Consider the following 139,918-nt stretch of genomic DNA (forward strand, 5'->3'; position numbering starts at 1 on the left):
TAAGACACTGTTCATCATATCAGTGATGTGTTTTTGTCCTGAAAGAAGCTGCTGCAGTATTTCTTTATCTGAAGGGCCTGGGTTTGCTTCAATATCCCCGCAAACTAACAAATCCACGCCAAAAGCACAAATGCATGAAAAAAAGCTACCAAGTGGGCGTGGCAGCAACACTAAAAAGCGGTTTTCACTGCGGTAACATGGCGTAGGCAAGTAGGAACTAACCTGCACCACAAAGACGAATGGTTTGGTGAGCATTTCGCCCTGAGTGCCGCTGCCTGGCCCACTGAAGTTCGACGGAGGTACGTGGCTTCTTATAGCCGTTGGAAGGTCCGAGGTTGCTGACGTCACCGATGTTGGCGCATGCGTCGGAGTCGGGACTAAGGAAAGGGCGGCTTCTTCGATAAGACAACGGTGACCACGCAGCGGAATCTCGATGCCGTGAAGCTCCTTCCAGCCATGTGATGGGTCTGTCAAAACGGATTTATATTCAGCAGCTTCCGTTCCGAAGATGGTCGCCACAACCTGCACCACAAAGACGAATGGTTTGGTGAGCATTTCGCCCTGAGTGCCGCTGCCTGGCCCACTGAAGTTCGACGGAGGTACGTGGCTTCTTATAGCCGTTGGAAGGTCCGAGGTTGCTGACGTCACCGATGTTGGCGCATGCGTCGGAGTCGGGACTAAGGAAAGGGCGGCTTCTTCGATAAGACAACGGTGACCACGCAGCGGAATCTCGATGCCGTGAAGCTCCTTCCAGCCATGTGATGGGTCTGTCAAAACGGATTTATATTCAGCAGCTTCCGTTCCGAAGATGGTCGCCACAACCTGCACCACAAAGACGAATGGTTTGGTGAGCATTTCGCCCTGAGTGCCGCTGCCTGGCCCACTAATATAATAGTCTATATAGGGGAACAGGAAGAACCGTTTCTACTAGATTTTTGTACAACCTTTCACGCGAAAATGTATACTGAGATATTCCATTAAAAACGTGTTTTTAGAAAGAGACAAGACTAAAGAACGTTTTTAGGTAACCTTTAATGCTTGATTTCCTGTGACAAGATGCAACTACAAATTCTAGCAACCGTCTTCCAAGCCTAAGCTGTATAACAGTACGTATGAATGGGTCTCGATTATTTTGGAAAAACATGAACCGTATAACTAACTGACGAAGGTACAAATGACACAGACCAAGTCCACCAGAGCGAACCTATCTGAATAAGTTGGTTCTACTTGTTCGCTCCCAAGAAGAACCCCACAAGAAAACAGCAAGTATTCGATGGAGCTGCTGTACATTCGCACGTGAACAATGAAATACTTGAACAATGCATACCAGAGTTTACTGACTAAAAATATGTTACAAAAGGTCGCTCTAGCGAAAATTGATTGCTGGAAACCTTTAAGCTGTTCAGCATTTTCTCGTATATAGCTCTATGGCCCGACGCCGCCAGTATGGTTCCCTGCCACAATGATATTTTAACGGCACACCTAGGCATCATACCGAAGTGCTAGTCTGTAAAATACTAGCCACAAATTCTGGACTCACAGGCCATTCGCCGTGCCAGTAATCCACGCACTTGCTCCAGTTTACCAAACAAACGATCATAACCCGATGATCAAGATAGATTTAGAAAAGAACATTTGACCGAGTACCTCACGATATTCTTTTTCTTTTGTTAGACTATGTCAGTGTTGGTAACGTAATTTGGGATACAGTTCAAATGGCATATACTGGCTGTAAAAGCATCTAATCATCAACAAAGTTCTTGGGAAACGAATTAATGTCAAACGTTCGGCACGACAAGGCTGTCCTTTGTCTTACCTCCTATTTTCAATTTATATAGTGTCGTTTTGACAAAAAGTCATGAAAAGTAGTAACATAGAAGGGTACAAACTACAAGAAGCTGAAGTACGGGTACTGGTTTGCGCAAATGATATAGCTGTGTTTTGTAAAGAATATGAAAGTATCACTGAAACCATAAAAAATTGTAAGCTGAGCTACGCCTGTGTTTGTGACTCGTTGGGAGAATAGCCTTAGGCACGCTTGATGTCAGGAAAGCACTCGCGTTAATACGACTTATAAATCGTTTCAAAACAGCGAAAGAACAACCAGTCATCGCACAATGCAAATAGTGTAACGAGTGGGCCGTCGAATGCTCCAACGCATTACAAAAGCTTGTCTTTTGTTCAGCTTTTAACTGTGGCACATACCCACTTCAGCCATAATTCCTCATCATCGTCAGCCACTGCATCGACAATCGGCACAAAATTTCTCGCAATAGCTTAGCGGATACCACGCTTCTCAGAAGAATGACGAGAAATAGCACAGCGAATGCCGACCTAATACCCTAAAATATTTATTATTTGTGCCGTAGTGGGCATAAAGCAAGTGTGCTTGCAGTAGTTACCCAATGAGTGCTTAGAAAAGGCTCTGAAAGGCCGCTCTTCTAGCTTTCGCTGTGACTGTGCTGCGCCTACCGCGCAGGTCTGGCGTTTTTCAAAGACTATAGTCTTTCTTGGGGACCTTAGACGCAAAAATTTTGGTCTGTCTGTCTGTCTGTACATTTGTCTATTCGTCCACTCTTATTAACGGCATCGGGTACTTGAAACAGCCCACCCCATCCGCAGCACCCACCTATGTTGCTCAAAGTTGAGCGTTCATGCTTGTGCAATTGTCAATCAAAAAGCAATTATTGCGCATGTCTGGGGCGCCATAACAATACGTATATATTCTGCATGTGTCTTTCTTACCGGAAAAGGCATACATAAGTAATTCTAAGGACCGTAGCGCTTATCACGCTGCGCTGACCATGCAACGCTTGCACGGAAAGGCGAGTGTTTCCAACGCTTTGCTAAAACGAAACGGTGGTGGCACCTACCCGTCGCCTTGCGTTCTACACCTCATCACCTCTGAGATGGGCACGCACACCCGTCTCAGAGCCACGCGCGATGTTTTCTAAGACAACTGCCAGATGGCGCTTGTGTCTCACGTGTGACGTAAATTGATGCGCTCGTCTGCCTCCACTGCACGCTCGAGGCACTCTAACGCAGCGCCTCCAGAATACCATTCACCAATTTTCTTGCGCAGAACATCAAATAAATGTCTTGTTCCCTCTCTCCACACGCAAGACTATCGTCTTTCGACGACATTTGCAGATTACATGCAGATACGGGGCCAATTTTTTTATAACGTCGTATAAGAAACGATTTAACCACTGGAAACAAAGAGTAACTGTAGTCGTACACGTTCACAATTACTTTACGATGTCAACAAAAAAATAACACACGTGCATGCCCGTATGTGTTTGTGCTCATTTCTATGTGATCCGTGTGTGCATTATACTTTTTACTCAACACCTGGAGTGCAATGCAAGACCATCAAGCATGCTGGCAAGCGTTTACAGTTTCTCATTATTAAAAGCATCACGCTCTGTGTGCACACGTGTTTCCTCCCGGAAATTAGCCCGCACAGAAAAGCGGTGCTTGGAGGCACAAACAACCGCATCAAGTTTTATCTTGGCAGCTTTATTTTGTCATTTCGTGGCCACCTCTTTGTTGTCTCTTTCTTTTTGTAGCGCAAAGCAACGAATTAAAACGAAAACTGCGTTGTTTTGCTTTTCTGCCTGAAGCACTGCTGTCGAGGTGAACAGCAATTATCGGGAAACAATTAAAAGAATGCGTACACACATCAGTTGCCTGTCTCCGCTTTCCTCAATTTGACGTTGTTTTATTTTATTATCTCCCCCCCCACCCCCTTCTCCCCATAGGGTACACATCTTTTACACACGTCGCTCGCCATTATTGGAGCCTTGGTGGAGCAGCGAACAATTTCGGACGCTCGCACAGTGGCGCGCTTACAAATGACGCCGCAGTGCATTAGCACAATACGAGCAGATCATCAGAGAGAACTCTGAAACAATTAATCACTCGCCCTATTAGACGCATATTTCGTTTATTTTTCCGCCACCGGAGGTGCCCGATCTATCGTGGCGCGAAGAAGAGCTCTCGTTTAGAAGCGAGAGACTAAAAAATAAAAAAAGCTCTCACACAATCCGGGATCTTTTTTTTTGAAGCGGCGGATCGTTTCGTTGTTCGAATAATGATGAAAATTAGAAGTTTCCCCGTAATAACCTCGCGCGCGAGAATATAATGCAAGCGCCACCGCTCACTCTGTTTCTAGCAGTTATTGGACCTTTATGCAGAAGTGGCGGCGCGCAGAAAACGCAAGTACCATCACACTTACTGGAGAGCATATGGATCTATTAGTGTTTCGCTTCAAAGGAAATTGCAAATATCTTACCCGAAAGTGCGCGTTTCTTGGAGCTCCCGCTTTCGAAATTGTTTCTTTTTCCCCGAATGCAAATGAAATTCTCGACAGCCTTCTCATCCAGTTCATTTTCTGATTTATACTTACGCCAGGCAGCGCAAAGAAACTGAGACAAAGCGGAAGAGACGCCAAACGATATATATTGTCCCCCGTGTCCACCTCAAGTCTTTGTTTATTTGCGCTGCACGAGCTAAGTATGTATCAAGCCAAGTATCAACCGCCAGCGGATTCTTCTACAATTTTTTTTGCACGTTGGGTCTGCGTCAAACTCCAAAATCCCGCCTAACGTTTTGTTCTAGTTCTTGTTCTTATGGCTGACTTGTGCATCGTCTGTTGCGAACCCGTCTCTCTTTTAGAAAAAAAATATCTGCGTATTTAGCACGTATTGGTTATAGAGTAGAGTTACATTTAGGTTGGATGACATCTCTTGATCGTCTCCATCAGCTCTTTTCTCGCCTCCCGCACTGCAGCTGCGTTCATATATTGAGTCGGCATTTCGGGTCGATTCGCTGCGCTAGGTATGACGTTAATCCTATCATACACCGCTAACGGCCACTCGACCCCATTGCTAAGCCGTTCGGATCACAGCTCTAACCGATGACCAAGCGCGAAAAGCACGAAAGGGCATTAGCATCACAAAAGCCATCGGTACAGAATACCAGCCTTGGTCAGCAAGACCGCAGTCAGAATGTGTCGCTCCATTTCGACACATAGAAAATTGCTATCTAGTGCAAAACACATACACACTCACGCACAAACACACACGCACACAAGCACACGTAAATGCAAACACACACACACACTGTAAACGAAAGTTAGCCGAGATGGGAGTTTCTCCAGCACATGAGCCCACAAAACTCCCCTGCCCCAATTATTTACTCCCCGGTAGGGAGTGAACTCGGCACATGTCATCGTAAAACGCCCCCTCCTTAATCACAGAGTTTATGAACGACATGACCTTGTTAAACTCCCCAGGGAGTTTCAGGTCACGTGGTTGCAAACTCCCTATAGGAGCTTTAAAAACCCTCTTTGGGCGTGACGTGTGCGTGTGTGTGTGTGTGTGTGTGTGTGTGTGTGTGTGCGTGTGTGTGTGTGTGTGTATGTGTCTGTACGGGCATATATTTGCACGTCGGTGTGAAACACATGTGATTTGTGTGGCTAACCGTGTAAGCATCTGTAAACAGGCAACGAAATTATAAGCGCAGCGAAGAATAGCAATGACCGGTTGGTATTTACTGGGAACATTTCAATATATTTCGAACCTTAAACCACGCTGCACATCGGTCCGATTCCTCAACGAAACGTCCTGAATGCCACGCTTCAAAGGGCCGAGTAACAAAAAACTTCGAAGAATAAATTAATGGTAGCAAAAGTAAGCTGTTACGATCGTCAGCGGCTGCTCCTGGAGTTTCACCATCAGAAACTTCGAAGTGGTCTGAAGTAGGCTTCGCTCGACTACGGCAGGCTGGCCGGCAACCGGTCTGAGAGTTGCACCGGCGACGCGCTCGCCCCGTCTCCGCCGATAGTGGCTTCTCGGAGTGTCACCGGTATTTCACCGGCTGCAACATCTAAGTGGTAAGAAGGCCTCGCTATGCCGTCGGTATCAAGCCGGCATCGTATCGAACTCGCACGCTGCGCTGGCCACCGCGGCAAGCGCTACGAGCTAGCACCGACCACCGGCGATGCAAAGAATGTGTTTCACAAAAAATGAAGGCTGCTGGGATGTATAACAGTCTTCTGCGCCTTGCGACCGCAGCTGTCAATGACTAACTACAAGGCGAGCGCCGAACGAGGCGGAGCACGATCGTCAGTGATTGCACCGTAAAACTTCGAAGCGGTTCGAAGTAGGCTTCGCTCGACTACGGCAGGCTGGCCGGCAACCGGTCTGAGAGTTGCGCCGGCGACGCGCTCGCCCCGTCTCCGCCGATAGTGGCTTCTCGGAGTGGTGGTGGTGGTAGAAACATTTATTGCCACTGTATAGCGTGGGGGCCGAGCCCCCTCATGGCACGTGGGTGCTCCCTCGCGGTGAGGAGGCACCCTTACAAAGCAAAGGAAAGCCCTTGAAGTGCGATCCTCTTCATGGCGCACGAGATGATCCGGCGCTGATCGAACGCAGAAGTGCTGGTCATGATGGTCTCCCAGTATGACACTGCCACAGCCGGAGGTGGGGGATGTGGGAAGGTGGGACATGTGAGGAGGATGTGGAGGAAGTCTCCTGGTTTGTCGCAAAGTTTGCATGAAGAGGGGAAATGGTCTGGGTAACGGGCGTTTAGTAATACGGGGTATGGAGCAGTTCGAGTTTGTAGGCGTCGCCAATGTGTGGCCTGCGCTATGTTTAGGGATGGGGCTGGGGGTGCGTATATTCTTCGTTGTTCCCGGTAATACGATAGAATATCACGAAAAGAGAGCAAGCGCTCCTCGACCTGTGGAGGGGGCTCCATTTCTCCTGCCCGGAATGTGAGACCTCGGGCTAGAGAATGAGCCTCCTCGTTGCCAAGGAGGCCGGCATGTGCTGGCGTCCAGATCAGGGTTGTGGAGCACTGAGGCTGCCAGAAGCGTAGCAAGCGAGCAGCGCTACATGATATCAAGCCATTGGCGTAGTTAAGAATAGCTGATTTCGAGTCGCTAATGATAGTGGTGGCAGGTGTGGAGATGAGAGCAAGCGCGATGGCTGCCTCTTCTGCCTCTGTGGAGGAATTTGTGACAATTGAGCAAGAAGTTAGGAGATTTGCCTGATTGTCAGCCACCGCAAGGGCCATGCGGGATCTTGACGCATATTCCGCTGCGTCAACGTAGACTACATTCTGGTCCTCGCCATATTGTCTCTGGAGGGCCCGGGCCCTTGCCTTTCTGCGTTTCTCGTCTCGCACAGGATGCATGTTCTTGGGAATGGGCGGTACGTTTAGGTGAGAACGGAGGTTAGAAGAAAGAAGGACCCTTCCAGGCGATTCTGTTATTGGGGATAAGTCTAATTGGGTCAAAAGAGCGCGGCCACTCACCGAATTAGACAGACGACATATTTGTGCCGTAAAGGTGGCTTCAGCGAGTTCCTCAAATGTATTATGTACACCAAGTTTGAAGAGTCTGTCATTGGATGTGCTTGGGGGAAGGCGTAGAGCTGTTTTTGTGCAACTTCGTAGAAGCGCGTTAATGCGGTCTCTCTCTTTTTGTCGGAGAGGTAGGTATGGGAGGGCATACGTGGTGCGGCTTACGATGTAAGCCTGGGTGAGGCGAAGCGTGTTTCGCTCGCGTAGGCCAGCCCGACGGTTCGCTATGCGACGAATCAGCCGAATGGTCTGCTGAGCATGTGTTTGGAGAGTCCTGATGACTTCTCCATGTGCGCCATGTGAGTAGAGTACTAGCCCTAGCACCCGAATTTTTGAGACAAGTGGGATGGGGTGGGCACCTAGCGTGAGAGAGATAGGGGGAATGGCTGAAGCATGCTGCTTCGGTCGGTAAAGAAAGAGCTCTGATTTGGAAGGGGAGCAGGTAAGGCCACGTTCTCGAACATATGTGTCGATGGTGGTTAGTGCCAACTGTAAGTGTTCTTCTATTTCGGCGTCACTACCACGGTTTGCCCAGACGGTGATGTCGTCGGCATAGAAGCTGAAGTGGATGTCGGGGATCTGACCCAGTTTTTGGGGCAGATGTAGAAGTGCTATGTTAAAAAGAATAGGTGAGAGGACTGCTCCCTGGGGCGTACCACGGGCTCCAAGCGTGATGTCTGGCAGGCTGTGATCGCCAAAGGTAAGTGTTGCTGTGCGGTGGCTGAGGAAGTCGCGGACGTAGTTGTACATCTTTACGCCGACTCCCAGGGTTATAAGGTTCTCTAGAATAGCTGAGTGCGCAACGTTGTCAAATGCCTTTGTTAGATCTACTCCTAAGATAGCTCTGGTATCGCAGGTTTTAGAGTCAAGAATGTGATGTTTTAGTTGTAGGAAAACGTCCTGTGTGGAAAGTCCAGGGCGAAATCCAAACATGCAAGCAGGCAAGAGATTCTTGCCTTCTAGGTACTGGCAGAGCCTGGTTTGGAGTACGTGCTCCATGAGTTTGCCGACACAAGAAGTGAGGGATATGGGCCTGAGGTTAGACGTAAGGAGAGGTTTCCCAGGTTTGGGTATAAAGACAACCTTGGCCTCTTTCCATTGTGGTGGGAGGATGCCCCTTAGCCAGCACTCATTAAAGTATTCAGTAAGCTCGGCAATTGATTGGTCGTCGAGATTACGGAGTGCTTTGTTGTGAATATTGTCCGGACCGGGGGCTGAGGAAGTGTTTAGTTTCTGTAGTTCGGCTTGAACTTCGGCTACTGTAATGGGTTGGTCGAGGAGCTCATTAGGAGGACCTGTATAGTCGGGATACAATACGGCAGGGTATGTTGGGAAGTACTGATTTCGAAGTTCCTGTAGTAGTTCTGGTGGAGGTTTATCGCAAGTATGTAGGAGTTTGGTGAGGTTGTGTCTTTGGGTAGTCTTTGACTGAGTTGGGTCAATTAAGTGTCGGAACAAATTCCAAGTCTGAGGCAAACTCATATTGCCATCTAATTTGTTGCAAAGCGATTCCCAGTTCTGTCGCGAAAGAGTGGCTGCATGGGTCTCTATCTCTTTGCTCAGGCGGGCCAGGCGACGTCTAAGAGTTCGGTTCCAACGCTGGCTTTGCCAGCGTCGTTCTAGGCTTGTTGTAGCATCCCATAAATGTAGGAGACGAGAGTCAACTGTGTCGCTTGGGCAGTCCTCTCGTACTAGACGAGTTGCGGATCGGACATCACTCTGGAGTTGTTCTGACCATTCAGTGATGTCCGTGATAGAGGCGTGGGTGCGTGTTGCCCTATAAGTGCGGAAAAAATCCCAGTTGGTAAAAGTGGAACCTCTAAGAACCCTGCGGGGTAGTTGCATATTTAAGAGAATTTCGATAATGTAATGGTCACTACCCAAATTCTCTTGTGTGTTGCACCATGTGGCATGAGGGAGGCGATGTGCGAACGAGAGATCTGGTGTAGTGTCTTTGCAGACACTATTCCCTATGCGTGTCGGAAAGGCAGAATCGGTGAGCAGTGAGAGGCCGGCTTGCTGCGCTGCTAACCACACCCGACGTCCTTTTGGTGTGTCGCGCGGATAACCCCAGGCTGTATGTGGGGCATTGAAATCTCCCACGACGAGTAGGGGGCACTTATTGGCTATGCGTTTCGCGAGCGTAAAGAGGCGCTGGAAGTTACCCTGTAAGCACTTAGGGCTGCTGTATACATTCAGGATGAAGAGGCTTTTAGCTCTGGCATGTTGCGGCACAAGCTCAATTAAGAGGTGATCAATGTCTTGGACTGCTAAACAGTGGGAGATGGTGGTGATTGAGCGATTAATTAGAAACGCCACCCGAGAGGGTGTAGGGGATGTGGGTGTAATAGAAGTATAGCCGGGTAAGGTTAGGGGGTTGGAGGGTTCTTGTAGGGCAAGGATATCGGGTCCCGCAGCGCAAGATAGCAGTTGGTGGACAACATGACGCTTCTGGCCAAAACCTCGGCAGTTCCACTGCCAGAGTGTCAGATTACGGTTTAGAGCTGCCATCATGAGAATTGAGAAGGGGCGTAGCCGCCGCGCAAGGTTGGGAGTCGTTAGTGACGTCAGGGAGTGGATTGTCTTGCCCTTCAGTTGCTTTGGGCTTCTTGCGTTTACTTGGGGTGAGATCCCGTTGTGCAAGGCGTGTTGCGAACAAATTGAGCTGTGATTCAAGATTGTTGTAGCGGTCAGTTAATGCTTGAGCTAAAGCATCAAGACGATGATTAAGTGCTGCATTGTCTGTTGTTACACGGATTACCGCATCTTTGAGCGTTGTGCATTCCTGATTGATGCTGGTGATACCTTCCTGCAATTTTGCCTCAAAACGAGCAGTAAAAGACTCAAGCATGGTTGGAATATCGGCTAGTGAGCTGTGTGTTGAGGGACGCGCGGTAATGTCCTGATTTGTGTGCCGAGGAAATGCCGTGTCGATATCTAACTCAAGCGAATCAGAGCAGGATGTCGCGTTGACATGGCTGGGTGGGAAAGACATGCTAGAGGTGTTGGGTGGGTTGTGCGCAGGAGTTTGGGATGTAGTAGGAGTTGGGGTAGGTGGAATGGCATGGCTTGTGGCGAGAGTACTTATCTGGGTCTCCAGCTTCGCGATGTGTTCTCGAAGGGCAGCGGCTTCAGCTCGGGCTGCTTGAGCTTCTGCTTTGGCTGCCGCTGCCTCCTCCCGAGACTTGGCCAGAGCGTCTTGCAGACTGGAAGTCACTGTTGATGATAGTGCGTTCTTGCAGGGCGAACGGGGAGGGCCCCAATCTTGTTTAAGCGGCTCGGTCCAGGCTTGCTTGGGTTGGCTGGGTTGGCTGGGCTGAGTGGGTCCCGCTGACAACTGGGGGAAGTTGTCCCCGTGTGGAACCGGTTCTTGTCGCTGCGTTTGAGGTTGCTTTGTCGTTTTGCGTGGCTGGTGAAGGTTGCGTCCTTTGCATGAACCAGTGCCGGTAAGATGAGGGCCCTCGCACAGAATGCACTTAGGCGTGCAAGGAGGTTCCTGGGGTGGGTGTTGGCTGCCACAGCGTGGGCAAAGATTAGTCTTGGGGCTTGGGCATACGTCGTGACGATGGCCCGGTAGTCTGCAGTTCGTACAAGCATCCGGACTTCCGCGGTATGGAGTACAGCGGTGAATGGCTCCCATGTATTTAATGGAAAGTGGCACCTCATTGGCGTCGAAGGTGATGAGAATGGAGTGCGTCTTCCCCATTCGTCGGGCTGCGAGTATAGAGTATTCAGGATTCCGTTTGACCAGGTCTTCGTACAGCTGGGTTGGCGTCTCGTCGTCAAAGGCGTTTGAGATGACCCCTCTTGTAGCTCCTGGTGGGGGTGCCACGTAAGCCATGCAGGGGTAAGCATGGCCACCGATGGTGAGTGAAGTCAGCGTCTTTAGGAGCTCGGCTGCGGCGGAGTGTGTTGTAGCTGCCGTGAATGTATTATTAGTGGGGTGTATGCGCAGGCAGAAATCATCGGGCAGAGTGGTTTGAAGTGCGGCCTGCACTGCCTTCATGAGTCGAGGCGTTGGGACATCTAGGAGTCGCAGTTGACCTCGCGGACGAACAACGACGCGAATAGCGTTCGGTGGGAGTGGCGGCAGTTGCTTGCCGCGTTTTACAATGATGCGCGTCTCCTTGGTAGCAGGTGGTAGGTGGGTTGGCGTCTTGCCTCTTCCAGTTGCAGCTGCTTCGACGCGCATGGCGTTCGGGTTGGTCTCCTTGTCGGTAGCGTTGGGTTGCGAAAGTGGTTTCTGTGAACAGGCTGGTCGAGACGCATAGGCTTTGTAGAGAACTGGTGTCCAATTGCCTGCCTGGAGCTCTTCAGCGGAGATGGTGTGGCCCTCAACCGTTACTTCCATAATAACGGGAGGCGTTGCTGCCAGTGTCGACGAAGGAGCGGAGTCTCAGAGAGGCTTAGCTCGGATGCTCAGCGTCTCGGTTCACTAATTGTTGCACACAGAACGTCGGAGCTTGCCCGGAATGGGCGTCGTCTCTGTCTTCCTCAGACCCTTACGTCGCTGTTCGAACAGGCTAGTGACCGCAGGAAAGGTTGGTAAAGAGTAGCACGTACCGTTTGCCGGAGCCGACGTTGCAGGCATCCGCTCACGTTGGCCCCCTAGCGGCGAATCTCTTCTCGGAGTGTCACCGGTATTTCACCGGCTGCAACATCTAAGCGGTAGGAAGGCCTCGCTATGGCGTCGGTATCAAGCCGGCATCGTATCGAGCTCGCACTGCGCACCGGCCGCCGTGGCGAGCTCTGCGAGCTATACATGCAATGCATGCGAGCCATAGGAACAGCGACTGCGAACCGTCTCATTCGTTTAAGTCTATCGCTCCGTAGCTTAAACTGCATGGATAGCGGACACCTATTTCTGTGCATGGGAAAAACGAGACGTAAACTGCACATCAGCAAGCATTTTGTGATCGCCAGCTGTCATTCATCGAATCACCGTGCCGTACTCGTGAGTGAGGCCTAGTCGTCGAACGCGGTAGCGGCGGTCTACCTCGGTTCGTCGCTGGAGCTGCTGAATGTGCCTCGTTAATGTGTTCATTCAAGGCCGCGCGCACTTTGTGTATGATTCAGTGCATTTTACGGGTCCACAAACAGCACTACTGATGCGAATTCAGTCTGTATGACAGAGCGTCAACTAATAAAACGTTTTCGTTATAGTAAAAAAATATTAAATATTAGGCAGGATTAGGATAAAAGGCATGTGTGTTAAAGTGCTTACATCAGACCACCGCAAGTTCATACTTACGCCGTGCGTATTTATTGCTTAATTATTAGAAAAAAAAGGCTTTCACCTGGGCTACAGGAGGTCAGAATGTGGTGCCTATATATACTCGGTGACTATATGGTTGGTGTGTACTGCGTGTGGCAAGCTGTGGTGAGTGCGAGTGTTGTGATATTACGTGAACGTTGTGATAATGTTTGTGTACTGTAATCATTGTTGTGCGTATTAAATGTAATGTAATTAAAGTTACGCGGTACGGCTGCTGACGTAATTTTTTTTCTCGGTCGATGCAAAAAATTTACTCCCATACTGACCTGAAAAAGTTCCCCTATGGATGTAAATAAAAACCCCCCTGACACCATGCGAAAACCCCCTTCTGATGGGGAGTAAATTTTTTACTCCCAGACACGGGTTTTTTAAAACTCCCATCTGGGTGTGCGCTAGAGGACAAGGTCATTTACTCCCATTTCGGCTTATTTCTGTTTACAGTGCACGCAAGCACACACCACACAGACAGACACGCACACACGCACGCACATGCGCACACTGGATCTATTATAAGTTGCCCTAAAATGGCTGGAAGGCGAAAGCCACTTTTTTCCTTCTCAGTCGATGGATTAATCCTCTGTCATGGTATTCGATCCAGGCCGCCGCGATGGAATTTTTACAGCGAAAGCTATTCTGATATCAGACTCGGGTCACGCGCGGCGCCGTGGTTGTCTGCCACCCCCGCCGCCGCCGCCGTTGTCCGTAATCATATTGCATGAAAAAAAAAAAAACCTGGCACCAATGACACAGTCGGGCTTGAACTCGCGCCCGCTAGGTGTCAGCCCAGTTTTCTACAACTGAGCCCCGCCGTTTTTCTTTCTTTATTGTCTAACATATCAAGACTTGTCACCTTCCACACATTTACATATTGGTCAAAATACAAGTGCATCACAAAATACACCCACAAAACAATTGAAGTACAGTAAGCTCTTAGTTGACTATTGATCATTACTTTGGCATTCGTAACACTGGCTCAATGCGCACAATACAGTCTGTTACACCCTCTTGGCCATTCAGCACTTTAAAAAAACATGGCACACAGATTCGCAAAAATATTGGTGCACAGATGGCACTTCTGCATCCGTGTTTTCAAAGGCATATCAGGTTTTACATATACCGTGCAGGCCTATAAGCATGATTAGATCATAAGGTACGCCTGCCTCGTTTTTAACCGAGAGAAAATAGACGCTGTGGGCGCGGTAGTTCTTTGTTTAAGGTTCTTTTCAATATGTCCCAGAAAAAGACTCCGCTCCAGTAATCTATAAACACGTGTTCAATTGTGTCCAGTTTACTACATAAGTGGTAATGTCTGCTCCATGGGACGAATAATCCCCTATCCTGCAACCACGTTATTAACTGTGGGGCATACCCACTTTAGGCATACTTCTTCATCGTTGTCAGCCACTGTGTGAACAACTGGCACATAATTCCTTGCAAGTGTTTAGCGGATACTACGCTTCTCAGATGAATGACGAAAAAGAGCATAGCGAATGCCGGCCCACTACCCAAAAACTTTGTTATTATTGCCGTAGTGGGTATCAAGCAAGTGTGCTTGCAGTAGTTACCCAATGAGTGTTGAGAAAATGCTCTGAAAGGCCACTCTTCTAGCTTTCGCTGTGACTGTGCTGCGCCTTCCGCACAGGCCTGGCGTTTTTTTTTTTTGTGGAGATGAATATGCATGAGGCTCGTGTACTTAGATTCAGGTGATGGTGATGAAAACTTTATTTGGATCCAAATGGGAAGATAGCGCGGACCGTCGAGCCGAGCTCGGTGGCCTGTACGCGGACGGCCAGGCTTTGGCGGTTGAGTTCGGGGTTGCAATCAGCTCTGCCTTCAGCAAGAACACCAGGTGGTCCAAATTTCCGGAGGACTCCACTGTGGCGTTTCTCATAACCATATCAGAATTTGAGGACGCTAAACCTCAACAATTATTACAAGATATTGATCCTCCCTTGCCTTTAATCGAAAGTTTTCTGCACATACTGAGGTTTTCCCCCAAAGGCAGGATCGCGGGCATCACAACCTCTCTGCACTTGACCTGCTTGTACACTGCATTGTGATCAGCCCAACTTCAGACCAAGTGAGATGTCACGTGACGCCGCGTTAGGTGACGCTATGACGTGCCAATATCAAGAACGGGAGTGACGCACGTGTGAGCACTCGCCGCGGTAAGTTTGTGGATGGTCGCTTGCGTGAGCAGTTCAGTCATGTCAAGTCTCCCTGCTAAGGACCTACGTTCCACGCTAGTCTCCCGTACTGAAACCTGTACTGCATGATCATATCTTGTTCTATCATACATGATACGGTATATTATATAGTATATTACTATACTATAATTAAAATTATATATAAAGCTCACTCACTCTCTCTCTCTCTCTCTCTCTCTCTCTCTATATATATATATATATATATATATATATATATATATATATTTATATATATAAAAGAAAGAAATATCATTTAATATTAGCTCAAGTTTTATTTCTTGCGTGGTTCTCAAGCCGCAGGTAAGTTGAAAATACATGAATAAATTATAAGCTTTTTAGAGCGCTTTATTGTGGTTTATATAGAATATACAGAGTTCTGGGCCAGATATGAAGTGATTTAGAACATTCCAGCCAACAATTACGCAGGAGCATTACACGTTCAAGCAGTTTTCATTGAAGCCAGAGACAGAATTTGATTAGTAGAGATTTTATAACACCAGTAAAGCTTCAGATAGTGAAATCTGGTGGTATCTTAAGCTTCATTTCGAAACAGATCAAATGGCACTTGTGGCTTCATTTATTGGTGTGTTTAGGTTTTGTTTCGAAGGAGAGAATGAACCCTCTTGAACTTCCTGACCGGATTTGAAATGGCACGCCTAAAAGAATGAGATGGTGAAGCGCAACCGCTGAACATTTGCTGATTTTCGTTTCGTGAGCAAACAGCTCTGAGTCACACGAACACACATGGAGCCAGAAATACGAAGATTAGACAAAATACATGTACTACCCATCATTCCCATGCTCGCTGAAGCACCGTGCGTTGCAGCTGCCATAGACTGTAACGCCAGAGTTCCCTATAGTATATATTTAGGAAACTCTATGACCACCCCTTCCAAATGGGGTGGAGCACATTCGGCAAGCACTCTCAAATTATGACAGGTAGATTGCCACTATCTCTCAAAAGGAAGGTATATAACAGCTGTATCTTGCCGGTACTTAGCTACGGAGCAGAAACCTGGAGACTTACAAAGAGGGTTCAGCTTAAATTGAGGACGACGCAGCGAGAAATGGAAAGAAAAATGGTAGGTGTAACCTTAAGAGACAAGAAGAGAGCAGAGTGGATTAGGGGACAAACGGGGTTAAGGATATCATAGTTGAAGTAAAGAAGAGGAAATGGACATGGGCCGGGCATGTAGCGCGTAGACAGGATAACCGCTGGTCATTAAGGGTAACTAACTGGATTCCCAGAGAAGGGAAGCGGGTTAGGGGGAGACAGAAGGTTAGGTGGGCAGACGAGATTAAGAAGTTTGCGGGTATAAATTGGCAGCAGCAAGCACAGGACCGGGTTAACTGGCGGAACATGGGAGAGGCCTTTGTCCTGCAGTGGACGTAGTCAGGCTGATGATGATGATGATGATGATGACCACCCCTTCCACCGTCTCCCCCATCATAGCCCTCACCACCCCAGTCTTATTATCATCATCAGCACCACCCCCCTTGACCCCTGCTTAGCCGGTGGTCACCACTTCCCACAAAATCGGCACCATCACTATAGTCAGCAACAACATCAAATGCACCATCTCGAGCTCAACGTCACAGCCGGCGCACCATCAACATTCTCTGCGACAGACACAAAGTGACGCAACATTTTGCTACGACCCTTGCGTTTTTTCAACGGTCCACAGAGCGTTTTCTTCGCCACCCCTTTTACCTAGCCCGTATCTCACTAACCCTCCGAGATCCTTTCGTTCCTCGAGCAAACAAAACTCCCCAACTGAAATTCGAGACGAAAGGCTTGCGCAAGACGCTGCCGGCTACCATTAATGCATCTCGCGGAGGAAGCGTGTGCTTCGCCTGCGGCCGAAGGACATCGGCCTTCGATGTTTCGCAATGCAGGTGAGCGAGCGGCGCCTGCGCCCAAGGGTCTCGCCTTTCGCAACGCTTCCTTTTCCACGCCCGTATGCAGCGAGAAAAAGCTCGCGTGCACGCAGGTAATGCCCATAAAAGGAGCGAACGAATACCGTTCGGAAGAGTGCGTCGAGAGAGCGTACAAAGTGCAGCTCGTATATACTTTACAAATGCGTCTTGTTCGTGTGGGGGCCTTTAAAATGCATTGTGAGACTTTCGAGAAAAGCTCTGACATATGTCCCCGTTGAGCTTGCTTCGAAGGCTTGTTCGCGAGATCGATACAACAGAGCGCGTGCATCACGACACGGATGCAGGCTAATTGAAGTGCAGTCAACCACGTCTCCGACATTGTGATTGCAGACTGCCCAGGCGTGACCGTTGGTGTCCATAAAATAGCGTCACCATGAGATATCTGGATATAGAAGAGAGCGCTTTTTCAAATTTATTGTTTAACTCGTGAACGTTCCAACTATAAGGCCATGAATGTTGGGGAACTTCGACGTAGGATGTTTTCCTTTGTCACTCAGGAAGAAGAGTGCGAAGTTTCGAGTTAATTGGTGAACTAGCGATACGTAAAATGAAGGAAACGTTCTGTCGACTATAGTCCAACAGTCCGAAGACTGTAGGGGGATTTATGATGGATACTACATGTATTAAAAAGCACAGACAGATGACAAGGAAACTTCACATATATTAAGCAGTGTTATTACATAAACTGCCCCCAAAACTTAACTATGAAATATAGCAGTAATAAAAGCAACAAAAATAAGAGAATATCTGTAACAACATTGATGGAGTCGCAAATTATTTCAGAGGATTGCCAATTTTAGGTTTTAATATATATATACACATATAACAAATGACAGTATGTATTCCTTCCCATACGTGTTGCATACACGCGCGTTGCAACAAAGCACTGTTGTGGCAACGCGCCACGTTCGTTGGAAAGACTTGCGTTTATACAGAAAAAACACAGCGTGAAAAAAATGAATTGGGCCTTATAGGAGGTATATCAACGCAATCCTCAATGTAATGAAGTAATGCCTTACGGAATTATAAACATAAGTAAATGGCCCAAAAAATGTGCGTTTTCCACAAAGCATCACAATCTTTAAAAGAAGCGAAAGAATCAACGCCTTTCGAGATTCATTGAAGCATACAATTAAATGAAATACCTTATCGCGTGTGATGTCAATGAACTCTAGGTTTAGCAAGTTTGTGACGTGAGCCACGCTCTGCAGCCTTCTCACATCGGCTCACGACGCCCTTTTCAAGCCGTCGACGCATTAAATACAACGCCCGTCGACCGGTGCATTTGGGAAAAAAAGAGGCACCATGATCATCGTTCAATTCTGCGCATTCAATGCCGCGATGTCTCGATTTGTGGACGCGACGCACTGTCCTTAACAAACTTCTCTACGAGACGCCGTTCGTTCGGCAAGTGCGACGACTTGTCGTTGTCGAAGCATTGTTCCCTCTCCGTCCTTTCCCTCTCTCCCTCTTCTTTCTCCACTAACTCTGCGCGCACTTCTTCGAAAGGCGACGCCAACGCGACAAACACGACGACAACGGCCTCTGTACTGACTGCGTCTAGTGTAGCGTCGAGTAGCTCCACGGCAAGCACGTTTCCGGAGCGAGCTTCTTTGGCCGGGGTCCATATACCACTGTCGAAAAGGGGAGGACACCGCCGCGTCTTCTGCGTGGTCGTGATAAAGGCAACGCGGACTCGAGCGCGTGTCTTTAACGAGGCCCTGAGCCGGCGCATTAGCGTTAATTGAACGAGCCCGCCCGCTGCCGCTGCCGCTGCCGCCAGCGCTCGCCCTCTCACGCTTTATACTCCGACACCCCTTTTAAACCACCTCGCATCCCCTCTCGCAAGCCTACGAACGGTGCTTCTTTACTCTCCGCCCTACTGCACGGTTTGAAAGAGAGGAGGAACAAGTCGAAGAGGAAAGACTGCTTCTCCTCGCCCATCCACCTACCATCCTCGCCCCTGGTAAAGTCTGACACAACGAAGCCACAGGGAGGAGTCCCCTTCCCCGCGATTACCAGTTGTGCCGACCGTGCACGTCGTGCGTTTTGATCCACCGACGCAGATACTAATGGCCGAGTGTGGAGATTACAAAAAAAAGAGCAGACGACGAGTCAGCAGTAGCGCAAGCGGCGCATCTCCTCTAGGAAGTGCTGACGCGAGGGCGCGGTTGTTTCGGCCCTCGCTATACCTTACTGCACGCGGTGCCTGTCTCGGCCCTCCTCCGAGCATGCATGCATGCATGAACTTGAAGGATGAGTCGATACTTAACGCCAAGGAGCCGCGGAGTTTCGGAACCGGATGAGCGGAGATGCCGCATTCGCTGTGTCCAGCTTTCAAGCGTTCATTATTCGTATATCGCCATAGATTAGCGCTTAGTTTACGCGTATGTATGTATGTATGTATGTATGTATGTATGTATGTATGTATGTATGTATGTATGTATGTATGTATGTATGTATGTATGTATGTATGTATGTATGTATGTATGTATGTATGTATGTATGTATGTATGTATGTATGTATGTATGTATGTATGTATGTATGTATGTATGTATGTATGTCAATTGTTTATAGATAGAGGCAAATTATATTTGCAATGTTGTGGAACAGCCTGAGGAAGTTGATGCTAACAGACTTGACTAGCTAAACCCTTTCCGCACTTCCACAAATAATTAGTAAGTGTTTAGGAAGCAATAAAACTTTTCTTTAGCTTACTTTCAGAAGACAGTAATAAATTTAACGTTTTAAAGCAGGCAAATCAGCTATTAAAATTGTTCTGCCTAGAAAAATGTTAAAAATGCTAAAGTTGGCTGTGTTGCATAAACACTTACACCGCAGAAGAGCACGCTTTACAGGCATGTTATAAAGGTCTGTCTGTCTGTCTGTATGTATGTATGTATGTATGTATGTATGTATGTATGTATGTATGTATGTATGTATGTATGTATGTATGTATGTATGTATGTATGTATGTATGTATGTATGTATGTATGTATGTATGTATGTATGTTTTAATTGTTTATATATAGAGGCAATTGCATTTGCAATGTTTTGACACAGCCTGAGGAAGTCGATGCTAACCGACTTGACTAGCTAAACCCTTTCCACACTTTCACAAATAATTAGTAAGTGTTTAGGAAGCAATAAAACTTTTATTTAGCTTACTTTGAGAAGACAGTAATAAATTTAACGTTTTAAAGCAGACAAATCAGCTATTAAAATTGTTCTGCCTAGAAAAATGTTAAATATGCTAAAGTTGGCTGTGTTGCATAAACACTTACACCGCAGAGGAGCACGCTTTACAGGCATGTTATAAAGGTCAGTATGTATGTATGTATGTATGCATGTATGTATGTATGTATGTATGTATGTATGTATGTATGTATGTATGTATGTATGTATGTATGTATGTATGTATGTATGTATGTATGTATGTATGTATGTATGTATGTAGCATGTATGTGCAGACACGCATGCGTGCATGATACGCACACGTGCGTTTGCAATGTGTGCACGCAGCCATGAACCATTACCGTAAATTGAAACACTATCCGACACTGCCTTGTAGCCAGTTTTCAAACATGAAATACGCAAAGATGTATGTTTTGAAGGCCAGGGTAGTTTCGGCGCATGAAATGAAGGTGAATTAGGCAGGTAAGTTTATGAAAGTGTCTCTGTACTCTGATCAAGTCGAGGCGCAGGAAACGCAGGCGAAACGACAAAGCATTAGGTACACTCGGCGATCGGTTACAATTAGCCCCTGTTGCAGCTAAACTAAACTTGTTATGCCTGCACTCAACAGGAACTGAATCAATCATATTCGCGCGTAGAATTAAATGTTTCTTCACCTTGATTCACCTCGAGTTTCGACACGTTAAACGGAAACTAAATCATTCGTCTTCCGGCGTACATTTAAACATCTACTCGCCTTAATTCACCTCGAGTTTTGTTGACACGCCTTTCTTTTCGCGAACGTCACGGATGCCATTTTTTCCCTTCCGTAGCTTGTTGCCTGGTCGACCCCTCCCTCCTACTTTTCATTGTCAAGAGTTCTAGCATGTCTCATGCATTATTCCTGTCATCTGATCATATTTTCCAAGCCCTCTTCCAGCCTTCTTTTGAAAAGACGTTAGTCAATGTGGGGTACACTACGTCAGTTCGTCAGTAGGGAAGAATAAGATTGCGCCTACATTGTACACGAAGAGGCGAAACATCGCACAAACAGATCGCACTTTCCAGCCGCGTGGAACGAAAACACATGCTTGGCCAAACTTCCGGCTCCTTCTTTCTATAAGCGAAGCGCGAGGCTCCGCGAAAAAACTTGAACGGCGACGAGAAACTAGAACGCATGTGACAACAGGAGGCGCTCGACACTAGAGGACCGCGCGAGAACTCAGCGAGGCGGAATTAAGTAAAGGGAAGGCAGCACGCGTCTTAATTACGCTCAACGCGCCCGACATTTGCAGAATGCGCCGGCGACAGGCGTCGCTCTACGAACTGGGCCAAGCAACAAACTGAGAGGGACACAAAGGGCCTCGGTGCCTGCCGCATTTTGAGCGTTGTACCTGCGCGTTTTTTTGTGCCGCGCGGAATCGCTAATTGAGAAACCCTGCCCGCCCAGACACCCCTTCGCACAGAGGTGCCACCTCCGGTTCAAGGATGTCGTGGGGGTTTAGCACTCGCAATGGGTGAGGGAAGTAGGAAAAACAAACAAACAAGAATCAGGTAAACCGAAGGGCTGCTGGATGTACTGCCGTCAGCGCGTTGCGGGCACAGCGTTAATTTTCAGCTCCTACGCTAGATGGATAACAGTGACAGACGCTGTGTTTATCTTCCTTCTCTGCTCTCTATCTTTCATCTCCCCCATCCCCCTCTTATGCACCGGGTAGCGAACCGGCTGCATATAGGCTGGTTAACCTCTCTGCCGTTCTTTTCCTGATACTTTCCTTCCTTCGTGACAGACGCGCTTCACGTTAAGAAGCCGGCCAGCTTGTGGTAAACATGGCAAAGAGAGCGAACAGCGGCACAGGAGGGATGGGCGATGCAGTCACTCACAATGTTGCACGAGTCGACGTAGTGTTTTAGACAAACAGATATAGAAGCATGTTGAAATAGATATTTTTTTTCGCAGTCATGAACAGAGTGCACAAATGTGTACGTCGTGCGTCTACACATTTTACGTCGAAAATATTGCACGAAACGGTTTCCAAACGTATTTGACACTTGCGAGGTCGCGCGTTTGTTTGACTACGGTTTGTAAATAAATGGTCATTCTCTACACGTTTGAAATCGTGTTGGCCATGAACACATTGTGTTTCGCATCGCTAATACTTCTATAGAGTGCTGAAAATTTGAAGCAACAAGAAAAAAATTTTGCACGAAGAATAGTTCATCCACTAAAGTGACACAAACTATTCAAATTCAGTATTGCAAAAAAAAAGTAAGGCAAGGACACTAAGGGAATGCGCCAAAACACGAATAAACTGTAGTTATGTGTCATCAACGGCACTCCTTTTGCATCGGCTAAAAGGATCCGTTTGGATATTGCAGCGCAGAACACTGAATTCTGTTAGCATACTAACTACTTTGTGCTGGTCGGCGTAGCAGCTAAGCGCACCAATTATGATAATCCGTCCTATGAAGATGCCGTTGTACGTCTGGAACCTATGATGGAAAACTTAAGCCTCGTCTGAGGAATATCTCTCGCTTGTAGCATAATGCGGTGCCAATGAGGCTATTTATGGAGGTCTTAACAGGTTGTTCGAGGGAATCTTTCGAAGTGCCCTCATCCTTTTATGAAAGTGGGTCAACATAAAATCAGCTGCACCACGGCTTATAAATATGATCAGTTCTTTTACGCATTTTCTACACGCGGGATTAGACTGTTAGTCTCATTCGTAGTTCATGAATATTCCACGAAAGGTAGGAAGTTCATTACAACAACATTAAATCTGAAGCTTGATTTACTTTTGTACAGCCTTCAGGTGTCGTACCACGACATTCAGTAAAAAGAGGCTGCTCACAGCTTGAGGTTAATACGAATAGTTGCATGAAAAACACCGCACTTCTTATCATTATCATAGTCACTTACCTTCACGGACGGATGCAAAAACACTTTATTGAAAAATGAAAAAAAAACACGAAAGGTTACCGGCTCAGGCTCCGGCCACCTGGATATTTTTTAGGGTGATGCGTAGTCTTTCCATTGCTGTATGGGCTCGCTGGATTGCCCACAGTTGGTCCAGCAGATCTGAGCAGCTCAGCGCACTTATCCAACGCTCTTCAAAAAGGTTCGGTCCTGTATTGTCCTCTCGGTATATTGCCGTGACCTGTCTGCATTGCCATATATATGTGCCATATCTGTGTGTTCGTTCTTACAGAGGTTACTGCTTGCTTGTGGGTATCGTCTGGAGTATACTCTATTCCGGTGTACTGGATTTGGAAAGGTTCTGGTTTGCCGTCTTCACCAATCTGTTTCTTGAGATCTGTCTAGCTGTTTGTGTTGGGGGATATTCTTTTCGTCGTCGCTTATAGTATGTCAATATATCGAGGACGACCTGACTGGTCTGTAGTCTTGTGTCGCATATTCGTCATTGTCATCACCTCCATCGTCCCCATCACCCCCGTTGGAGTCGTCCCCTCTTCTGTGGTGGGTGCGGGGTGCCGATCCGTAGCTGTCTAAGTCGTGGTTAATCGGTCCTCGCGTGGTTCGGTGGGCTTTATCATTGAGGTGTGAATGAATAGTTCTGTCTTCGATGTTTATTTACCGTGTGCGCCGAGATCCACTTGAGGTATTTGAAAGCAGTTTTGCTGATCCGGAAGTCTTATGCTCTGTGGTTCAGGATTTTGGCTGCTTCGGTAGAGATCCATTTCTTTGTTAAATTCCTAATGGTCATCTTGGAGTCACTAATTATTAATCTGTCTTGCTTTCGACCATTGATTACGACCTCTGCAAAGTTAATCTTTTTGCGCACCCTCCGGCAATCTGTTCTTTACGGAGCCTCCTGTCACGGTTTTCTCTTTCGTGTCTCTAACCGCCATTGCAAAGAGGGAGCCACGTGCGACCCTATTACTGGTGTAATTATTAAGCGAATATTAGGCGGCGTCTACAAAAAGCACTTCCTCACGCGCACCGTGGTTTTTGAGGATTATTTTAGGGTGTTTTACACCTTTACAAGACTTTATATTCTTTTTTGAAGGGCCAGTCAACAAGCTCCGGGACGCGCAGGAAGAGCTCGCACATCTTTCGTACGCCTGACCAACCTTCTTCCACACGCAGTGACGTCAACTCGACGATCGGCGACGTTGACTTCACTACTCTTTATTGATACCTGTTTTAGACCAATCGACGTGCTGCAATTGACGTCACGTCGACGTCACGTCGCCGATTGCCCAGTTGACGTCACTACGCGTTGAAGGAGTTTGGTCACGCGCAAGAAAAATGCGCGAGCTTATTCTGCGCGTTTCGGAGCCTATTGACTGGCCCTTCAACGCAACTAGGAACTACCTGTCGCAAGAAAACACTCCATTTTGAGTTCGCAGACATCTAACCATCTCCTCTCACATTTTGGTTCAAGTACAGAGTCACGACCTATAATCTCAGCTTTAATATTAATCAAGCGTTATAATACAAATGACAACGCATACCTACTTCTTTCAGGATTAAAAAGTTCCGCGGAGGAGTACGAAGACGGCACAGAAGCACAAAACTCCTCGTTCGACCTTAAATGAGCGACGAACTAACAGCGTAGCTTACTCTGCAGAACACCTGTCGTAGGCGGGACGATCGCACGCATACCACGAATCCCGCAAGCTGTTCTTTCGGATCGCGTCTCTTCTCTAACGGTGGCAGCGGGAGTCTCTCGGTATAATGAAGTGTTTACAGCTTCTCATACACGCAAGGAAAACAGTCTTGGGGGGCCGAGTACAGAGAAACGCGACAAGCAGAGGGGGAGTCTCTTAAAGCCTGCGGGAGCAGACTTGCTTAGCGTTCCCCCTTTGCATAACGATCAGGACATTTTGAATTCCAGAGAGCGCCGTCGTGAAGTAGACGCCAAAAGGGCTTCACCTTAAGCCCCCCCCCCCCCCCCCTGGAGGCTTTTGTCTGAGACCCCCCCCCCCCTTTTCAACCCGTTGCCCTTTCCTCCGAGTCCTGCCTCCCAGCCGTCCACATTTGACTGGTTGCTTTTATATATTTTTAGAAAAAATAATTCATGATGTCTTTTGAAAACCTTTCCACGACTTCCTTCGTTTTTTCTTCACGCCGTGGGACTTATTATTAGAGTGATGAAAAAACTATGTGGCCTTATTTCGCATTCCCTCGTGCTTTGACATCGATGGCTTGCAAGATGACAAAAGGAAAAACTGTCGGAAAAATAATGGCATATGGATAGAGAGAGAAAGAGAGATAGAGTGGACGGAAATGTGGGGAAGGGTCAAGACTTTAGCTGTGCATAGAGTCGAGAGGACGATACTTGGGGGCGATTCAATGTTCGCGCATCGACAGCCCGCTAAAAAGCATTCCAAGAATAAGAATGCCCCCGGGAGAACGAGGATGATAAATGAAGCCCGCATGCGACGTCTATGCACCGCCGTATGGCTGCCAAATAAAGCTTCCAAGGGCCTGCTTTTTTTTTTCTCCCCGCCCCCCAACTTCCTTCTTCATCCTGCCCTTTTCATCGCAATTCCTTTCCTCTTTGAATACTATGCCAGTTACTTTTGCGTACGCGTCACTTTTCTTTCCGGCCTTAAGTGCAGGTACGCAGTGCGTTGATTTTTCGTAACGTCGCCAACGCATTCCGTTTCTCCTCACTCTTGGAGCCTGCTGGAAAAAAAAAAGTTTCGAGTCAGCGCTTTCTTTTCCACCTTCTAGTTCATCGACTCTCGTCCCGAAGAGTGCGCTCGAGAGTGCACTTGCGGTAATAATGGCGCAGAAATGTTCGCGGAGTACGCTAGCGTTTCCCATTTCAGGTCTGTGGGCGAAGTGCACGATTCTCGCAGAGTTGTGAAGTTCTTGCCCTTCGGCGTTGAGGTCATGCCACTCTACTCCTGAAGAAGCCTCCAGTTACTATATGCTGGCGGTTGCCAAAATGGTTTACATTTATTTTTTCCTTCATTCTGTTCACTTAATATTTATTTAGGAAAAGTAGCGAACGTATTACAAAAAGTGAAAACCGACTCGGCTGGGAGGCCGTGCGCAAAACCTGATGGAAAACAGAAGCTATGTAAGTTTTAACTACGAATATAATGGTGGGAAATGCCGACAAAGGCCGACCACGTCATCTGGTATAGTAGGTCGTATCTCTTATCTTTGTATCTTGTGTGTATTCGTTACTGTCTCAAAGCAAATTTGAATGGGAGCTATCTTTCGCGACCTTAAGTGGCTGCTTTATCGCGATCGCATGCCTTCGGGCGCATATACCGAAGGGTGAATATCCCGATGGGCAACACAACAATTTCAACCAGCCAAATTCTGTCGTGAGCTTGATTGTTGATTGATATATGGGGTTTAACGTCCCAAAACCACCATATAATTACGAGAGACATCGTAGTGGAGGGCTTCGGAAATTTCCACCACATGGGGTTCTTTAACATGCGCCCATATCTGAGCACACGGGCCTAGAGCAATTTCGCCTCCATCTAAAATGCAGCCACCGCAACCGGGATTCGACCTGTGGGTCAGAAGCCGAGTACCTTAGCCACTAGAACACCCCGGCGGGGCATCAGCTTGATTGTGAAAGTCTAACGCATCGTAAGTTTGAATAACTCCAAGTCATGGTTCAGTAACTGCGCTTAAAATGAATCATTAGGCCCCACCTCAATCAGCTTGTAGACGAGCATTCACCATAACACCGAAAGCGTACATTGTCCTAAAAAAAAAAAAACTGCCCATGCACGCGTGTGCGAACTTTGCACAAAGAAAAAAAAACGAACCAGCGCGTATCTATACATGTGCACATATAATATACCATGTACTATTCAGACATGTGCTAATGGAAATATGTCAAAGGATAATTGCTCTAAACAAGGCCGTCAGGAAGCTGCGTCATTGCAGTGGCGGTTTCGGTGATCAGAAAGATCACCGAAACCACCGGAATCCACCGAAATCCGAAAAAGGGAGGTTTGATCCGATTTGCGGTTCCTGCACTTTGATGGAGCGACAATGCTAGGGACCCATGTAGTTAGATTTAGGTGCACAATATAGACCAAGGTAATAAGAATTTTCAGTGTCTACCACAAAGTAATTTCCGGTGTCCCACGGCATGACAGTCATACTTTGGTTTTTGCATGTAACAGCACAGAAGTTTTTTTTCTACGATGCAACCCTCGTTTTTCGTACCTTCTCTGATGGTTTTAGACAGACAAGATGTGAAAAGATGGTCACAAGCCCTGCCACGCTTGTCTAGTGACTAAGTTGCTCGGCTGCTGCCCCGCAGGTTTCGGGCTCGAATCCTGGCTGTGGAAGCTGCATTTCCGATGGAGGCGGAAATGTTGTAGGCCCGTGTGCTCAGATTTGGGTGCACGTTAAAGAACCCCAGGTGGTCTAAATTTCCGGAGCCCTCCACTACGGCGTCTCTCATAATCATAGAGTGGTTTTGGGACGTTAAACCCCACATATCAATCAATCAATCAAAGCCTGCGTATCAATCAAGGACGGTCACGAAAGAGCAAGTTGTTACACCAAAAACGCCGGCTAACAACTGAAGAGTCACCGGAAAAAAAAAACAAGCAGGAACGGAAACTTATCTACGCATGCCCATGGAATAGGCGAACCTATCAATCCGCCACGCGTGGGGTTCTACGCGAAAGATAACTGTTAAGGCATTTGATTTCATCTTTATGCAAGTTTAATATTTAGATAGTCTTTATGCAAGACACTATTCTGACATTGCTAAATAGACGCTCACCTTTTAATATCATTATAGATAATGTAAGTGCACATCGAAATTCTATCAATGCGCAACGTTGTATTGACATAGCAATGAAGAAATACGCCTGATGATTGACACGCTGCATATCGTATAGATAAGCCAACCACGGTTTAACTTGCACGAAAATGAAATCAGATGCCTTAACAGTTATCTTTCACGTAGAGTCCCAGGCGTGCCGAATTGATAGGTTTGCATATTGCACGGCCATTCGCAGGTAAGCCTTAGTGCCTTTTCTTTTCTTGCGTCTGTTCAATTGTTAGTGGGTGTTTGTAGTGTCCTGACATTTGTTTTTCTGGTGTACGTGTTTGCATGCCCCGTCGCTTCAGAATGAATACTTACTAACTCTCTTTTATTTATTTATTTATTTATTTATTTATTTATTTATTTATTTATTTATTACCTTCAGGGCTTACAAAAAGCTTATTCTGAGATGGTTTGCTCATCTGACAGTTTAAAGCGCACGTGTGTGTTTGTGGCATTGCGCACGTGTGTGTGAGTCCGCGCATGCGTGAGTGCATTTGTGTGCGTGCGTGCGTACGTAACAGTAATGAAAGTTGTTACGTCAAAGCTCGCGCTAATTGAGCAATCTGTATACCTGTTTTGTCACCAAGCATAATGGCTGCTGGCGACATCTTAGCTGCATGTTACCGGTGCTTATGGTAAAGAAACCTGGAAGCTTACGTATAGGGTTGAACATTACTTGAGGATGACGCAGCAAGCCGCGGAAAAAAGAAATGAGAGGTGTAATCTCGATGGACAAGAGGTGGTAAGAATGGATCAGAGAACAAATTAGTGTTAAGGACGCCTTGCAGAAATGCAGGAGAAATACTAATAAGCAGGGCATTTGTAGTTAAACACTGGTCATTAATAGATAACCGCTGCTCATTAGTAGTGACGGACTGAATTCCAAGAGAACCCAAGCACGCCAGTCGAACGCCAAGTGATAGGTGGGTAGATGAGGATAATCTCTGCAGGGATAACTTGGCCGCTACAAGCGCCGTATTGTGTTTATTGGTCAATGGGACAGGCCTTCACAGCGCATTGAGGACAGTCAGCCTGATTACTGTTTTAATGATGATGGTGGTGACCACTCGTGGCTGGACTGTGTCCACCACGAAACGGGCAGCAGCTGCCCACTTCCCCGACCACACTGATGGCATGTTCACCACGGTCGTTACGAAAGCATGCGAAGAATTCACACGCTGTTTGTTTGAAAGACTCCTATACGAACCAAACGCTCAAAGAAGGTCTACAATGCGTTAACGCTGGCAGAACTGCTGAGTAGCTGTGAAGCAAAGAAGAAAACGAAAATTAGCCTTGACGTTCTTTGCACGTATTTAACGTGTCTCTGTTCACACAGCGAAGTTCTCTAGCCATTGCGGAGAGGACGGCTAAGGGCGAAGTTATGCACATGCTCAGAGTTACAACTTGCGGACGGAACTTTCTTCCTATCTTGCTCCCTTCTTTTGTTCCCTTGTACTGTCTCCATCAAGAAAGACATTCTGTCAATAAACTTTCCGTACATACATTTTGCTGCTTCTTTTAGATCAGTGTGTCCTCGCCGCAGTCCCGCCTCTCTATTGTTTTCTTCTTTTGTTTTCGTCTACGCTGTTGCTCGTTATGTCCACAGAACGCTTCGATCGCCAAGCACTCTGCCAGGACTTCCGGCAGCGTTCCGGAAGAAGGACGATAAAGAAAGACGAAAAATTCCCCGACAGCACCGGCACACTGTCAACCCAAGGAGACACGCAGATGTCTTTCTTCGTCCTGTGCTTCGACCGAACTCACGGCATCGAAAACATTGAATATGCAGATTAAGTTGTCGAACCCTGTAGAACTCTAGGCATGTCGCTCCTTGCCCCCCCCCCCCCCCCCCGGCCACTCTTTGCCCCGCTGTTCAGTCTTCCCAATAGTTTTGCATACGCACACACATCACTCGAGCGGCTTGCTCTGCTTGCTTTGCGTTGGCCCCTTTGTTATTGTCCGATGATCGGCCGTTCTTGCCCAAAGTATTGTGCGGCCGGCTTCGAACGAGGTCTTGGCCTGCCGAGACAACGGGGCTGTTGGCATACAAATGAGATGCGGCGTTGCGAGGAAGAAGAAACGTTCCTTGGGGTATACTCAACGCACAGGGCCGTATATTCCCATCGATTCAGCTCTTGATGGGCACTAGCCGGTGCGTGCTTCCGCGCTTGCGTGCATGCCTCTGCGTGTCTGTATAGGCGCAAACTACTCTTAGAAGTCTGACGTTAACCCTGAGAAAGGCAAATAGGATAGGGCGCTGCAAACCCATTACCCTCGCCAGCATTGAACAGAACTATAGCTCAAAAGGGGTACGAGCTGCGGTTTCTCCTATTGGCACGACCATTAGGAGTGCATATAAGGTGACATGAGGTAACCCACGACGTGAGCGTATACCCTTGCATAGTATATATTCAGAGCCCTATGACATATAGGACGTCGGTTCCTTTATTCATAAATGCAATGAGTGTCTCGCCAATGTATGAAAGATTGGATATGCTACGCAAAGAGCGACACTTTTTGCGGGCTGGCTTTCACGGCATGTCATAAAATGGAAAGCGGCTCTTAACGGAGGCACGGTGACGTGTTGAATTCGTCGAGCGCGCGACCACGTTGAATGATAAAACATGAGGTGAAGTGGAAGAACAGATGGAGTGAACCAGGGTCGTAGTCAGAATATTTTCCTGGTGCAGGGGGGAGCACCTTGATTTCGGAAGGCCTCTTTGAAATTTTTTTTTGCCCTATATGCGAAGGCGGAAAATGTTTTGGGAAATGGGTGTGTGTGTTGGGGGGGGGGGCTGGTGTTCCCCTTCGTGGCTACGCCCCTGGAGAGCTACGCTGGGCAGCGCGTGCATCGAAGTCGAAGCCGTGAAACTCATTATCGTTGTCTTAGCCAACGTGACTTTGTTCTCGACTATCATAATGTCTGTCTCCTGCAGTTTTTCGTCATACTAATGAAGATAATTACAAGATATACAGGAAGAGATGGTTAATTGCTTTGTAGTGTTGAACATTCCGAAGTGACTCAGGCTATGAGACGCCGTAGAGGAGGAGATTGTGTAATTTTGAGCCCCCGAGGTTCTTTAACGTGCGATGAACTAAAACGGCGAACGAATCTATGGCATTTCAAGTCCTTCTACGGATAGATGTGACCGCAGCGGTGGGGATCCAACCCGTGCTTTTTGGGTAAAGCAGCCGAGAGCCGCTACCAATGAGCCTCCACGGTGGCACTGAAAGCGCACTTTAGAAGTATTATGGCAATTGACCCTCTTTTTTGATTGACATACCTTTTTTCACTGCGCCTGTCAATTCATCTGCCTCCTTCGGTGAAGAATACGTTTCTCGTATGCTGCATTATCAGCAGCTCATATGTACCAACACTGAAGCGAAACAACAGAACAGCAAAGTCTACTATGATGAATCTCATTTCATTGTGGTGCATCGTCCTGTTCTTCATCACTGGTGACGAATTGCTGATCTTTACACCCAATTGCTCTCGGTTTATCAAATTCCATTCCACCTCATTGGCAGTTGCAAAGTTTTGTATTACTTTCTGCCCCTGGGATACAGCAAGAAGACTGCACAACGAGCACCACGACTCGCTCGCTGGATTCCGTACCGACCGGTTGTGCCCTCGCGATCTCCGACGACAGTGCAGCTCTGGCTGACAATGCTGGTCCTACGCCACCTCCGGACACTGGTCCCCTACGACGACGACAGCGTAGCTCTGGCCGACTGGATTATTCCTACGCCATCTCCTGTCGCCGTCAAGAACTCTCGCCAGTGGTGCCACGTCCTCAGACTCCTGTGACCGAGTTCATCTTTCCTATCTTCTCTTTACTTCCGTCGCTCCCTGTCGCTGAGCCTCTCTCTCTATTTACCTTATAATCCTATCCTTTTTATCCCTCCTTACCCCCATCTCTTGTGAGCTACTGTCAAGGTGTCGCACCAGATGCAAAAAGTTACGGGGCTCACTTTTTTTTTCTTTTCCCTTTTATAACCACAGAAAAAACGCTCCAACGCTTTACGTGTTCATACACCTACTGGACCTCTCCAAAATGGTGCCAGTCTGCTTTTCCGGTTGTGGCTAAGAGTGGAGACGAAGGCTTGCCTTTCTGAAGTGCTCTGCACTTAAAAAAAAAGGTTCTGGCAGAGTCAGTTTGATGGTGACTGGAGACGTTCAGCGGTTTGCATCCATTGACACATCGTGGTGTTATTACGTGCCTGATGAGGGATAAGAGTTTCATTCAGGGGAACGAAAATGGCACGATTTAAAAGCAACCGCCGCACAGGAGCAGGAGGAGCATTGACGAACGGAAAGAAACAATGCTCGCGATACTGGAGCGCCACACGTGAACACTGGTCAAAACCAGAGCAATCGATCGCTCCATCTATCTTCGACGGATGGCGCTGCCTTCGTAAATGCGCGATCTCAAGCTTGTTATTTCGTTGAAGCAAGAATGAAACGAAACGGCTGACATCGCACCAGTTCTACTAAGCGATAAACTTATGTTGAGCCGGAGCAATCAGTGCAATAAGGAATGTTAAAACAAAAAAAAAAGTTGCTCGAGAAACAGACGATTTCAAGAAGGGATAAGGACTGGTCTATCATTGTTTCATACCGACAAACACGCTACTTCCTGTGGTGAACAAAAATTATTTGAGTGGAACGAGTCATTAGCACCATTTACGCAAAAATCTGACAGCATCCTATGAATAATAATAATAATAATAATAATAATAATAATAATAATAATAATAATAATAATAATAATAATAATAATAATAATAATAATAATAATAATAATAATAATAATAATAGTATAATAGTAATAATAATAATAATAATAATAATATAAAACTATGCGAAACAGATGTGTGAGCTCATATCTATTTATGACAAGCTCAGTAGCACATACACGGACGAAAAAAATGGACACCATTGACTTTGCAGACACAAACATTCCTTCATCAGATAGGCAAAAACGAAAGCTGGGATTCATGGGATCCTTCTATTGTAGAAATACGAGAAATAATTGCATGAATCAGGAGTCTATCTCGATGTCAGACAAGCAATTCGCACTCTTGCTGAGCACGAGTAGAACTCTCCTCAGAAATGTGTGATGCCAGCCTCAACATTGATACAATTTGTTGATGTGTTTGTGTTTACGAGACAGATTTGTTTAACCGGTATGTGTCTCACTTTGTCACAGCTATTCGAGTGCCCCGCTGCAGTGTTCTTCTGTGTTAATGAAGATAGAGTTGTGTTTCTTCGTTCACAGTTTGTAGCGCATCCTTTTACGTCGCGCCCCGATGTAGGCGCCTCCGGCATCACTAAGAAACAAAATAAAAACTATGGTCGGGTGGCGCGGGGAAGACAGAGGACAACTCGAACCACGCGCCTTTTCTCCCCTTTTCCTTCTTGCGTCACCTTGCGCGCGTGCTCACGTTTTCGGGAAACAATAAACATTTCCTTACCAGATGTTGTAACTCTCGGTTCCTACTTCACGCAGGCTCTAAAAGGTGACTAGTTGCGAGCTTGCGCGCGTGTTCTACATTTGTACCTGTGTGCGCGTGGATGTAGCGCAGCCAATAATAAAAGCTATGCCACTTTAAAAGACTGTGTGTCACGATCGGAATGCGCCGTGTAACACGGGACGTTGCGATTGACTGAAATGCTGGCCATCGCTCGCCCGCTCGTAGTACTTCCGATCCATGAAGAACTAAATTTTAGAGTGTAACTGCCCGATAACGCAGACAAGGCTCATGTGAAACAAGAGCCTGTTGTGAAAAAAGTCAGACACTTCGACCTTGAGTTCACTGCCTAATTATGTGACAATCTAAAAAAAATGTTGAACCAGGAGTCATCAGCAAGCTTAACACGAACGCGCTGCCGCATGTCCTGAACCCATTTGGTTGACTCTAGCGCCGCGTAGCTGGGATTTCGTTGCTGAAATGTCACACATTCATGCCGACATACTATACGAGCATAACGAGGTATTATCTTGGCAACAGCAGTCAATGTAGACCAGGTATCGCGTGGGAGTGTTATTGTTAGACTTGCTGACGACTGTACGGATATTGATTGTTTCGCAGCACAATTAAATATAACAGCAGTTGTAAAAGCAACCAGTACGCTCATCCAGTCGTTAGCCTCGTGTTCGTGCGCATTAATGTTCAACATAACTTTTCAAAACTTACAAGAGGACTAAGCCATGGTGAGTTTTGACTTTCTCAAGCCTCCGTTACCCTTGACTGTGCCGTTTAACCAAACGCGCAACCAGAGCAAATGCACCGCACGGCTTTGAGCTCTTCCTTTGAAGTAAGCGCCTCTTTGATCGACGCAGCAACACCAGCGCCAGCTGTAGAAAAGTATAGAAAATTAAGCATGCGTTCTGACCTTGCTTGTTGAAGGCGCCACCGTCCAAGGTTTTCTGTGGCTCTGAAAAAATACAATAAATGGTCGAGCTGAACGAGAAACCTTGCGAAAATGTTTACCACAGGCGAGTGTAAAATATTGTAAAATATTCGTTAGCTTACTTTGGGAAAACAGCAATAAAGTTAACGTTTTAAAGGAGGCAAATCAGCTATTGCAATTGTCTTGCCCCCTCCCCCCCTCCCAAAAAAAAACTGGTATAGATATGTAAAGTTGGCTGTGTTGCATAAACACTATTGCTACAAAAAAGCACGCTTTACAGGCAAGTCCACAAGATGAAGTTTGTTTGTTTGTTTGTTTGTTTATAGCTTTAAACTTTGCATGTGTCACTGTTTGTTACTTCAAAGGTAGAAGAGAAAAAAACGCAATATATACCGTCGCCTGGAAATAACTTTATCAGTGCACCGCAACATGGAATCGTACTGAATAGTTTTATAGCCACTTTATCTACGGAGCGTGTGAATGCGTGTGTGTTTATCTTTAGCGTGTGAATTCACAAGCCGGATTTTGATAAGAATTACAATGTGAAGAAAAAGGGAAGTGGAAAAATATGTGAAATTGGCGATATACTCAGTTGTAAAGCAAGGCTAAGAAATGTCAGTATAACTCCTATTAGAAAAAAACGAAAAAAAAACGAAGAACCATCTTTTTAAACAAACAAGGAGAGTGTTGAGCACAAGCCGCAGAACGAGAACAGTGGAATATCAGTTCTGCGCCTGTCTGAAAGATGGTGAATGTTCTATATGAAATGAAAACCATGTGAAAAGATCGTTTAACCAAACCTGATTTTGGGCGAGATGGTGAAAATTGGGAAAGTTAAAAAAAAAGGCGCACTTATCTGGTGTTTCTCGACCTAGGTGTATGTTGATTTTTGCGCTCCAACTTTCCCGAATACTCATCAGAAGACAGCAATAAGCTAGCAAGCAAAGCTGAGATTGGCCGTCACAAAAGAGAGCGTTAAATAATAGCAATGAGCTTACTGCATACAATTCGAACTGGTGATGATCAACACCTTTTCGGCACGGTCATTTGACTACAGCAACCAAGTAAGGACACTGGCCGAGCGTGACGTGAGGCAGTATTGTTGCTGAATATCCACGTGCATACTAAAAAAAATGCAGGTGTTGTGCCTTGAAGTGTCGCCAAAAACAACAAAAACTTTACTACGCTGTTTTCAGTGCAGAAGTCATGGTCCCACCACTTGTGCACCGCATAGCCGGGAAACTGCAAGTCAATATTTAATACCCCGCATTTGTTTTTGTTTTTATATCACCGCTACTCAAGTGCGGTAGTCACAGAGGGTAGCGAAGTCGTGATTTGGAGCATGTCACTGTAACGACATTGTGATTAACTTACTGCTGCAAATTCAACAACTTGTAACAGTAAACTTGATATACGCTCACATTTTTTTTTCAAAACTGCACGCCCGATAGATTCTATTCGAGAAAACGCTGCCATGCTGACATGCGCGTGATCTTAGTTCTCTGAACTACAAGGAGCGTAGCGTAAGAGTGGAATCGTAGGAAAAAATAAACAAAAGCTCGCATATAGAGTATACGGTGATCGGTTTCATGTTGTAGCTTTTGGACTTTAACGGGACCTCACGCCGACAGCCACGGTGAAATAGCGCCCAGAGTGCTTATATAAGTGCTATCGCAATCGCATGTTTAGACACGAGATTAGCAACAAAGAGAGCGCCAAATTCTTTTAGAACAAGAACACCGAACGATCAATGTAACTTTATATGGAATTCTTGTGCTTCGAGCATTTAGACTGACTCATCCTCGCGTTGCCATTCACCAGTGTTAGTCCATATACTACAACGACCAGCGTTATTGGGCCTTGGTGTCGGGTCCAGTACATTTCTTTTCTGACTGGGAAACCAGCACCAATTTTCTTTGCGGCCTCGAACTGCTCACAGATGGAGATAGTTCTCATACGAAAAGAAAGTATTTCAACTACTACCGCGTGCGCAACACATTTATATGAACACATTGTTTTAGTGTCAAGCACGTGAACGACTTTATGAGATTCTGTAGCCAGACACGAACGGGAAGCAGACCGAAATCTTTATCAACACCAGCGATACGCACTCGAAAACATGCCACCCTTCGCTCAATTTTAATTGTGGTCTGGGCAAGGTTAAGCGGCCCCTTTCGAAGACAACCTCGTTCATATTTTGACGAACGGCCTCTTATCACGTCGTGCTTAATCATCATCTCCACTATCAGCGTCATTATTTTCAGCCTGACCCGATGCAGGGCAGTGTCCACTACCTCGTTTCTCCAATCCACCTTTTACACTTTTTTGTGCTGCCCTCTGCTGCCATTGTCAGGAGGCAAAGCTTAGCGGGTGATTCGGAACAAGCGATAAGGCTAGAACAACAGCCTCAGAGACCTAAAGGTGTCCGGAGACCCTACAGCAATGTTTCAAAATTTTCCCACTAGGGGACGGCGTGTGCGTAGTGGAACCATAAAAAAGCTGTTCAATCCGGTCCTGCGCATCGTACGGCCACCTCACTCACGCAAGCTTTTAAATCCCACCTACCCACGGAACTTTCGGACTTCCCCTGGCGCGCTTTCCTCCATTTACAATCCAGTTCTTTAACAAACAGCGGTTATCCCAGCTTCTCGCAACATACCCCGTCCAAGCCCATTTCTTCTTCATTTCGAGTGTCGGGGAGATTCTAAGTAACGAAATGAAACAACAAAAGCGAAAAGGAAAACAACAACGCAAGCTCGAACGGGATGTCGGGTGAGTGACATGTCGCGGAAAGGGGTCACTGTCCTCGTTTCGGGAACAGTGTAATACGTCGCGGTGACCGCGCCTATATAACGCTGCTGTCATTTCGCTCTTCTAGATAGAGATAGAGAGATAGAGATAGTACACAGGATGACGCACCATCATTCGTATTGTTCAGTTTTGTTTCTCACGACTTTCCTACACCATTGAGTTCTCTCCGGCCACCGTGAAGACGTGCTGCGAACGTCTTCATCGAGGTTCTTCAATGACAGTTCTTTGTTTTTTCGTGAGGAAGGAGTGGGTTCCAATGATCTGTCACACACGCACGCACGAGCACGGTACACACGCGCACATAAACGAGCGCTCACATAACAGCGGAAAAAAAAACAACGTCGAGCGTCAAGAGGCCCTTCGTGCCGGTCGCAAACGAATAATAAGTGGAGAAGCACTGATAGTAGGAAAAGAAGAATTCGAAGTTCACGTTGGAGGCGAGGTGAGGGAGACGTCGAGAGGGTAGAGTGAAATCGGCGTGAAGTTCATGACTGACAGTCTGTGCGCATTGAATTCTAGCGTCGTTTTCCACGGCGGGTACGTCGAACACACACACACATACACACACACACAAACACACAGCGCAATCTTCGTCCTCTTCTGCGTACGAAGACAGTCGAGCTCTGAGCACCAACGGAGGTGCGGCGAGGCGCGAGTTGTGAAGTATGTCGATGCCTTTGTGCTTTCTTTGTTTTTTTTTGTTGCTTCGTTTACACTTTTTCGGTGACCGTGAGAACACATCGAGAACGTAGAGAGATGGGGGTATGACTTGAACTCGGTGAGTGAGCGGCTTTTTGAGTAAAGCGGAAAGAGAGAGGCCCGCCTTGATGGCCTCAGTGATCGGCTACCAGAAGCCACAGCAGAACCAGAGACAGCAGGGTGGTTGCGGGCGAAGATCTGTGCACTGAAAAGAGAGAAAACATGGAGAAATTTGTAACGCGGATTATATATATATTTATATATATATATATATATATATATATATATATATATATATATATATATGCACGCGCATATAAAGGGTTTAAGATAAATACAGTGACGTGATGAAGCATCTGAATTAACAAACTGATTGATATACATTTTCTCGTGTGTGACTCGCGCACGCGAGAATCAACCTGCGAAAAAAAAAACGAAAAAAAATGAAGTATGCCACATGTTGTCGTGCAGCCACCTTCTTTGCATTGTCGTTCGGCAGTGCTTTTAAGTCTCACTGAGCACCAAAATTAACATGTACTAAAGCTCCGTATTTGCGGTAAATTGTATGATGCTTGTACGCAATACGGTGAAACCTTGTTATTGTTTTCAAGGTTCATTCTTGTGTAACTGCTACAACAGACTACTGACACAAACAGGTGATTCATCAGTCACGTTAGCATACTAATAAACACGCAATTTAGGTGCGTGTGTGCACTAAATAAAAAAAAATCTGACTACATCTCGGCAAAGCAAATGATATTGAAGGAGAAGTGCAATGCGACTGCTGCCTTCAAAAATAACACTTCATTTTTATATTTTACGAAAACTTCAGCAAAGCGTGGGCATTGAATAAATGCGAAATTTCAGTTCTCCCTACCAAGAGCCAGAAGAAGTAGACCAAACAAAACGGACTGTCGGAATCAACCAGTACTCCCTTAAAAGAAGTGTTTTCAATAGACACCCATTCAATCTAGTTTGCAAAAGGGTCGATACGATGAGGAAAGCGCCCTTTCCGAAGCAGAGTTGCGTGTACAGTGGGGCTACTGCGTTGAGAGCGGTATAACCAGCGATGAAAGCGATAACCTTGTCAAGGAGTGTTTGAATTATAAACACGAACAGCGTCAGGGGTTCCTGCTACATGCCGCTCATTATACTTATGGTATTCGCCTCTTAATACGATAAAAATTACTGCATCTTTGCTTCTATTTGATAATCTGGTTTGTAAACAGTGCATAATCTGATCAGGCTCAGCCACTTACTGCAATAAAGAAAACGCAAAAAATGCAACAAAAAGTGCTAGAAGACGAACATCGACCGACAAAGATAAAGGGCCTTATTGCATTACGCTATTTGCGATGTGCACATCACTGTTCATCTGGATACCTAATTATTGGTAATTAGAGAGCGCTTTTTCTCAAATCTTATTGCTTTTCTGATTTAAACAATGGTGAAAAAGGTAAACAATTTTTTTAACGTTTACGTTTCCTCCGACTTTATTTTTTAACAAAAATTGTATACACATTAGTTGCCGTACGCTGGCTGTGGGTAAAGTGACCGTAATCCTGAACAATGACGCCAAGAAACGTTAAATTTGTTCAGAAAGAACCACTAAGGGAGAATTTATTTCACCTTTTTTTTTCTACGTAGGTGCTTATTTGCAGCGTGGGCGCCATTTTGAGCTCAGCCAGCGTGATGCATGCAGCTCATACTGGCCACGACTGGACATTCTCTTCGTTTTGACAGTGACTTTTTCAAACAATAGCCACTGTAACTCATTAATCAAATATCATAATCGGCGTCTACTATATTGAAAAAGAAATATATAAGAGTCTCAACACCATAGCAAATAGACTTCACCAGTCCTTGCGCAAGGGAATTTTTTGACGGGTCGTTACTGTAAGCTAAACCATATAATGCAACATGTTTTTATTGATTGTGAAAGCCGATGTACAGTAGAATAAGTGGGAAAAAAATAAAAATATAAAAAATGTTTTTTAATTGTCGTCAGAAGTTTCCTTTGCATGCTCTTTTCAAGAAGATAGCCCGAATAGATCTTTTTATTGAGAAGTGCTATTATTAAAAGCTTTGGAAGTTTTAAAAATAGGCATGTTGAAAAAAATGCGGAATTTTCACCACTCTGGCATAGGTGCTTTGTGAAATGAAAACCTGCAAACTAGGCAAAAAAAAAACGTTTTTAGATCAAATTTGAGAATTTCTCAAACAAATGCACACTACGTTGGCAAACGAAATGTAATTGAACGTAAGCGCCAGTAAGCCTATATGTAGCCAAATGAATTTGAGACTGGTAGCTTTAAAAACAGTTGCGTAATTCATCGCCAAATTTTTAAAAAAGCAGCAGAACAAGTAAGCATGGCACTCGAACTCTCCATCATTATTGATTCACTGTGCCTCCAAACAATTTACAGCGAGACTAGTTGCGGATCTCTTCTTTCCACTGACCCGGCAACAATGTATAAAGTTTAAAAAAAAATAGGAGGTTGACCAGCCATCGATCTTACGTGGAATCACTCTTGACCTGATGCTCAGGATAAGCATAAAAACAAAACAGCTGTCAAGCAGTAGTGTAATGTCAAATTAGAATCGTTTCCAGCTCTCCGATTAACTCTCCGAGTGCGTTGCAAAATAAGGTGCAACTACTCGAACATGGAATGACCCGACCAATGAGCAGATGTTCTCTGTTACTTACCATTTTGCTTGTTCTGCACAGCGGAGACTTGTCGGACTGTGAAAGGATCTGTAACGCCGAAAAAGAATGACCACTATCAGGGCAGCGAAAACAGCACTGCGTCGCGGGCCGTACAAACAGCTCGTATATGAAATTTGTAATCTTATTCACACAACACACATGAAAGGGCACCACGTGACGTTTCAGTGGCTTCTAAGTCACTGTGGCATCATAGGAAACGAACGCGCCGATGATGCCGCTCTGGCTGCTCTGGATGGAACACATGAGGATGCCGTACCACTCCATACATGAGGATGGCGTAACACAACAAAAGTATCACCAGGACGGAGAAAACACCTGAAGTCAACCCTCGCCTACTACATTTGTGGGATGCACGAAGAAGGTTGACAAAGTGATGGAAACGGCAAAAAGCAACCGAAAGCTCAAAATTAAAATAAAAAACGTAACACAAGAGGCAGAAGAATACGCTAGTCAACTTGCAACAACACACTGGGAAGGCTTCTGTGGTACATTACAGGGAACACTAGGAAGAGCGAAAGTATGGAGCATCCTTAGGTCAATGATTGACCCACTCAAAGCACGACGCGAAAGCCAGAAAAACATGAATAGATTGTTACACTCGTACCAGGCACTAAAGACCAACTTCCGCCCCGCCGCGGTGGTCTAGTGGCTAAGGTACTCGGCTCCTGACCCGCAGGTCGCGGGTTCAAATCCCGGCTGCGGCGGCTGCATTTCCGATGGAGGCGGAAATGTCGAGGCCCGTGTGCTCAGATTTGGGTGCACGTTAAAGAACCCCAGGTGGTCAAAATTTCCGGAGCTCTCCACTACGGCATCTCTCATAATCATATGGTGGTTTTGGGACGTTAAACCCCACAAATCAATCAATAAATTAAAGACCAACTTCTCAATGCAGTCTATGCCAAATGCTTCGGTGACAAAGTCTCGACACCTCTGTACCAACTGATGGAAGCGGCCAAAAAGCAACCGAAAGCTCAAAATTAAAATAAAAAACGTAACACAAGAGGCAGAAGAATACGCTAGTCAACTTGCAACAACACACTGGGAAGGCCACCCACACCCAGGAACGAACGAGCTCTTCACGGAAGCAGAAGTGCGAGAAGCAATCGCCTGTACAAAGCGGAACACAGTGGCAGGGGCGGATCAAATACCAAATGCCATGATCAGAAACATGAACGATGAATCTATCACAGCCCTCACGAGCTTCATAAATGATCATTGTGTTAAAAAAATGATACCATATCAATGGAAACACGCTGTTACTATCATGATCCCAAAACCAGGGAAGAAATTGGCTTTGGAAAATTTTCGCCGCATATCTCTCACTTCATGTCTAGGAAACGTGTTCGAAAGAATAGTAAACATTCGACTACAACGTCATCTTGAAGAAAATAACCTCATGCCTGAGACCATTTTTGGCTTCAGGCCACATCTTTCAACACAGAATATTCTCCTGCTTTTAAAAGAGGAAGTTTTAAGCAACGTCACCAAACCAGGAGAACACATTGTCATGGCCATTGACATAAAAGGAGCCTTTGACAACGTAAGCCACAAAGGGATACTTGACGGCTTAGCCGAGACGAACTGTAGTATTAGGACGTTTCAGTACGTTTGAAGATTTCCTGAACGAAAGAACAGCTGTTATAAGAGTAGGAGATGATGAATCCAACATCATCTTTCCTCCGATCAGAGGCAAACCACAAGAATCAGTCTTTTACCTACACTCTTCAACATAGCCATAATTGGACTGGCTAAAAAGCTCCTAGAAATTCCCGACACTCAACATTCTCCATATGCGGATGATATAACAATAAAGATAACAAAGGGCAACTTGGGCGAAATGGAGGAAAAGCTCCAATTGACAGCCAATATAATAGAAGCATATATAAACGAAAGGGGATTACAGTGCTCGCCGGAGAAGTCGGAACTGATTAGCCTCACAAAAGACAAGAAACAAAGAGAAGATCCCGGACTCGCACTCGAGATCCGGCTTCAGGTGACGGTTATTCCGGAGCGGAGAACACTTAGAGTGCTGGGAATGTGACTACAATCGAACAACAGGTGTCTTAATCGGATGATAGTCAGATTAATCGGATGATAGCCCACGTGGCCCATAATAGGAGAGGGATGGGGGAACATGACACCCTCAGACTCGTGAAAAGCCTGGTAATCAGCAGAGTGATGTACTCGCTCCCTTACCATGCCCTGAATAGGAAGGAACAAGATAAGGCTGATAAAATTATAAGGATGGCATAAAAGGCAGCACTGAGGTTGCCGTGTAACACTTCTAATGAGAAGCTTCTATTCACCGGCCTCCACAAAGCCTTTGATGAGCTGGCTGAGCCCCAAATCATAGCGCAGAGGACTCGATTGGCCCAAACTCCAGCAGGCAGAGCTCTTCTTTATAGAGTCGGCCGTGAAAGGTGTATGCACGCACACTAAAGGACCAAGGCACTACAATGCCAGATCAGAGATTTGTATGGGGTATCACCAATACCACAAAACATGGATCCGACATTACATGCAGGGTGGAGAAAAGCTCGAGTGGCATAGTGGCATATATCGACAAAACAACAATGTTCCCGAATATTTCGAGATTCACGGATGCTTCGCCATACTGGACCAATGCAAAAAATATGGTAATGGTTGTGGTAAACAAAAGCGGTATGGTCATAGCCTGTGCTTCGGTTTCCCAAGCAACTGTAATACAAGCAGATAAGATTGCCATTGCCTTAGCTATAAGGAAAGGCATGTAGCGCAACACTTCGCTGAGTGTCATCATAGATTCTATGCTGCATGTAGAAATTATCAGAAAGGGAAAATCGACGCCAAGGGACACAGGATACTGACATAAAGTAGCAGACAGCTAGGCACACGCTATACCCAGACAATCCCTTGGGCCCCGGGACACGAGGATATTACGGGGAACCTCTATGCAGATGGGGTGGCTCAAGGTTTCACGAATTACCGAGCTGCCGATGGCGACGCCGTGGAGGACCCGACACCCATCGATCCCAGTTACAAAGCGATCCTGCAATACTGCAGAGATTCGCGGATACATCACCCAGAACCACACAAGAACCTTTCGGCCATGGATTCTGTGACGTTACGCCGACTCCAAACATACACATACATAAACGTCCACAGATTGCATACGTACTACCCAACATCATACAAAGACATATGCCCGCAGTATGGAAGTACACCGACGCTCTACCAAAGCACGTGGGAATGTACGGCACACACCGAAGAACACGAAGAGAACAACAGCAGGGAGATGTGGGAGGCAATGCTGTCCAGCCCAGCCCTTAAGGACCAGCGCAGCCTGGTCAGGAAAGCTGAAAGGATGGCGAGAGCCAGCGGTGTCTTGTAATACGGGCCCGACCACGTGGCGCTGCCACTGTTTTAGTGACAACAAAGTCTTTTTCGCTAATAAAGTTTTGTTCTTCTTCTTCTACAGGGAAATCGGTGGTTTTCACACAGTATCTTTGCATTAACAGCGCAGCTCGTAGAAGGATATATAAACCATCTGGTGATGGCTGCCGAGTTAGGGCGTGTTCTAGTGATCGAGACCAGGCCCTCATAATCAAAAGCTCAAAGCTGCTACTCGAGTGACACACGCTTTCACGTACCATCGTGCTCTTTCTATACGGGTGGGTCATTTACTCTTTGTTAGAGCCGCCATCGTGGGCAGGTCTTGCACACTGGGTGATATCACGTGAGCTCTCCGTGCGGCGGAGATGGGTCGGCTCGTCTTATCTCTGCTTCAGCCACGTTTATCGCTCCCCCTCTCGCACTTTCAGCCACGAGTTCAACCTGAAATGCACAGGGGAATGCTATCTATTGGGAATTTATACGGAACATGACGGCGACGTCAAAAGACCCGTTGAGAGTGCCCATAAAATTGCTATACCAATAAAAAGAAAGATATGAGATACGTACCGGGGTTGTTTCTGAACTGGTAGAAGGCCTCGAATCCGGTGCCGTCGAACTTGTCGTTGGACTTGAACGAGACGCGGAAGAAGTCGGCGTCGGACTCGATTTTTGTCGGTCGCAGGTTGCCGCAGTGGCGCGGGATCTTGCGGTCCACCGTGCGGAAGTTGGAGAACTCCACGTAGTCGCTCGCCGTGTCCGAGAGGCACCTGCGATGACGAATTCGTCATTTCTGCTCTTTTAAAGAAGGCGCCGAAGTTGTGCTCTGTATGGGAGGCGCTCGCATTACGGCCAACATAAGATCCACCCCAGTTGAAAAACCCAAGTGTGTCTGGTGTGCTCTGGTGTGATCTGGTGTATACACCAGTACACGCTGCTGTGTCTTGGTGAATACACTAGCCTGGCGTGCTCTGCGTGGTGGAAACAACGACCCACTCTGATGTGTCTTGGTGGAATGTTTCTGGTGTGAAAGTTGAACCAGCGTGGTGTGTCGTGGTAATAAGGCCGAACCACTGTGATGTGTCCTGGTCGGAACGCCGACCTAGACTGGTGTGTTCTGGTGGGAAGACCACACTGATGTGGTGTGTTCTGGTTGGATGAGTTCTGGTGGACTCAAGAAATATATTTTGTGTTTGGGGCTTGGACTAAGAATTTTCTTCAACCAAATGTATTCTATTTTACACTTCTTAATATTTCCCTCAACCAGACTCACTTGTACTAAAACTCACCAATATATTACTCAGCCGGTCGCTCTGAGGCACGTGTACCCGAATTTGTCTACTAAGAAGCCATATTCGAGCTCAAGCAATGCAGCATCACTTTGGAGCATGTGTGTGCTACATGCATCGACAGAGAAGGCTAAAAAGAAAGACAAGAATACTGCATCTTGAAGCTTTGTGTCTGCGAACCTCACGAGAAAGACTGTTAAACGAAAACAGCTAACCGTTTTAGAGTCTTGCTGTGAAGAAAGTTTTATGAATGCATCAAATCAATACTCCTATTTTAATAAAAATAATGCCTTAATACGTTAGTTTATGTGTAGTTGAACTTATTCGTATTAAATTGTATTTGATATCTTATTTACCCTACCCAGTTGAAAAACCCACCAGATTCTGTCTGATGTATTCCGGTGTAACCTAATTGATACACCAAAACACGCTGCTGTGGCCTGGGGTGCACATTAGCCTGGTGTGCTGTGTTCTGGTGGGAAGACCACACTGGTGTGGTGTGTTCTAGTTGAATGTATTTTGGTGGACTCAAGAAATATATCTTGTGTTCGTGGCTTGGACAAATAATTTTCTTCAACCAAATGCATTCGAACTCCCACTCCTTAATATTTTCTTCAACCAGAGTCATTTGTACAAAAACTCACCAAATATTACTCAGGCGGTCGCTCTCAGATACGTGTACCTCAATTTGTCTACTAAGAAGCCATCTTCGAGTTCAAGTAATGCAGCATCACTTTGGAACGTGTGTGTGCTACGTAAGCCAACAGAAAAGGATGAGAAGAAAAAAAAAGAATACTGCATCTTGAAGCTTTGTCTGCGGACGCTACAAAATAGAAAGTCTGCTAAATGAAAACAGCTAACCCCTTCAGAGTCTAGCTGTGAAGAAATCTTGGTGAATGCGTCAAATCAATATTCCTAATTTAATAAAAATAATGCCTTTATACATTAGTTTGTTTGTAATTGAACTTTCTCCTTAATAAATTGTGATAACAATTTATTTACGTTAAAGTCATACTCGCCCTGTTTTGCATAAATAGAATCAAATTTCAGATTTGACATGTAGTGCAAGTCGGTTTTTAGTTATGACCATTTCAAGCAAATAAATATTATAATTTATTTACGGCTCGTGGAAAGCAGCACGTTGAACGACTCTAGTGCTTTCAGCGGAGTGATAATATATACGCAACCATACACTTCAAAATCAATGTAAATGAAGGCAAATTTATTGCGCGGGAGGTTCATGGAAAGCTCCACGCATCTTGCTTTTCTTAGCCCATTGTCCATGTTAAGCACAAAAAAAGAAAAATATAAAGGCAGTTGTATGCCTGTGATATATGAGATAACAGCAGAGCTAGAGAAAAAGGGCCCCCACTCGACGAACGCAGATTTAGTTATTTCTTGGTATTTTGTTCATAATATTGTTGATATTTCTTTCTTTCTTTTTTAGTTTCTTTATGTCTTACTACATATCTTTTATACTTTTTTTATACTTTAGATTTTTTTATATTGTCGTCTTGTTTATTTTTCCTCCTGCTGATCTTCACCTCAGCTTTCTTCAGTTTCCTTTCCTACCATTTTTGTGTATTATACAACACTAACTATACTAAGCAATGCTATACTATACAATAGTATACTAGAAGCTGGATCATAGCCGCTTTTCGTAGCGCTTATCCGCCGTTTCTTGCGCAAACTCCTGAAAATCTACTGAAAACAGTGATGAAATACGCAGAAAACACAACAGCGCAAACTAACTGCTTAATACGTAGATGAGCATGATATATATAATAATACCACATGCGTGGCAAGTGCTGTGTATCAAACATTTTTTAGTTTACGCTGATGTGTTTTGTACGTCTTTCGTCGCTTTCTTCAGCCCTTTTCTGTACAGCTTGCGCGATAAACGTTGATCTTGTCTAACCAACTGAACCATTATGAAGTTTTTCTGAAGCAGCCCTGTAATTTGTACAAGTGGTGTACGCAATTGTGTACATAGCATTTCAAAGATGTAACGACCACTGTTAGAACCATTAATGTAGGATCCATTACTATAAGCTCGGGGATTTGCAATTTCTTGTCTTCCATTTTCCTAACGCTTGGAGAATATAAGATGAGCGAGCTGTAGGTAACTATAGACTCCGCTGCGGATGTGATACTGCTGATGTACGTACGGGGGCACGCCTTCGACGTCAAAGTAGGCGAACTCGATGTATATCTTCTCGTTGCTCTTGCCGTAGAAGAGGTAGTGGCACTCGGTGTCCCGCGGGTAGACGCCCGGGTAGTTGGGCGTGGAGAAGGTGCCGTTGGACACCTCGGAGCTGTTGTAGATGAAGGTGCACACTGCGTGGGGAAACAGGTGAACTCTGTCAAATACGCGTCTCCCTTACGGGCCAGCGTAAGGCCGCGCAATGCGAAGACAACGAGGTCACTCGTAGAAGTCGCTTCACTTACGCAAGCTGCACCTGAAAATGTCACCATAGCGCAGTGTACACAATCACCCTCATGGCCTGCAAGCATAGCACGCGCCCGCTCAAGATTTGCGACCACGAGATGCGTTTTGCTTGAGGGAATATCTGCAGTTTTTCAAGGTGATCTCACAATTTGTAGTGCATTAAAAATTCAATCGTTTGAAGTTGTTAAAGCTAGAGTTCTTTTTACGTATAACGAGAAGCTATCGGGCGTGTTTAATATTGGGCGTGTTAACATGGCATCGGTGGAGACTAGACGGCGCAACGAATCAACGGCACATAGGAAAGACACACACACAATAGAGCACTATTTGTAGCACTTTGTTGCGTGTGCATCTTTGTGTCTCGCGTTGACTCTTTGGGCCATACAATAAATGGTGATCCCATAAAAGACAAAGTTCCTGGCTGAGGGGACTCTCTTTGTAACGCTGCGTACCTTTCCACCGCTACACTTTTGAGTAGAAAAATAGAGAGCTTACACGACTGGTCATTTGGCCGGTCATGCATAGGCTCTCTAGATTTGATATGATATGTGGGGCTTAACGTCCCAAAACCGCCATTTGATTATGAGAGACGCCGTAGTGGAATGGTCCGGAAATTTCCGCCACCTGGGGTTCTTTACCGTGCGCCCAAATCTGAACACACGGGCCTACATCATTTCCGCCTCCATCGGAAATGCTGTTTCCGCAGCCGGGATTCGATCCCACGACCTGCGGGTCAGCAGCCGAGTACCTTAGCCACTAGACCACTGCAGCACGGCTCTAAGGAAAGTGTCCTTTGACTATCCTTTTATACGTGTGAGTCACATGTGTAGCACTTACATTAGAAAGGCACGCTGACTCTCTTTAGGAGGTAGTGGCACGCCCAACTTTGCAAAAGAGGGAGTGCACGGCTCTCCTAAAAAGACTCGCTGACTCCATTTAGGAGAGTTGTGCACTGACTTTCTTATGGAAAGTTGGGTGGGCCACTACTCTTCTAAAGAGAGTCAGCGAGCATCTTTAAAGGGAGTGTTACGTGTGTGATTACCACAAGGAAAAATAAGAGTTACAGTTTTCAAAGTGTAGTCAAAATTTAACAATAAGGTTATACTAGACTTAGCTATATAATAACATGATAAATGCTTTGTGTCCTACTGTTTGCACTGGCAGTTAATTATAAGCTAAACAGTGTACTCTTCCAATTTTACGTTCATTTTACACTCTAATAATAAAAAAGAGCTCTTTAGCTCTTTTTTTATACATGTGAGAATCACATGTTTGTTGCACTCCCTTTAGAGAGGCACGTTGACGCTCTTTAGGAGAGTCGTTCGTCCCACGACTCTCTTAAAGAGAGTCAACGTGCCTCTCTAAAGGGAGTGTTATACACGTGAGAGCCACGTGTGTAAAAGGAGAGACAAAGTTTTCTGAGTCTATACGTTGAGTTGCAGGCTTTATACAAAGCTTATCTGGGCGACCCCTCTTAAATGAGCCACGTGAGTGGACTGCGGACGTCAAGGGAAAACACATAGGAGCCAAGCTGCGCGAGTCTAAGGGTATACGCGTTGCAGCGCTTCTGCACGTGGTAAACACTCGTCTTCGTCACGAAGATTCCGCGCGGTTATTAGATTCTGCCAGAAAGAAAACAACGATAAAAGAGGAGCAAGAAGAAGAGGGGGCCGATTAGGGCGCATATTATTCACGAACGTTGCGCGTCTCTGTGAGCTGTCAGAAACCTTCGCTATAAGGGCGAGGGAAGGACCGGACGCGGAGAAAAATGACCGCGCACTTTGTGTATGCCCAGTCACAGAAAGCACTTGAAGGAGCGTAAATTATGCACCCGCAAGCAACGCGCTCGCCAGAGCGGTGGTGGTGCGAAGCAACAGCGCACTCTTCGCGATTCTTCACTTTCGGGGATACGGTTACTACAGGAAAATGCCACGTGATGGGAGTGTTCTGGAATCGGAGTGGCTAGGAAGTCTTTAGAAGGGAGGCCTTTGATGCGTGGCGCATGGGAGGTGTCAGAAGTTCGGCTGTCGAGCTGTTCGAATCAATGCGCCGCCGAAAACGCAAGAGATGGACGATGTTGTGAGCTTGTGAACAAACCGCGACCATATATATCTGTGCATAGTATTGGTGTACCTCGTCAGGTTCGCATTAACTTGAAAGTGTAGCAATATCCGAATGCATAGTAGGCAGCCATTGATGCATTACTGAGCGATTGAAACACAATGTCAGACAGCAAGTCGTCTGGTTGCGCCGTGTTTCTGTAAACCGAAGAGAGCAACAGCGGTACCATTGTTGTATTACGAGTCACCGTCACGTGCAGAAGAGTCACTTGATTTGCGTATAAACGTCACGTTTGACGTCATTGGTCGAGCGGCACGACGCTGTTCGACTTTGGTTCTCGCGGTAGCGAATCTGGCAAAACAGTGAGGACCGCGAAACGGCATGGCATAGATTATTGGAGAAAGTTCGCTTACGTCTTCGAGATGCGAGAGCATCTTGTGCTCGGCGCACTATCCGTTCTGCGACGTCCGCACCCACACTGCACATGCGCAACTCTCCCTGGTTCTCCTTTCTTACGCAGGTGTGCGCTCTCCTCCTCTCCTATTCCTCTCTCCACCACAGGTGCGGCACAGCAAATCATTGCGTATAACTCTCTCTCCCTCTCTATTTAAGGGTACGTCTGTGGAAGGTTCAATTGTAACGGCGCAGTTCAAAACAAGCGTTCGCTGTGTTTGCGTCATTCTGTCTCTTGCAACGGTTTACGGAACGCCAGGAACAACGTCAACGTCGGCGCTAGTTACAGCGGCAGCGCCACCACCACGGAGCAGAGGGAGGTTCGGGAAGCAGAACGTAAACGTCAGCGTCGGCAAGCGGACCCCGAACTTGGGGCCAGGGAAGCCAAACGTCAACGTTGCTAGGAAACTTCTGTGGAAGCAATACTGGCTCGGCACGCCGAAGTGCAACAGCAGCGTTATCAAGGTTACCCAGAACTTCAGGCTCGGGAAGTTGAAGCGCAACGGCAACGTCGAGCGGCTGCCCCCGATCCCGAAGCGACCACCAGTGTTGCCCGCAGGGGGAAATGTGTAATGTCTTCGTGAGGCCTGTCTGGAATTATTTGTGATCGAAAAAAAAAAAACAGCGTAATCTGTGTCCTGACCATTGGATTAGCTGTAAGGTGGGTACCCATATAGTATACTCCTTATACGATCAAACCACCAATTAACAATTTCCGATTGCTGTCCTAGATTTATGGATTCCTAGAGAAGGCAAACGGGTTAGAGGGAGACAGAAGGTTATGGGCAGATGAGATTAAGAAGTTTGCGGGTATAAATTGGCAGTAGCAAGCACAGGACCTATAGTTGACTGGCGGAGCATGGGAGAGGCCTTCGTCCTGCAGTAGACGTAGTCAGGCGGATGATGATGATGATGATGATGATGATAATGATTGCTGTCATCAGTATAGTATTAACGAATTGGGAAGAGTGCGATAGAGTTCCTTTCGTGGGTTAACGTAAACGCACATCAAAATTACAGGATTCTGACGTTGCACGCGTAAACGTTGTTGCGAACGGCCGAGATAGCGCCATTGCATGCATGGTAGGAAAGGCTGACCGGCAGCTGTGCTCTAGGAAAACAGAACTAATAGTTTTTTAGATGCGGAGCATCTTATACTCGCGCCTTGTAGTGCGCCGTCCGCGCCGTCCGCGCCGTCCATACCGCTTCTCGAACATTCGACAGCTGACGCGCGCGCATGCGCCGTCGCGCCGTCGCCCACTCTTCCACCATCTGTGCATCCCTTCCTCCTCTACACACCGCGCGCGCTTCACTCCTCCACCATCTGTGCACCCTTCCTCCTCTGCACACCGCGTTCGACATCTACAATTCTCCTGATTCTCCAGTGGACGCGCATGTGGCGTCGCGCTTCGAGAACATTCAACAGCTGACAGTGCATGCGCCGTCGTGCTGTATATATACTCAAGGTCGGCGCTCGCTCGCTCAGTTGCCGCTCGTCGGTTGGTTTGTACGGCGCGTCGACGTCCAAGGTCGTGGTGAAATGAATTCCAACGAATCCACAAACACAATGATCGACGTCCCTTCGACCAGCGCCGCCCTTTCGCATACGTGTGTACGTGTTCACTCATTTAACACCCCCTCCTACAACCACGTTAACCAATTTAGCCATCGACCCAAGTAAGTCGCAATTTAACACCCCATTTCACAACCACGTTAACCAATTTAGCCATCGACCCAAGTAAGTCGCACTTTAACACCCCGTTAACCAATTATATGCTCCGCATCCTCCTCAGTGTTCCCCCGAGGGAAGCTGCGGGCAATTTTTTACTGCTACCCCCATCGCAATCTTTGAAAGTGTCTACATCTTTTGCTGGAAGTATCAATAACCAATAAAGATTTCGAGTGTTTTGGTAAAGGCATCAAAAAAGAAATTCCATGAAAAGCACTCGTGGAGCGAGAGCTCTCGGCTCGGAAACAGCAGCTCCATTCCTTTCACGGCCGAGCGAGAAAATGCTTTGATGCCACTTCCCACCGGACCGAATAAAAGGGGGGCCGAGTAACGAACGAATCGCATCGACAACTGTTCTCGCACTTTATACGGTGAACGGTCGCCGGCGGAGAAACGCGCCCTTTGAATACGTCCAGTGCAGCGTGCAGTGAATGCTTCGCACATTCGCGGACCCCACTTCGCGTCGTCCCGAATAAAACCATGCAACACGGGCCGCTTTTTTTGGGGAACCACGACTGAAACTTCGAGTCACACCACACAGCCTAGCGGGCGGAAAAAGCGGCTCCAAGACACTGCGACGTCCTGATTGCGCGTTCATAATTCAAGTGCGTCCACATGTCTGCTGCATCAGCGCAGTAGCTGCGGTAACGCTCAGGGTTAACGCCCAGTGTGGTGACGCTCTATGTGTTATAAGGCTCAGTGCCACTCAGTGGGGTAATGCTCAGCGCGGCAACGCGCAGTGTCTCAGCCCTAATCAGAGCACTGTAGCACCTTCTTCCTTCGCAACATGAGCCGCGGCCGTCGACTAGGCTTGGATTGGCTTGACTAGACGCATGCCACAAAAGCAAGATTTAGTACTCAACGCGCGTTTATCATTTATTATCGTCCAGGGCGTTCACCATTTCCTTGGTATTTGGCGACCTACCGTAAAGCCTCAGCATACCTCAGTTGCTGTGGTAGCATGTGACCCATTTTTTTAAACCTCCTTGCACGTACCCCAAAGCATGCACTCGAAGAGCCGTAATGCCTATTGGAAACTGAAACTGACCAATGCTGGCTCTACATTGCACTCGCCAATGGACTCGAACAGGAACGCTTGGTGCAACTCCGAGCAGGCTCCTCTAACACCATTCACTTTGGGGATATGGCGTTAACTTTTTATACTAAGAGGAAGCACGTTATCATGCTTAAGCCAGTAGAAATGTACTGGGTCTACATCGCCATTTTTGCAAATATACATCGTTGTAGTAGCATGTAAAGAGAAAACAGCCCGTCCAATATGTGTTCGTAGATGTGATAACTGAATACTTGGCGTTTGTCGTTGCACTTGGGCGCATCTCTGAAGGTAATTTGTAATGTACTATGGCATCCCTATGACATAATATTTCGGCTGCCTATCGTCATGGCTCTTGGAAATGGAAGTAGTATTGAAATATGATGAGCAGCAGCACGTGGTGACAATCGCTTTGACTGTGCACGAGTTAGCCTATATCTACAAGGTACGTAACTTTACTTACGTGATATCCTGCTAGAGTAATACGCTCCGACCTCTCAGTTGTGGGGGTTGTTTTTATATTGCTTTTTTTAAGGACTGCTTTAATTTCCTAGGTTTTCTGTATACTTAATTGTAACAAGTTTCAAAAACTCTCAATAAAACACTCGTTGGAAAACTGCCGTAGCGTCGTTCCCCCTTCCTTCCTCCTCCCCCCCCCCTTCCTCCCTTTTTTCTTCCCTACCTCCCTTCCTTCTTTTCTTCCTTCTTTCCTTATTTATTTCTATAGTAACTGTTTCATTGCGCCATGCAGCATCTAATGCACTTAGCCCGATCAATCATGACGCTAACACATAGCGGCCAAGCTTTAACGAGTATGGGCTGTAACGAGCAAACATGAAATTCCCTGGAAGATTCTAGGCACTCTAATTAGAAACATACAGAACAGCCTGCAATCTAAGTATACACGTGTGTTTGTGATAAACAGTAACACTACATAGTTTATTTAGTGGCGCTTAATGAGTTTTCTCGACAGGCGCACTCCATAAAAAAAGGACGTCTTCGCAACGCAGGCCAAGAACAAACAGCGCCCCCCCCCCCTCCCTGTTTATCCTCCTCCAGCGCAAAGGAGATGGAAACAAAATGGGTGCAGTTCATTTTGGTCACATACGGCTTTGTTTTCCGCAGTTTTCGCAGTTCGTACGGACCGTTGTATTAATGGTTGACCGAGGGGGACTGTTACCTTTCGAAGTACAAAGCGAAGTTAATTTGCATCTTGCGGCTCTTTCTTTTAGTCTTATAACGACGACGCAGGAGTAAATTTGCATACTGATGTGTGCCTCCACCTTAGACACGAAGGTGGTTCTTAGCCGTAGGAACTGGGGGAGGAATTAACGAAGCATTTCGTTCGAGAGAAGCACTTCTGATTGGCGAAACACACCGTTGTTAATGTCATGCAGGCTGTCCCTATTGTTGCGCGTTTTTCTTTACGGAGATGATCTTTCATGAAGAGAAAAGAGGGACGCGGATGGCAGAGTACGAATCGTCTGGAGAATAAGCGCTCACATAGCGAGGAAAATAAACAAAAAATTATATTCCAAATTTGCGTGCATTGCTTTGTTTACGCGCTTTCATTGATGGTTTGCGCATCTATTTGAGCTTGTATGAGCATGTCTCCTTTCTATATTCCGTTATGCATGAAGTCAATTTTTAAATAATGATTGTACTTGAACAGCTTTAACTGCATTATACTCTTTGAAAAGGAGCTGAGACAAACGGTATTTGAGAAGCCGATTTAAATGTATCTTTTGTTGAATCTGTGCCTGTCACGAAAAGTAGATGCTGGCTGCAGTGTATATATATAGATTTTTGTGAAATATTACAGCGCTTTTGTGTTCAAAAATGTTCCTCTAAACTATACTATCACATGGTACTCCCCTTCACCCTGTTGGTTTAACAAACGCGTGCATGTCTGTGCAGCACATTCAGTGCATACTGTGTGATGCCCTGTGTGCCAGTACCGGTAAACTAATAAGGGACCCGTACCACCAAGCCCAATTCACTGTATTAATAAAGTAAGTAGGTCGGCGCATTGAACTACACATTAACTTATTAAGGATACTGCAGGAATTCCACAAGAATGCAGACAAAACGAAGTAGAGGACAAGACACGCCGATGCTTTCATGACCAGCACACTTACTCGCCGAGGAAGGGAAGGAATTAGTCACGAAGCGTCGGGCTTTCTCTATAAACTATGGCTGGAGTCAATTCGACTGCGTAAATCATGAATAAAGTACCCAGTAAACAAGAAACATAAGCTCATATGATACGGAGGAAGGAAGAACAACGAAAGAAGGCAGGGAGGTTAACCAGGTCCGGTTTGCTGCCCTACGCTACAGGGAATGGGAATAGAGATTAAGAAGATGAGAGAAAGGAAAGAGAAGGGAAAGGGAGGACAAAATTGTCAGTAGATGGGCTGACGAGTATGCAGCGGTGGTACTATGCAAAAGTCAAAGGCGTTTTCATAAGACAGATGAAATAATGCCAAACGATTGAACGAGCCAGACGAATAGAAAATTATACGTACTTTCCGGCTGCACTCGCTTTTATTAGTCGACGCTCATTTCAAAACCCAAAGCAGTCAAAGCTCTGTTGGCGTGCTTGACGATAAAACTTCCAGTAAGTTCAAGCTTCGGTCTAAAGAGAGTCGTTAAGCTCCATGTTGGCACCACTGAAAATTCGACGATTAGGCTATTATCTGATGTTTATCGTTATCAGAAGAGAGTGCGAACACAATTTCGAGATATCTAAGTGTTTTATAGGAGCGAGTCCTACTTCGCGGTTGCTGGTTCAGAGTCATTAAACTAACAAGATTCATACAAGCAATATAGTAACTTAAATTGCCATGTTCTTGTTCCTTTTTAACTGATTCACTGTATGGGGTTGTCTCTAACCCAATTAAGGTCGACTTATCAAGTATAGTTTCTATCCTTCTTTTTTAATTATTAAAGTGATTAGTTTGGTGCCTCAGAATGCATATCCGAGCATTGAACGCTTGACGCATTTACCTTTCTAAAGCAACTTTTTATAAGCTGCCACGATCTTTAAACTTGCCTATATTTCAGCAAACCAAGTACGAACTGATGCGCCAAATAAAATTCAAAATCTATCACATTTAAGCGTTCATTTAAGCGCCGATATGCTAGAGTCATATTGTACAAAAAATATAAGTAAGCTTTAACAGCTCATTGATGTTTCATCATAAGTGTACGTTACTGAATTCGGAGATTACGGGAGTTAAACTCGGGCGCACTGCATCGTATTAAGCTCCACTGGCGCACATCTAAAGAAGTCTCCTTGATTCTACGCGACCGTTCAACTAAAGAAGCGTTCGCTTCCGAGCGGACGCCCCCCCCCCCTCTCTCTCTTTTTCTTTTTTCGTTTTGCTTGAAATTGTTTGGAAATGACTGAATAGGTCTCTGCGACGCTTCTCCAATGCATGCCAAATAAGAAATATAAAAAAAACTGAACAGGAAACACGACTCTGTTGCAGTTCTGGATGAGTAGAGTTTGCAGAGAACTTTGAGCGCGTTTCACCAGCACTGCGCAGTTGCTCTCTTTCACTGAACTGCTTTCTCTTTTTTTACAGTGCTGCGAATCCTCACAGACTACTGCGGTATCCTCCCTTATTACTCTTTTTTTTTCAACGCCCAATTCTGGAATGTTCCGCGTCGTTACTTGTTCGACGACCGTGCGAACAGTTCACGAAGATTGGCGAAATGAAAAGTCACCATTTTGTTTCGGATCAGACGCGTTTTGCTACAACTTTTCGGCAAGCGGTTCGACACTGTGTTTGACAGTATAAGATGGTAGAACTGAGCAGATTGCCCGTGAACAAAAAAAAGAAGAAAGAAAAGAACAGAACGGAGTCGAAAAGAAAGAAAGGGGAAGCGAAAGACTCTAAATATATGAAAAAGAAAGCGCTCGCAGGCTTACTGAATATAGCGATAAAGTTTTTCATTTCCTAGATTTTGTTCTGTCGAAACCAGCTGCGTCAAATACTTCCAAACAAAACCAAAGAAATTCAGCTTCTTGATAGTTTATAGCTATAGAGGCAATGAGTGCATCGTACAGTTTTTTTTTTGTTTAGCTCGTTCTATTTACGTTCGTGTCTGTGCTGGCGGTAACAAGAACAGAACCTAAAAAAAAAAGACTGCGTTTTCATGCCGTTGATCTCTACGCGTTGGTCGAGCACGGAAAAAACCTAGAAGCGCTGTCTCGATAACCAGAGTTGTAGCGTGAGCTTGCAACAAAGGCGATCCTTTTGCCGGGCTTGCCCCCCTTCTCGAACTCTGTCCATCGCAGTGTGCCCCGCCGGCTTGATCAATATATTCGCAACCATCCTTTGGTTGTCTCTTTATGCGTCGCATTATTTTGCTCCCGAGAGCGCCGGTTTCTCCCCAGGGCCTGCCGGTCCCTGCCCCGTAGGCTGCACCACCTTGCTCGGACTCTTATGCGCCGCCTACACGTCGACCTGCTTGCTTATGTTCTTTTTTTTTCCAGACATCTGTGTACGGCTGCGCCGATTCTCACATCATAGAGTGTGAAGAAACTTTTTTTTGTGTTGTCATTGTCTGCTACTCGCCGCTCATTGGCTGGCGCAGGTTGGTTGTTTACGATTCGATAACGCTATAGGCAAACAAAGCTCGCGGGCCCGGTGCGCATTCGGGGCACTCTTTCACTTTTCGCTTCACTCTCTCTGCAGCGTATATTTGAAGACTCTAGAGAGCCCCCCCCCCCCCCCCATTGAGCCGAGTGTTTAGTGTCAATATTTTTTTCTTTGTTCACTTAGGTAATTGGACGCAGCTCCGAGAAGGAGGCAAACAAGCCGTCCATGAGTTGGGACGCGTAAAAGATGAGCGTAATACGAAAGTTCCTAAAATGAGAGTTCGCATTATTGGAATTTTCGGGCGCGCTTTTTACTAAATGAGAATTCACTGCGCAAACTAACGCTATAACAGCCGCGAAACGCTACGTAATACGATCCCCGTGAGCGCTTCATATAAGGAAAATACAGCCGCAAAGCAAAAAAGAAGAAAATGAGGAAACAGGGGAAGAGAGAGAAGTATGAAGGAACAGGGAAACTATTTCTTTTTTTGCTTTTAATATTTTGTGTTTTTTGGCGCAAAGGCCAAATGATGTCCAAAGAGCGCCAGTTCATAGGACTTGGACAATGATTGTGATTAGCTGCTGTATAAGGGCTTTAAAAATTCCTCTCGCTAAGGCGGGTAAAAACATAGAAGCAATGAAATCATGATCATGTCGTAAAATGAGTGTAGTTCCAATAGATGACTAAAGTTTCTGACATTAAAAACCGTGGTGGACATGTATGATTTCTTTTTTTTTGCTTACCGTATCACTTTACAGGACAACCTCGTAACGCCACAACCACATTGGAAATACTAATGATTGGGAATATGCGAGCGAAAAGGAGGATATGAGCCTTCAGTACGATTACGAGATAGCTTTATTATAGTGTGCAGAAAGAGTGCAATTGTGGAAACATTTCAGATATTTCGAGAGATACGCGTAGCCGAAGAATACGGTTATATACAGCACCGCTGCGAATGTAGCTTTCATTGTAATACGTCACCGCTTCGGAGTGGGCGACACGAGCACGTGTATACGAGAAATCACACTTGAGACCACAAAAATGGCGCCCTTTAATTCTTACCGGCATTGTCAACACTCGACGATGACCATAGAACGGCGACTATAGGGCGTACTAAAATATTTACTAGAGGCAACTGTGGAGCTACGGTCGTTCAGCCACCATGTGAATGATGGATAGTGCATGCACTAGTGTAGCCTTCATGCTCGAAACTTCGAATAAGGAGGAGTAGGAAGCAACAAAAGGGAGAAGGCAGGGAGGTTAACCAGAAAGACATCCGGCTGGCTACCCTACACTGGGGGATTAGGGAAGGGGACAAAAAGGACGAGAAAGAGGGAAGAGAGGGAAAAGAAAAAAAAGGTGGGGGAGAGACAGAGTAATTTCACTGCAGCGTGTATAACTTGTGCAGTTGTTCATTAGGGTACTTTCGCTTCTGTTTCGAATAGAAAAACGGGCTGATTGTGAACCTCGTGGGCTGAATTGAATTCGTGAGCCTAAATGGGCCAATGCAGTGGGACGGAATGTTTGCTGAACTGCGTCTTGTGACGAAGCGGCGGTAGGCCACGCAGAGCTGAGAAAAAAAAAACGAATTTCAGGCGAATCTATGAGCTATAATTGTGGACAACTTTTCTTGGCAACGAAGGGAAAGCTACAGAGGCATAGTTTCTGCACTTGTACGACTACATACGCGAAGTAGTCTGGTGTGGCATGCGTTCGCTATATACCGATGTGGAAAGTGATGTCTCCGCGCGATCAGCGTTTCATATGGACCAAAGTGAACTGGAATATGCTCTATAACATTGACACAGACACCACTTGGCGTTCGAGGTTTTTCTAAAAGGCGCTGCTTTCTCACGCGTGCAAAAATGCCAAGTTACACTTTATAAATTGAAGTTCGGCAGATCCCAGGTACCTGAGTGTCAACGTCATGCGAAGCATGTGGAGGGAAGGCGGCCGTGTTGCAATTTTCTTATTGAGTGATACGTCATGAAATGACGCTAAGTATATGTACTGTTATGGCGTTTAATAGCTGGTACACAACGAGCATACACAATGGCGACAGCGCCGGCCAAGCACGGACTCTCAGCGCGAGTGGCGTCCTTTTTTTGGGCAGACCCACTAGAAAGCACTTGAGAGTTCGGCCCATTTCAGTGTTCGGAGGCTTCTTCTCTACAGTACAAATGTTGCACGCACAGACATGCTGAAGAGTTGCAGATGTTTGTATAACCAGTTTGCACTTGCGCAACGATGCCAACTGAAACATGTGTATTAGCAACACCAGAAGCTGATATGAAGCGCTGATGCTGGCGAGGATGCTGCCCTGGACACTGATACCTAAATAGACTTCAGCGCATAACAAATAACCACAATTCACGTCAACCCGACGTGATGGCTGTATCGAAGGAGCACTTACGTAATATTTATGTAACGTTTATGTAACTTGTGTAACGTGTAGGGAAGCATACTATAGAATGCCGAAATAACTACGCTTCGTTTTCTTCACCATTTGTCTACCATTCAACAAACTTTGAATTGAAATACAGAACAACTTTGTTTGTTTTTAAAATTAGCTTTCCAGCGAGACACTTTCTCAAGCTCACAACGGCGCAGTAGCCGAATTGTAGTTCAGCGTGCGTATTATGCGCTCGAGATGGAAAATAAAGGGAACCACTTCTCCTGCGACAACGCCGCGTTCAAACCGACAGGTTTCAGCGCAACGCATGCTGGCACGTTCTTCCGTCTTCATTTGCAGGCGTCGTCAATAATCAGCTGAGAGATGGTTGAGGGCTCACTCTCCGATAAACAGGGAGGGTATGTATATTTCCTTACGCTGCACCACCGGTTCGGCCTTCTAGACAGCCATATGTATACGCTCTTTATCGTTAGCAGTGGACGTTTCATCCGTCACTTACGCCACATTACTAGAAACGAAAGAGCTAACACGTAAAGAGAAAAAAGACCGAGAGAGAGAGGGCGTAAAAAGAGGAGATGCATGCGAGGAGTTCTTCTCGGCCACCCTGGCGTGAACGGCGGCCGTGCCGTGAAGAGTTTTTTTTTTTTTTCTTCCCGTGACTGGAGCGCTCCACGTCGCAGCCAAGGAACAAACTTGGCGCTCGGCGGCAGTTCGTTGTCTCTGGCACCAGGCGGCGCTAAATCTCTGGCCTCTCGAGGGATTTTTCTCCCTTTTCAAGGAAGAGCTGACGAGGAGTTCTCGTCCCGAAAGTGAGCCTGGCTTTCTAAGCCGTTGGTACGCGTTCAAGAGGAAGCAGATGCACGGGGCTGGAGTGAGGAAGACGAAGAGCGAGACGGCGGCGATGGAAGGCGACGACGAAAGACGAGGACCTGTCGCGAACACTTATAAGGGTCCTTTTAGGGCGATCGCACGCCGAGAGGCTGTCATTTTTTTTTTTCGGCATACTAAGGCAAGCTACTCGTTGACAATGGGGGTAAACAGCTTTTGGGAGCTCCCAAAAGTTTTGCGCAAGAGCAAAGCTAAGACTAAATGAAGGCGAAAAAAAGAAGAACAAAACGAAACTAAGCAGCCGGAAAAGGGCGCACGTAAGTATCTGCAGAGACAAACTTTAGTGAACGGTCGAGAACCTTAGAGTGAACCGTCGAGTCGCACCACTTTTCGCAGTCGTTGTTTAGGTGGTATATGGAGAGCGCGACACGCAGTCGCAAGGATCGTCGATAGATTAGGAGCGCACGGCCAGCACGTTTTGACAATCAGCGTAAATCCTACACAAACGCGATTGATGTACCCAACAGGCACTATGAATAAAGAAGAAATTTCGCACATACGACAATCAGGAGAAGCGTTAAATGAAAAGTGACAACCAGTCGAAGCAATTTGGAAAGAACATCGCCTAAAGCGTTTCTTACGGTGCTCGGGAAACGAGTGATAGCGTATATAGTGGGTCTCCATTTCAGGCGTCTCGCACTATCAACCTCACAAGTGAAGAGATGCAAGCGGCCCTAAGCCTCGTCGCAGGGCCTGTGGCCAGTTATCGCAGCGTCGTTCACTTTTTTTTCGCTTATTCTTCGCGCTTCTCCCGCCAGTTGGGGCGCTTTCATCTCCAATTTTCTTTTCTCGTACCCCGTTCCGCGGCCATATTTACCGTTTCTCGAAACGCTTCAGACGCGCAGTTGTGGGCCCAGAAATTATTGCCCCGGAGAGTCATTCGCTGCTCGAATAAACGGGCGTTGTCTGGGAGGCCACAGCTAAAAACGCCATCCCCGGAGGAAGCCATTTATTTCGTTTTTCTCTTTCTCTCTCTCGTCTATTCCATTCTGCGTGCATCCTAGTCGAGCATCGCCTCTTCTTCGCCGCGGAAAGAAACAACATTCGAACAGAGAAAAGCGCCGCCCGAGAGATCCCACAACACTCGCGACGTCCCAGCATTTCATTGCGTATATACGACGACGACTACGACGCGTCGTTGAGCAACAAGCCGAGATGGGAAACGACGGGCCAAGAACAAAGCCGCCGCCGCAACACAAACACGACGCCACGCTTCGGGGTCCGAGATGGGTTCGGGTGGGATACGTCTTTTTCTCTCGCTTCGCGAGAAAAAAAGTTGCCAAGCTGCCACTCCTGGCTACGGCGCCATACATTCCCCGCTGCGGCTTCTCTACGCTCGTGCGTAGCCACAGTGGCCCACCACGCCTCGTCTCCTTACCAGCGCACCCTGTTCCTTAACCCTATCACCCCTTTTTTCCCTCTCCGCCTGTCACGAATTATATCCCCTTCATTTCGTTCTCGTCCCGGTTCTCTTCTCGCGTTACTTTATTGCCAACTGGGCTGACGAGCAACGCGACGACATTTCCTTTTGTCTCCCGTGTTTGCGCCCTGCTTGCGCTATGGTAATCGCGCGAAACGTCCGTGATTGACGTTCTTTCTGCTCGGCTTCCGGGTCACTCTGCCAAATTGAATAAACGGAACGCAGCAGCGCGAAGAAGAAAAAAAAAGAAAGAAACAGCGAGGAAATGGAAAGCTGGGCAGAACGTGTCGACGTGAGATTAAACGGCCCTTACTTCCTTGAGAGATCCCGTCTTCGAAGGGCCTATCCCCAAACACGCGCGAATCAAGTCAGCCGGCGACACGAATAGGATACACTGCAGCTGCATCGTCTCTTCGTTGAAGTGGACTTCCGATAAAGCTTCGCGGGGAAATATCCGAAGATAGTACGAGCACCCAAGAAGCGGAATTCACACTTCGAATGTTGTTTTATCCGGTTTCTGCGCGTCGCAGCGAAAAGTGGCGTTCGAAGCGGGATCCGCGGGGAAGGCTGCTCGCCCACGCCTCGAGATTGACGGAACTATTGGAAGCACAAAAAAAAAAGAGAGAAAGGTGCGTCAGCAACCATAGTCATTCGGACTCATGCTGTGACCAAAGTTCGTATGCTTAGAAAAAAAAAAAACCACAGAAGCTCTTGCCCTATCAGGAAAATAACGCCAAGCGAAGCTGGCCTACCTCTTTTCTTTCCTTCTCTTTTTCTCCCTATACTTCTTTCTCTCTCTTTCTTTTTTCTTCCTATACTTCTTTTCCTCCCAAGCTCTCTCTCTTTCTCTTGCTCTCTTTTTTCTCTCTTGTTCTTTATATCTCTTTCTCTCCCTTTTTTTGTCTCTCGTTCTTTATCTCTCTTTCTCTCCCTTTTTTCTCTCTCGTTCTTTATCACTCTTCCTCTCTTTATTTCTCTCTCATTCTTTATCACTCTTTCTCTCTTTATTTCTCTCTCGTTCTTTATCACTCTTTCATTCTTTTCTTCTTTCTTTCTGTCTTTCTTTATCTTTCTTTCTCTCTCTATTTCTCTCTTTCCCTCATTATTTCTCTCTTTCCTCCATTCCTTCTCTCTTTCCTCCTTTCCTTCTCTCTTTCTTTCCCAACGCTCAATGCTCCCTCCTAACTTTTTCCTTCCTTCACGCCAGAAACGAGATCTCAATCTGCGTGCTTAGCCGCTCATCATTTATGTTCCTATGGGCAATAAAGAGGGTCACGCGTGCATAATCCAGGCAACTATGAAACGTGGTAGCGCGGAGTGACATTCGACTTCGATAAAAGATAAGATCGCCATATCAGTAAGGGCTGATCATCGAGAAGCCCACACTCGAGAGATCATTCATTATTCGAAAAAAAAAAGAAAACACGCACACAAATCCGCAAGTGACTGGTGCACATTCCGTGGCCACATTTTTTTATATGTTCTTTTTTTTGGCACCTTCGCCGATGAAGGATATTTGCACAAAACGTGCGGCTACAGAAATTTGTGTAGGCTTTCTGCTCCCCCATAGTAGAACATAAATTACTCTTAATCGTTAAACACTTTTTCTAAACAATATTCTTAACAAGCTTTGCTTAAAAAAGAAAAAAAAAACGCCAGAATAGTCACAGCGAAAGCTAGACGAGCGGCCTTTCAGAGCTTTTTAAAAACACTCTTAAGGTAACTACTGCAAGCACACTTACTTGATACCCACTAGGGCAATAATAATAAACTTCTGAGTAGTAGGCCGGCATTCGCTAATCAATTTTTTTTGCCATTGTTCTGAAAATCGTGTTATCCGCTTGCAAAGGAATTTCGTGCCCATTGTTCATGCAATGGCTGACGACGATGAGGAATTTCGGCTGAAGTGGGTATGCGCCACAATTTATAGGGGAACAAGAACAAGCTTCTGTAATGTGTTGAAGCATTGGACGACCCACACGTAACGCTATACGCATTGTGCGACTACTGGTTGTTAATTCGGTGTTTTAGAACTCTTTATAAGTCGTATTAACACGATTGCTTTCCCGACATCAAGTCTGCCTAAGGTAATTTTGCCAACAAGCCACGAGCACCAGCAGCTCAGTGGTAGAGTACTGGGCTGACACCCAGCAGACTCTGGCTTCGAGCCCCACTGTGTCTTCGGTGCTAGGTTTGCCAACAAGTCACAGGCACCGGCGTAGCTGAGGAGTTGAATACTGGGCTAACACCCAGCACACCCGGGTTTCGAGCCCCACTGTGTCTTTGGTGTTAAGTTACGGACACCGGCGGCGGACACCTGCACGTGACCTGAGTTGTGACCTCAACAGCTTTCGCTGTAAAAAATAGCCAAGCTTTTAGTAATGAAGCCGTGCCAGGCTTGAAATATCGAAACTGGACGATTCTCAAGACTAAAACTGGTTGCTTCTAGGTCACTCTAGGCCTCAGCTAGATTTGATTTTGATATGTGGGGTTTAACGTCCCAAAACCACCATATGATTATGAGAGACGCCGTAGTGGAGGGCTCCGGAAATTTTGACCACCTGGGGTTCTTTAACGTACACCCAAATCTGAGCACACGGGCCTACAACATTTCCGCCTCCATCGGAGATGCAGCCGCCGCAGCCGGGATTTGAACCCGCGACCTGCGGGTCAGCAGCCGAGTACCTTAGCCACTAAACCACCACGGCGGGGCCTAGGCCTCAGCTAGGTGATGCAGGTTGTTTCTAGGTTGCTTATAGGTCGTTGCTAGGCTTTGGATATACTGTGCTATAGGTCTCAGTGCATAGAGGTCCGAGTTAAAGAACAGCCAGTCACAGACACGAGGCGGGCACGTCATTGACCTTCAATCGCTTCGGGTTCTTCTCGCAACCGCTATTGCCCTTTCCTGTTTTTTCTAGTTTCTAGTGCGGAGGAAAGGGGGGTTTCTTCGGCTCACCACTGTCGCTTCGCAGCGATTCGTTGTGCTCACGTACTGTTGACTTCCTATTTTTAGCGGAGGTGGGACTTACCCAACTTCTGTGACACACAGCCGTTCAGGATGAAGATAATTATTTAGCACGGACTGAACAACGAACGATTCTTAAACAGCTTCGCTCTTAAAACTCGGAGGGCGCTTGAAGTTTGCGTTCAGGATAGAGCGTGATTGCGTAATTGGGCACTGCTCACATCGCCTTCTCAGTCGCTAGCGTAGCTTCGCTTTTCGGTGAACGCCATGCCGTGAGGAAAAGAACACACATGCATTCAACATTGGCCGCGACATCCGTGCTGCAAGTACAGTTGCGAAGGGCTCAGTCTGCCGTAATTATTTATTTTTCAATTGGCTAAGTACCAGCTGCGCGTCCGTATAGGGCAACAAGCGCACCCACGAATCTATACTCTTGGTTGGTGCTGTTGCTCACAATGACAAATTATGCTTTAGCGCTCTTCAAGTTGTGGGCCTTAAAACCGGCCATAAGCAGCGCTGTTCATATATTTGACCCCTGTTGTGATTATACGCTTCTGTCAAGCATTAAAATACATGCCTCAAAGAGGCTGTTCGTACTGTGCGGTATTCACACATCTTTTCTTCTTCTCTTTCAAAATAATTTTGTAGGCACTGGCGTACGTGGTTCGGTATTAGAACAGATGCTCGCCCCAAGGAAGTCCTTGCTTCGATTTCCGCTCTGACACAAGATTTTTATTATTTTGCGTATACCTAGAATGTTATTTGCGGAGCACATCAATTTTTCGCTGATAACAGTCGCCAGCATATCTACAAAAAACTCTCCTTAACACTACTGCGTTAAGATTTAATGTTCCAGCTGAGCGAGCAGAATTTCATATTAGGGCAATGCCGCAGCCTACATGTGCTTTCGCTTTTTCAGAAGTGGAGCGGGCTCGCATATTGATGCAGCTTGCCTGCGTTTAATGGGTCATTTTTTGTTGTCGGTGCTATTCGATGTGAAAATGATGGTATAAGTGCACGATTACCCACTGGTTAATCCGTCTCGAAAAGGCATTAGGTTTTCCAAGTGCAATATAGCGTTTCCATCTAAAAACTCCGGCGTGCCTCTGAAGTTATACGGTAATCGATAGCGCCAACAGCAGGGCGTTTAACGAGCTTGTGAATTTCGGGAGTATCGTTAAAGGTAGCCGCAACTGTATGACGGCGGGGATCAAACCAGCGTAGTCGAGCTTAGCTAAAAGATGAGCCGTTCAGGCTCAATGTATTCCATGACGAATTGAAAGACGCGTTCTATGTGGAACGCGCACATCACTCGCTAAATGCTCAATCCCTCGGTTGATGTGAACGACAATACGCAATAACAAAAGAGGCGGAGAAGTCAGAAAAACGGAAGCTTACCACCCTGTGGGTCCTGACGACCGGAAGGAATGCCAAAATCTGTAAATAAAGAAAAAAAAAGAAAGCCACATTGAGTCGAAATAAAAAAAGAAAGGGCAAGATTGTAAAACAGTAATGAAAACATTTTTGAGCCCTTCAACTACGGTGAAGGTGGCAGCCAGCGCAGCCGGAAGGTTCACGTCGCTTCCGTGCCCTTTAACGCATCTGCGAGTACTGGCACTTCTTTGATTCGCGATATTCTTCCTCCGAGCGAACGACACTCGTCCGTTACATAACAAGTTCAAAGGGCAACTGCACGCTCATCACAGCACTAGCGACATCTTTTGGGGTATACGTCATGAGACAAAGGAGCCCAGCGGGAAGTGCCGCCACTAACGAGTATCGCGATAAACGTGAAAGAGTCGTCGGCGGTTGCAAGGGGAATAGAGTTTCGTAAAATTAACTAGGGGGGACACTGGCGCTGCGATCGTTCAGCGACCATGGGAATGATGGGCAGTACACACATTTGTCTAGTCCTCGTGCTTGTGGACAGAGAATTGTACGTGCGGCTTCGTTTGTTGCTGTGTTTAGGTTTTGTTTTGAAAGAAAGATTCAACCCTTTTGAACTTCGCGACCCGATTTGGAAAGGTAAGTCTAAAAGAATAAGATGGTGAAGTGCAACCGCTGAGCATTTGCTAATTTTTGTCTTGTGAGAAACAGCTTCAAGCCACACGAACACACACGGAGCCAAAAGCAGGCCAGAAGTACGAGACAAATGTGTGTACTACCCACTAGTCCCTTGCTCGCTGAAGGGCCGTGCGTTGAAGCTCCCATAGACACTAGCGCTAGCGTTGCAGCTCCCATAGACACTAGCGCCAGAGTTCCCTCTAGTGTATATTAGGAAACTCTATGGCAAGGGGCACCTGTCACAAGTGCGCGAAGGGAATAACCGGTGATGAGGGTGCAATATGGGAGCGATTATATCAGGACGACGACGCTTGGGCTGTATAAACGAAGTAGTTGCGCCACAATACTGCGACGCACGTTTCTCGTTTCGATTTTGCTGCATTCGGTTTACACCCACAAAGACTGCCAGAAATGCTCGGCGCAGACCACACCCCCAGTGATTGAGAACCTTCGCGATTGTAGTAGATTGTTCTATTAAGAATGTGCGCAGGACGCGGAGAGCCTAGCTTATTCCAGAGCTTGCGCGACCACTAGCGACAAGGCGGGAAAGTTCGAAAAAATGGCGCGTTCCAACAATGATCAGCTTATCGACGGCCGATGCTTTGTTCGCCGCTATCGATGTACGCACAGCGTGCATTGCTTGCTTGCAGTTTAATTTTGGGTTTCCCGCCCACAAGTTCAGCCAAATAAAGAGTTACGTATTTCCGAGCTCTACTCTGCACCATCACGACTACGTAAGAATACCGTCACTCTCACGGCGACTGCAGAAGTGGGCCCTTGCGCTCCGTCTCATGTCCAGGTGTGTACGCGATTGAAGCGAACGAACGAGCTGCGATGCCATTGGGCTCTAGTTTGAAATAGCGTGCATGTGCACGTCAGTTTTTCATAAGCAACTGGGAACCACACGTTGCGGAGAAGCTGATGATGGGGCCATTTTTTTTACATTTCTTGAAGCCGTGGCACGGCTGCAGCGATCTAGATCGGCGCCAGTCATCAAAAGTCAAATTAATTACCGGTCTTCAACGCGTTATAGACATGTCGGTCAGCGACAAGGTAGGCAGGTCATCTGCAAGAACGGAGTACGACTTCACCGCATTGTTGTGTTTGCTAGCCATACCTAGCACAACTTCGCAATTTGAAAGTAGCATATACTGCAACTATAATTTGGCACACATTACCATGGTATCTGTAATTTTGTTCTCGACTGTATATCAGTACAAGTGCAAGAGCAGTTATGTGCATAAGAAACAATACTCACTGGTGACGAACTGGTAGATGGCCCGGAATCCCTTGACGCTGGGCGGCCTGCTGCCGAAGCTCTGGAAGATGACGGTCATGCGGTGCTCGTTGGACATGATCTGGTTGGGCAGCTGCGAGCCGCAGAAGTTGTCCAGCCGCTCGCGCTGTCCCTTGATGGTGATGAAGCCGATCACAGAGTCCACGTTCTCGCACCTGCGCCAGGGCAGGAGCACGTATTTGCAGATCGCGACGCTCGGCACGAACATCCACAACGGAAAGCCTAACAGTAGCATTTCTAGCCCTCAAGATGGCCGCCCTGGCTAGACCGTGTACAAAGAAAATGCAGGGCCGTTAGACTCAATGTGAAGGTGCGCGGCTAGCGGAGATGCGTGGTTCGGCCATGGCGGCATCGCTGCAAGTTTCACGCTATCACGTATACACTGTCGTCCTTTATGAAAGGGAACACGCAAACGTGTGGCCTGCGCTCTGCGGCGGCTGCCTACAGCACCATCAACCGACAAGTTAAGAAAGCACGTTCGCTTTCAGCGTCACCTATGGCCAAGCGAGATAACGAGTCACGGCCGGTAGACAAGCGCTGCTAGGTTACGTTCCTTCCCCACTCGCGAGGCGAGCGATATCAAACGATTACTGCAGCCTGCGCCGCGGTAGCACACAACGTTTGATATGTTGGCAGCGAACTACACACTGCAGGCCAGAGCGGAGAGGAAGTGCAATTTGTAGTGCTTGTCTGCTGGTCATAACTCGTTTGTTTTTTCGGCAACAGATGACGCTGAAGGTGAACGTGTCTTCTTTTGCTGTCGGTTGATGGTGCTGTAGGCAGCCACTTCAGAGCGCAGGCCACGTGTTCCCTTTCATAAAGGACGACAGTGTACAAGAAGCGCTGCACCATGCTGCTGTGCTCTTGCGGAGTTCGATTTAGATTCACAGCTTGATAGTAACGCTGAATGACTGCGTTATACGACAAACTTACCGGAGCAATCCTCAAGAAATATTATATTACGTAAGAGAATTTCATCCCCATGGGTCCGTCTCTCACAACAGAGGTCAGGGGAATGAAATGGCGACCACCAACCGATAAGCGCAAGAATACCTCGCTTTCATAATGTTCACACACACGATATGGGCCCCACATTTTTTTTCATATTTAAAAACGCCCTTATCAAGAATTTTGTTTTTGTCGTGTGCTGCTGACAAGGACATTCCTGTCTGGCTAGAGTGGATGTGTTGAAGGGTGTCCGTGGAACAGGTTCTAAATGAGCCGATCCATGTAGAAAGAGAAAGAGATATTGCAAAACAATTGTCATCATCCCCATGCATAGCAGATATATGTGACGCACATCAGCGCTTCTACTGGGCACGTGCCAACCACGAACAATACGAAGTAGTCGTGATACAATCACATGCACGTCTGACCATTCGCTCACGAGTATATGAACTACAATCGCAGATTTGCAACGAAGGATTTGTACAGCCAAATTGCTGTAGCGATAAAGACTTTAACAGATGAGGCGCGATGTAATGATTCAGCTCTTTTTCGAATGAAGTTTTGCCCAGCAGAAATAATTAACACTCATCCCTTATGAAAAAATTTAATGGAATTTCTAAAGCACTCCACTGCGGCGTTCTTCATAATCGTATAGTGGTTTCGAGATCTATAATTTCCGCGATTATTACATTTAGTAGTAAGAAATCGAGTTTTGTTGGCTATAAAAGATTAACGCAAATTTTTTTCATTGTGATATGTTTTAACATTAGGACACGCACTGGAAAATCTGCGTACTTTGATCATCAGAAATCCTGCTGTATGTTGTCATCTGAGTCTCCATTGCACACCTGATGCTAAGAGACATTAGGCTTTGCAGGTCTAATGTCAATCTAATGACTCATTAGGTGTGTATTAGCTGCACATTAGACTCTCAAAATTCATTTTCATAAGGGACGGTACAACGATACAGGCAGTCGTCCATCGTAGCAAAAACCATCGTTCGCTGGAACACGTCGGCCTCTATAAATGCGTTAATGTAGCACGTCCCAGAGTTATCGATGATGGGTGGGTGGGTGGTTGTCCGTCAAGACGCACATTAGTGCGCAGTGGCTGCAGACGTAATTTCTAGAGCGTGCTAACCTATTGATTTATTGATTTATTTATTGATTGATATGTGGGGTTTAGCGTCCCAAAACCGCTAAATGATTATGAGAGACGCCGTAGTGGAGGGCTCCGGGAATTTGGACCACCTGGGGTTCCTTAACATGCACCCAAATCTGAGCACACGGACCTGCAACATATCCACCTCCATCGGAAATGCAGCCGCTGTAGCCGCGATTTGATCCCGTGACCTGCGAGCCAAGTACCTTAGCCTACCACGGCGGGGCTAAAATATTGGCGTCATGCATACGAACCTTGTGACATATTCGAAAACATTCACGGTAGTAATTAAAAATAACAATAATAGGAATAGTTGCGGTTTTAATATTATTATTATCATGGGGTTTAACGTACCGAAACCCCGATATGATTATGAGAGACGCCGTAGTGGAAGGCTCCGGCAATTTCGACCATCTTGTGTTCTTTAATGTGCCCTACCATCGCACAGTACATAGGACCCTACAATTTTGGCTCCAGCGAAATGCGGCCGCCGCAGCCGGGATCAACTTCACGATCTGCGGGTCAGCAGCCGAGTGCCGTAGTCCCAAATCCAGCGTGACCAACGATGGTTGCGGTTTTATGTCCCCAAACAACGATATAATTATGAGGAATGTTGTAGTGAAATGCTCAGAAAATTTACACGATCTGATGTTGTTTAGTGTACGCCTAAATCAAAGTACACGGGACTGTAGCATTTGGCCTTTCGGCCACCCCGGCGAAGAGGTCATTAAAACCCACGCGCGAGAACATTTACGCGAGAGACTCAACAGCGTAGGGTAACCGCTAAAAGTTTACATCGGCCCCGCCGCTGTGGTCTAGTGGCTAAGGTACTCGGCTGCTGACCTGCAGGTCGCGGGATCGAATCCCGGCTGCAGTGGCTGCATTTTCGATGGAGGCGGAAATGTTGCAGGCCCGTGTGTTCAGGTATGTGTGCACGTTAAACTCCAGGTGGTCAAAATTTCCGGAGCCCTCGACTACGGCGTCTCTTATAATCATATGGTGGTTTTGGGACGTTGAATTCCCCATATCAATCAATCAAAAGTTTACATCGGCGAGGTACACCTTAATAAAAAAACTCATGAGAGTTAAAGCGACAGCGTAACGCTCTTTGCGAAGCCTCTATCCTAAAGCCCACTGGGATACAACATAAAAGAAAGCTAGAGAAAGGGAGATTCGCGGAGGTCACGAACTTTCACAGCCGCAATGCGTCTGCGCTTCCCACCGATGCGCGGGGCCAGCAGTGCAATCATTTTTTTTATCACTTTCTTTTTGAAACCACGGCTTGCCATCAAGCTCTGAAAACCCCCGCTGTGAAGAGTGCCCCTGGGATGGGGTGTGGCCACTTGGGTATCGCCGAGACCATACCACACTCTTGCGTGACGTCTTCCTCCTCGGGATTCGTTTCCCGACCCCGAGGCCATAATCCGCTTAGCCTCACACACACACACACACACCCGTGCTCACTGTACACCGTCGGACTGTGCAAAGCAAGGCCCTCCCAACCTTTCCGCCCGATGCACTCCATCCCGAATTCCCGAGCTCAGGTCTCTGTATAATCCTCCGTGAATCCTCGGCCCCTCTCGCTGCTCATTAGAGTGCTCTCTATCTTCTCTGGCCACACGATGCATCATTTTGCGACGACGGGGCGGCTGTGACGCGCGAGTGTGCTGGGCAGCGGTGCGTGGCGATTACGAAAGTCGGTAATCGCGGTTATTGTGCTGCGAGCGCGGTGGGCGTCGAATTAACGCGGACCCGAGCTCAGTCTCGTGCTGATTTGCTTTTGGGCGATGCTCACTCGGCTTTGGCATGCCCGCAGAAACCGACATAACGGAACAGCTACGAGTGATTCCTTTTGACAGGCAGCGCTTCTTAAGTCTCGTATGACGGCGAGAAACGGAATAAAGAGAGTCAATGGCTGGTGATCAGACAATTTCGGCATGGAAGGAAAAGGTACCACGAACCCGCCAGATAGCACTGCTGCTGTTCGATCTTCAAGATCTGCCTACGAGAAGCGGCTGAACGAGGACAAAAGCACAAAAACGGAGAAGCGCATCTTGAGTAGCATGGTTGAAGTTGGTATAGGCGAATACCTGATGTACTGAACGCTGTGTAATTTGTGATACGTGTCTAATTTAATGTAAAGATACGAGTATTTGCACCGAACAGCGACCTTACTCAGCCGTTTTAAAATGACCGCCGCTCACGCCACCCTCTTGACTACCCATAGCGCGTGCGTCGTTCAGAATATACTTTTTTTTTTACAGCGAAGGCTGTCATGAGATGACAACAACAACCATTTTTGGCATCGTACTTGTCCACCGACATCACCTCCGGTGTCCGAAACCGCTAGCACAAGAAATAAGAAACAAAGAAAACAACGTGATTCGAGCCCATGCCCTCTCCATGGTAGTCGAACATTCTACCACAGAGCCTCACCAATTTTTTTTTCTTCATTGACGGAGCCACTCAAGTGCTTGGAAAGCTCTTGCAAAAAGACCCTATGCAGGCTTCATGACAGAAAAGAAATCGCATTAACATGCACGAAATTGCGTTAAAAACTAGAAATGACAATGCCACTTGCGTAACGAGTGGGTCGTTGAATGCTTCCGACTCATTACGAAAGACTCAGCCATAATTGTTCATTGTCATCAGCCACCGCTTCAACAAACTGACTGATTGATTTGCGGAGTTTAACGTCCCAAAACCACCATTTGATTATGAGAGACACCGTAGGGGCGGACTCCGGAAATTTCAACCACCTGGGGTTCTTTAACGTGCACCGAAATCTGAGTACTCGGGCCTACAACATTTCCGCCTCCATCGGAAATGCAGCCGCCGCAGCCAGGATTCAATCCCGCGACCTGCGGGTCAGCAGCCGAGTACCTTAGCTACTAGACCACCGTGGCGAGGCCCGCTTCAACAAAGTTCACACGGTGTCCTACACGTCTTTAGCGGGTACCTCGCTTCTCCGCAGAATGATGAATAATGGCATGGTGGACGGCTTCCCTACAAAACAAAAATCACGATGACGTGCGGAGTAGCGGGTGCCTCGCAAGTGTAGTTAAATTTAGAACACCGTTAACATGTGTAACAAAGCGTGTTAGGGGAGTAATACAGTGCCTGGGCGCCACACAATAAAAATTACGAAACTAGTAGGCCGTTTAAAAGTTTTAACCTAATACAAAGGGCTCAGCCATAACTCTTCATCGTTATCAGGCGCCGCATCAACAAATTGCACATAGTGACGATGTGTAAGCGGGTACCTCGCTTATCTGCAGATTACCGAATAATGGAGCACTGGGTGCTTCCCTACTTCACAAAAAAGGAATGATGAGTTTTGTCGTAGTGGGTGCCATGCATGTGTACCTACAGGTCTGGCCCAGAAAGTTTACAAAAGGCCCCCGAAAAGCCGCTCTTCATGCTCTCGCTGAGACTGGGCTGCGCTTGGTGGAGAAGACTGACATTTTTTTTTTAGTCCTCATCGCAAGCTGCGTTATTATACTTGGTAGCGACTACGCATTAATACGAAGAAAAAATAAACGAGGACCCAGCGGCCTGAGCGCACAGAACGCAGTTATGTACTGATATAAGGAACAGAAGGCGCACATAAATACAAAACGAAAACTTCAATCTTCGGCGAGTCATTTTGCGCGCTCGTTAAGGGTGTTATTTTCCTGACAAGGGACATGACGGTGCGTCAGAAGCAGGAATGTATAGCGCTCACCACAAAAACTGTTAAAAAAAAAACAAAAGTTAACACGTTGTATCTTTTACTGCTTTCTTTTTTTTTGCAGCTATCGCAAGATTAAGGCGCCGGTGTGATTTTTCTTTGCTTTCTTCGAAATGCACGCAGTAATTTTATGACGAAGAAAGATTCATTAGGGAGCAGGGATGAGAAGGGATGACAATAGGCATATGGCAGTGCTTCATTGGTTAAAGGGGATGAGAAGCGTACCAGCATCCCGCGAAAACTGAAGAAACAAAAGCAGGACGCGAGCGAAGAATAGGACACTTGAAGCAGCTTAGCGGTGTCGTAAAGTAGAACGTAACGAGCTCAAGCATGATCGCTATGTTTTTTTAAACATTTTTTTGTTCTATACTTGTTTGTTACATCTAGAGTGACAAAGAAGTTTCACATTTCATACATGGCTGGGACATCGCGTTTGTGTAGTTGTTTTTGATCACCCCGACCGAGGTAGCTGTTGGATGCGCTCACGCAATTCATTATCGTGCTGTTCGGGCCGATCCACTTTCGCTTAAGTCTTTTTATTGGATCAATCTCCGCGATCACAAAAGCAGGAAAAACAAAACAAAAACGAAGCCGGTAACAATAGTCCCATAAAACTTTGGCTGGAAAGGTCGCTGAATCCATTCAACTCGGGTTTTCAAGAGGCAACATTGCAAGAAAAATCTCTCCTCCTCTCTCTTCGTGGAGGAAAAATTGAAGAAATTTCAGAAGGAATTTATTGAGAGAAAATATCAAATGTCGACTAACTGGCGTGTGGCTATAGAGAAAGAAAGCTTAGCAATAAAAAAAAAGCATTCCGCAGAAACAGATAGTAAGGTCGGACGTCGCCGCGAAAGAACAAGTTGTTTTTCCCACGTATTATCTTAATGAAAAGCAACCCATAATGAAGCCAATGATTGTATAGAGAACGCTGAATGTACTCTTTGAATTACATTGAAATAATCACAATATGAATGCGAATAAAATTAAGCGGACAACCCACCGCAGTGGTCTGGTGGTTTGTGAGCTTGCCTGCTGACCCGCAGGTCGCGGGATCGAATCCCGGCTGCGGTGGTCACTCTTTAGATTGAGGCACAAATGCTTGTTGCTCGTGTACTTGGGTTTAGGTGCTAAAGAACCCCAGGGGTCAACATTTTCGGAGCCCACTGCTACGGCGTTTCTCATAATCATATGGTGGTTTTGCGAGGTAAATTCCCAGCAATTCTGTGAAGTAAAGCGAACGAAAAGAAAACGAATCGAACCTACGACCTTCGCATTACGCGCCCGATGCCCTATCAATTAATACGCTTCGGCGGTCGTCCTCTCGTACTATTTATCATGTAATTATTTGCATGCAAACCTGGGGAGTGTTAGTCAACGTCTCCAAAAGCCATCACAGTGAGTGTGGACCATGGTTGTTTACAGTTGCACGTAGCACGCGATCTTTTAATGAGCAGACAGCTGTCCAATAAGCTCTCACATGCTACGCGAAGGCACCAAGTCGGCCGATGTGAGACGCTAGCTATGAATAAAAAAAATGAAAAGGGAAACTTCAGAGCTTGTTTTTTGTTGGTTGTATATTGTTGTAGGTTGTTGGTTGTAGTTCGTTGTACTTTGCAAATGGTGCCATCTTTCGGGGGGAGAGGGAATCCTGTAACGTAGGAAAACAGTGACTGATGGTAAAGGCTGATGAAGAAGAAGTGAGAATAGATTAAACATGAGGTACGAGCCAGGCCGCGTCTCCCAGTCATTATAGCGTCACACGCACACATATATAAAAGAGCTCTGAAAACTTCCTGCTGTTTCTGCAAGTGCAAGTGGCACAAAGCTACCAGGACATCTAAACAGCAGAGGAATCTTACGAAACATTTCAGATTGACCAGATGTGGACATGTAACAGCTTCTCGTTGAATTTTAAAACTCAGAGCCGACATGACCGGAGAAAGTTATGTTTGTGAAAACAGAATCAAATGTGCATACCGGAGAGATGGCAACTGCATGTGGAAACACTACGCTTGCCCTGGCGGGTAAGCTCATAAAGTGTGCCTGACTGCAGATTACCCAACTTTTTATGTCGCACTAAAAGATCACAAACCGTCGCCATTCGATTCAGTTCGCATACTTGAACGACACTTTGCTACTCCGAGTGGGTTAAGCGGGTGGCGGGGGGGATAGCGTCGCTGAGAACATTGAGCTAGCCGTTACGCAAAACATTGTTACGTAAACGTGCCTGTTATCTGCATAAACCCGCGGTGTTCTTGAGCGCCGTTTTCGGGGGCTCTTTTCGCGGGTTCTGACTCAAGTTCTAAGCACAGTACCTTTTGAAGAAATTCGGGCGCTCGGGGGGCTGTAGAGGTAATTTTAAAAATCGCCGTCATTGTCATAAGAAGTGTGGAACTTGTTACACGTACAACTTATGCAAGGCTGTTACGTTATGCTAATATGCGGATAAATTATGCCCAATGTAAAACCGAGAAAGTAAAGAGAGAGCGAGTGAGAAACACGGACAGCACTTTTATTTTGGTGGCAGCTTGTACAGGTCCAATCTCTGTTTTCTTTTTTTTAAAATTGTGTCTGACGTAGACATTACTGATTTAATGAATTTAGCATAACATTTTGGTTGCTTGGTTGTAACAATGTAATTTTCACACACACACACACACACACACACACACACACACACACACACACACACACACACACACACACACACACACACACACACACACACACACACACACACACACACACACACACACACACACACACACACACACACACACACACACACACACACAAGCACGCACGCGAAGTATACGGTATACCAGAGGAAGTAGACAACAATGTGCGCACTGCGGGAAGAACATGATAAATCACTGACTTGCCTTCACATCTACCTATATAGCGCATCCTGGAGGTGTCAAAGTACGTCGTCCTGTTGGCACTTGTAAATGTGCTTGCTGTACAATAAAAAAAGACATCCTGTATAACGTTGATGCACATGTCCTGTTCCATTCTTACAGCGAGAAACTACACTAACAAAAATTGCTCGATGGTCCCAGACGCTCACAGAGAGGCGATTTTCGCCAACTTCGCCAACGTGCTCGCCTCGCAGATTCTCTCCGCAGACACCGACGAGTATACTTGCGGACAGCCTTGAAGTCCACCATGTGCATAAAATTGAGACGGTGGCGGCTCGAGGCGCGACTCCAAGCGACAGGTCCATTGTCGAGCGGCCGTCGGAGGAAACTTTCGAGTGAGGACACGATGGAGGCTTATTATTCGCTCTCTTTGCGTGACGAGTCATCCTTCATGAGACACGCCGAGCAGCTCGCGATGACGGGCGAGGCGACGATTCATTTGTTCGCTGAAGCGCTGACGACGGCAGAGCCACTCTTTGGCGAGTGGCTTGTAGTTTCGTGATGTAAAAGAGCTACTCCGCGAATAAGAAGGAATATGCGGCACTTAAAAGAGCCTCGGATACTGAGTAGTATATCACGCTTTAATAATACTGCGCAGGGTATTTCTCCAAGTGACGCAAAGCGCCCGAGACAGTTCCCCAGTCGTCCTATAACCACGTATCACAGTAGGTTACAGACCAGGTTTCGTAAGCTGTTATATATACGCGCTTGTGTTCGCGATAAAAGGATAAAAACAACAACAAAAGGGGTGAAGAAATAATGTCAATGTGTAGAAAAGCACGAAACAGAAAACTGAGGAGCTGCAGGTTTGATGTATGCGTAAATCTACCTAACAGTAGAACGTCATACTTGCGAATAATATCAAATAAAGTAGCAGTTGATGGCATGGGTAGCCTATGCCGTAAAGTGCTTTGAGTAATTGAGATGTCTAGTTCAAGAGAAAAAAAGTTGTCTTGCGATACAAGATTTGAACCCTTGAACTAGACAAGGTCTGCTTTATGCACATCAGTTGCATGTGTCTGTTAGCCGGTCGTCTATAGTTAAACGTAAAAAGGACGTTCAAAATCAGGGAGGCGACTTGCTGTTGCACCTTGCATGTGTTGCATGAACGACGTGCTTTTGTATGTGCATGTATTTAACCCGTGCAATAAATGCAGTGTAAGTTGAGTGTCTGTCCGTGCAAGCTAACTTAAGCGCGTGTAAGTTAAACCCATGCAAAGTTCAGGCTATGCAGTTAAGCTCGTGCAAAGCCTGTGCAAGGTAAGTGTGCTGCACCCCTATCACATTACTTTTTTTTGTCATCCATTCTTTTCTGAGTTGTTCCAAATGCCTAACCATTTCTGTGCCAACTTAAAGCGATAACTGTCCGGTGAATTTTCTGTCACACTAGACGAGCGGTGGCACAAAGAAATAAGCGTACAAAACAAGATAAAATTCCTTGCCAAAACAACGTTACAGCTCCCCTCGCCCCCTTACCGCCGCCGCCTTTTGTGGGTGAATCTCATGAATCTCATAACCAGAGGGCTACACAACACAACCAGACCTGTAGAATTTGAACATATCTAAACCCCATGTGGTGCGAAGGGGAGTAGAAAGCTAGTTTATTGATGATAGCAATCTGACATGCCAATTTCGAGCATGAAAGGACATGTTGATAATCGACTGAGATGAATGCATGCACTTATGTGATAGATCAGATGCTCTCTATGAGGGCGACGTCATTTCATATTTTGTCTGTTTAAAAAAAAAAAAACCTTATGCTAAAAAATTTCTCAAGAGGGCATTTCAGCCAATCACTATGTAGGACATATTGTTAGCGAAGCGGGCTGACCAATCTGAAAACAAGCCTACGAGATAGGAGTTTTGTGAATTCGCCCTCTGGTGCGCAACGCTGCACATATTTAGCTAAAACATAGCCTCCGAGATGGTGGGCGCGCAGCGTGTCGCGCACCCGGCGTCTCAGAGGCCATGGCTAAAAGCACGCATAAGCGCAAGAGACGGGGAAGGGTAGATGTAACGTGCTTTCCTCCTCAGGCGAGCAGCGTGACACATGGCCGTGACGGAGAGTGTCGCGTACGAGGATTACGGACGCGTCAAAAAAAAAAAAAAAAGAGAGCGGAGAGAAATATGTGGGCGGGAAAGACTTGGAGGGTTTCGTCGGATCGAGCCTCGTACGAGAACAGCAAATCCTGGACTTATACGCCAGGACTTTGGCGCTCGTGATAAATCTCCGTCAAGAGTGGCACTCCATGCGCCACTTGGAAGGAGCGCCTGGCGCGCCATCTATCGTGAGTCGGAGCATTCGAGCGTACACAAGCGGCAGCCGGAGAAGAAAGAAAAGGCTGGACGAATGAGCAATGACTCCGCAGCAACGCCAGCGCAGCGAGCAGTAAACAGCATCAACATGCACTGCGCACAGTTCCCGAGAAGAACCGGTGGATCTATCGGACGCCGCATAAAGAGAGAGGGAGAGCAAGATAGCATCGGACGAATTTGCCCAAGGAGTGGGGCCACCAGCCTTCGAGAGGAAGGAAGGCTTTTTTTTTATTTAGTTGCGCGCACAGAAGTTGGTGCTCACTTATTCAGGTGTCGCAATGCGAATATCGAAAGAAAATCGGCGTAATATATTCACCTCCGGTTGTACGTGCTTAAGTGTGATTCATCGAAGAAAAAGTTAGAGGCGCAAATAAAGACCTCAGAAAAGGTAAACCACCAGCAGGAACGACGACGTTGGCATGCTATGTTTCTCTTCTCTTGCGTCTTTATCTGCATACACCAATTTTTTTCATAATAAAGACATATCAACCAGTGGAAGTCAGTACAACGTTGTCTTTTGTCCAGAAAGTGCACAACGGCCCATGAGGTGAAGCTCCTGTTGAGGGACGCGGATTACTGCTGAGGTGTCGCACTCTGATGCAGACACTTGCGGGGCTCACTTTTCTTTTCTATATTCAACAATCCCCCCCCCCCCTTCCCTGAAATTCGGATTGATTTGGCTTCCGCGGCGTTTCGCAACGCATTATAATGCAGAAATGCGTTATTATTGTGTGAGAGTTAGCAAGATTGCGGAATTTGGCATCGTGAATGACAAACCTAATAGTCGGCGCGTGCCGCAATATTAGTGATGGAGCACGACGATGGCACGAAGGTAATCGCCATTGAATTATCATGTTGGGAAACGCCTAACAGTTCAACAAAGGACGCTGATGCAAAAAGTATTATTTTTTTTTTAGTAATAGTCAAGAAGGCACGCACACTGAACATGATACAGCTGCCATAATATCAATTTCTGGGGTTTCACGCACCAATATGACGATAATATTACGAGGCACGCCGCATTGGGGGACTACGGATAAATATCGAGTACCTTGGATTCCTCAGCGTGCACTTGTACCTAGGCACACGGGTGTTCATTTCATTTTAACGCATCGAAATGGCGATACACCTGCAATCGTGAGAAGACGCCACAGCTGTATATGTCACTAGTCGTACGAAAGAATGACGCGCTACCATGCCATATAAACCAGTAGGGACGCATACTAACGCACCGCCATAGATCTGGGTAACCTGATAGCCTATAGCAGGGTTGCCGTTGGGCAAATTTTAGGGGGAGTCAAACTTCAAGTCAATAAAAGTACGGAAAATAGCCATAGCATTTAATTTTCGTGCTACATTTGTAGCCAAACAGAAGTAAAGCAATGTTTTGAACACAGTTTTTATTAGTAAACAATAACTTCACCTTGAATAGGCGAACACGCAGAAAAAATAGCGAAATACTTCCCCCGCTCACTTGATCTTTAGGGCACAGGTTAGTTGAAAATCATAAAGTTATTGCAACTCCAGTGCTCCTGCATGGAGTTTTTCTAGGATAAACACACTTCTTGCCAGAGTGATTTTAATCCCGTAACTCAATAGTGGCATTAAACGTTCATGTTTTTCCTCAGAGCCGCAGCCGAACTCGACTTAGTAGAGTTATCTCTATACTATAGTCCAGCTACAAGAATCGAACCCTGGTTCAAGATTAAGACTCACCGTGGTGGGTCTACAATGCTCGAATGCCGAGTGCAATGTTGTGGAGTCGGATCCCAGCTGCACAGGTTGGATTTTCGATGGAGGCGAAAACGAAAGATGGCCGTGTACTTAGATTTAGGTGCGCGTCAAAGAACTACGTGTGGGCGCCACTTCCGGAGCCCTCCACGACAGCGTACCTCATAATCATATCGTGGTATCGCAACATGTATCGCAATAATCTCTGTAGATTGGGAGCCCACCTTCATTTCGTTGCGGATATATCGTTTTTGTGGAGTTTGCGCGGGAACACGCGCTGCGCTTCAGCCTAAAAAAATAAAAAAAAGTAGCGCGCAGCGTCAGCATAGACGGTGGGCAGAGTCAGCATCGGGATCGCGAAGCATTTGCTTACGTGGCCGCAACTTGGTCACTCTGTCTCTGCATCGTGCCACACGTTGGGTGCCGCAGTGCGCACCAACCGGCTGGCGGACTGAAAACCTGCACGCGCGCGTCGGCAACCACGACACGAAAGCTTTGAAAGAATGGTTATTCTTAAGGTTTCTGTCATATTTTATCTGCGAGTTATGACGTCTAGTAAATGCGCCAAAATATAGTTTGAAAGTAGTCATGTAGGGAACTTGAAATTTCCATCGCAAGACGGGATTACAAAGTAGTCCATTGGGAGCAAAGTATCAACCAACGCCGATCCTGGCCAGCAGTACACCCTTCACGATGCACATAACTTCACGTGTATCTAGTATACGGTGCCTACCACCTCCCGTGACCGTGTTGCAAGCATGGACGTCGCCACAGTCAGAGTCGATCTGCTTATAGCACAGGTCGCATCTCCAATCTTCAATATCGCGTGATAACATAGTGGCATCCAGTTCACAAATGTGCATTGCCGCGGGCACATGCGGTCCGCCTTCGCTGGTGGCGATGGGTAGCCAGGTTCTTTTGCTTGTATATTTGACACGTGGCGAGATTGAGGCAGCCATAGGAGGAGGTAGCTTAGTGACACCAAACGTATAAAAATAATCGTACGCATCGGAAACGCGGTTTCGAAAACCTGCCCGCTAGCGCAGTCATATTTCCACCCCTAAATCAGTTCTCCAATGAATAAATCTTGCGACATTCAGAGCCACACAACCGGAAACGATTTCCAGCTTACATCAAAATTTTTTGTACCATCTGCTCCTCATATTTTCTACTTGAATAAGTTGCCTAGGGTCGATATATTTTGACAGACCGAGAGGCATGTTAGAAGCAGGTCTCACTTTGAAACTATGGGTACGTAAGAAACCGCAAAAAGAATAAAAAGATGATACACCCGCTAGCTTCACGCCAAAACTCCAACGCTTATCTAAAGCAGTTGCTCGCAATTCTGGGAAGTTCAACTCCCCTTTTATCTCCGTTTCCGTTCCGCGACAGCCGGTCGACGCGTTTGATGAAAATGCGAATCGCCGCGGCATTTCGGAAGTTCGGCATCCCTCTTGGTCAGTCTTCTCCGTGCGCGTGTACTTTACGACGTTCATGCCCGACGGACTGACCGAAATGGTCGGCGGATGACTCCCATATATGAAACTGTGTCTATATATATGTAAAGGAGGCATAAAAGGCAGGCTTTGGTGCTTGTTCACGTGAGACACCGAAGTATATACATTTGAAGCACAGACATATGCGTACATGAGGCAATAATGGTAAAAACGTCTATCAGGTTTAACATAGTAAGAGACAGAAGTGTATATTTCGTGGCACCACTTATACTGTGCAGTATACTGCAGCGCACGTGGCTGCTCGTAGGGCATAGTAAATGTAGAGGTCCTCCTCTAAGTCCTATTCATTTTCAAGCGAAGCATACCAGTCACGGATTTCGTTGGCATCGTTGTCGTATAAATAAAATAAATAAATAAATAGGTAAATAAATAAATAGATAGAGTGGTGCCAGCCAGGTATAGAAATGCGGCTCTCAAAGCTGCGCTGGTGACGTGCGCACTCGTGTGCGCTGTTTTCCCCTAAATTTTGCTCTCTCGAGTGTGGGTTGATCGGCGGTCAGTCATTTCTGATATGGCGATTCGATCTTTTTTCCGAGGTCACTAGCAGATTGGTTGTTGCCTCATTTCAAACATTCAATTGTTTGGATGTGAACGCACGACCTGACGTTCCGGCACCTTAACATGAGGGCACGCCTACGCGAGTGCGTAGGCGCGCCCTCCCACCACGCCCGCAGCCAATCAGAGCCATTTCGATACCACCGGGGAAAAAAGAAAGAAAGAAAGAAAGAAACAAACAAATAAATAAATAAATAAATAAATAAATAAAGAAGGAAGGGTAGTACGACAGACACGCACAACCTAAGCTTTCTTTGTCCCCATATTCCCGATAGGTCAAGAAGGGCTTCTGAATTTTTCTATGCTTGGGTTCGTGGCGCCCTCCACCTACGTTATCTTGTAAAAAAAATGCTATATTCACAGACAACTTTATGTGTGAATGAAGCGAACGTTAAAGAACTAAATCGCGCGCAAGGCAGTGCCGATGCACGTAGTCGCAAAATAGTGCTCGTATTTTGTGCGTGATATATCAAAAACATTGCTACAATAACGAGACAAGCACGACGAAAAAAGCCGAAGAGCGCTTGTCGTGTTAGCGCAGCAATAATATTTTTGATATCTTTTATTTTATGCACGTAGCTCTTTGAGGCACGACGCAGCTCACACCAGCGAGGTATTTCTGCTTTACTGTATTCGCACTTTCCAGATAAGCTAGCGCCACCATGCGGACTTTTTTCGGAAGCCTGAAGACGGTGGTGCGCTCTCATCGTAGTCGTGCTGCACCGTGGCGAAAAACGGGCTACGAGCTAAGAGCAAACGCATGTGTAGTGTCCCTATCTCCTAACCCACTCCTGTTTCACAGCGTCCGTATCACTCGGCTACTTTGAACGATCGTTTCGCAGCTCGGCCGGCGCGAGGAACCATATACATCTCGTCATAAACGCACGTGTGGCGCTTTGTTTACATCTGCGCTATAGCCGCTGTTCGCTCTAAATTATCGCATATTGTACAGCGTTTGCAAAACGTGACCAGCGATAAACGCTGCCCCTCCTTCGACAATATATATCTCTATGTTTAGTGCTTAGAGACACCAGAGGCCCGAAAGCCGCCTTATTCTCGAGACGCCGATGCTTTATAGAGTAGCCTCCATCACCTCTCGATTCGCCATATTGAAACGCTCTCCGCGCCACCTACAGGTGTCGGAAAGTGCGAATACACGTTGTCACTTTGCGTTAATGCACGCGCGCGAGAAAGTCGAGAGTACTACTTGTACCTCAAACGCTAAGCTACGTATTCATAGGTATGAAACGCGAATTCCACAACAACGGGAGACGCACGCCATACCAAACCACTTCGCGTAGCGCCTGCGCAGAAGCTCCGCCGTGTATAGTTTTCTCTTCGTGGGCAAGAAAAGTCACACGATGGCCACCGGTGTTGGCTCGCCATGAACAGTGACCTAACTATCCCACCGCCCCACCGACAGATGAAAACAGGCCTCGAGATTATGTGTGCTTGCTCTAAACGTGAGTGTAAGCGTAAAAATATTCGAGTCTACTGATGGGGTCAATCGACAATAAAAGGAGCAAAATGAAACCAAAATAAATGAATTTGTACGAACGCTGACGTCGCGTAGACAAAAGAAAAAATGATGCTTCGTCAGAAAATCTAGTGCATTGTTTTCTCACAAAAGAAAGCGTAGTGACAGAAACTGCGTCACCTCACTAGGTGCATTTTGAGAATGGCTAAGAAAGCGGTGGGTCACACAGTAACGTACATTCAGCTCTTGCTTTCGCGTGCCGTTAGTAGAGCTAATAAACGCTTTTCTTTGAGCTCACAAATCCAAAAATACGCCAAAAGTTTTTGAAGTACCTACAACAAATAGTGTATGGTGATCACAGAAAAAGAAAGCAAGAACATGAGAAGGTCATACACAGAAAAAACAAAGTCAGATCATACTAGAAAATTAACCTAGAGCTCTAGTTTTGTCGGCAAAACAATGGTGTTTAAGATGCAGACTATGTCCAGACCAATGGTACACGTACACGTATCTTTACATGCACGTCGGTCAAACCCACGTACTCGTACTTGGTTTAAAGCTCTTCACTGCGGCGTCACTCAGGAAACACTAATAAGGCCTCAGGAATGAGAGCAGCGAAATTAAATTTAATACTGTTGTTCGCTAGACAAATCCGGAAGCAGCTGGTGGTCAGCACGGTTCGTTGCAGCGTATATAGATGACGCCCAATGAATTCTTTCGAAGTTACTATATTTGTAGCAATCCATTGTTACGATTGAGAGGCCCAAATTCTTTCGCGCACATCTCCGCAAGGAAGTCGGAGGAGTTAAAAAAAGGAGAGAAAGAAACAACGTAATTTTCCGTCCCGCAGGATTCTGACCACGGCAGCAATCTTCGTAGCTCGGCATCTCCGTACGGCCCAGTCTGTTCTATTTTTTTGGGGGGGGGGGAGAGGGGAGGAGTAGTCAAGGCAACGTTACTGTGTCCAATATAGCCGTCCTGCTGACGACAGCGCGTTTAAAAATTGCTCTCCAGCGAGTTCGCAAAAAAAAAAACAGAAAAGACTAAAAGAAGAGCGTAGGTTAAAAAAAGAAAAATGAAATCGACGGTGCTGACACTGTACTTCCAAGAAGTCTCAGTGTAGACTTGACGTTTTCAGTGATTTCCTAACGTCGACCAGCGAGCCGAAATGAAAAAAAAAATAAGTGACGTTGGAGCTCGTTGGAATTGCTAAGCGCGTCGTTCATCCAGCGGGCCTACATCCAAAGGCGCTGGAGCGACAATGGTGTGACACAGGGAAAAGCAGCCGACGATGAAGCATATTTCGCAGCGCAGTTGGCTGCAAGTCTGTATTCCTCGACGAAAGACTTCAGGGGTGGAGCTAAAAAATACACCGCGCTTATACGCTCGAGGTAATAACGAAACTTGACAAGATTGTGGTAATGATTCGCACAGAACTTAAAGGCAAAAAAAGCACAAGGTCATATGTTAGATTGATTGATTGATTTGTGGGGTTTAGCGTCCCAAAACCACCGTTTGATTATGAGAGACGCCGTGGTGGAGGGCTCCGGAAATTTCGACCACCTGGGGTTCGTTAACGTGCACCCAAATCTGAGTACACGGGAAGGTCATATGTTAGGATCAATTGAAAACTTCTCCGGAGTTGTACACTTCCTGCTTGGCTAAATACCCCAGCAGATGCTCGGTCGCTCCTAGACAGTGGTAGTGAGGCACACATCATTCAACAACAACAGCTTGCTAATTCACGTCTTAATCCCGTTGCGAGCTTTGCCAATAAGGAAATTTCTTGTACGCAGGCGATTCATGTTTAAATATTGCCTGCAAGTGTCGTTCAGAAGACCATTCTTCCGAGCTGTGCGACTGGCTGGATATACGAAGTTCAAGCCAGCGCGCCGCATTAGGAAGCTTCACCACGCTGCATACATTCACCAGCAAGCTGTCGGCAAGCTATTTACATACACCATTTACTGCTGACGGTGCGCGGAGCTCTGGGTTGGCAGAGGTTTGTTCCCTGCCACCCGCGAAACGGCGTAAAGGGATGCAATTTAAAGCTCGTCGCCCCGATCTCTTTTTGGATGGACTTGGGATGCGTGCCCCCGATTTGTATACACTGTACTACACGACACGCTCGCCCGCTCTCGCGTGCTTATCTCTTCAGGAAAGGGGGGGGGGTGGAGAGAAAGGGGCACATGCAGCGCTTTCACCGCAAATATTACATTGAAGCTATAGACTACATGAAAGCCATTCAGTCCGCTGCAGTGCATGTGGTTGCGGAAAGACTGAGCTGCTGGCTAGAAGAGTCGTAGTAGGGACTAGTTGGTTGCGCATAGTCGACACTTGCAGCGCGCTACTCAAACACAAAGAAGGTCGCACGAAAAGAACACACATGATCACACAGCACAAGCACTCTGTGTTGTTTTCACGCGGCCATCTTTGTGTTTGAGCAACGTGCTGCAGGTGTCGAGCTATTCTTTCTGCATATGTCATTTAAATTGATGGCTATCGTAGTTATAGCTTCGCCCATGAGGCGAAACTGTGACTCTTTAATAGTGAAGCTGCTTAAGGCAGGTGCAGTTTGTGCGGCCTTTCAGGTATGTGCCCGAAAATGGGGTTAATCCCTTTAATAAGCCATGGCCCACTAAAATGAAAAAAAAAATCGGCAGATCCCACGTACCTTAAGAATTGATGTTATGCGAAGCGCGCGGAGAGAGGGTGACCGTGTTGCAATCTTTCTATGGAGCGACACGTTTTTGACGGCGTGCGCGACGTGTTTTTGACGACGTAGGCAAAGTGTTTGACGACGTACTCGGCGGGATATTGACATTGTTGATGTCTTGACCAGCGCGTCATATTCGCCAAACCATTTTACCCTCCCACACTAATTTTGTTTGACAGTTGAACCACAGAATTTTGTTTGACGTCAAGTTAAGCGGGTGATCACGAGACAACCCAGACGTAAGCGGATAGATAGATAGATAGATAGATAGATAGATAGATAGATAGATAGATAGATAGATAGATAGATAGATAGATAGATGCCAAAAGTGCTTGCAGTATGCTAAGAATTGCTTCGCATTTAGAAAAAGATAAACCCAACAGTTGTTAAAGAACCCCAGGTGGACTAAATTTCCGGAGCCCTCCACTATGGCGTCTCTCATAATCATATAGTGGTTTTGGGACGTTAAACCCCACATATCAATCAATCAATCAAACCCAACAGTTGGCCCACGGGTATGTGCCACAGAAATGAGGGCGGCCTATCAGAAAACTATCATCTCAAACGGGTATGTGCCATAAAAATTTGGGTAAGTCCGACTACTCAGCATTGCTGCACACTATAGACAGAAAGAAGGCGATAGTCAGCCAAACACTTGGGAATGGGAAAGGCAACGGCGGCTGCGAAAAAAGCCCGAAGGGATGGAAGACCTGCGCCAACGTCTACGTGCATGCTCGCAGATCTACGAGAGGTGCGAACGCTCGGCTTTAGCCAGAGTTTCTGTCTCTGAAGCCTGTACATCCGTGTCTTGTCTGCTGTGACTGTCTGTGGTTGAACTCTAACCTATCCGAGAGTCTCTGTCTCTGAAGTCTGTACATACGTGTCTTGTCTGCTGTGACTGTCTGTGGTTCAACTATAACCTATCTTAGCTGATAATCAGCGCAAAAACAGGCTAGAAGTGCCTCACGAAAACCTAGCAACAACCTCGAAGAAACGTAGAAGCAAGTTGATGCACCTATAGCTAAGGCTCAAAAACAACGTAGATAGCAACCAGATTAGCCTTCAGAATCGTTCAGTTTCGCTGTTTGAAGCACTGCGTGGCTAAGTACAAGCTTCGCCATTTTTATTTCTGTCCAAATGCGATGATAGTTTTGTGGTCTCTGTACAACTGGCCTTCACACAGCCTTTCTTTTTCGATGTCGTCACTTATAAACGAAAAAAAAACTGGTTGCTGTAAAAGTGCGATATAATCCTTATTAGAAGCGCAAGAGAGGCATGAGACAACGCTGTCTTCTCGTTGGGGTCGTTTCAAGCGCTTACCCAAAAGCCATGTAGCTCAGCGCCAACCGCAATTTCCAAATTGATAAGCTGAAGTCATCTCATTAGGCTTAATCAGCTTATGTCTAATCAGCACCTTTATCAGGTCAACGAGCGTGCGGACAACGAAAGAGCTTCTCGATTTCTAATTCTCCGGGTGAACCGTATCACTCAAAGGAGACTGCAAGAAATGATAAAATGGAATAAAATAAAATAAACACATAAAATAAAATCCACGTTGGAGGCCTATATTTATGTTATGCTCATTCTTGGGTCACCATTTGTATAATGAAACAAAACTTAAGCTGACCAAAGCAGAAAAAAAAAGAAAACCCGCCAGGCCTGCGCGGGACGCGCAGCACTGACAGCGAAAGCTGCAAAAGCGGCCTTTCAGAGTTTTTTTTAAACGCTGTTTAGGTGACTACCAGGTACACTTGCAGCGTACTCACTACGCCGTAAATAATTGTGTAGTAAGCATGTATTCATTATGTCATACTTCGTCATTCTTCCAAGAAGTGTGGTACCTTTTCTTGTGTGCTGTGCTTGACGACGATGAAGAATTATGGCAGAAGCTCTGTTCATCCCCACAACCCCCCATAGTGGGTATACGTCACAGTTAATAAGTGAACAAGATTGAGCTTTTGCAAACGATTGGAGCATTCGACGAGCCACTCTTTGCGCAATTTGCATTCTGTGACACCTGAATGTTCTTTTTGCTGTTATAAAACACTTTATTAGTCATATTAACGCAATTACTTTCCCGACATCAAGCCTGCTTAAGGCCAGTTTGTAAAGCGTTTCCAAGAACCAGCGTTGCTCAGTTGTAGAATACTGGACTGGCACGCAAGAGACCCGGATTCAAAGATCATTGTGCCTTTGGTGTTTTTTAGGGGCGAAGCTCCTCAAGCAATGAGTCGTGCGTCCCCGATGCATGTCGTCGTCGTAGTTGTAGTAGCCCCCTCTCGTTTAGTCCTCGGATTGTTCGCTGGATGGCAGTACTTGTCACGGCGTTCTTGAAGTGGTCGCGTTGTGTGTGTAATGCACATGGCGCACCGTGTCTCTGCGAAATTAGTTTACATATACTTCGGGCACCGCAGCGACATGTAGTCACTGGATACAATGGTCATTTAATAGGTTCGAATTAACAAGTTAACACAGGTGCCTCACCTTGAAAGTAGAAATCTGCTTGACCGTTCGTTTTTAGGGGCGAAGCTCCTTATAGCAGCACCCGTTCGTCCCTCGTAGCCATTGTAGTGTGTAACAAGTATAACATTTTGACCTCCAAGGTGGTGCTGGTGAGAGGTTTCTCTGTGCGTTGTTGAACAATAAAAAATTTGCAGCATGCGCGTTAACTAGAAGCCGAAATCTCCTGTCTCTAATTCCCCATTAGCAGGCTTGGGCATGTACATTGAGCACTATCTGACAGGAAATGGTTGGTACGTTATACCCGCTGGGTGTAACCTCTTTATAGTTTTAGAAAGGTTTAGCAAGCGTTGAGCCGCAATGCCATGAATACAGTGAACTAGTATATACCATGAACTCGAGGTGGTTAAAGGCGGGAAGTAGACCCGAAGCGCAAGCCGTAGGAAAGTGTGTGTGTGTGCCACCTCTCGTTTAGTCCTTGGAATGTCCGCTGGATGGCGGTGCTTCTATATGGGGAATATATGATAAAAAGATGCGAGATGGTGGGACTTGGAGTGCTGAATAGATGGACGAACGGACACACAGACAGATGCATGGATGGACGCATGAACGGACGCAGGGGCGGATGCATCGACGAACGCAGGGACGGACGCATGAACAGACGCACGCACGGACGGGCGGATGGACGCATGGACGGTCACACAGACGGATGCATGGACGGATGGAAGCAAGAACAAATGGACGGACGAATGCTTCGTCCCACTCTCCATCATTCACTCCATGGATATGCTGCCATTTTTTTTTCTTTACGGGCGGCGTCATCCCACCGTGCTCCTATATACCGTATACGATTGGCGCCTTAACTGTTTGGACCTCAGTATGCAGCTTCCCTATATTGCCGCTAGGTGCCGCATGGATTGCTGGAGTCAAGAATTCCACCTAAGAAATACCGCGAACACCACTGCGATAATATACTAAATTACGTTGATGTGCTTTTCTGTTCGCACCTGATACCAATGTTTTTATAGCATTTCTGCTAAATTTTACAAGCATTGTCCGCTCTATATAAGATAGTCTGAAATGTTGACCCGCATCATTGTGTCAATATATTTTTTAAAGATGGCATTTCATTTGGCAAGCTGCAATATAAAGCGTCGTCTCAAATTTCCGCTGGAGCTGCCACCATGTTCTATTCTGGCAAACAATGTCGACAATTTAAGTTAACATTTTCTAGAAGGCGAACGAATTATGTAAGGCATATTTCACATGCATATGCTTCGGAAAGAGTGCTGCCTCAAGAGTTGGACCACGATAAAAAGATTCTGTGCCAAAGCAAAGCGTTAACGTAGTTTCAAGCTCGAGGGAACAGAACTATACGTGAATGCTTGCACACTTCCTGTTTACGAGCATGCGGATTGCTCGTAGGCACTGCGTATAAGCGCATTGTGCCAAATCTACGGACGAGCGCATGTGGACACAAATATACATCAGCCTATACAATTTGAAAACACTTTGTTATATGGTACACTCCGACAGAACGAGTTTGGTAGCTTATGCAACGATTTCAAACGAACCTCCTGCAGCCGCTGCGTGTGTTTGGAAGTATACCTCAGTCCTCTTCAGTTCTCGAACCACCACGGATTTTTCCATGCTTTCAAAACATGAACTGTATGTCGTAAAAAGTTGTCGTCGCGTGGCTCGGAAAAGACTAGAAAGAAGGAACAAGACCCGGAAAATTGGCTTTACGTAACATCCGTTACACTTTGCGAACAGCATTACGCTTTTTTGTTTCTGCTTGCTTCTTCAAAAAGGTTTTATAACATGCTGCCATTGAGACCACCTTGCCGGTTTATATAAGGCGCAGGACAAAAAAATCGCGAGGACATTTGAAGCGTTGATACATTCAAGTTAACGGGAACTCGAGGGTGGTGAGCAAGCAAGTGGCACGGGCAAAATATGAGTCTACACGAGTTTCATTCTGCGCTCTCTGGCAGAACACATCGTATAGGATGAAGCTTATTGCCGTTGGTAGCAAGAATTTCGGGATTATACATTACGTAAAAGGTAAATACGCGTTCACCAGACAACTGTTCATCAACTGTGCTTCACGACGGCACATGTAGTTTTGAAGCGCACTAGGTTAGACTGTTTATCACCAATATCGCTGTTCCCATTGCACATTATAGGTAGCCTAAGCGAACCTGTATAGATTACAGATGTTCAGAGAAAGTGTTTAACGATTTCGGGTACTTTGTACTCAACTATGGGAGAACATTAAGCCATCCCGGTTACAAGATGTTAAACCACCATACCTTGATTCTTGAGATCATGGTCTCCTTTGAGATGTGTGTAGAAAAAGTTGTTAATGATTTAGAGTACGATGTACTCTACTGCTCTAATATGGGAGAGCAGAAAGCCGTCTCGTTGGTCTTACAAGGTACTACGTCCTGTGCGTTTAGAAAAAGTGGTTTACGATTTAAAGTACTATTATGAATGGCGGTGGCGGCCTAGCTGGCGAGAAACCTGGTGCCGGGTAAAGATATGAGGGTGAATCGAAATGCGACCCCTTTAGCGATGCCGTATTTGTATGCGCCTTTTTCCAGTGATCAATGTTCTCATTATCGTGGGCTTGTCGACAATCAGCCGTTTCTGATGTGGCAATCTGATCTTTTATCAAGGTCGCGAGTCCTTCCCCACTGCCACACTTCATCGTTGCATTTCTGGTTCTAGCATGACCGCCGATTTCACCTGTAGCAACAGACGTGTTGCGCTGATTAGCACGTGGATAAAGGTCTAATCAACTGCCGGAAGGTAAGAAGGAAAGAGTCTGTGTTTTACGATATATATATATATATATATATATATATATATATATATATATATATATATATATATATATAGTATATATAGTATATATATATAGTATATATATATATACAGTCTGGCCCGGACTGTATCGTTCTGTGGTTCGCTACGTCACTGCTTGCGACCGCTGCCAACGCCGCAAGCGCCCCTCTGTGCTACCGTCTGGCCTCCTACAGCCCATTGACATACCGACGGAACCATTCTTCCGTGTTGGCCTTGACCTGTTGGGCCCGTTTCCTACGTCCACCTCAGGAAATAAATGGGTTGCAGTCGCCACAGACTACGCCACACGCTTTGCCATCACTAAAGCACTGCCGACAAGCTGTTCCACTGACGTCGCTGACTTTCTCCTGTATGAAGTCATTCTTCATCACGGCGCTCCGCGGCAGCTGCTTACTGATCGAGGAAGGTACTTTCTTTCACGTGTTGTGGATGACATTCTCCGCGCCTGCTCCACTGAGCACAAGCTTACCACCGCTTATCATCCACAGACAAATGGATTGACCGAGCGTCTGAACCGAACGCTGACGCAGATGCTGTCAATGTACGTTTCGCCAGATCACCGTGACTGGGACAAAGCACTCCCCTTTGTCACGTTCGCGTACAATTCTTCACGGCACGACACAGCTAGTTATTCGCCGTTTTATTTGCTATTTGGCCGACATCCAGCATTACCATTTGACATGCTCCTTCCTTCGGCTGCCCCCTTGTCTACTGAGTACGCCAGCGATGTCGTTTCTCAAGCCCATGCAGCCCGTCAGCTTGCCCGTGATCGGCTGCACTTGTCGCAAGCGCAGCAAAAAGACCGCTATGACAGTCGCCACCAAAGCGTGCACTTCTCGCCGGGGTCTCTGGTACCTCTCTGGACACCAAACCACCAAGTCGGCTTATCAGAGAAGCTACTATCACACTACCATGGCCCCTACAAAGTGTTACGACAACTTAGTGACGTGAGCTACGAGATCGCACCCCTAAACAATGCCTTTTCGACCACCTCACTCCAGACAGATGTTGTACACGTTTCCAGACTGAAACCGTATCACCCTCCTCGTTCGTCGCCGCCGTACTAAGCGCCGTGACGGCGCTTCCGCCGCAGGGGAATGATGTTACCGTGCATCATCGACAGGAGCAAGCGTGGCACTTAGCGAAGATGAAGAAGACGCCTGTGCGTTAGGCGCTTGCACGAGAGGCAACTCGGACATCTTGTTCTGCTGCCGATTCTCGGTGGACGCTGTCCTGTAAGCCAAGACCTTGCCCCGTCACAATATATATATATATATATATATATATATATATATATATATATATATATATATATATATATATATATATATATATATATATATATATATATATATATATATGCAGGAAACAGATGACGAAACTTCCACGAAAGCGTCTTTACTTAACGTTTTCAGCTGGTGGACCAGCCTTCGTCAGAGTAATGCGACAAGAATTCATACATGGCTTTACACGCTCCTTTCAATAACAGGTCAGCGCCATCTGCGCTGGTTGGCATTACAATGCACATCATAAAGCCACACGTGCTTCAAAAAAAAAGGGAGAAAGGGGGAAAAAGCAGAAGGGCACACACATACTGAAGACACGGTTCAAGATTATCTTGCATGTACTGTGACGTGGTACCATGCTTATATGTAGCTAAAAAATGTAGAAGCGCAGTGGTGTAATGAAATTGCATGGCAGTGTAAGGAAAACTGACCTGTCTCTAACTAGATTACGAGCGATGATGCACTGGTTTCACATTGTACCGCTTGAATCACGCCTTCTCGGTTTGCCCCTGCTCCCCCCCCCCTCAACCCTTTTTTTTAAATTTATCTTCAATAATTTCACAGTGGCTTCCATTGTACGTTCACATATCAGTAAGATAGTGAGAAAACCAAAAGTAGGAGAGCTACTTTGTTTTACCAACAATTTTCAGACTCATCACAATCTTACCGGAGCCTTTGTGTTGAGCGCTCTATATTTTGAGAATAAAGCGTGTATATAATACACAGGCGTCCATCAGGCGGTGCACGAGCAAAGCCTAATCCGGAGCCCAAATACACACCAGCCCTTACACTGAACCATAGACTCCGAAGATTCCGAACACGGAGACGGCCCAACTTCATCGTCCACCATACGGGGAGCATCTATAAAGCACGCCCGTTCACTCACAATCGTTCGCGACCAATCCGGGCGGCGCCATTGTTTCTCGAGAAGCATTGCGAGGAGGCCACCTTCACCGAGTAAAAGACGCCTCATTGTGCGCAATAGACGAGGATCAATGGCGTTGCTCGACTAAAGGCGATCTGCCGCTCTCGCCAGCTTCGACACACAAAGCTTAGGTGAGAGCGGGAAAAGGAAGCTTTGTAGTGAGCTTGGATCGTTCAAAGTGGCTGTCGCTGGGTGACCAATCCCAGCATCGAGTGAAGCGCGCTATAACAAACTCTTGGGAGCCGGGGCACTCCAGTGTGAAAGATTAGGTCGCCCACTCTACGCAAAGAACAACAGCCGGGTTTTCTGAGAAAGAAGACTGAACACCACTTGTGTGAAGTTTCAGAGTTCTTTTTTTTCTCTCTCAAATGATCAATCTTTGCTCAAACTGCACCTGTGGCTGTTGTGTAACTGGAAAAAACAATTCGCGACGCAGTGTTATTGGGTGTTCTCCGACAAGATCAGCCCGTTTTTTTTAATGGTAATTTGTTGCTCCGTCTTATCTGGGAAGTATTACTACATAGGTGCCGAGGCAATGCTCCGCTGAGGTGCTAGTTGTAATACACAGGCTCAGAGATGTTGTCACATTGTGTTTTTTTTAAACTTTTCTTTTATCAGATACTGCAGGGACCTCCAGAACTGATTAGGCTGCTTCTCGCCATACTCACGCTGCTAGGAATTAAAGAAAAAGAACGACATCTCAAAACACTAAGGTAACTCTCTTACAGCCTCACTGCATTACAGACTTAAAGTACAAATGTAAAAGTATGTAAAATCATGTTAAACAGCGTGCTCTAAATGGCAACGTGTTGAAAACAAATGTAAATATCACCGCATATATCGCACCCTCTGTGAAATAAGTTTCCGTAAAATATAGTATTGATTATTTTTTGATTTTGTTCCCATCGTAAATACGGGCGTGAATTCGGTACTGTATTTAAAGCGTACGCTTAGCTGCATCTGCAAGGAATGTTGTCCCGAAGCAAAGAACCAGCGTTTATAGAATGCTTTTTAAGGGCAGGCTTATCTGTTATGAAGATTTAAAGCATTATACTGTTGGATTCTATTTTTGCAAACGACACAGTAACTAGTATTTTGCTATTGGTCTCTTGGAAGCGGTTTGCGCAATGGTGACCTTATTTACAAAAATACCATTTTATTCTTAATTGAAAACGTTTACTGAATGTGTCACTGTTGACATTGCTCTGCACTTAGTTTTTATCGATCGTAACGCTGTAAAAACCAATAACGGAGGTTTTCCTGCGTGCTTTTCGATGACCCACATTAGACGTTTATTGAACCCGAATCTGTCCCGAGTAGCTCATTTTATTTGCCTAATACTAACTTCTTTATTGATTTACTTACATTGAATATTTAGTTAAAAATCTAGGCATTTTTTCTTTTTAAAGCCTGCCCATGGCCCTGGTAATTTGTGGCATAAAAAATTCACATGTAAATTTGCCTTTAGTATTCTTGTCATCTCGTTTCTTGTGGTTGTTGATCAGTATAAGTTAACGCTAACAGTTTTCTAAACAAAACACAATAAAAATTTCAGCACACATCGCTGCTTACGTCATACGCCACCCAGTTTTCGAAAACAACGTTGCCCAGACGCTCGTGACAAGTGAACCAATAAATCAATATTGGTTTTTCACTTCTTTTGAAGTTGGCTTCACCATCAACACAAGTACCTAACAGAAAAGCAAGAGTGTCAGTGTAAACAACAGCGTACTTGTTGATGCTTTTCCTAGTGCAGCTCTCTCACGGAAAACGCAATTAGCAAAAAGAAACAGGCAGGTAAAAAGGGAAATGAAATGACAGCTTTGAAAAATCGGTGGGGCTAATTTATTGCGGCAACGCGTAAGCTGACGTCATCCGGGAGAGTGTACTTATCTCCGAATCGGAACTTCAGGAACGCGGATTTTTTAGCAGGAAAAAAGAAACGAATCGGCAGAACCAAAGCAGCCAATCGTAAAATGCACACTCACATTAAAACTTACTTTCGAGGTTGAAAGAGCGAGCGAGGGCTCGCTAAAAAGAAAAAAAAAGAGAACAATCACCGATAGTAGTTCGAGCAAGGTTATCCCAACGGGATGACATGCCTTCGACATCTTCTAAACTTTCGTCGGAGTCGGTTGGATACACCAGGCGGTGCGCGAAATTCAGGGAGAACCTCCGACAAAGCGTATTGGGCATCGACTCGACTTTGAACAGATCCCGAAATATCGTAACGCCCGGGCGGGCTCAGCACGTTAATCTCGAAAATTGGCCGGAGGGTGGCTGAATCCCCGGTTTTTCTCCACCGCCCCGCACCCTCTCGTTTAATCGCGACTCCACCTAGGCAATTTTCGGGGCTGGGGACGGGCCAGAGGTATTAATTAGACGCCGAGAGTTCCCCGAGACGAGTTCCGTTTGGTACACAAATCAGATTGGCTTTCTCAGTTGCAACGAGAGTAACAGAGAGTGGGAGAGAGATTGTGTGTTTGTGAAACGGGACAAGTCAGGCGGAGGAGGGGGTCAGAGAAATCGCCTCGCAGTTTCGCAACAAGCTGACGCGCTTCGCGGAGTCGAAAGTTAGCGCTCTCCTTGACGTCCTTTCCGGCGCGGCGGCCGCCCCGCTAATGCATGCAGAATACCTCCGGGCGCACACTGAAAGCAACTAAGGCAGGCCGAATGGGCCCCTTCTCGGATGGCGCGTGGGCCGCCTAATGCGCTCTCCGAAAACCCGATCCCCCGGAGTCCTCCGCCGGTCAACCCAGCCGAAAACGGGACGCGCCGGCGTAGCGGCAAACTCGCGCCTCCATTGTCGCCACTTTAGGTGGAAAAGAGTGTTTGCATGCAGATTCGTTTCATCTACGCACACTGCCCCAGTGGTTCCTCTTTTACATCTTATTTGCTCCCTCTTTTCGCCCGGGCCGAAATGTGGCAACGTTGAGTGAGTACGACTGCATGGCCTAGGCTTTCTAAGAACAGGAAAGAAAGCGTCTGTCGCCAGCGAGGGCCTGGTTAATTCTGTGCGGCGACTGCGCCGAAATTGCGCCCAGCGCAGCCGGACGTGCGGCGCGGTGTCCCGGCGAGTTATATGGCTAATGAGCGCATTCTTCGTTCACGTCGTCTTGCGCTAACTTCGTGCTACAAATAAGGAGATCGGAGGGCGGTCGGAGCAACGAGTTTTCTTCGCACACAACGTTTCGTAAACGTGACTCATTTGCGACGGTGACTACTGAAAAGCTGAGTCAGCACTCGACGTAGCTGAATTCGAAGCTGGCGAGTGACGGAGTGAATTGGCTCAAGAAATGGAGGGATACAGAAGCAGATGCTGAAAGAAATACTAACGTGTGCCAATATTTAAATGAACGCCAACGTCTCGTTCATTATCACTGCCTTCTACTATAAGAGCGCTGTGGATTTTTTTTCAGTTAATCGGCGACGTCAAAGCACTTTACGCGATCGGGGGGCGTGTGCTCCTTGAAACGCTCGCCTATTAACGCAAGCTGCTGCACATAACTGACTGCCATACGGAGCCACGGCCGCGCAGAAAGAAAGCATTTGGGAGGCGGGCGCGGTGTTCCGTTTTAACAAATAGGTGCAGCGCGCGCCGCGTTGTGCGACACTTGAGCCAACGGACTCGAAGTGCGGCGGCTTTAGAAATCCGAGGAATCTGAAACGGACCCCCCCCCCCCCCCCCGCCACCGCGTCATCCGGATCGATTTTTGGCCATCGCTTTCCAAAGCGTCGCAACTGGTCGTTGCACGACGGGGCCGGTGCAGCTGCCACAGGCCACGCGAGGTGGAGAGTAAACGGCACACACCGCAGCCAACCGGAACCGCGGGATTTCTTCCTCCCAGCAGGACGAATGCTCGCTGTTTGGGATTGCGTGCGTGGCTTCAATGCGTGCGTTAGTGGGGCACCGTACGCTAGCGCGCGGTGCGGCGTTTTGTTTGTGTTCGGAGGAGAGAGATGGTGGCGAGGGCGACCCAATCGCTCAGCCATCAGCGTGCTTTGAAACGGTGCCGCTTCTCTCTGCGGAATCCGAGTGTGTGGCAGCATGCGCGGCAGCCTCGTTCCCCAAAAGCGGCAGACGGACCGAGAGGAGAGCTCCGTGGCTCGGTGCCCGTTTTGGCTGCCTTCATGCAAATCGGCTGCAGCCACCGTTTCTGCCTCACTTTTATTTGTGTCTCTTTTTCTTTTCGCTTCCTCGTAGCTATACGTCTCTCGCACGTACCACCACTGTTCCTCGCAAGATAGAAGGGCGAAGAAAACAAGAAAAAAAAGAAACAAGACTCGCTCGTTTTCGGGAACGTTCTCCTCGCCGCATCGGTGTTCACTTCTTAGAACCCCCGTCGATCGGAAGTGAGGGCTGCACGCATCGCGCCGTGTTCCCACGATTGGTGCTTCTCTGTTTTGTTCCCTTTATGTTTGCACCTTGCTTGCCAATGCGCTCGCGCTCTTGCATCGAATCCGTGTCGCAAGCTCTGAGATAAACTTAGAGCAAGCGGTATATAACAAAAAAAAAACCTAGTCCTTACGAGGCACACTTCAGATACTTGATGGCTTGTACGCTACGCACATGAGCGCTATTGCAGTGAACATGCTCGCGTAGAGGTAAGCTGATTTGTTTGTGAGTGTTTTACACGAGGAAACGAGCCTGTCGGAAGAAAAAAGCGTTCTAGTCGATCTTTACGGCTTCCGATAGAGCGCGCAAGCAAAATAACGATTATAATCTGAAGGTGCCACGAAACTGTAGGCGTAGTTTGCCCCCCCCCCCCCTACCCCTGCCTGCGACGAGAAACGATTCAAAGTTCCGAGAAAATCTACGCGCGCTCCGGAACACGAATGGCACTGCACGATAATACCATGGCCGACTCGGTATATAGAAGTTGTGTTTACGAGGAAGCACGACTAGTCTTCGTTAGTGTGTTCAAGCAAATATATTTAAACAGAAATCATAACTTTGTATACAGAAGGTGTATTACCATTGTAACTCCAGTGAAAGCCCTCGTTCACGATCGTATTCGCAGCTGTCATAGCAAAAATGAATTTATCGGAGTGCATCACTGAGTAGGAGATGCTGCTCATCTGAGTCTGCAGAAAAAGACGGGAGCGCAATTCATTTTTTTCAGTGAAATCTGGTGGTGTAGTAAATAATCTGGCAAGCTATTTTCAATGCGCGCCGAAACGCATACTTGAACTAACTAACCAACTAACCAACAAACTAACCAACTAACTAACTAACTAACTAACTAACTAACTAACTAACTAACTAACTAACTAACTAACTAACTAACTAACTAACTAACTAACTAACTAACTAACTAACTAACTAACTAACTAACTAACTAACTAACTAACCAACTAACTAACTAACCAACCAACAAACTAACCAACTAACTAACTAACTAACCAACTAACTAACCAACTAACTAACCAACTAACCAACTAACTAACTAACCAACTAACTAACCAACTAACCAACTAACTAACCAACTAACCAACTAACTAACCAACTAACTAACCAACTAACCAACTAACTAACCAACTAACCAACTAACCAACTAACTAACTAACCAACTAACCAACTAACCAACTAACTAACTAACTAACGAACTAACGAACTAACTAACTAACTAACTAACTTACTAACTAACTAACTAACTAACTAACTAACTAACTAACTCATTGCTTCAACCATACACATCATACAGACCCCACACCCACATATATACCCCTTTTCTTTGACGTCCCCGAGCAACAACTATGTGTAATGTTCTCGCCACCTAATTATGGCAACAGCACTTGCGTAGTTTTGAATTAAAGTACACAACCTTAAGTTGCTTGTTTCAGCCGTGAGAATCATCGCACACCCAACATTATTACGGCCCCTTTTTAAGACACTTATTTTACAGCACCTCCGTTCACTCCAGATGCGGGCATCCTGTTGTGGAACAGCGAAAAACGCCCACCGCGCTACGCCTTTCCTCAAAAGCACCAAACTGCGCGCAGACAACGCGGGCAAAGCTGTGCAAATAGCTTTGACGAAGCTATATAAGCGCCTAATAGGGTTTCACGGAGGTCGACAACGCCATTAGTGCCCCGTGACATCGCAAACACGGAAACATGCTCTCAGTTTTCGCGCAGAAGCACTCGTAAACGCAGTGCCAAGCGCGTGGCTCCAACAGATAAGCATCCAGCCCAGCACACATTCCTTTTTTTTAAACAAAAAGCCTTATCAACATTCAGACATGCGATCATGGTTATGAGGATCAGAAGACGCTCTAACGCCACCTGTATGGTATGTCGATCTACCACTTTCACGGAGCCGAACTGTCAAGAGGCGGACAGACGCAGGAATCGAAGGGATACCAACAAAGCAACAAATAAAGAAAAAGCGAAAGAAATAGCGGGGCTGCAGGTTGTCGTAACCAGGGGGTGCGACTCGGCACGTGCCGGGACCTCCGTCCGCGTCAACATTTTATGGCTTGGTTTCTTCACTCTTTTCCCCTCAAATCCGTGCAGCGAGCGATAGTGCCGATGCGGCACAACCGAGACACCGGAGCGAAGCGACGTGTCAGTGTTACCATAAGCAGCTTATAGAGTCGTCGACGATGTGACAGAGACTCCGGGCCGTGGATGGGACACCTCCCACCGGCACGGAAGCGACGACTGCTCCAATATAGACACCTTTACGAGGACGTATGAGCTTTACGCAAAAAAGGCAGGTTGAAAGTAACTGCTATGAACTCTTCTCTCATGGTTTTATTGTAAACGAAAGTCTGATATTTAGGGGCAGTTCGATGTTTTCGAAGAACAGTTCTACCTAGAGAACTTATTCAAAGGAGCTAACAGCCGACGCGATGGTGCTAACTTACCAACTCTATTGCTGACGACAATGCAGCCTGGCTAAAAAAAAAAGGAAGCGCATAGGTGAAAAAGATAAAACCACTGCCTTCTACGTTGGTGTGAGCCATTCATATAGGCCATCATGATAAACATATTTTGTTGACAGTAGCGGTGTTACTATTGTTATGCAGAAAAGAGCTCTGCTGGCCTTGTATCATTGTAGTGGTTCTAATGCTATATTTGACGTCTGGTAATCTTGTATAATGTGACATATACCATAAGGGCAGTGGAAAGTTACTGCGACGGCATTATTACTTGCTTTCCAGCCATTGTAAAGCGTACAGGGATATCATTCGCGCATAAGTGTTTCTAAACTTGAATCGTTCGCGAGAAAGCACATTAGAGAAAGTGGTCAGCTAATGACAACAAAGAAACAAACAGACGAACAAAAAGCTTTGTGAACGATAATTAAGAAACATCGTAATCCCATCTTAGTAAAAGAAACGGGGAGGCGGAGGGGTATCTTTAGCATGTTTCGTGCTGGGAATCAGATAATTAAAATTTTATGTGATTGTTAAGGCTAAACGTCACTAAATGTAGCTTGAGGGCACTTAGAAACCGGTGCGTGTGACCGCTGGGTGATGAATGAGACAAATGAAAAGGGTGCAGCGCACGCTGCGCCGCGCAAAGTTTTCGCATTCTTGCGCAGGCGAGCATACATGTATATAGCACCAACAGTGCTGCACGCTATAGTGCCGCAGAACACGCTGACGTAGCGTGCCTCCGTCGCAAGGAATAGGGAGCTTTAGAATAGCGCACCGCGGGCCCTTGCGGTGCGGTCACTGCCTCTGCGCGTGCGTCGTAACGCGAGTCGGCGTTCACGTTCGCGGACCGCACGCAAAAAATCCGAAATTGCGTGCGGTGATGGCAGCCCGCATGGGGCCCGCAAACACTGGTTTTGAAGCTACGGTGTCGCTGCGATCGCGCGTTGCGGTTCGCAGCAGGGCAAACGCTATACTAAAACTCATATGGCGCCCGCTACGCCCGCAACACCCGCAACGCTTGCAAACGGTATTCTAAAGCTCCCTAATGACACAGGCGACGGCGTAACGCTGAGCTGTTGCGGCTGAAAGAACGGTAGAAGCAGATCAGGCGGCTCGGCAAACTCTCAGCCCAACAGCCTTTATCGTCGCATGCAATCTTGGTGTCCTACCCCTTGTAAGAGGAGAACGCTTTTACTACGGGAGTCGACGCCGTAATAAACAGAGAATTGGGCGCTGGTACGGAGGTATGCGGTAGCTTTATGTTGGTGAGGTGTTCGTTACACCGGACGCGTCTCTAGGCGTTGCAGCGGTATACGCAGGGTCCAGAATAAACGCTTACTGGTGCCCCGACGTTTTCTCGGGTCGACGCCAGGCTCGTTCAACGCTAGCGGAATTTCACGAACAAGCGTTGCATTCCGGGACCTGGGGGACAACGACCGGAAGTTCTTTCAGCCAGCGGTAACGTGAAGGTTTACGGGGTCAGCGTTAAATATGGCAACTCTAGGAGATTGATTTGTGGGGTTTAACGTCGCAACTCTAGGAGAGGTGGCTACGCAAGGGGAATGAGAACCGCCTACTACATGTCGTCAAACGTCGGTGGTGATGAAAAAAAAAAACAACGCGGTGTACAGTGATAGTCATGAACATACCTTTCCACGATTCAAGCCGGATATATAGTTTCAAGTTAACGCCAGAAGTGGTAAAAAAAAAAAAAAACTTACGAGGGTCCAACCCTACGTCCTCGCCTAAATCGACACGAAGGCAAAAGGTATCTTCTTTTTCTTCGTAGTTTATGTTGTCTATTCTCTCCCGTCCACCTTCGAGAACTTTCTTCAGTTGACGTGGTTTTGCACGGCCCCTATAATCAATGCTGTCATGCGACGACGTCATCACTAATTGATGAATTTCAATTTATTTCATAATCACTACTATACAGTTAAACACAACAATTATAATCCCTAATGTTTTCCTTGGCCTGATTGTCGGTTCGATTTTTCGGTTCCGTATAATTTCCGCTAATAACACAAACGACTCAAAGAACAACCATAAATACTACTAAATATTTTTGCCGCCCCGCGCTGGTGTCTTATCTGCTGTAATTGCTTCTCATAATGAGTACCAACTATGCGTCGCGAATAATTTGTTTCTAAGACAGAACCGTCAAAAGGGCTGCGCACAGAGGAGCTTGTTTCCGTAATGAAAGGATAATAACCCTGCGTCGTCCACACGTCGTCCTTAAAACCCCGTAAGCACGTCTCCGACGCGTGATTAGGGAGCGCTGCTAGACGTGCATAGGAAAGCTGCAGCTGTGTCCGAAAAAAAAAAGAAATCGCTTCTCCCCGCTATAGTCATAATTCACGCGCTCACGGGGGAGTCGTGGAGCAAGTTTTTTTTTTGGCGCCGCATTCGGGATTCAAAGGAAATTGCCAGCGGCGAATGTGACCGGGCTTCGAAACGACTTGTTTTCGGGGATGACTTAAAACACGCGCGAACGCTATAGGATGCGTGCCAACGGCGCTGCATGATTGGGTGATAGCGCGCCGGCGGCATTTCCCCTAGATTATCGGCCGAGGGATGAACGTGACGTTATTCGTATCAGCCGGCCCTTTGTTGATTACTTGTATTTTCATTATTCGATTAAGAAACGGCCTCGTTTGTTTGCTAACACATGCTGGCGAATCGCATACTGATTTTCGCATCGTGTCGTAGTGAATTATATATGATTCGTCCATGGAGCCAGACATGATCCATATCGACGCAGCGTTCTGCCTCGATAATGAACGAACGTTACAACACTTTTTTCCTTTAGGGCAATAGAAGCTGTGCTAAGCATAACATTACAGAAAAGAACGAGAAGGCAACATCGGCTCAAACCACAGATAACTGGGCAATTTAGTTACGCCTAATGGGTTTCACGGGTGACCGTGAGCCACCACGAGTTAAAAATCTGAGTGTAAACATAAAACTGATTTTCAACAAAGCGAAATTCTCGCCAAGCTTGGGCTCATGACCTTTACTTCCTAGTGCCTTGAAGTCTTTAAATTTTGCGAACTCAAATTATAATCTTTCTTTAATAAAATTCATGTTCGCATTTGCTGACAAACAAGCGAGCTCGTTAAACTTTGTGGCCAAATCTACGCGATGACCAGCAGGGACTGCCGGAGCTTGTTGTGGTATACAGTTAAGAGACCAGGAATGCTTTGCAGTCAACCATAAAGTTGCATAAAGGCCTATTTCGGTACCGAAATTACGAACACTGGTGCCTATATTTTGGAAACATAACTTTAATAAAGCCTGATTCAGTTTACTGATAGGCAAGGTGTCGTGTCAGCAAAATGCAGTGAACAACACACGCGGAGAGTGAATACGCTTTCATTTTTACTTACTATCCCAACGTTTTGTTAGTACGCCCTGGCATTCCGCTGTTTAGCGATTGGTTATGGGTTCTACTTTTATATCGCGAAAATGCCGACCGCTTCCTGACGTGGCTGATGTAGACGACTGAGACAGCCTTTAAGAAGTCTGAGAGTGTGTTAACTTTACTATTGTAGTAGGGATGGCTGAGTGGCTTAGACAGATAGTGGTCGGAATAATGAGATAGACGGCTAAAGGAGCAAACATAACAGAAAGAACAGGTTAATTTTTTTCCTGTCTGGACAGCACCACGCACGGCAGTCTACAACAAGGTGCTGATTCACTGAGCGTCCGCATGATGGCACAGCGTAGTGCATTGAGATATTGTCTAGTTCTTTATGTTTCTGTTTTGCTATCGCGTAACAAGAGAAGGTGCTTGTAAATAGTGCGTGCAATGGATCATTGATTTCATCGCACGTTGATTGGATAACACTTTAGGCAATAGTCATGACTGGTTCCTATTCGTCATTTATCGAATTCTGTCAAATCAGCGCCAGCTGAAATGTACAGTCGCGGCTACATCTGTGTAGAGCACGCAAACAGCAGGTTTTCGCTCTGCGGGGCGAAACATTGATGCAGTATCAGGTTCCGACGTGGTCAGCCTGACAAATAGGCCACGTTCTGACGTGGTCAGCCCGACAACTAGGCCGCGCATGCTCTTGATACACCACTTCCAGAGAGCCCAAAACTTCCCCAAGGTTTTGCCCCACAGAGCGAAAACCGGCTGCTTGACTGCTCTACACAGGCGTGACCGCGGCTGTAAGTTCACTCAATTAAGTCTAAAGAAACGCCGGTTCATGGACACGCAGCTATAGTTAAAAGCGAACAAGACACCTCTGAGTGTACTTACCTTTTAAACGAAACAAGTTCAACTGGCAGTGCTGCTTGTACATGGTCAAATAATTTATTTTATTTACGTGCTAGAGAGCTACAACACGAATATGAGGGACACCGTTGTGGAAAACCGAGGAATAATATGCGTCGCTAAAGTTTTCTGACGCGCACCACGGCCGAACACAATAGAGTGTCTACATTTCGCTCTCACAGATGTACGGCCACCTTTGTCGGGAACGATACACGCGTCCTAGAGCTCACGCGCATACGCCCTAGTAACGAAGCTAACACGGTGGATCTTTTTTCTGCAATGACAAACAGAATCAGGTTTATCCACTAAGCATTTGCGGGAGACCGAGATAAGTATGCAAAGTCGCGGTATCAATCAATCAATCAATCAATCAATCAATCAATCAATCAATCAATCAATCAATCAATCAATCAATCAATCAATCAATCAATCAATCAATCAATCAATCAATCAATTTGGATTAACAATAAATAATATCGCCGGGGTTACGTCCCAAACCACGACATAACTATGACAGACGCTGCAGTGAAGCGTTCTACGAATTTCAACCACCTGGAGTTCTCGTGTACATAAATTTATGTACGTGGATCTCGAGCGTTTTCACTTTCGTCGGAAATGCAGCCGCCGAGGCCGGGTATTTGATTTCATGACCTCCAGGTCAGCGGCCCGGTCCCATAACCACTATAGACCGTCGTGGCGGGTAATCAATCAGGACTTATCCCCCAAGTCCAGTTTGTCTGTTCAGCATGCAGAGCATGCAGCAGAAACCGTAAACTCAATACAAAAACTTGACCTAAGCAGACTAAGTTAGTTAACAGATCCAGACACAACAAGAAGTAGGTCAGCATCTCTGGCCGCAAGAACGAATGGGGTCGAGGGGGTTCGTACGAAGCCGCCTTTCAGGCGTAACTGAAAAGAGAACAGCATGACCAGACACTCGCACTTTGAACGCGCGGAGTTACAGGTTTCTTCTGATCGTCTGACAGCGCAGCCGACTCGGACATAACGCACGGAGCTGGGCGACGACGCTTGCGCAGGCTGGTCTTGATTTGCACGCTTCACCGCAACGAGCGGCCGCACGTTGGTCGTCGCTATACAGGAAATGAGCGGGCGCGGCACAAGCGAAGCGCAAGTTTCTCTTTGCCACCGTGTCCCAGTTTCACCTGGTCGATCGATGCGGCTGGAACCTGGGTCAGCCGCCACTTCAAGGCCTTCGCCGGAAGAGGACGGCGTCCTTGCGCATGGTATTTCCGGCAGTAAGGGTAATAACGTCGGCAAGGTTCGCGACCTCGGAGCCCTCGTAACGTTTAACGGAGCCGGAGTCAACCAAAAGTAAAGCAAACGCAAGTGTGTTAACAGGACGACATGGAAGCCGCGCCGAAATTGTACGTGACACGCTTCATATTTGTCGCGTCGCATTTACAGTAGCGCACGTGTTGGAACAGTGCATAAGTACGGCGCGAACGTGGAAGTTTTCTACATACATACATACATACATACATACATACATACATACATACATACATACATACATACATACATACATACATACATACATACATACATACATACATACATACATACATACATACATACATACATACATACATACATACATACATACATACATACATACATACACATAGATACATACACACACATACATACATACACATACATACATACATACATACATACATACATACATACATACATACATACATACATACATACATACATACATACATACATACATACCACATTAAAAAATAAAAGCGCCCCACCGCGTTGGTCTAGTGGCTAAGGTACTTGGCTGCTGACCCGCAGGTCGCGGGATTGAATACCGGCTGCGCCGGCTGCATTTTCGATGGAGGCGAAAATGTTGTAGGCCCGTGTGCTCGAATTCGTGTGCACGTTAAAGAACCACAGGTGGTCCAAATATCCGGAGACCTCCACTACGGCGTCTCTCGCAATTATATAGTGGTTTTGGGACTTTACACGCCACATATTAATCAATTATTAAAAAGTAAAACTGACCCTTCACAACATTAAAATGCTGAAGAACACAAGGTGATCAATGCATAGGTACATAGGATTGGCATAAGATACATACAATCAAGTGAAACAACCATAAGAAACACCCCTTTGGTGTTATAAAGAAAAAACAAACAAATAAGCCGAACACATCTTTGTCTTGTAGACAGAGTATCGAATTAAGGCTAGATTGATGTGGCTTAAAAGTCGACGCGTGATCATTGACTTTGAGTTCGCTGAGCACCAATGACAAGATAAAGGGTAGTCAAAAAAGCTTAACAAGCTTTTTCATAAAAGGAGGAAATCAAATACAAAATGATGTATCAAAAACAAGTGTTCAACTTGGTGAATAAAACGCAGGAAACCGAGATGCCCGAAGACCAACTGCACTGAAGATAAAAAGAAATAAAGGAAGTCGCTATGAAAGAATGTACGCCTCTTTGCCTGTCGTACGCCTATTGACTTTGACAAGCTGCTTCATGTCTAAGTTAAACAAAAGTGCTCGTGGAACGAAACGAAACAGAAGAAGCGAGAGCGAAGCATGTCTCTGTGTTCTATAGCTTCATGTCCCACGCGCTGTTATTCGATTTGGCTTCTGCTGCACTTAACACTTGACTACACAAAACCGAAAGATAACCACAGTATTCTATGTACGGCTTTTTGTACCAGTATTGTACCATAAATCAGCTTAATTTATTCAGACTAGTGTGGCTGTTGCAGCCCCCGCACCCTTTTAAATTGTTCCTGCACATATTATTAGCAGTCTGCTATGCCATTAGTTCTAAGAAACCGTCTCCTCCAGGCTAGTACCGTATAGCATTCTGACCGCATACACCAGAAAGGCAAGAAGATAGCGTTTGCCAACGTTAATGCACAAATTAGGTACCTGATTTGCAAGGGTACTCAGCTAACAATAAATGCTGCGTCTTTATATCCAAAAAACCATCATATGATTATGAGAGATGCCGTAGTTGGGATATCAGGAAATTTCGACCACCTGCATTTCTTGTAGGGTGTGCACCTAAATCTAAGCGCACGTTTGTTCTTCGCTATTCGCCCCCACTAAAATGCGGTCGTTGTGGCTTGGAACTGAACCCGAGCCTTCGAGATTAGCAGCACGACACTTGACGTGCTAAGTAAGCTACCTTAGCGGGTGGCCTTTTCACACCAGACCTTGACTGCCATAGCGCGCAGTTACATTAGGCTTAATTTTGGGCCCTTTCAGTATACTTGCTTCTTAGATAACGGTGTTCGCAGGTGGGAGGGGGGTGAGAAATTTACGCCAATTTTCAGCTATGTAATTTTAATAAAAACGTTAAGTACACTTCTAAAGTGTCAAAAAGTGCCGTTGACAAAACTTTTTTAATCACAAGTTTTTGTAAAGCTGACTCTGCCGCTAAACGACCATATTTACAGAGGTGCACGCTTTACAGGACGCACATCGGCTCGCTTACAGTATGTGTTAAAGACGTCGTCGCTTGTGCCCACCCACTTCATTTTCCTGTCTTTTTAGGGGAAAGAAAAAAAAAGACGCGTCTCCTTTCTCCTCGAAGCACTTCCAGTCACGTGCCTACTTCCGAAACGAGAGGTGGTACACGCACACTTTCTTACGGCTTGCGCTTCGTGTCTACTTCGCACCTTTAACCACCTCGAGTTCATGGTATATACTAGTTCAATGCATTCATGGCAATGCGGCCAAACGTTCACTAAATCTTTATAAAACAAAGGAGGTTACACCCAGCGAGTATAACGTAGCAACCCTTTCTTGTCAGAAAGTGCTCAATGTACATGCCATTGGTTGTGCTAATGGGGAATGAGAGACAGGAGAATTCGGCTTTTAGTTAACGCGCACGCTGCGAATTTTTATAGTTCAACAACAAACAGAAGCAATCTCCCACTGGCACCACCTTGCAGGTTAAAGAGTAAGACGTGTTACGTACTACGACGAGGGATGAACGGGTACCGCTTTAAAGAGTTTCGCCCCTAAAACGTCATTTCTCCGTGGGCGGCTAAAGGCTCTCCGAAACCAGCGCGCTGTTCAACTCGAACGGAGAGCGCCATAATCAGCGGCATACGCCACAACGCTGCAACGAAACTGCTTCATCAATGTCGTTTGAAACAATCTCCTGAAAGCTTGACTTTAACCTATCCTCCCAGAGAGCACAGCGTTCTGAAGATCGGTCACGGCAGAGCAGGAAAAAGTGTCTAGATAAAAGAAAGAGAGTCAAAGAAAACAAAAGACCGAAAATCGGGAAGGCTTCCGAAGAACCATACTGCAACCGAACGCCCTGCGTTCGGAACGGGTACACCGGAAGATCCTTTAAAGCCCGAAGGCTTTCAGCTCGATTATATGCGACGCGAGCGACGTGGTGGGCCTATGGGGTCGCTCAATGATGCAATACATCTGGCCCCCCTTTTTTTCTCGCTCTGCTTTCTTTTCCTGGCGTCCACTTCGAGCTCTAGAGGGAGTGGCCTTCGAGAGCAACCGGCCTCAATTTGTTATCGAAAGAGCGAGCGATAAAAGATAGTCGCCACACACGGCCCACGTGAAAACAACGTGAACGAAGAAGATACGAAGAACGGCTAAGTTTGTTAACATGAGTGCGCTAGAAGGATGAATAATTGCGTCTTCTCAAGAAACAGAAAACATGTGACAGCCAAGTCCGGCCGTCGCTTCGCGGCAGGCGTCTTTTCTTTTAACGCGGGGACGATGAAAAAGCACCCTGACGGGTCTTGTGTCCCCTACATCGCTTTGAATTTTTTGTCAGCCCCCTCTGTGTCACCAGTGTGCGGTAGAAGAGTGCGGTGATTTAAATGAAAGAGGAATGGATGTCGGTGACAAATAGTTTCGACGTGTACGCATGAAAGAAGGAGGGAGGGAAGCGTGTCGCGTTCTTGCTGAGTGACGTAGACATTCGTGGACAGGTACCGAGTGCGCGTTGCTGCCGTTTTTTTTGTATCTAGTTTATAATAAACTAATTCCAAAACGAAAGAAAAAGCGATGCGTGCCGAACGACATGTAAATGATGGCGATCGCTGTCGCGAGCATTTTTCTTGTACAAGCGGGCGTATACGGAAGTTGAAAGCTTGCGACGTTTTTAGTGAAACGGACATTTTTCTCCTTGTGATGAAAGATATAAAAGTGATAACGAGAATGGGCGAGCGCCTTTTGAAATTTAGTGTATAGTGCTGCATGTGAGTCCGGTCAAAGAATAAAAAAAATATTATGTTCCAACCACTTATAGTAGTCTCGATGGTGTAATAAATAGAAGTTTCTATGATATGCTTGATAGTAGGCATAGCAGGTTCGCAAGAATTAGAGGATATAAAAGTACACAAATAGTACACCACAAGTGCAAACGTATGCCACTTTGATTTCGGGCGCACAATTAGAGAACCCAGCTTGACGTCATTTTTATTTTTTTTTATGTTCTTCTCCTTATCTATTATAGCCGCGTACTAACACGCTCAAGTTTCTGCACTAGTCAACCACACTAATGTCCAGAAACTTCCGTGTTTCCTTGACATACACGTGAATCACGCGCAGTGTGAGATATATCACCATTTTTTGCCATTTTCACGCTATTCTTGTTGAATATCACGCGAAAACTGCTTTAGTGGCTGACGAAAAAGCGTGATAAAGCGAGCATAGTTTGCATTAACACATTGAAAATTCAGCAAACCTCGAAGCCTTTAAGACACTTGAATCGGAAGAAGCGATGAACTTTTAGCGCCGCGAACAGCCTGGTCACTTCGATCTGCGGGATCTGTCGAGTAGAGGATAGAATAAAGTTCTCACTCACTCCTTGATGCCCTCGTGAGGCATGTAAAGGTCAAAGTCGGTGAACTTGATCTGGACGCGCTCCTTGCCTTCCCCCTGGAAGTGGTAGTTGCAGCGCGTGCTTGGCGGGTACGGGTTCGGGTAGTTTGGACTCGTGATGGTGCCGTTCTTGGAGCTGTTGCTCATAATCACCTGGTCACAGCTGCCGTTGCCTGCGCAAGGAGAAGAAAAGAAAAAAAAAGATGTGTATTATAAACGCAAGTACAAGAGTTTCGCTTCGCTTCACGACTTAAATGTAGGAATGAAACGGGTGCATTGAGAGAGTTACGGAGGCTCTCGTGCATCTACCCAAACAAGTGAATAGTTCCCGGGAAGACGGAGGCTCAAGAAGATAAAAAGTTATCTATCCTTGGGCTTGAGCTAATGACACCTCTGTTCGGTTATTTTTCATAAATTACACATTACTCAACGCAGTAATCACCACATCAGAAGCACTAAAATGATTACTGCAACGGCCGCTAATGAGGGAAGTGTTAAAGTAGAAATCTGCTTCCTAACATGTTAAAAGTGGCCCCAGAAAACACATTTCAATATTTCCCTCATCTACGGCTACAATACGACTGAATAATTAAGTGTTTTTATCACTTTTACACTTACTACAAATTTCGGTTTTCATTCTTTCACGGCAGTGCATCGCGCACACCAACCACGGCTTGCAGAAACAAAGACGCTTTGACTAATTAAAGTCACTTAATTATTTATGCACGTAGAGCTTTTGTCTCTCTATCATCGGGTTTCTTTGCCGTGGTGTCGAAATCATGGCCTTCCTTTTTACGCACCGAAATTCACATTAGCCTACGCTCGCGCATATGAAATATTTGAAATATGGCATGCTCATTCGACCTGGACTGCATTCATCGACACCTCGGTGTCTTATTATTCATGAGAACTGCTCCCGAATTCATACTCGCATTCCTTTCTACTTCGTTCGGGTCGCTATGAATAATCAGCAGAGTGGCGATTTCTCAATGTTTCGTTTCTAGACCATCTCAACACAAAGCACAATCGTATGTCGAGCGAAGGCGAGGCGGTCTCAGGTTCTGCGGAAAATAACGAAGAACCAGAAGACGGGGTCATGTTGCGAAGCATGGCTACGCAGTGCGCACTCTCTCATCAGCCAATGGGAGACGCAGGAGAGCCGGCTCAACTTTCAATGGATGTATCATGAGGGACGTCGCCTGCGGGAAACCCGATTCATGCGTCCAGGCGCGATTCAATCGAAGAACAAGCGATGCCAAGATTACCTCTGCGCCACACAAACATGTCTCTCAGCGACAGTGACCCGGGGACGGGGGGGTGGGTGGAAGTAATCTGAGCGCAGGCATCCTGCAGGGGTTATTACGAGTGAAGACACTCACAGAAAAAGCACGCAGCCTAGCACACCAACATGACACCTTGACAATAAACAAGGCATTTGCACCATGATAGGAATCACAGCGGTTGTGCTGGATACGTCACCATATTACTTCAAGACCAAATACACTTGAGCGAATATATTTTTTAGCGACTATAGTGATTTCTCCGCAAGATGATGAGGGTCGAGCAGATACTGCGAAGTTCGTCGAAACGAACTTATCTGCAAGAAATAGTTCTGACACGTGTCAAAAAAGTCAGTGTTGGAGAAGAACATGCCGAGGAAGATGGTGGAGGCACTTCCCTGACCTCCGTTTACTCTCCTAAGATGCATCAAATCAATTTCCTGCATAACATAACAAAATCAACAACTTTTGTTTGTCATCTCTATGGCGTTAGTCGAGGAGGCAGACGCAGATACGCGAGTAGCTCCCCTCACCAGCTACACAATGCTCGCCCAGTTTCCGGAATGGCCTCAATATATGTCTTACTATGGTCTTACGTGCGGTTCTGCTGTTACTAGTAAATCAGTAATACCTTCATCGTGAAGTCTACATACTGTGCCTCTTTCTGTTTTTTTTTTGTAAATTGTTCTTTGCAGCTCGCAACTGGAGCTGCAGCTCCGTACAGGGGGCTAGGCCCAGAGAGGCCACCTATAGCGACCCTAGTGGTCATCATCGTCCTGCTTCCATCACCCCCTCTCCCTTGCGCCTCCTCACACAATTCTTTCATGAATTAATAAAGTCGTTTATCTACCTACCCACATTCCTGTTGATGCTTGTGCTAAGATAATTTTTCTCGCTCTGTAGACCCACCCAAATTAAAATCACCTTAACGCACAGTTCAGTGCACATTAACGTTAGACTAATTGGATGTTCAGAAGCAACCAGTGAAATTGCACCCTGACCAAAGCAATCCTGTTCTGAATGAAACGCCGTGCGGTACAATGCAAAGATAAACTCTCCAACGACGAGTCGCATAATTCCAGTACAGCTTGCAACGCCTGGCCACTCGTGACCGAAGCGTCGACACTTGTACGGGTTAGAGCAAACGGTGGGCCACTGCTATACACTGTCGACGTAGATAGGTGCAGCGAAGTAGAGGATGCAGTTGGCACTGTCTAATTGAGATCTGCTGTCAGAACGCAGCCAGCGATTGAACGAGCTCCGCGACAAGCTCAAAGCCCTCGCTGTCGTACCACAGAGATCAGCCAGTGCGCTTACCGCGTGTCAGGAAATATGTCCTTCTTTCGCGAGGACTCGTACCGCCACGTCTCTATCTTCCACTACACTGCACGTCACTAGTCAGTGGCAGAACATCTACATTCTATCGAAGAAGGCCACCGAAAAGGACGAGGCAACCGAGCCGCATGGCTTCTACCCTCGTTCGCCGAGTGTTTACCCAGTCGTTCGGTGGCGCCACGACCGCGCGCGCTAACCTTCTGAGAACACAAAAGGAGGCGACCTTGCGGGAGCGGTCTGCAGACACTATTGTCTCTCAACGACGTTTGCTACAGTCACACACGCACAGCCATGTAGATCGACAGAGTACGATAAATTGGTTTTGTTGGTTTCGCCGATGAAAGAAATACAATTAGGCGTTCCAGCTTACGTGCCTCGAGCGGCTTCTTTTCGAACTTTTTCGAAGGTTTGTCTATTCTTACAGAGCCTTCGCGAGAGCAGACGGGTTGAAGTAAACCAGACTAAAAGAGTCAGAAGGCACTAAAAAAAAGCGGACGTAGGATTCAATTGAACGCAAGTTTTCGTCAGCCACTATTCGCAAGATGAAAAGGATAAAGAGAATAAGGCACTTTAGCTTCGTGTCCCATAGGAGTGCTTGTTGTACGAAGTAGGTTTGGGCAATGTATGTTTTCAAAGTCTCACTACTGGCTATTAACAATGGCGAGAAACTAATAACACAGATTCGTCTTCAGGCCTACGTCCTAACACGTGCACGAGGCTCAAAGAGGATTCGACTCCATGTCAGAACACCGATCAATGCATTTTTTGTTTCCCGCGCGATCCGGGGTTTCGTGCATAAAGACCATTCCTTAGGTAAGGACGGAAGTGGCGACAAGGGTTATTTTTCAACCGTTTCGCCAACAGCGGGAAACGTCGAGCGGCAATCGAAAGTTTTTGGGGGCGCGCTCTCGCGATTAATTTATCACTCGGACTCCCTTTCCGGTGGTCCCGCCGGGGCTTGAGCAAACGGCGGCGACGGGCGCCAGCGCGACGGATCCTCTCCTGAAAGAGTGATGGCGTCGACGACAATGACGGGGCTGAACGGCGAGCACGAGCACGATGAGCCGCGACGAGTGCGCATCGGGGACGCGATAAATAATGCCCGCGCCTTCCGCGCCCAGTAGCTCTTCGTCCCCGCATCGAAATGAGCGCAGCGCCGCGCCAGTGTGAGCTCGCGTCAGCCAATCACGCGGTGAAAAACCTGTACAGCTGCGTATTGTCTAGTAAGATCAACACATGGAGATTAAGTGTTGACGCGCGATACGGGGACACCATTAGGATCATATCCGTAGGCAAACATGAAGCCTCACTCACCATTGTGCGCGCGTGTTTATCGAGACAAATATCCGGCAGCCTAGAGATATAAGCAATGCGCTGCGCAATCACGGTGTCAAACAGTCCCGAGTGTCGCCGGGGAGCGAGTGAGACAATATCATTTCCCTTTGTTATTTTCAATCGAATTCGTTATTGCATCAGTTGTGCCGAACCCACCACGCTGAATGAGCGGACAGTTGCGTTAATACCAGTATCCATATACTACATTATACGGTGAGAATCAAGAATGAATGCCAGCAGCCGACTTGTTCACGCTAAGTGACGAAACTTTCTCAACAGCACTATCAAAATCAGCTTAAGTAGGGGACACTGCGCCAGAAAGCAAATGGACATCCGTGAAGACAGAAGCTATGAGCAATCATTTTTCATTTTCGAAGAAGTGTAAGCGTGGACGCCGCCAGAAAAAAGTGTATCAAGGCATTAAACATGAATTTCCAAGCCCTCCTGCTTGAGTTATAAGGGCATTGTGGATAAAGCACGGACACACAAGAATGCTGGACACTTATTTCAATTGTGGAACCATCTGCCTCAGGACATGTCGTAGCTCTTTTCGCGCTGCACGCAATTAGATAAATACGGGGTATCAGCCCGAGCACTCAAGGCGAAGTCAACAATGACCGCTCCTCTGTATTGCCCGTCTCGCTTTCTGTACATTGTCTCTCCCCGTTTGCACGCTTACGTATTACTTGTTTCGCAACAGGGACAGGCGGGGCTGGCGTCACCACAGCACTTACTCGATGCGCGGAATATTGTCAGGGACGCGGAGGTCGGCGCCAGATGATGTTCATTGACGCCAACACACGTTTAGACGAGCGTTCGCTGCCGAGTGAGGTGAGACAACAGTGGACAGGGGCCAGCCAGCCCACGCCCTCGAGAGCCAAGACCAGCAACTCAGAATCGTACACGCGAGCAATCAACTTCTGGGAAGACGGGATCTAGGCAACCGAAAAATGACAGTACCTACACCTATACCGCCGATCCTTTCAATACGGGATGCAAGGATAGAAGTGAAGCAGCGGAGGTGTCCGTCTCAGAGCGTTAATGCTCAACTGGGAGGCGACGCGTTCATGTGCCATTATGCTGCACAATGAGGGCCCACGCAAAGTGGGGGACTGTACGTGTGCTCAGCAGAGGACTGCTCAATTATGCAGCGGAACGTCTACGCTGTCAAGGGATTTTCGGAACACGTGGATGAACCTATTTTCAAGCATTGCCCTCTCTGGCGCTTTGAGAGGTGGCTATATAGTGGGCACCCGCCTTTTTGATGGTGTGAAGATGTTTCGCACAAAATTCAGTTAGTGAGTATTCCGTAGAATAGCGATCGAATGTACTTGTGACGACACTCAAGTTGTTGCGTCATTTCTCATTCACGCGCTGGCAATATAACGAATGAGAGTTTCTTTTTTCTTTAGCAGAGCGACGCTTGTGGAGCGATATGAAATGCTGATCGGGCGTATTGAAGACAGGTTTTCATGAACGACGTTTCATTTTCTTTCCATATTTATTCCGTAAAATTCTGACGAACTAGCAATGAGAGCGGGATAAATTGAGAGTGACAAAAGAGAAGGGAAAAAATTCAATTTCATAGAGTTACGATACGCCGGCTCATAGTATTCAGGTTTGAAGTTTAAGTAAATGCAAATTAAATTTCTAGGAGAAACCAAGTGACGAATCCACAAAGCTTTCCTTTCGCAAGCGCATTTTCTCATTGGACAGCTGGCTTCACTAACGATACGCTCCGCATCGTGATTGGCTGAAATATCGTCTTACGAAAATTTTCATAGCATAAGACGTTATTGTTAATACGCGCTCAGACAGCGTGACGACCGAAAAACTTCTTAGTTCAGAAACCCTGGTTACTGTGCGTCATCGCTCGTCCTACTGTGTAGTTGATAATAACGTTATGGGCAGTAACAGTGCACAAACTCACGGGACGAAGAGAAGATACACAAAGATACATTATGGGCTGTTACTGCCCATAATATATCACCAACTAGCCCAACTATGAGTCCTGCTTCTGATAATATCGATAACGTCGAGGAGCAGGTGTCGAAAGAACCGGCGTGTTTTGTTAATACCGCAAGCAACTGCTGTGCCTGCATAGCTGTTAAATCATCACTGATAAGGGCTGTGAAGGGAGAGGATGATCCAGGCTTCCTCATAGAACGGTCGTTGGTAGAGGCAAGTTTAGGTGGCGTGACGCTGACAGGCTCAGCATTCACAACACAGGCTACTGCAGTGCCCTCTGGCAGGAGAACTTTCTCTGGTGTTACATTCGTAGCAATGACAAGCGCGGAGCCATGGTGGAAGCGTACGACACCATATATAGGTTTTTACGTCTCAAAACGACTATATGACTACGAGAGACACTACAGAGCAGGGTGCCGTTAAACTCGGATTTCCTACGTTATTTAACATGCACCAGTGGCGTATCCAGGGAATGGCACCTCGAACCCAAGCCCAAGACCCCCTCTCCCCTAAATTGTTCTTTTGCCTTAGCATACAGAGCAAAAAATGACTATTCCGAGGAGGTGCCCCTTCCAAAATCAAGCAGGTGCCTTCCCACCCCCCGAAAAAAAAAATTCTGCCTACGCCTTTGACGAGCACTGACATCCCACAAACATGGGCATTCCGCCTTCACCGAAATGTTGCACAGTGTAGTTCTACTCTCTCGAAGGACCCTGCTGGTCAATCAATACACACAGCCCCGCCGCGGTGGTCTAGTGGCTAATGTACTCGGCTGCTGACCCGCAGGTCGCGGGATCAAATCCCGGCTGTGGCGGCTGCATTTTCGATGGAGGCAGAAATGTTGTAGGCCCGTGCGCTCAGATTTGGGTGCACGTTAAAGAACCCCAGGTGGTCGGAATTTCCGGAGCCCTCCACTACGAAGTCTCTCATAATCATATAGTGGTTTTGGCACGTTAAACACCACATATCAATCAATCAATACACGCATGATTTTCCTGGTAATCCTCACCGCCGACGGAACAATTAAGGATTCAAGTCCGAGGCGGCATTCACACGACCGATAAACCATTCGGCGTCATCGCAAGCGTATTATGCGGGCACACGTGCCTCACAAACGGGACGGCCTAATTGTTGCTTAAGCCACTAATGGAATTATGATTGTGATGTACGTCGGATTCTAAGCTTTACGGAAATACGCTGCCATAACTCATGTTCCCCCTTTAAATAGCCGTCGTAAAGGTCGACATGTCCACACTGCCCTGCGCATGCGGGTGCACTCTCCGAGAGATTTAAGCCAGTGCACCTTCGCGTTAAGTGTGCTGTTTCCCACTGCGATTTTAGTGGTTTGTTTCGATGGTCAAATAATCATATAATTACGAGATTACGAAAGCAAACATTGAATGCAGCTTAAGCACCGGAATGAACCGTCAGCCTCAATTACTATGTCAGACGGGTGTGTACAGAAATGCAGCTGGCATACGATCATGGGAAACTGTGGACTATATTGAGAGAATTAATGAGTGCGGGGTAGATCACTACAAAGTGGTTCTGAAAAAAAAGAATGTGATGCTAGTTAGTAGGTCTGATGGGATCTGCGTTGACGGATTACCTTCATATTCTCTCACTGATTTCCTAGCTTTCTTTTTACTTGAGTGTGAAGGAGCCAACCAGATGGTTACTTCACTTCAACTTACAAATTCAACTTTAATGTCTAAGAAAACAGATAGGATGGGGTGGTAGATGAGACATACCCAAAGGCAGCTAACATGTCTACGAACTGGATATATAACACGGAAACTTGAAAAGTGGCATTACGCTTCGATCGCGCCACTGGGGGCGCCGACGCCATCACATCATGTACAATTGAACAACTGCGTAAGCTAACCTTGCAGGTTTAGCCTACCCTTACTGCACTCTCCACTATCTTTGAGTGAGTAGGTCAGACTTCTTAATTTCAAGGTTCGAAGTGTCACCCGATCAAAGCTTCAATAATTCTCGAAGCGTCTTCAAAAACAGCATTCTGTATACCTATTCGCCTGCCTGTGATTCGAACACCAAGTTTGAGTTCTATCTTTGTTTAGTTCTGCACAAAAACTAGAAAAAGATTTGACAAAGCCGATACATTGCTGTTCGATTTCAAATTATCATAAGGCTTCCTCTCTACAAGGCGCATATTGAGGAATGAAGGACCATTCCTTTAACATTTGATGTGTCAGGCACTTGCGGTCTAAATGATATAGGCGAAGCTCTCTCATATTTTAACAAAAACCGAGTCAGAATGAAGGTCACAACGTAAACTAGTATTGCAAGTTAAGGAATTAAAGGAAGGCTGGTAGTTTTATAGAGTTAACTGCTCGGAAGGCTTTTTACAGGGGAGTTGCAAAAGTCGAGGCGCTCGATCGCAGAGATGAGAACAAACATCTCCGAATTTCTTGAATTTGCCATTAAAAACGAAAACAGGAAAAAGCGTTCTACACAGGTTGGAACATCGATGTTGACAGTGATGAAAACTCGATGCGAAAACATTGGTATACGTAGAGAACAAAGAAAAAAAATTGCCCGCAGCTTCCCTCGGGGGAACACTGAGGAGGCTGCGGAGCATATAATTGGTTAACGGGGTGTTAAAGTGCGACTTACTTAGGTCGATGGCTAAATTGGTTAACGTGGTTGTGAAATGGGGTGTTAAATTGCGACTTACTTGGGTCGATGGCTAAATTGGTTAACGTGGTTGTAGGAGGGGGTGTTAAATGAGTGAACACGTACACACGTATGCGAAAGGGCGGCGCTGGTCAAAGGGACGTCGATCATTGTGTTTGTGGATTCATTGGAATGGCGAAGGGATTCTTCTTCTTCTTCTTCTTCTTCTTCTTCTTCTTCTTCTTCTTCTTCTTCTTCTTCTTCTTCTTCTTCTTCTTCTTTCTTCTTCTTCTTCTTCTTCTTCTTCTTCTTCTTCTTCTTCTTCTTCTTCTTCTTCTTCTTCTTCTTCTTCTTCTTCTTCTTCTTCTTCTTCTTCTTCTTCTTCTTCTTCTGCTGCTGCTGCTTCTTCTTCTTCTTCTTCTTCTTCTGCTGCTGCTGCTTCTTCTTCTTCTTCTTCTTCTTCTTCTTCTTCTTCTTCTTCTTCTTCTTCTTCTTCTTCTTCTTCTTCTTCTTCTTCTTCTTCTTCTTCTTCTTCTTCTTCTTCTTCTTCTTCTTCTTCTTCTTCTTCTTCTTCTTCTTCTTCTTCTTCTTCTTCTTCTTCTTCTTCTTCTTCTTCTTCTTCTTCTTCTTCTTCTTCTTCTTCTTCTTCTTCTTCTTCTTCTTCTTCTTCTTCTTCTTCTTCTTCTTCTTCTTCTTCTTCTTCTTCTTCTTCTTCTTCTTCTTCTTCTTCTTCATACCTCGCACGGGAGATTCTCACGTCAATCACTGATATTGGCTTGCGGAAACCACCGCTATCTCCACATCGCTAAAACCGTGTGCGTTTTTTTTTTCAAAACCCAGAGTTGAAGTGAAGTGAAAAGGGTCTTTGTGTAATGAAATGGCTTAATAAAACGGGCGAAAACATTTTATCAGTGAAACATGGGGCTGTTTGGGGGCATGAACATAACATGAAACGTACCACTCATATTACGTTTTTATAGTCGTGCGTTTTAAAGCTACTTTCTGATTTGATCTTTCTGCCACATGAACACCGAGAGCAGTAATTCTACTGTTGCGTCACTTCCCTCGTTGAGCAGGATGCTGTATATTTGCGACATTGCCGAAATGGCCGCGTTTTGAGAGCAAATGAGCCAAAAACAGTAGTGCGTCTGGGCGTAGGCGCTAGTCAAAGTATTTCATCGACCAAAAGTTTTGAGTTGTGATCACAGCGACGGAATAGGTGGTTTTTCGTCCACTTTACTTACCCTCACTTTACGTCATAATCACTAAACCGCAGTTAAGGACAACAATTATTGCCCTTCAAGCATTACGTGGCCTGTGTGTTGCGATCATCTGGTAGTGGCTAACAAAGAAACAAGCCCCTAAAAAATTCAAATCTTTTGTTGTTACTCTACTGCCTGTACTATAATGTCATTAGGGCTACTAGACGAGCGAAATACCATATTTCAATCAGTACATCAAATTATCTATGATCCGGCATTCAATTCTTCATGTGTAGAGAAGACTCAGTGGAATTCGTCAAATCGATTCTGAATGCTTCATATCAAAGCTTTGTTCCGTAAAATTTACCAAGAATATATGAGGAAACATAAGCCTGTTCGGATAACATTTTTCGGAAATGACAGCGGTAGTCAAAAGCAACAATTTTAGTGTTATATAGACCAACTGTCACCAATTTCAAGTGTGCGTAAATTGTAGGTGTTATGGCCCGATTTCGAAAATTCTTCGTCTGACATTCGGAGATGCCTTTGATGCACCCCGAGTGCTAGAGCAATGTGAGATGTGACTTTGATTTAGTTACTATAGGACTGCCAGTGCCCGTTAAAATTGCGTCGAGTATTTTACGTGAGCACGAGGGAAAAATCACCGAAGAGTAAGATATCAAAGAAACTAGTGAGATGGAAATGCAATGTATACTGGCTATTGCAGATTTTTTGTTTGAGCCAGCTGAAACCAACTTAGAAGTTTAATATGGTAAGGACACACTGAACTAAGCGACTAAGAGTGAGGAAATTTCTAATATTGTGCGGTGCCACTTTATTTTGTGTATTAATAAAGAGCTAAATGAACGAGTGAAGCATTTCCCCTCAGTAAGTGACGCGATTGATCGAGACGTCAGTGCATATGTGAGGTGACATCTTTTTTACACTTTTCTTTTATGTAGAACTGGCGGTACAGTATGCGCATATCAGCTGTGTTTTCCTGTGATAGTAAAAAAAATCGGGTATGCCCAGTATTACAACACTATTTTTTTTATCCGGATTATTCGAACAAATATACATAGGTTAACCAAGTGAAAAAAAGCGTAGTTGGCTTAATTAGTAGAAGTGCATACGCAAACATTCAACTGTCCACCTAACGACACATACTGCAATGAAAAAAAAAAACGTATTTGACAAGTTTCCCAGGGAGATTTCCCCAAACGTTTTTTTAGAAACATTTACCAGTAAGTAGCCACTTTTTAAATAATAATAATAATAATAATAATAATAATAATAATAATAATAATAATAATAATAATAATAATAATAATAATAATAATATTAATAATAATAATAATAATAATAATAATAATAATAATAATAATATCAGGGGTAATAAATAACAAAACCAAGACATGGTTATGAGATATGATGCAGGAAAAGGCTCCGAAAACATTGATCACCTGGTTTTCAACATGCACTGACTTATTATTCTGCGCTGAGTACGCGAACAAATGCACAGGAGCTGCAGTGGCTTTAGCGCTTCAATGAGAGGCACGACGCTCCATAGCTAGAGTAAAACACACAAATTTTTTAAACGTGCATAAAAAAATTGGCTAACCCAGATTATCCGAGTCAAGTCTTACCTATATACTTCTACTGTGTACACACCTGATGAATAAACTGTGACCTAAGTTCGCCGTTCATTTCTCTTCCTCCTTTGATTGCATCATCATGGGAAGACGTGTTTACAAAAGCTCGAGCGTATACGCCGGCCGCATTCTCTGAATTTTGATGAGAGCACTACACGCAGGAGGTCTCAATGTTTTCGTTAACGTCAATCTTGACGACGCCATTCTTTCTAACAGGCGAACAAAACAACATACACAGCACGAAGGGGGTGAGGCGCTCACAGAAGATTTTTGTAACGTTCACGTTTTTTTTTTTACTAAAACGTTCTTCCTGCTGCGTTCGGAACAATACCACGGAAGAGCTGTTGCAGCAGCACTCACACCGTTAGAACAGAGACGACCGCAAGAAAGAAAAAAAAAGACGGCATATGATTAATAAGATTGAACGTTATTTGTTGATATGACTTTACTATTTTACTCATAAAGGGAGAGGGGGTGACATCGGCAGGGTATAGGAAACTGAGAAAGGGGGCATAGTGAAACGGGTCGTCAGTGCGCTCTATTTGACGTCAATTTCAGCTTTTCATTAACCTTCACGGTGTTGTTGGCTCGACCGTAATAGACTCTGTTTTTTTTCTTTTTCCCTCTGAGAAAAACGAAGCAAGCGCGTGGAAAATTGAACTTGGTTTTTTTTTTGTTTCTTCCCTTCTGGAGAACGTGTATCCGACGTGATAGCACTTGTTCCAGAGACCATCTATTTACGTATTTACTTTTCGCGTTCTCTACAGCTCCCTTTTGTTGAGCCCCCAAAGCTTACTTCTATAGGGCGTTATCCTCGTTCGCACTAAAAGTAAAACGTGAGAGAAAAAAACAACAACGCGCCTGTATTAGAGTTTAATGCAGCATCGAGGTTACGCAGAGGCAATAAGGTTTTCATTTAGGAGATTACAAAAACACAACGAAATTCACGAAACGGATGTAAACAGACAAGATCATATCTATGGCTTGGTTACGGGCTCCTTCAAATCGTGCTTTAAAGCGGTACGCTAGTGCTGAAGCTTTGCAGGCGGAAACGTAGAAATGGAACAGGCGTCCGTGTCGCCTCAGCCGTAACACTTGGCTTTATAATTATTCGCGCGTGTATTCTTCCTCCATTCCTCGCTCTGTGTTGCAGGATTTGCTGGCGCTGACACGCGTTTCTTCCTGTCACAAACAGGAGCTCGTTTGGATTCATTCGTTTTTTTTTCAAACTCTGTACTAAGCTTCTGTGGAAAGAACAGAGCCTGTGTGACGTACGTAGCTATTTCTTCCCACTAGCGGAGCACATAACCATTCTGTTCTTTATCCCGCCGTCTTTTTTTTTCTTTGGTTAAATGCCACTGGCAGCACGAAACTAGGAGTAGCTACATCGTCAATGCCAGGCGCAGAAAATTCGACGCGAAATTTTAAGTACGACGAAGCGTGTGTAATTTATTCACGTAAAAAATCGGAATAAAAAAGAGAGAGCTCGGGAGAGAAGCATCTCGCTCATTCTTTACAATGCCCATTTCCCGGCAGATCTCATTAACAACTTGTTAGGGAACCACCCGTTAAGTTGAATCGACGGGCAATTTAATTTCTACGGCCGGAAATTACCGACGTTGTCGAGAAGGCTCCATTCCCGATTAAGCGGTTTCCCGGAGCCAAGAGTGTTGGGAGCGAGGCTAGTTGCCCTCTTTTTTTTTTCATCCGCTGTCTTTATTACTGACACGTTTTTCATTTTATGCCCCTGCAGTTCTTCGAAACTCGCAGATGAGATGCTTGCGTCTCTACACCAGTAGCGATTTTCGTTTTTCTTTAATTTTTCTCGGTACGCCTTTTGAATCCCTCTGATTTTAAATCGCGGTTAGCGTTGCCTTTACAACATTTTTTTGAGTCTCGGGTAATGAGATGCTGTGAGCAAAAAAAAAAAAAACTTCACCTGAAGATTTTAATTCGGAAGCTGCGAAAGGAAATTGCGAGCGTGATTATTCATTCGGAAACTTTCGCGTAAGTGACGCTTAATGTGAAAAGCACGCTGTCGGCGAAATACACATTTAAGCTCGGCTATAAATATTCCTGACGTACATTAGGCTAATATATATTCGCAGCAAAGTTGAAAGATATATTTGCCACTGCCTGGTAGCGATTTGAACACGGGATTGGCTGAGAACTTATTTTATGAACAACTCTAGCGTGAGAGATTTTTTTTTTCGTGAATTGGGACCCTAATTTTTGGAAACAGCTGTGTGAAAGAGAAGTGATACAAAGGTTTAAGTAATAAAGGGAGAAAAGACAGCCACCCGTTTGTTGCACGATGCCACAGCGAAATCTGCAAGGATTGCTCAGAAAAAATAACTTCTTAGTTTCTGAAAAATTCGTCCTGGTCCGGGATTTCAAGTATTTAAGTTTTAAGTATTTCGGAAATGTCGACAGACGAGGCTTGATAACACTTGATGACGAAAGTGTATACAACTGGCAGTACGCCGAGTCAGACAGAGCCCAAGCTGTTCTTAGTCGAGGCTTCCGCTTTTGTTGGCGTAGTGCTGGTCACGTGGTCACGGGGCATGGCGAGAGAGGAATAAAGGGCTGCGCCGCGCCAAACGGCTCAGGCTCGGTGGAAAGGGCAAACCAGTAAGACGTGTGCTAAGTGAGGCAGCGTCGAAGCTCAGTGGAAAGGGTCAACCAATGAGAGGCGCAGAAACTAGAGAGAGGGTGAGCCTGGCGATCAGACTTGCTGTTTCGCAAATAATCACGAAGTGTAGCAGCGCGTTCTTTTTCATCACCGCGAACGCCCGAGCGACGAAGTGAGCCTCGAATTGCGCTTATTATGTGCGTAGCTTTTTTATAATTGTTTCGTCATTTGAGCGCCGCAAAAACGAACTGAACGTCCAGCTCGCGCTCCTCGAGCTACGCTTGATCGGTCACATGGTACTTGTGTAAAGTTTGATTGATTAATATGTGGGGTTTAACGTCCCAAAACCACCATTTGATTATGAGAGACGCCGTAGAGCAGGGCTCCGGAAATTTAATTTTGACCACCTGGGGTTCTTTAACGTGCACCTAAATGTGAGCACACGGGCATACAACATTTCCGCCTCCATCGGAAATGCAGTCGCCGCAGCCGTGATTCGTACCCGCGACCTGCGGGTCAGCAGCCGAGTACCTTAGCCACTAGACAACCGCGGCGGGGCACTTGTGTAGAGTTTCGCGTTCATGCCCGATATCTCATCCGATGAAGCATAGAAAGTCGAATAACCTCAAAAAATACGCAACATACGACTGGATAACTCTGCACCTGACTAGACTAGAGAATAACTACCACAAGCAGCGAACATAATCTGCAAGCGAAATAGCTGCACCACCTGAGTGGAAACCATCCGTCCCTCCTCCTTGCTCACAAGCGTGTTCAAAAACTCCCTCCCCCCTTTCCCCCCTTCATATATATAGCCTGGTTTACTGACTCGGCATCTGTGCGTGACTGGAGATCAGCGTTGCTTCTCGCAAACACTGCACCGAGATGCCGCTGCCCATTAACGCCCCCGGGATGCACGACATTTTGCCGTCAGGCGGCGCTGCCCAGCAAGGCCGGCGGCAGCACTTGGCGTTGCTATTCTCGGATGCCGTTTTAGCGCGGTCCGCCAAAGTGCGGCCTGCACGCACTAGCGCGAGTTTGACGGCTGTCTCGGATATGCTTGGCGCTAACGCGGAAGGAAGGAAGAAAGTTTAAGCGGAAAGACAGGGAGGTTAGCCAGTTCTTAGACCGGCTGGCTACCCTGTGCTGGGGAAAGGGGTGAGGGGAATGAAAGATGTTAAAAAGAAATGTTGCGAAGAGAGGGAGAAATAACCCGCGTACTCACGCACCCGTCGAGATGAAAACTCTGCGAGCCCATTTTGCCAAGGCGAGTACGGAGGCGCGATTTAAGCACACTCGCTGCACGCCGTTTTGGGTCTATGGAGTTCTGCTGCCGAAAGCGAGGTCGCGGGTTGGCTTGACAGTTGTGGCACCAACATATATGTGATGACGTAAGCCTAAATCTTTCGAGTATCGTGTTTCTGAGTAGAAAATAAATCTGGCAAAGCGCGATAGTTTGGAAGGGATGTACACCAAGTTAGTTTGTGATTCCTCCCGGGCGGTGCCCCGCCGCGGTGGTCTAGTGGCTAAGGTACTCGGCTGCTGACCCGCAGGTCGCGGGTTCGAATCCCCGCTGCGGCGGCTGCATTTCCGATGGAGGCGGAAATGTTGTAGGCCCGTGTATTCAGATTTGGCTGCACGTTAAAGAACCCCAGGTGGTCGAAATTTCCAGAGCCCTCCACTACGCCGTCTCTCATAATCATCAGTGGTTTTGGGACGTTAAACCCCACATATCAATCAATCAATCAATCAATCAATCTTGGGCGGTGTCCTTGATATCTGGTGTTGTTTTTTGGGGCTTAGAAGTCAATAAGTATATAATTTAAAAACAAATGATTAAATAACTCTGTTTATTGTTCTATAGACAGCCGTCATGGTGGAACAGGGACTAGAGTGCTCGACTGCTTTAACAAAAGTGGCGGGTTCGCCTCCGGCCACGGTGGTCACATTTTCAATGGAGGCTAAATACTTAAAGTTCGCGTGCTTAGATTTATGTGCACTTTGAAAAACCCCGGATAGTCAATCAAAATTTTCAGCACTTTTCATTATATATGACGTGTCTTATAACAATATTTATTTATGAATTTTTATTGATTTATTTACAATACTGCTAGCTCCAACTAGAGGCCGTAGCAGAATGGATTGACACAAATACATATCAAAATAACAATGAGAGAAGAAAAATAGAAATCAAGAAAACAAATTTTGAACAAGGCATGATTCGTAAAACAACGATGAATTGTAAAACAACAAAACCAGAAAAGAAATATATTTCACATACTATTTTCTATGAGCGTCTGAAATTTATCCGCATGTCCACATCATGGTCTTGGCATGCGACACACTAGATAGCATTATTAGCAAACCGCTGTAAGCAGGAATAGATATCATTATCACAAATCTGTATCAGTGTACTAAGTGCACAAGCCGAGTTGGTAAATGGTGTCAGTATTCGCAAATATTTACGAGCGCTGCAGCCCTATAAATTTTATTCCACTAGTGCTCTTGCAATTTATTGGCAAAACTTTAGTAGATCTCATCGTGTCTTTGTGATAGCTGCGCTAATCGCCCGATCAGTGTTCATTTCACTTTTGAAACTAAAGATCTTGCTCCCACGGTTTCGTCGGTTCACTTCTGCTCCAACCTTTTCGAAAACGAATCACACTTTGTCCAAACCATTGTTCCTACAAAAAACTGCTTCACATGTGGGGAACACTCGGACGTTCTGAAAATTTTAGCTCAGATTATCTTAATTTACCTCAACCTTCTTCCACGCGCGCGAACGTTAAAATGGATGCGAATACCTTACACGCACGGTTGCCGAAAGCATATGCTTAAATGAGTAAATTAAGTAGAGGGGAATCTCTGTTTCAAAAACTTGTGACTCAACTATTTCTTGGACGACGGCACACAATGTTAGAAGCTAACGCATTCCTCAGAACCCCTCGATGTATTACGCTTGGATATTTTCAAATATTAGCACTTTTACAACACATGTATTGTTCATGATGAGACAAGCACAAAAAATACACACACTCAGAGAGGACACAGAAACGCGCTTACTAGCAACTGAAATTTTTATTTGAACTGAAATCAAAATTTCAGTTGCTAGTAAGCGCTTGTCTGTGTCCTCTCTGAGTGTGTGTATTTTTTGCGCTTGTCTCATCATGAACCATTACCAACACGCCCAACTGGCAGTCATACTTACATGTATTGTGTTACAAAGGATTTGATTGATATGTGGGGTTTAACGTCCCAAAACCACCATATGATTATGAGAGACGCCGTAGTGGAGGGCTCCGGAAATTTCGACCACCTGGGGTTGTTTAACGTGCACCCAAATCTGAGCACACGGGCCTACAACATTTCCGCCTCCATCGGAAATGCAGCCGCCGCAGCCGGGATTCGAACCCGCGACCTGCGGGTCAGCAGCCGAGTACCTTAGCCACTAGACCACCGCGGCGGGGCATGTGTTACAAAGGAGAAGCAAGAAGGGGGGGGGGGGGCTTACTTAAAGGCATTCGCAACTTGCAGCAGTCGCGTTCGCGCGTGCACAACAATGCGAGTTGTATACGACGATAATTATTCAGTCAAAAGACACCAAATTTCGTATGAAAGAGCAACAACTTTTATGTTTCCCTGGCTTCAGTGATGACAAAAAAAAATTAAAAAATGAGACGTGAGGATCGTTTCACATGTAGGAGTAAAACGATGCACTCTGAATTTTGGAATGTTAATAGAGCCACTACACCATTTCTTTAATTAGACGTCGCGCTACTTTACGGGACTCCTCTGGGCGAGTGTAATCCTACACGTGCCGCTTTCATAATCCCATCAGCGGTGACGCGACGTTCCATACTCTCGTATGAGACCATCACGTATCTCGGAAAACTTCTTTCTGCGTCATTTCGTAGGAGACTGAATCAGAGTAATGACTCCTCTTTCCTTCCCTTTCTCTCACCGCTAGACTTCCATGTTTCGTGTGTCTTTTCCCTCTCCCGCTTTATCGCCGCTTTAAGGAACAAGTCGGAAGTGCCTGTACTTGACCTCTTCGCGTATCAAGTCGAAAAAGCTCGCCCCTGACACGACTGAGTTCCGCAGTACATGCAGTCGAACGCGGCCTGCCGACTATAGCGACGGCTGTCAGCAACGGATCCGGTCGGCATGTCGGAAACACAGCCGAGCAGCCGAACAGCCCTTATCGTCAATACTGCAATGTCTGACAGCATGCCTAGAGACTTTCGGCGGAAGCCCAAGTAAAAAAACAACCAATCTTCCAGCAAAACTCCAAAGCAAAATATGGACATCCTTCTCTAGTCGAGATATTTGATCTACACTCCCCAGTTCTCAAAAGAAAACAGTGCAGCACTGCGGCCAGATCGACGCAGATCAGAAGTCGAATTCGCAAAGCTGTCAGCGCAATCGCTTCTCTTTATCGGCGGCCGGCACTTCCGATGTTTCCTTTTTTTTTCTGCTTCGAGATAGGATAGTGTGCGCAGGGGGAGGTGCGGTACTGCGACGACGGCGCATCAGTGCTTGCGCTCTTGAATTTCGAGACCCGCGCGCGGCCTTCGCAAGACGATGCACGGTAGTGCGAAAGCCGGAGCAAAAGTGGCCGCCAACGAAGCTCCGACGCCGCTCGATCAATCTTCGTCACGCTGCTCTCAACACGGAAAAGCTTCCCCGGCCGAATGCTTCGGTTTGTTTCTCCAAACGCGGCGGGCTCCGACTTTAAAACTTTCGCGGTCGAACGGTGTAGATGCAAGCTCGTAACATTGAGACATGATCCCGGAGCGAGGCCCTTCGTAAGTAAACGTACATTTTTTTCTCTTAGGACGATTGCTTATTCGACGCACGCACTTATGGCTGTCCACCGTGTCAGCTTCGCATCATCTCGGCCGGCTTTTTCTCGTATGGTAATACATAGCGCAAGGCTTCTCGCACAGAGATTGCAAACTTTGAACGCGGCTTAGCTGTTGCCGTCGACTCACATAGATGGCCTTAGATGATTGAGTTATCGATTCCCAGGCTGCTCAAAGGACACCGCATGAAATTGGGTGCTTAGCGATTCAGTTTTGTTTCGACGTTTCTTCGAATAAAATTCAGAACGAAGGTAGAACTAGATTATTTTGTGCGTTAGACAAAAAAAAAATCTAATCCTACTTGCACTTCAAAAACGACTTGGCGAAACAGTCAGCCTATTAAAGCGGTACGTGTCGAAGAGAGATAAGCGAGCTGATAAGCTAAAAGTCGACGCAGCAAACTTCTTATTTTAGGATCGAGAGCACTATAGCAGCTTGAGAAACTAAACGAAGAAATGACGCGCACAAAACATATTCATTGCTTGTCACGAAAACATTGCAAGGGTGCCGCGGGACGAATTTCAATCTTGATAATTGAAAACTCAAGCAGAGAACGCAAAAAAAGATTGCAAAAAAAGTGGCCACGTAACTTAATGCCTAGCTCAGAAGGTTGCGAAAAAAAAACAAAGAATACGTGAAAGGAAGAAATGACTAAAAAAAACAAACGGGTATGAAAAAAAAAACAACTGTTACGATCGAGAAGTAAGAATACAAACAAAAACTTCGGGGATGAGAAAGTTTTCTTGCCACGCTTTATTCACTCTCAATCCCTCAATAATATCTTTTTTTTTACTTTCGGTTGAGTACAATGCGACCAGATAACGAACTCATCGCCGGCACTGAGCGCGCGTTGACGCGGAAAAAGCGGCTTTTAGAGTTAACGACCTAGTCGGTTGGCATTAGCGTTGGCCCAATGAGTGCGATACAGTGCCCGTCTCGGTTCGCAGAGACAGAGCGGAACAAAGGGAGAGAAGGAAGAAGTTACGAATGAAGCGTGAGATTTCGGTCGGCCGGGCAAGGGACAGATGTGCTTAGGACGTTCTCTTTTACCTCGCAGGAAGTGTGCAGCGCGGGAAACACTGGACACTGAACAATTGGGCGTAAGACAAGAACCACGACGATCGCGATTTCAGAAAACGCACTGGCCAGTTGCGATAATGACTGATACAGTACAATAGGAGCAGTAAGGTAAGCGGCACTACTATAGGAAGTAGTACCATTCTTTCTCAGACGCAGGTACTATTCTTGCTCAAAAAGAAGCTTACAGCTGGTATTTGCTGAAAGACATGTTCTGCCACATACAACAAGACATAGTAGAAAGATTCATAGACGCCGATACAGGTGACCCTTCCAACGGATAGACTTACTCAATGTGCATGCATAACCCCCCCATACAAAGATGCACGCATAGACGCATGTGTATAGTTAACAAACTTAATGCTAACTTAAGAGGTCCAACGATTTCGTTTCTGATTGATATGACCGAAATAGCTGCTAATTCAACAAAAGCTTTTCTTCTTTTCTTTATGAAGTACGTGTCCATTAACACCTATGATATCTACTGTTTCTCTGGCGAGAAGTATCTTCTGGGCGTCCCAATTTGGCGCTGTGATAGATAGCTCGGCTGCAGATGTAAAGATGGCTGGCTTGAATCCTTTATCTCGTGTAAGGGTGGCTGGTACATGCAGGAGTTCCATTGTGTGGGCAAGGGTACCACGTTACCTTCCGTTCCTTCTGTGTAGCGTTCTGGGTCTAGTTCCTTCACATCACTTATTTTCGTCTCTCTCATTTTACCTTTGCCTGCGCTTCCGATTTCATCATTGTTTGTTCGCCAAAGTCCTACCCTTCTACGCTGACATTACTGTCTCTACGCAACTTCTATCTCTAATTAGTCGGCTCCAGCCACGCTTCGCGGGGCATTGCATTGTTCCAGCAAGTATCCTCGAAGCACAGTCACGTCTTCACACGCCCCAAATGGTCGCGAAGGAGGCGACAAAAGCTTTAGCCCATTCTATCGATTCCGTTTGTGTTTTTCTGGCGGCGCAGTTGTCTTTTGCTTAGCCCGGCAGAGCGGAAAACAAAATGACCCTGACCACCGTCGCCATCGACACCGGAGGAGAGTGGGAGAAGAAGGAGGCGGGCCGTACGAAGCGCCGCTGTCAACTGCAGGCGCAATTAGGGTCACTCGTCCGTCCGTTAATTGCGAGCTCGGACCGTCAACGCGCAGCACTCGCTGAGTCTGCGCGGCATCGCCCTTAAGCAGCGCGTGTTGGCTTTCTCTATTGCGTTTTCTTTGGCGCGAAATTAGGCGCTGCTGCGGCAGATGAAACGGACCGAAAGGGGCGCGCTAAGGCGAACCCGGTATCGTCTAACGAGATTTATTTCCACACGTGTGTTTCATTTTCTGCTAACACGCGCCTTGAACAGTTATGTTTTGTCGTGGCAACGGTCATTATAGAATAAGAAAAAAAGAAAACAAAACACCCATCAACATCATTACCATTTACAATTACTGGAGGACGAAGACGTCGCAAAAATGAACACTGGTTCATTCTATCCCGTGCAAGTTGATTCGATTTTATTCCGGCAAAGTTCTTAATTTTGTCACTTCATCAAACTGTCTGCTTTCCTCGACTGCGCATGCCCGTGCTTCGGTAACCACTCTAAGAACCCGGGTTCGATCTCAACTCCCCGCTGTGTGGACTCTCCAGTGTGCCCTTAAGAGACTCGACAGTCCGCTTTGTACTGAATGAAGGATCTAGGGAGCCTGGTCACGGAGCACATCAGCCCAGAAAGCCACACGACCGATCCTGGTACATAATGACATCAGCATAGAGCGAGCACTTGTGAAACCTTGCAATGTGCGTGTGTTGTAAAGTGTGCCCCTCTTTTCTTTTCTCACGTTTTCTCTCCCATTCACCTCCCTATGTGCGGGATTGAAAGATGGACAAACTAGGCAACCTCCCTACCTTTCCTATACACTTTTTCTTTTTCTCTCTGTGGCTCTTACTCTCCACCTGATGACTGGCCTATGTATTACGTTGCATACCCTGGTTCATTTCTTTCCGCTTGACGTCCACTATAATATCTGCTAGACCTGTTCGTTCTCTATACATACAGGTGGTTGCATGGTATAACTTCTGTATGTCTCCTGGAATAAGGAACCCATAGTAGATTTATTCCAGCCGAGATGAAGTGGGCACGATTTTAGTACTGCGTTATGGAAGAGGGTTAAGCTATCCTTTTGTTGAAAAGAGGCAACTGCGTGTAGCAGACATAATACACTTGTTCAGCAAGGTGGGCATGTTTTATAGTGGAATGCACTTGAGGGAAAGAGAGAAAATGCACTCGAGAGAGAGAGAGAGAGAGAAGAAAGATGAAAAAAAAGGCAGGGAGGTTGTACTCTGCGACCTGCCTTTACAATGTTCGGACCCAGTAAACAAGACTACGCGGAACGTTAAGCTGTGTGTGCTTACAAAAATGATCGATGCAGAGCGGTGAGTTGACTCTAAGTATTTCTGGCTTTGTAAGCAGCACTTCCTCTATTTCTTTAGTGCTAGCCAGATGCGACCGATCGAAATGTTCACCAGTATCTTTTATTATCCTTTCCTACTCTCCCTCGCCGCCTAGCGTTAGCGCCTGTTTTGCGGGTAATGGAGAGAGAGAGAGAGAGATAACAAAACACTTATTTGGTCTTTCAGTGAGGTCGGCGAGTGGGATTTTTATTTTTCATCCGGGATCCCATCGGTGCGGGCGGCTGCCCTTGCATGTTTTCTGGGGCCCTCTTTGGCTTTCGGATCTGAGCTGGACAGAGATGACTCCCCCACTTCCCCTTTCTTGTCAGGTTGTGCTCTGGGTTGTATACATGAACTGTGCGGACGTTTCTAAACCACACGCAGTTCTGCCAAAATAAAGCAGCTTCCCATATACTGCGGTCGTGGAGGAGAATACTTTGCAGTAGGTGCTTGACAATGGAGGCAGGTGATGATAAATTTCCGTTCATTTGTGCTTCTGTTAGTGGGGTGGCGCTGCCTATCCTCCGTTATTTGAGTCTAACGTAGCCGCTACCTTCCTTCTTTCTACATAAAGGTAAAAAGAAGGAAGGAAGAACAACAACAGAGAAGCCAGGAAAGGAGGTTAACCAGGCACATGACCGGTTGGCTACCCTGCCCTTGGGGATTGCGAAACAGGAAAATAAAGATTAGAGAGAGAAGGAAAAAAAGTTGGCAAAACTGCCAGTAGATGGGGTGACGCGTATGCAGCGGTGGTACTATGCAAAGGTCAAAGGCGTTCCCCTAGGCCCGTAATCCTCATAAAGCTCAAGGGGGCTTCGACTGCACTGTGGGCCGACGAAAGACGAGGACGGCGCTCCAGAAACATCTGAAGAGGGAGAGAGTTGGCGATCGTCCAATTGTCGCAACGCTTCAGAAAGTGTTTTCCTCTCTCAGAGGCAAATCAAAGGTCTGCGGCACCGAAGACATCGATAATCTACCTGAAGGTAGCGTATACATTTACCCCGCCCGTAATCACTATATTGTGAGTTGTCCCTCGGTGAGACGCGGTGTCTCGTGATAACGTGCTTTTATTCGGGCCGCTACGTGCTCTGCGAAGGGGAATGTGACACCCCGATGCCGCTGCTGGTTTTAAAATGTGCCACAGAGTGCTGCGTGGTGGGTATAGTTATGCGCCACAGGTACCTAGCGAGATTGTTCGAGGAGTACACCAGGATTTACCTCTAGTGAACCGGAAGTTGAGCGATGGCTTGAACATTACGAAACCCCAACTAAACATTTGAACTTATAAATAGGATGTAATGACTCCAGTCCTACCCATCTCGTTCGTTTAAATTAAAAACCATTCAAGAGCATACCCTTAGATAATGTAAGAGTGAATAGAGTGTCAGAGTAATTGATTGATTGATTGATATGTGGGGTTTAACGGCCACACACCACCACATGATTATGAGAGACGCCGTAGTGAAGGGATCCGGAAATTTAGACCACCTGGGGTTCTTTAACGTGCACCGAAACCTGAGCACACGGGCCTACAGCATTTCTGCCTCCATCGGTAATAATGCAGCCGCAGCAGCCGGAATTCGATCCCGCAACCTGCGGGTCAGCAGCCGAGTACCTTAACCACGAGACCACCACGGCGGGGCTGGTCAGAATAATTAACAGAAATTTATTGAATGGGTAGATTGAAAGAGCTCTTTCCTTGCGAGCAGCTGGGATCGTCCCAGAACATGGAAGAGCAGATCTGAAGCACGCATGACCTCCGAAATTCGCTTCCGCAGCGCGATTTCACGCTGCCGGAGTTGATTGAGGAAGCTGCGCAGAAGGAAGCCTCCTCCCTCTCATTTGTCTAGTGCGCCTAAATAACTCGGTGAGTTCACTGAAAGAGCAGACTGCATTCTTGTGAATATTGTCATACTGATGGCACATGTTCACTACAAAACAGTTTTGCACTCCTAAGTCTACCCGAGTGACCCCAATGTACATTAAAGAGTCTAATGCCATTAAAGAAGCCTAATTGGAGCACTGTGATCGGCTAAAGATGTTTCTTCCTAGCATTAAAATAAGAGGTACGCAGAATGAAATCTGGGCCTTGGCATAAAATGGCGTTTTGTGATAGGTGGAGAGGCAATGGAAGTTGTAAAGGAGTATGTCTACTTGGGACAGCCAGTAACGGCGGAGCCGAATCAGGGGAGTGAAATTACTAGAAGAATAAGGATGGGGTGGATCATATTCGGCATGCATTTTTCAAATCACGAATGGTAATCAACCACTAACCGTCAAAAGGAAGGTATATAACAGCTGCATCTTGCCGATTCTTACTTACGGATCAGAAACCTGGAGGCTTACAAGGAGGGTTCAGCTTAAATTGAGGACGACGCAGCGAGCAATGGAAATAAAAATGGTAGGTGTAACCTTAAGTGACAAGAAGAGAGCAGAGTGGGTGAGGGAACAAAGCGGGGCTAAGGATATCATAGTTGAAATCAAGAAGAAAATAGACATGGGCTGGGCATGTAGCACGTAGACAGGGTAACTGCTGGTCTATAAGGGTAGGTGACTGGATCCCCAGAGAAGACAAACGCACGAAGGGGAAACAGAAAGCTATGTGGCCCGAAAAAATTAAAAAGTTTGCAGGTACAATGGTAGAAGAAATCAGAAGACCGGGTTTATTGGCTGATCATGGGAGAGGCCTTTGCCCTACAATGGGCGTAGTCGATATATATATATATATATATATATATATATATATATATATATATATATATATATACCTGTAAGCGAAGCTAGATCCTAAGGTCCTTCTCTCGCCTCACAAGGCCGACGCAGGCAGCGTCTGCTAGTAACAATTAACTGCTGGAGCTGCACAACCGTTCACTGGTCTCCGTATATGTAGACACTGAATCGTACATCAGCGTCCCACCACTCGTTGAGAGCAATGCTTCTCCTTCATTCAATAAAGGAGAATATCAAAGACGAAATAAAAATTTTTTACGAACAATAACCAATTATGCAGCATTCACGCGATGCCCCCCGCCCCCTCTACGACGCATTTCTCGAGTTCCTCTCGTATGAGCTGTGTTTTCTTTTTTTAGCTCTTGGCACCATAGAGTTTCCTAAATAAACACTAGAGGAAGCTCTGGCCAAGTTGTTTCATCTATAGGGACCTTAAGTGTCTATGATGCTGCAACGCACGGTGCTTCAGCGAGCATGGGAATGATGGGTAGTACACGGATTTGTCTAATCTTCGTACTTCTGGCTCCGTTTGAGTTTGCGTGGCATGAAGCTGTTTTGTCACAAAACAAAAATCAGGAAATTTCTAGCAGTTGCGCTTCACCACCGTAATATTTTAGGCTTACCATTTCAAATCGAGCCCCAGAGTTCAAATGGGTTCGTTCTGTCCTTCGAAACAGAACTGAAACACAGCAATAAACGAAGACACAAGTGCGATTCGCCGCTTGATTTTACGAAGAGTAGGAAAATACGTGTACTACCCGTCATTTCCATGGTCGCTGAACGATCGCAGCGTCAAAGTACCCTCTAGTTAAATGTAGAATACTATATGCTCTGCACGAACAATTTTGTCCACTACCACCTACATACTCCATTAGTGTAAACACAAGCAAGGGGAGTGGCAGTGGTTAAGAGGTGCTTAGAAAACAAATTATTTACAGTATGTACAGAACACAAAGGCTTCATAATATTCCATTAACAGGGCACGTAAACTTCGTCACATCTATGTGTATAGAAAAAATTGGCAGATCCCAAGTTCAGTGGGAATCGATGATATGCGAAGCACGAATGAGGAAGGTCTATATGTCAGCTTAAAATCAGAACAACGTTACGAGGCGGAGGTATATTATGCCGTACATAACTTCCATGTTATAAGTATTATGTTTTGCGTGTCATTTACCTTCATCATCAATCACGCCACCTGATACCAAATTTGGTTTACGTGGAGCTAGCGAAACGGCCACGAGCGGGCTACGAGCGTAGCATGTAGTCATGTTTTACATGACACGCATATCATATTTATCACGTTCAGACGTGTCATATAAATTCGCCGTCCATCGACGTCAAGCAATACCAATTTTGCATTTGTGAAGCTAGAGCAATGACCGTGAGCGCATCATGAGCGTGGCATGTGGTCGCGTTGTTACATGGCATGCATCTCATGATTATCGCGTTTAAACCAGTCACATACCTTCGTCATCCATTCACGTCCCGTAATACCAAACTTGGAATATGTGAGGAGGAGGAGGAGGAATAAATGAGGAAGGACAGGGAGGTTAGCCAGTTCTCAGACCGGCTGGCTACCCTGTACTGGGGAAGGGGGTAAGGGGGATAAAAGATGAGAGAAAAGAGACGTTGTAAAAAAAGAGAGAAGGTCATCAGACGATCCACGACGCTGTTTACAGTCTGTCTCTAAGACCACTTGCCCGCAGAAAGCGCAACAACGCTCTCAATGCCTTGCGTGCAGAGGACGGTCTCGGCCAGTGTCCTAATACCCTTTCTTCCGACAATTGGCGATTGTCTATTCTATCTAAAGCTTTTGACAGTTCTTTTCTTGGCACGCTGAAGCGGGGACACTCGCAGAGAAGATGGGAGAAAGTCTCTGCGCAGCCACAGTTGTCACATGTCGGGCTTCTGGCCATTCCGATTCGAAACGAATAAGCATTTGTAAAGGCCACCCCAATCCACAGACGGCACAAAAGTGTCTCCTCTGCTCTGGTTATTCCTGATGGAAGACGGAGCTGTAGGTGTGGGTCCAAATTATGAAGGCGGACGTTGGTGAATGCCGGTGAATTCCACTGAGCGAGTGTCAGTTCTCGTGCAAGTGATCGAAGCCTTGCAGCGGCGTCTGTTCTTGATAATGGTATAGCTACACAAGGGACATCGTCATGAGCAGTTCGGGCTGCTTCATCTGCATGGTCGTTTCCATCAATGCTGCAGTGGCCTGGTATCCATTGATATGCTATGTCATGTTGTTTCTCTATAGCCCGGTGATGGAGCAGTCGTATTTCAGCAATTAGCTGTTCGTTTGGTCCATGACGATATGACGAGGCAATTCCCTGGAGAGCTGCTTTGGAGTCGGAGAATATTGACCATGTCTGTTGCGGTTCTTCAACTAGGAACTCCAGAGCGGCACGAATGGCGGCGAGTTCTGCCGCCGTGGATGATGTCAAATGCGAGGTCCTGAACTTTATCGTGGTGGATTTCTCCGGAATTACCACTGCGCCTGTTGAACTTGTTGAAGTGACCGACCCATATATGTGAATATGTGAATATGTGAATATATGTGAATATATGTGAATATATGGAATATGTGAAGCCAGCGAAACGGCGGGGAGACCATTGTAAAGGGCCCGATATACTGCGACGCAACGTTGACGAGCGCACGCTGGGCGCAGCGACGCTAC

At 46.2% G+C, this 139,918-nt stretch overlaps 1 protein-coding gene and 1 pseudogene across 1 annotated transcript; both read right to left on the reverse strand.

Moving 5' to 3' along the window:
• The window catches only part of LOC142793091 (uncharacterized), a 13,070-nt pseudogene extending 1,351 nt beyond the window's left edge, over positions 1 to 11,719 (reverse strand).
• A 25,906-nt stretch (positions 11,720 to 37,625) lies between these two features.
• LOC119186501 (suppressor of lurcher protein 1) lies at positions 37,626 to 112,255 on the reverse strand. The gene is made up of 7 exons (XM_075885735.1): positions 112,070 to 112,255; positions 68,423 to 68,616; positions 66,499 to 66,537; positions 47,227 to 47,395; positions 44,340 to 44,539; positions 40,380 to 40,427; positions 37,626 to 37,877 (listed from the first exon to the last, which is right to left on the reverse strand). The coding sequence occupies exons 1-7, from the start codon at positions 112,231 to 112,233 to the stop codon at positions 37,807 to 37,809; spliced, it is 885 nt and encodes a 294-aa protein (XP_075741850.1). The 5' UTR covers positions 112,234 to 112,255; the 3' UTR covers positions 37,626 to 37,806.
• Positions 112,256 to 139,918: the final 27,663 nt, after the last annotated feature.

The sequence above is a fragment of the Rhipicephalus microplus genome, unplaced genomic scaffold (assembly GCF_043290135.1).
Source record: "Rhipicephalus microplus isolate Deutch F79 unplaced genomic scaffold, USDA_Rmic scaffold_275, whole genome shotgun sequence".
In the NCBI taxonomy this organism is placed as follows: domain Eukaryota; kingdom Metazoa; phylum Arthropoda; class Arachnida; order Ixodida; family Ixodidae; genus Rhipicephalus; species Rhipicephalus microplus.

What these genes read in the sequence shown, in the direction of transcription:
- LOC119186501 (XM_075885735.1), bottom strand. Translation starts at nt 112,233, where the DNA reads ATGAGCAACAGCTCCAAGAACGGCACCATCACGAGTCCAAACTACCCG. An exon ending in CATCTACCAGTTCGTCACCA is followed by an intron (nt 66,538 to 68,422) that starts GTGAGTATTGTT and finishes CTTTATTTACAG; the next exon opens with ATTTTGGCATTCCTTCCGGT. An exon ending in TCGTCAGGACCCACAGGGTG is followed by an intron (nt 47,396 to 66,498) that starts GTAAGCTTCCGT and finishes TTCCCCACGCAG; the next exon opens with TGTGCACCTTCATCTACAAC.